The sequence below is a fragment of the Pongo abelii genome, chromosome 11 (assembly GCF_028885655.2).
Source record: "Pongo abelii isolate AG06213 chromosome 11, NHGRI_mPonAbe1-v2.0_pri, whole genome shotgun sequence".
Taxonomy (NCBI): Eukaryota; Metazoa; Chordata; class Mammalia; order Primates; family Hominidae; genus Pongo; species Pongo abelii.
This window is the reverse complement of record NC_071996.2, coordinates 19,695,903-19,840,081: the sequence shown is the minus strand read 5'-3', so window position 1 is coordinate 19,840,081 and position 144,179 is coordinate 19,695,903. Positions and strand designations below refer to the sequence as shown.

At 42.0% G+C, this 144,179-nt stretch overlaps 1 protein-coding gene and 1 pseudogene across 7 annotated transcripts; one reads left to right on the top strand and one right to left on the bottom strand.

The window, feature by feature from the left end:
• The first annotated feature begins 36,306 nt into the window (after window positions 1–36,306).
• UGGT1 (UDP-glucose glycoprotein glucosyltransferase 1) lies at window positions 36,307–143,389 on the top strand. Of its 7 annotated transcripts, XM_054549125.2 has the most exons (42): window positions 36,337–36,568; window positions 37,507–37,684; window positions 42,619–42,754; window positions 49,157–49,239; window positions 53,148–53,278; window positions 54,843–54,955; window positions 58,308–58,482; window positions 60,036–60,132; window positions 61,161–61,239; window positions 65,249–65,349; window positions 66,080–66,179; window positions 68,073–68,133; window positions 72,243–72,334; window positions 73,941–74,091; window positions 78,076–78,195; window positions 79,804–79,889; window positions 83,660–83,795; window positions 88,039–88,170; window positions 93,445–93,609; window positions 100,642–100,762; window positions 103,324–103,422; window positions 104,155–104,178; window positions 105,022–105,116; window positions 107,273–107,479; window positions 108,243–108,374; window positions 108,996–109,126; window positions 112,558–112,653; window positions 118,081–118,183; window positions 119,000–119,079; window positions 120,368–120,557; window positions 121,576–121,734; window positions 122,558–122,643; window positions 124,594–124,678; window positions 125,610–125,698; window positions 126,255–126,359; window positions 127,560–127,644; window positions 128,669–128,851; window positions 129,900–130,060; window positions 131,461–131,575; window positions 134,446–134,562; window positions 135,176–135,341; window positions 137,444–143,389. In XM_054549125.2, exons 3-42 carry the CDS (start codon window positions 42,633–42,635, stop codon window positions 137,467–137,469), a joined length of 4,599 nt encoding a protein of 1,532 aa, XP_054405100.2. In that variant the 5' UTR covers window positions 36,337–36,568; window positions 37,507–37,684; window positions 42,619–42,632; the 3' UTR covers window positions 137,470–143,389. The 7 variants fall into 7 exon arrangements, 6 of the variants coding, with proteins under 6 accessions (XP_024099177.3, XP_024099176.3, XP_024099178.3 ...); XM_024243409.3 differs by lacking the exon at window positions 37,507–37,684 and having other exon boundaries at window positions 36,307–36,550; XM_024243408.3 differs by lacking the exon at window positions 37,507–37,684 and having other exon boundaries at window positions 36,310–36,568.
• LOC103889927 (spermidine synthase-like) lies at window positions 84,662–85,526 on the bottom strand (annotated as a pseudogene).
• Window positions 143,390–144,179: the final 790 nt, after the last annotated feature.

The following is a 144,179-nucleotide window of genomic DNA, read 5'->3' as shown; positions in this document are numbered from 1 at the left end:
AATGTAACTATCAAGTAGAAAGATTGTAGTGTTATTATTATCACTGATTCCAGTGACCTTCCAATGTCAAATACAAAGGCAACCCTGACCTGATTAAAGTCAAAAGCGAGTCCTGGCTCTTGTGCGTGGTGTATTGTCCATGTGTTTCAGGCTGTACTGAATGTATCAAGAAGCAAGGACACTCATTAAAATATATATAGAAAATATGAAGTAATATATACATTAATATATAACTATAAAATATATGATATAAGAAACTGATATGGAAGACAGTGGATTTGTTTATTTGTTTGTTATGTACTGAATGGTTGTGTGTCTCCTCACATTCCTATGTCCCCATTGTGATGGGATTCAGAGGGGGGCCTTTGGGAGATAATGAGGTCATAAGTGCAGAGCCCTTATTATGGGATTAGTTCCCTTCTAAAAGAGTCATAAGACAGATGATCCATCTCTCTCTCTACCATTTGAGGATAAAAGGAGCAGATGGCATTTGCAAACTAGGAAGAGCACCCTTAGGAGACACTGCATTTGCTAACGCCTTGATCCTGGACTTCCAGCCTCCAGAACTGTGAGAAATAAATGTCTGTTGTTAGCCACGTGTGGTGGCGTGCCACTGTAGTCTCAAGCTACTACTGGGACAGGAGTCCAGGAGTTCCAGGCTGCAGTGTGTTATGGTCATGCCTGTGAATAGCCACTGTACTCCAGCCTAGGCAATGTAGAGAGAGCCTGTCTCTTTGTTTGTTTTTTTGAGACAGGGTCTCACAATATTGACCAGGCTGGAGTGCAGTGGCAGCATCACGGCTCACCGCAGCCTCAGCTTCCCGGGTTCGAGTGATCCTTCCAACTCAGCCTAATGAGTAGCTGGGACTACAGGCACATGCCATCAGCCTGGCTAATTTTTTTGTATTTTTTGTGGAGACGGGGTTTTGCCTTGTTGGCAAGGCTAGTCTCAAACTCCAAACTCCTGACCTCAAGCAATCCACTCACCTTGGCCTCCCAAAGTGCTGGGATTATAGGTGAGAGCCAATGGCCCAGCCAAGACCCTGTCTTTTTTTTTTTTTTTTTTAAGTCTGTTTTTTAAGCCACCCAGTCTATGGCATTCTGTTTTAGTGGCCCAAATGGACTAAGACACTGCTATATTTAAAGAATATTTTGGGCCGGGTGAGGTGGCTCATGCCTGTAATCCCAGCACTTTGGGAGGCCGAGGCAGGCAGATCACGAGGTCAAGAGATCAAGACTATCCTGGCTAACATGGTGAAACCCGGTTTCTACTAAAAATACAAAAAAAAATTAGCTGGGCGTGGTGGCAGGCGCCTGTAATCCCAGCCACTCGGGAGGCTGAGGCAGCAGAATGGCGTGAACCCAGGAGGCGGAGCTTGCAGTGAGCCGAGATAGTGTCACTGCACTCCAGCCTGGACGACGTCTGTAATCCTAGCAATTTGGGAGGCTGAGGTGGGCAGATTGCCTGAGCTCAAGAGTTCGAGACCAGCCTGGGCAACAAGGTGAAACTTCGTCTCTACTAAAATACAAAAAATTAGATGGATGTGGCAGCGTACGCCTGTAGTCCCAGCTACTTGGGAGGCTGAGGCAGGGGAATTGCTTAAACCCGGGAGGTGGAGGTTGCACGGAGCCAAGGTCATACCACTGCACTCCAGCCCGGGCAACAGAGTGAGACTCTGTCAAAAAAAAAAAAAAAAAAAAAGAAGAAGAAGAATGTGGCCAGGTATGGAGTCTCATGCCTGTAATCCTAGCACTTTGGGAGGCCGAGGCGGGCAGAGCACTTGAGGTCAGTAGTTCGAGACCAGCGTGGCCAACATGGTGAAACCCCATCTCTACTAAAAATACAAAAAAATTAGCCAGGTGTGGTGGTGGGTACCTTTAATCCCAGCTACTTGGGAGGCTGAGGCAGGAGAATTGCTTGAACACAGGAGGCGGAGGTTGTAGTGAGCCGAGATCATGCCACTGCATGGCAGCCTGGGCGACAGGGCGAGACTCGGTCTCAAAAAAAAAAAAAAAAAAAAAACAAAGAATATTTTTATGTAAATATAGTTGTTTTTCCTTACTATATATTATGGGTAGGATGATGTTCCCCCTAAATTCATATGTTGAAGTCCTAGCCCCAGGACATCAGAATATGACCATATTTGGAGGCAGAGCTTTTAGGTGATTAAGTTAAAATGAGGTCATTAGCGCAGGCCCTAATAGAATCTAACTGGTGTCTTTTTTTTTTTTTTTTTTTGAGACGGAGTTTTGCTCTTGTTGCCCAGGCTGGAGTGCAATGGTGCGATCTTGGCTCACCACAACCTCTGCCTCCCGGGTTTGACCGGTGTCTTTATAGGAAGAGGAAGTTTGGACACAGAGCAACTTCAGGAGCATCCAGCTACATGGAGGAAAGATCATGCGAGGAAGTGGCTACCACAAGGAGAGAGGCCGGAGAAGAAACCAACTCTGCTGAGACCTTGATCTAGAACTTCCGGTCTGCAGAACTATGAGAAAACAAATTTCTGTTGTTTAAGCCCCCTAGTCTGTGGCATTTTGTTATGACAACGCTAGCAAATTAATGTGCCGTATGGAGTAGAATATTCTTTTCTGAAATTGCAGTTTCAGTTGTGAGTATGTGTGCTGGGTGTCTATACAAGATGCATTTCTTTTTTTCTTTTTCTTTTTTTTTTTTGAGTTGGAGTCTCACTGCGTCGCCCAGGCTGGAGTGCAGTTTGGCTCACTGCAACTTCCGCCTCCGGGTTCAAGCCATTCTCCTGCCTCAGCCTCCCAAGTAGCTGGGACTACAGGCATGTGCCACCATGCCCGGCTAATTTTTGTACTTTTAGTAGAAACGGGGTTTCACTATGTTAGCCAGGCTGGTCTCAAACTCCTGACCCAAATAATCTGCCTGCCTCGGCCTCCCAAAATGCTGGGATTACAGACGTGAGCCATCATGCCCAGCCAAGATGCATTTCTTATTATGGGGTGTAGGTCAAAATGTTTGAAAAATACTGAGCTAGAAGAAAGGAAAGCTTCTGCCTGTCCCTCTGAGCAAGACAGTTGAAGTAGAACCTTCCACAAGGCAAACTTAGAGAAACCCTGGTCCTACATTTCCCAGGGAAGGACTAAGAAAAAGAAATGGCCTCTATGGCTTTGGGTTCTGTAGGTAAAAGACTCTAGAGCACTGTTCTAAAGTGGAGGAGTCAAGATAGGATCTACTGGGTCTGTGAACTTGAAGGGAAAAAAGTGCATATTAATTTTCATCAATGTCTCTAAAAATTGCCATTTCCTTCCATTATAAATACAAGAACAGATTTTGGTAATATTAGCAGTACCTGTAACTTTGTCACCAATAGAAATTACATGTATTTTCAAATCACATTGCACGAACTCTATGTCAAAATACAAATTGGAATCATCACCATATTGAAGGTATATTGGTTATTAGATTTACTGATAGAGTTTGTTGATAAAGAAGCATAGGTATTACTATGCACAGATTTGCCTTGCCTTGCCTTTCGTTTCCCTTCCTTTCCTTTCTTTTTTCTTCTGTTCTGTTCTGTTCTCTTCTCTTTCTTTGAGACAGGGGCTCCCTCTGCCACCCAGGCTGGAGTGCAATGAGGCGATATTGGCTCACTGCAACCTCCACCTCCTCGGCTCAAGCAATCCTCCTGCCTCAGCCTCCCAAGTAGCTGGGTCTACAGGTCTACAGGTGTGTGCCACCACATTCGGCTAATTTTTGTATTTTAGTATAGATGGGGTTTCACCATGTTGGCCAGGGTGGTCTCGAACTCCTGACCTCAGGTGATCTGCCCGCCTTGGCCTCTCAAATTGTTGGGATTACAGGCGTGAGCCACTGTGCCTAGCTAATTTTTAAATTTTTTTTGTAGAGATAGGGTCTCATCATGTTACCCAAACTGATCTTGGACTCCTGGGCTCAAGTGATCCACCTGCCTCAGCCTCCCAAAGTGCTGGGATTACAGGCATGAGCCACTGTGCCTGGCCCAGCTTTGTTTTTCATACATTTTGATAATAAACATGTGTGTATATAATTTGTTCCCTTTGGGGCCCTATGTATTTTATCTTACACACTTAATGACATTTTTCTTTCTTTCTTTCTTTCTTTTTTTTTCTTGAGACAGAGTCTCGCTGTGTCGCCCAGGCTGGAGTGCAGTGGCTCAATCTTGGCTCACTGCAATCTCTACCTCCAGGGTTCAAGCGATTCTCCTGCCTCAGCCTTGAGAGTAGCTGGGACTACAGGTGCCCGCTACCATGCCCAGCTAATTTGTATTTTTAGTAGAGACGGGGTTTCACCATGTTGGCCAGGCTGGTCTCAAACTCCTGACCTCGTGATCCACCCGCCTCGACCTCCCAAAGTGCTGAGATTATAGGCGTAAGCCACTGCACCGGGCCGAGGACATTTTTCTGAGAAGGATGACTGGGCTTCTTAAGACTGTCAAAAGTGGTCTGTGGCAAATAAAAGGTTAAGGACATCTCTACAGCTCTATTCTTAGAGACTCAGGCCCTGCCTCTTCTGTGCTTCACCTTGATTCTTGTCTTATCTGTTTCTTCCAGCTTCCATTCTTTTGGCAACTACCAAGACTCTCCTTCTGACCAGTCTCTTTTAACTGAGGACTTCCTTGGTCCTAACATTGACTTGACATCTTCCTGAGGCTGCCTCTTCATTTTCCATCTCTGCTCTGGCAGTGCAGCTCAAGGTAGTGGTCCTGCTCTGGCACCTGGCCCAGGCAATGACCCACAGTGCTGTGACTTCGGGACTGCCATGCACCAGCCAGAAGGTATGTTAGCCACCCAAGGCCACAAGGCCACACAAGAAGCCGATCGCCCTTAGAAAAACAGCTAATAGCATCAAGCCGGGAGCGGTGGCTCATGCCTGTAATCCTAGCAATTTGAGAGGCTGAGGCGGGTGGATCACTTGAGGTCAGGAGTTTGAAACTAGCCTGGCCAACATGGTGAAACCCTGTCTTTACTAAAAAAAATACAAAAAATAATTAGCCAGGTGTGGTGGCAAGAGGGAGGCTGAGGCAGGAGAATCGCTTGAACCCGGGAGGCAGAGGTTGCAGTGAGCCGAGATTGTGCCACTGTACTGCAGCTTGGGGGACACAGCGTGACTCTGTCTCAAAAAAAAAAAAAAAAAAAAGAAAAAGAAAAACAGCTAATAGCATCAGCAGTACAGAATGGGAATTCCTGCAGTCCCATGTCCTGTGGACCTGTTCCTGCCTCCTGAGGGTTTTGGTCCTACTTCTCTGGCTTCCCTGACCATATCATTTCATATTTTGACGCCTGGCTCATGACCTGCATTTGTAGTGCCACACATAGCCTTCTAGATTGAAGATGTCCGCATTACCATTGCTCACTTAACCCCGTCAGTGGCCATATGGAACATATCCACCTCCCGCAGTGCATCCTTGCAGAGCCCGTCTGCCAGTTCGCAGTAATTAGGTTTGCCACTCCCTTGGTTTTCCTTAGCATTCCCACTCTGGCACCTGCTCAACATTTGGAGGAATTCCATGCTCGCATAACACCAGATTGATACCTTCACGTGGCAGGAAAGAACCACTCCTAAATCTCCAACCAACCAACCCCATTTATAGGACAGGTCATCCCAGAGAGAACTCTGTGCAGCTCAGCTCCTGCACTCCCTGTGTGTCAGTGGCACACTCTGGCCTCTAGAGGGATCTCCAAGAACGAGGAAGAGAAGGAGGCTCCACACGGTCACAGAATGGGGGTCCAGGAGCTTAAATCATCAACTGTCCTGGAAAAGGGGGCTCATGTCTTGACCGTGTCTCTAAATGCACTGATGTCCTTTGGTATCCTTTGGGCAAGCACGTCCTACTTGATTTACCGTGCCTGGTCTGCTTTTTCTCTCTGGCCACTGGCAACATTCATCTGACTGCTTAGGCTGAGCCTGACCTCACCATCAGTACCCAAGCACTCCCTTAATGGAGACTCCAGAGTTTGGCCAGGCGCGGTGACTCACGCCTGTAATCCCAGCACTTTGGAAGGCTGACGCGGGTGGATCACCTGAGGTCAGGAGTTCAAGACCAGTCTGGCCAACATGGTGAAACCTTGTCTCTACTAAAAGTACAAAAATCAGCCAGGTATAGTGGCACATGCCTGTAATCCCAGCTACTCAGGAGGCTGAGGCAGGAGAATCACTTGAACCTGGGAGGTGGTTGCAGTGAGCTGAGATCATGCCACTGCACTCCAGTCTGGGTGACAGAGCAAGACTCCATCTCAAAAAAAAAAAAAAAAAAAAAAAAAAAAAAATTCCAGAGTTTGACAAACAGGTACAGTGGATATATCTAGAAAGCAACCAGTCTGGGCAAATGGGCAAATGTACATATCCAATCTCATCTAGGCTTTTTCCTAGGATGAAACAGCATTCTGCATTATGTTTAGTTTTGACTTTGTCCTTAAAGCTTACTGTCAGAAGTACTTAAAAATATTTTTCTTTTTCCATCTGATTTTGAAATTTTCAAACATCACAGAAGAGATGGAAAAAAAGTATAATGAGCAGCTATATTCCACCCACCTAGAGTCAACATTTTTTTTTTTTTTTTGAGACAGTTTCTGTTACCCAGGCTAGGCTGGAGTGCAGTGGTGCAATCATGGCTCATTGCAGCCTCAAACTCCTGGGCTCAAAAGATCCTCCTGTCTCAGCCTCCCAAGCAGCTGGGATTACAGGGTGCATGCCACCACACATGATTATTTGTTTGTTTGTTTGTTTTTTGTAGAGATGGGGGTCTCACTTTTTTTTTTTTTTTTTTTTTGCCCAGACTGGTCTCAAACTCCTGGCTTCAAGTGATCCTCCTGCCTTGGCCTCCCAGAGTACCGAGATTACAGGTGTGAGTCACCACGCCTGGCCGATTCAACCATTTTTAACATTTTGGACATCTGCGTTTCTTGTGCCCTCAGTCATCCCCCTATACATGTATATAATTGTGTACATTTGTATACACCCACTTTTTTCCCCTGAACTGAGTATACATTCAGGCATAGTTGCTTCACTATAAAATACTTCAGTAAGCATCCCCTAAGAAGGATAATTTTCTCCAACACTAACTTGCTACAATGAGCTCCAGCATCCCCAGAGAAGCTGGGTCCTTTATTATTCAGTTATTCCCCCAGGTGACTTCTCAGCAGGTGGATCAGTAGAGGCAGGCAGGCACCCAGTGCCAGGCTGTTGCCTCCAGCTATTCCCAAGGGCCAGCCATTGAGCCTCTCTTTTAATAGTTCGGTGGGGTCTAGTCCTGATTCTGATTAAGAGGCCAGTCAGAGTCCAGGCTTTCCAGGAACAAAAAACCCAGCAATCCCTTTATTTTATGTTTCACATTTTATTCTTTTTTCAACAGGCCTTACGGCTGGGCTCAGTGGCTCATGCCTGTAATTCCCGCACTTTGCGAGGCCGAGGTGGGTGGACCACTTGAGGTCAGGAATTCGAGACCAGCCTGGCCAACATGGTGAAAGCTCGCCTCTACTAAACATACAAAAATTAGTCGGGCATGGTGGCGCACGCCTGTAATCCCAGCTACTTCGGGAGGCTGAGGAAGGAGAATTGCTCGAACCCAGGAGGCAGAGGTTGCAGTGAGCCGAGATCCGAGATCGTGACACTGCACTTCCGCCTAGGTGACAGAGTGAGACTCCACCTCAAAAAGAAAAAAAAAAAAAGGCCAGGCATGATGGCTTACACCTGTAATCCCAGCACACTTTGGGAGGCCAAGGCAAGCAGATCACCTGAGGTAAGGAGTTCAAGACCAGCCTGGCCAACACGGTGAAACCTGATCTCTACTTAAAAAAATAAAAAAATAAAAAAAATCGAAAAATTAGCCAGACGCAGTGGCTTGTGCCTATAGTCCCAGCTACTCGGGGGGCTGAGGCTGGAGAGTCGCTTGAACCAGGGAGGCAGAGGTTGTGGTGAGCCGAGATTGCACCACTGCACTCCAGCCTGGGTGACAGAGTGAGACTCTGTCTCAAAACAAAACAAACAAACAAAAAATAGGCCTTGCATTCACACATTATAAATGTGTGTACATGGCAAAGTCCTCCCACTTCTGTCTCTTGCTTTCTTACTTCTCTCTGGAGGAAACCAACGTTACCAGCTCTAGTGTGTCATTCCCAAGGTTGCCTACATGCTTACAAGCAAATCTGTGTGTATATATGGTCCCCTTTTGTTACAGAAACAGTAGCACATTATATATGCTGTTCTGCACATGTTTCCAACAATACTTTAAAAGCATGTAAGTAGAATGAGGGTCTAAGTCCACGCAACCAAAGACCATGGTTAGCAAGATAAAGATGTGCAGATGAGCCGGGCGTGGTGGCTCACGTCTCTAATCCCAACACTTTGGGAGGCTGAGGCGGGCGGATTACCTGAGATCAAGAGTTCAAGACCAGCCTGGCCAACCAATAGGGTGAAACCGGCTACTAAAAATACAAAAATTAGCTGGGCATGGTGGCAGGCGCCTGTAATCCCAGCTACTCGGGAGGCTGAGGTGGGAAAATCGCTTGAAGCCGGGAGGTGGAAGTTGCAGTGAGTCAAGATCAAGCCACTGCACTCCAGCCTGGGAGACAGAGCGAGACTCCTTTTCAAAAACAAAAATAAAAATAAGGCTGGGCATGGTGGCTCACGCCTGTAATCCCAGCACTTTGGGAGGCTGAGGTGGGCAGATCACAAGGGCAGGAGATCGAGACCATCCTGGCTAACACGGTGAAATCCCATCTCTACTAAAAATATAAAAAATTAGCCGGGCATGGTGGCACACGTCTGTAGTCCTAGCTACTCTGGAGGCTGAGGCAGGAGAATCGCTTGAACCCAGGAGGTGGAGGTTGCAGTGAGCCAAGATCATGCCATTGCACTCCAGCCTGGGTGACAGAGTGAGGCTCCATCTGAAAATGAATAAATAAATAAATAAATAAATAAATAAAAATAAAAGCGTGTGACTAGAGTGAGGGTCTAAGTCCAGGCCGCCAAAGAGTATATGGTTAACAAGATAAAGATGTGCAGATGAGCCGGGGAAGTGGCTGATGCCTGTACTCCTAACACTTTGGGAGGACAAGGCGGGTGGTTCACTTGAGGTCAAGAGTTCAAAACCAGCCTGGCCAACATGGTGAACCCTCATCTCTACTAAAAATACAAAAAATTAGCCCGGCATGGTGGTGGACGCCCGTAATCCCAGGTACTTGGGGGCTGAGACAGGAGAATCGCTTGATCCTGGGAGGTGGAGGTTGCAGTGACCCGAGATTGTGCCATTGCACTCCAGTCCAGCCTGGGCAACAGAGCAAGCCTCCATCTAAAAAAAAAAAAAAAGAAAAGTGCAGATGAGAGCAGCCATTAACCAAAAGTCAATAGAAACTGCTGAAAGAAAACACCTCAAAGAGCTGCTGAGAGCTAAATTAGCTGAACGTGGCTGGAATTGTAAAAGTAATTAAAGAGAAAGGACTGGAGCACATTACTGTTGGTGACTTGGTGGTTGAAATCACTCCAAAAGGCAGAGCCCTGGTACCTGACAGTGTAAAGAAGGAGCTCCTGGCCAGGCGCAGTGGCTCGTGCCTGGAACGTCAGCACTTTGGGAGGCCGAGTTAGGTGGATGGCTTGAGCCCAGCAGATCAAGACCAGCCTGAGCAGCATGGCAAAACCTTGTCTCTACGAGAAAAAAAATAGCTTGACATGGTGGCACACGCCTATAGTCCCATCTACTTGGGAGGCTGAGATAGGAGGATCACTTGAGCCTAAGAGTTTGAGGCTGCAGTGAGCTATGATCACTGCACTCCAGCCTGGGTGACAGGGCAAGACCCTGTCTCAAAAAAACACACACATAAAACAGAAAAGGCAACTGTGGTTTTGACTGCTGCTAGTTAGTTTCCAGAGTGTCAGAGGCCAAGTACAGGCCAAGCATCATTAGAAACAGGGTCATCTTGCTGGTCCGAGTGCTGTAAGTGGTGTTTACAACCATTTACAGATTTATTTGTTCCTTCTCCACTCCCACTGCATCTCTTGACTAGCCAAAAAAAGAAAAAAAAAAAAAGAAATAGAGTCATCATTATCGTAGTGGACAGTAAGCATGGATGGACAATAATCAGAATGGCTTTACTCAAGATATTCTCCCTGATGTCTCACTGATTGTGATGTCCCTAGGCATAAAACATATGGGAACTGCACTAAAGTCTTACTTGAGTTTTGTTTTGTTTTGTTTTGTTTTGTTTTTTGAGACGGAGTCTCGCACTCTCTGGAGTGCAGTGGCGTGATCTCGGCTCACTGCAACCCTGCCTCCTGAGTTCAAGCAATTCTCCGGTCTCAGCCTCCCGAGTAGCTGGGATTACATGTGCGTGCCACCATGCCTAGCTAACTTTTATATTTTTAGTAGAGATGGGGTTTCACCGTATTGGCCAGGCTGATCTCGAACTCCTGACCCTGAGGTGACCCTACTGCCTCAGCCTCCCAAAGTGCTGGGATCACAGGTGTGAGCCACTGCACTTGGCCTTACTTGATATTAAGAAGTACAAATGTTCTTCCCCCCTCCGCCCCCGCCCAATACAGGGTCTCGCTCTGTCACCCAGGCTAGAGTGCAGTAGCATGATCTTGGAACCTCTGCCTCCCGGGCGTCAGGCCATCCTCCTGCCTCGGCCTCCAGAGCAGCTGGGACTACAGGCATATGTCACCACCCTCAGCTAATTTTTTTATTTTTTCAGTAGAGACAGGGTTTGGCCATGTTGCTCAGGCCTGGTCTCTAACTCTTGCGCTCAAGCGATTCACTCAACTTGACCTCCCAGAGGGCTTAAATTACAGGGATGAGCCACCGCACCTGGCTGAATATGTACAAATGTTATAATTATGGAGTCCCAGACCTGATTGTAGGGTCATTATCCCTCATCCAATTCTCACACTTGAGCCAGTTTATAGACTTAGCGCTGCTTGAATAAAGGAGAGGAAAAGCCCCGGGGAGAAGGACCCTGCAGTGTGGCCACACAGACAAATGGCCTCTTCTTCCTTGCCTTGCCACGGGAGATCTGTGGCTTTTTACCATAGTGATTGTGTATTGTAGAAAGGAAAATACCCAGAATTGTCAGGGATTGCTGGATGCTGTTTCTTAATTGATGCAATGTCCTGAGGAATCTTTGTGTGGTGGGCTGAATAATATCCCCCCAAAATGTAGTCCACTTCCTAATCCCTGGAGTAGAAACTGGGAACACGTGGCTTGGCAGATGTCATTAAGCTGAGGATCTTAGACGGGGGGATTATCCTGGATTATCCATGTGGAGCCAACATGATCGCAAAGGTCCTCATGAGAGGGAGTCGGGAGGGTCAGAGACACAGAAGAACATGTGACAACAAAGGAGAGATTGGAGCATGTGGGGCCACGATCCAAGCGATGCAGACAACCTCTAGAAGCTGGAAAAGGCAAGAAAACAGACTCTCCCCTAGAGCCTCCAAAAAGAATGCAGCTGATCAACCCATTTTAAACTCCTGACCTCCAAAACTGTAAGACTTCAGATTCTAATTGTTTCCTGAAAGGGCCGTAGGCACTGTGCATGTTGACTCACGCCGGTAATTCTAGTATTTTGAGAGGCCAAGGTGGGATGACTGCTTGAGCCCAGGAGTTCAAGACCAGCCTGGGCAACATAATGAGACCCCATCTCTTAAAAAAAATCAACTGGTTGGCTGGGCGCAGTGGCTCATGCCTGTAATCCCAGCACTTTGGGAGGCTGAGGCGGGCGGATCACCTGAGGTCGGGTGTTCCAGAGCAGCCTGACCAACATGGAGAAACCCTATCTCTACTAAAAATACAAAATTAGCCGGGCGTGGTGGCACATGCCTGTAATCCCAGCTACTCGGGAAGCTGAGGCAGGAGAATCACTTGAACCCGGGAGGCAGAGGTTGCAGTGAGCCGAGATTGTACCACTGCACTTCAGCCTGGGTGACAGGGCGAGACTCCATCTCAAAAAAAAAAAAAAAAAGTACAGGACAGTTGAAGGCAACCCTCCAAGGAGAGTATATGAGTCATAGCCTATAATTTGGTAACACCAAGGTTGACATGCTCTTACACTAAAGACAGTAAATAAAGTGGAAATCCTGGAGGCATTCCCAGGACGTGGGTTAATCAGAAGTCAACATGGAAGATTAGCATCCAAGATGGAGTCACTAGTGTCTCCACACTAGTCAAAGTGGCAACTTTTGGAGTCATGATAAATGGAGTTATCGTCTAAGTTCATCCCACAGTAAGTCTAGTGGTCTGTGAACCCACTCTGTATTTTTTTTTCTATACTCAATAACTGGTAAAATCCTCACATTGGCTTTCTAACCCATGGAAGGAAGGCTGCTGTTATGGTAGGAAGTGCCAAGTGGAAGCCCTGAAATTGCCCCCACATGCCTTCAAAAGCAATATAGCATTCCTTGGGAAATTTCAGAGATTCATATCACCATTAAAGAACACAAAGATGTGGAATTAGTGATTCCCCACTTAATTTACCTATTAGTTCTGTGCAAAAAAATGATTTGGAGGAGGATAATGGATTATTGTAAATTTAAATTCCAATTGCAGCCGGGCACAGTGGCTCACACCTGTAATCCCAGCACTTTGGGAGGCCGAGGCAGACACATCATGAGGTCAGGAGATCGAGACCATCCTGGCTAACATGGTGAAAGCCCGTCTCTACTAAAAATACAAAAAATTAGCCGGGCGTGGTGGTGGGTGCCTGTAGTCCCAGCTACTCGGGAGGCTGAGGCAGGAGAATGGCATGAACCCGGGAGGCGGAGCGTGCAGTGAGCTGAGATCGCACCACTGCACTCCAGCCTGGGTGACAGAGCGAGATTCCGTCTCCAAAAAAAAAAAATTCCAATTGCATCTTTTATTTATTTATTTATTTTGAGATGGAGTCTTGCTTGCTCTGTTACCCAGGCTGGAGTACATTGGTGTGATCTTGGCTCACGGCAACCTCTGCCTCCCAGGTTCAAGTGATTCTCCTGCCTCAGTCTCCCAAGTAGCTGGGATCACAGGTGCCCGCCACCAGGCCCGGCTCTTTTTTTTTTGTATTTTTAGTAGAGATGAGGTTTCACCATGTGGGCCAGGCTGGCCTCAAACTCCTGACCTCAGGTGATCCACCTGCCTTGGCCTCCCAAAGTGCTGGGATTGCAGGTGTGAGCCACCGTGCAAATGCTTTTTTCTAACAACCAATTAAGAAAAACCATAAGGTGTTGTTTTCACCTAGAAAGAATAGTGGTATATCTTCACTTTCTTAGGCCTATGTTAAATCTTTGGCTCTATGTTATAATCTAGTCTGAAAGAAACTTGATCTTTTTAAATCAAGTTATCATTCTGATCTGCCATTGAAAATAATGTCAAAAACTGCGATAACTTTTGCACCAATGTAATACTGAATTGAGCATACAGGCGGGGCGTGGTGGCTCATGCCTGTAATCCCAGTACTTTGAGAGATCGAGGCAGGATCGCTTGAGCCCAGAAGTTCAAGACCAGCCTGAGCAACATAGTGAGACCTCATCTCTATAAAAAAATAAAAACAAAATTAGTCAGATGTGGTGGCATGTGCCTGTAGTCTTAGCTACTTCGAAGGCTGAGGTGGGAAGATCACTGGAGCCCAGGAGGTCGAGGCTGCAGTGAACTATGACGGCACGACTCCACTCCAGCCTGGGTGACAGAGCAAGACTCTGTCTCAAAATAAATAAATAAATTAAAAATAAATAAATAAAAATAAATAAATTGAGCACATGATACTGTTGGACCTAATAATGAAAATACTTCAAATACCCTGGATGTCTTTCTAAGTAAGATACCTTCAAGACTGAGGATGGGCGATAAACCTCATAAAAATCCAAAAGTTTGCCACAGTGTTGAAGTTTCTAGAAACTCTGTGATGCGGAGTATGTTGAGATATCCCTTCTCAAATGAAAGGCGAGTTAGTGCATCTTCTACTCCTGCCACTAATAATGAAGCACAGCATTTGGTGGGCCAGTGTGGATTTTGGAGGCAATGTATTCAGTTGAGTGTGTTTTCTGACCCATTTACTGACTAACCCATAATGTTTCAGTTTTGAATAAAAACTAGAGCACGACAACGCACCACTGCAGCTGCCTCGAACTTTATCGCTAGCTGCTCTGCCGCTTGAGCATTGTGATCCAGCAGATTCAACAGTTACCATGGTATATCCAGCAGGTATGATGGAGCCTCTGAAAAAACCCAATCAAGAATGTTGGCTCAGACTTGTAGAATTTGGGAGCAAAATCATGCCGTCATGGGAAGGCAACTATTCTTTTTTTGAGAAACAGCTCTTGATTTATTCCTGAGCCCTGGTAGAGGTCAGAAAGAAACTTATCTGCTGACCTCAGTTGCTTATCATTGTGTGTTATTGAATCCATGAAGCCATAAGTTGATCACGCATACCAACAATTCAGCATCCAGTGGAAACTGTATATTTGAGGTTATGCCTGTACGTGCTCTAAAGGCACAAGGCAGTTGTATGAGCAATAGCTTAGATTTCCATGGTAGCTACTACTGCTTTACTGACACCTCCCTCTCCACCCACATTATGGGTTCATAGGAAATTCCCTATTACCAATTGGTGGAGAAAGATTGGTTTCTTTCTCAGGCCTGGCTTATAGATACTTCTTTTTATTCCCACCCATTCCAGATACTTCTGCATGCTATAGTAGTATGCTAGTACTGAATTTTTTTTTTTTTTTTTTTTTTTTTGAGATGGAGTCTCGCTCTGTCACCCACGCTGGAGTGCAGTGGCGCGATCTCTGCTCACTGCAAGCTCCGCCTCCTGGGTTCACGTCATTCTCCTGCCTCAGCCTCCTGAGTAGCTGGGACTACAGGCGCCCGCCACCATGCCCGACTAATTTTTTTTATTTTCAGTAGAGATGGGGTTTCACCATGTTAGCCAGGATGGTCTCCATCTCCTGACCTCATGATCCGCCCACCTCGGCCTCCCGAAGTGCTGGGATTACAGGCATGAGCCACCATGCCTGGCCACTAGTACTGATCTTAAGGCATATTTATTAATGCTAACATTATTGTTTGAACTTTTTTTTTGAGACAGTCTTACTGTGTAGCCCAGGCTGGAATGCAATGGTGTGATCTTGGCCCACTGCAACTTCCACCTCCTGGGCTCAAGCAATTCTTCTGCCTCAGCCTCCCAAGTAGCTGCAACTACAAGTGTGTGCCACCACATCTGGCTAACTTTTTGTATTTTTTCTTTTTCTTTTTTTTTTTTTTTTTTTCGGGGGTTGGTAGACAAAATCTCACTCTGTCACCCAGGTTGGAGTGCAGTGGCACGATCGCGGCTCACTGAAACCTCTGCCTCCCAGGTTCAAGCAATTCTCCTGCCTCAGCCTCCCAAGTAGCTGCAACTACAAGTGTGTGCCACCACATCTGGCTAATTTTTTGTATTTTTTCTTTTTCTTTTTTTTTTTTTTTGTGGGGGGGTGGTAGACAAAATCTCACTCTGTCACCCACATTGGAGTGCAGTGGCACGATCACGGCTCACTGAAACCTCTGCCTCCCAGGTTCAAACGATTCTCCTGCTTCAGCCTCCCAAGTAGCTGAGATTACAGGTATGCGCCACCACGCCCAGCTAATTTGGTTTTTTGTATTTTTAGTAGAGATGGGGTTTCATTATGTTGCCCAGGCTGGTCTCAAACTCCTGAGCTCAGGCAATCTGCCCACCTTGGCCTCCTAAAGTGCCAGGATTACAGGTGTGAGCCACCGTGGCTGGCCTCAAAAATTTTTTTTTAGAGATGGCGTCTTACTATGTTACCCAGGCTGGTCTTGAACTCCTGGCCTCAAGTGATCCTCCAGCCTCAGCCTCCCAAGTAAACTGGGATTACAGGTCCGAGCCACTGAGCCCAGCTTTGTATTTTTGGTAGAGATGGGGTTTCATCATGTTGCTCAGGCTGGCCTCAAACTCCTGGGCTCAAGCAATCCTCCCATTTCAGCCTCCCAAAGTGCTGGGATTACAGGCATGAGCCACCAAGCCCAGCCAGCTTTTTTTTTAAGCTCTATTGGACTTGATAATTTAGTTTTTAGATGACTGTATATCAGAAGTGGACTGTAATTGAGCTAGAAAAGTAAGGAACATCACCTAGAGAGAGATTAACAGTGATTGATAGGACTTAAGGTGTCTGCTTCTTAGGGAGAATATGGCAGCATCTTTAATGGCATGAGGTCTAGTAACAGGATGTTAGGCAGGACCTAGATGATGGGGTTACAGTTGTTTGTGGGCATATTAAATATGAGTAGATTAAAAATTATCTATTGAGGCCGGGCATGGTGGCTAAAACCTGGGTTCTCAGCACTTTGGGAGGTCAAGGTGGGAGGATCACTTGAGGCCAGGAGTTTCAACTGGGCCAACACAGTGAAACACCATCTCTGACTCAAGAGGCTAAGGCATGAGAATCCCTTGAGCCCAGGAGGCTGAGGTTGCAGTGAGCAGAGATTGCACCACTACACTCCAGCCTAGGTGACAGAGTGAGACCCTGTCTCAAAAAAAAAATTATTTATTGGGTAAAATGTTCACTATTTGGTAATGCGTGCACTAGAACCCAAATGTCACCATTACACAATATAGCCATGCAACAATCTTGCACATGTACTCCTGAATCTAAAAAAAAAAAGTTAATGAACACACCTCTTCCCCTAAAAAATGTGCATAGAGGGCCAGGTGCGGTGACTCACGCCTGTAATCCCAGCACTTTGGGAGGCCAAGTTGGGCGGATCACGAGGTCAGGAGATGGAGACCATCCTGGCTAACATGGTGAAACCCCAGCTCTACTAAAAATATAAAAAAATTAGCCGGGCATGGTGGTGGGCACCTATAGTCCCAGCTACTCGGGAGGCTGAGGCAGGAGAATGGCATGAACCTGGGAGGTGGAGGTTACAGTGAGCCGAGATCATGCCACTGCACTCCAGCCTGGGCAACAGAGTGAGACTCTGCCTCAAAAAAAAAAAAAAAATTGTGCATAGAGGGTGGGTGTGTATGCTGAGCTCCCAAAGGGGTGGAAGATGTCACATGGTCTGTTATGAAGTTCTCATCACTGCCAGGACCCTCTATATCACAGAGAGGGAGCCCGGAATTATAACACTCACAACCCCTTTCCCCATACTGTTCCAAGTTAGAGTCTGCCAATGTGAAGCACTTGCATAAATATTTTTAACAATTTTTATTTTGAAAAAGTTTGGACTTACAGGAATTTGTGGAAATAGTATACAGAGTTCACATATACTCTTCACCCAACTTCCCCTAATTTATTTTATTTATTTATTTATTTATTTTTTGAGACAGAGTCTCATTCTGTTGCCCAGGCTGGAGTGTAGTGGTGCAATCTCCACTCACTGCAACATCCACCTCCCAGGTTCAAGCACTTCTTCTGCCTCAGCCTCCCAAGTAGCTGGGATTACAGGTGCATGCCAGCATGCCCGGCTAATTTTTGTATTTTTAATAAAGATGGGGTTTCACCATGTTGGCCAGGCTGGTCTTGAACTCCTGGCCTCAAGTGATCTGTCCGCCTCAGCCTCCCAAAGTACTAGGATTACAGGCATGAGCCACTGCCCCAGGCCCCAACTTCCCCTAATATTAAGAACTTAATCACAGTAGAACAATATTAAAATCAGGAAACTAACAATGGTACAATACTATTCATTAACCGTAGGCCTTAACATTTCCCCAGCTTTCCCCTAATGTCCTTTTAATGTTTCAGGGTCTAATCTAGAATCCCACATTGCATTTAGTTTTTGTATATCACTAGTCTCCTCCAATTTGTGTATCCTTATTCTTGAATTTATTTCCTTGTCTTTCATGACTTTGACACTTTTGATGAGTATTGGTCAGACATTGTGTAGAGTGTTTCCCTGTGTGAGTCTGAAGTTTTCTCATGGCTATATTTAAGTTATGCTTATGATATTGTGCCCTTAGTGCATCCTATATGGAGATAAACCTTTGTTTTTTCTTTTTCTTCTCTTTTTTCTTTTTTTTTTTTTCAGACTGAGTTTCACTCTTGCTGCCCAGGCTGGAGTGCAATGGTGCGATCTTGGCTCACTGCAACCTCCGCCTCCCGGGTTCAAGCGATTCTCCTGCCTCGGTCTCCCGAGTACCTGGGATTACAGGCATGCGCCACCACACCCGGCTAATTTTGTATTTTTAGTAGAGACAGGGTTTCTCCATGTTGGTCAGGCTGGTCTCAAACTCCTGACCTCAGGTGATCCGCCCGCCTCGGCCTCCCAAAGTGTTGGGATTACAGGTGTCACTCTGTTGCACAGGCTGGAGTGCAGTGGAGTGATTTCGGCTCACTGCTATTTTCGCCTCCTGGGTTCAAGCGATTCTCCTGTCTCAGCCTTCCCAGTAGCTGGGATTACAGGTGCCTGCCACCATGCCAGGCTAATTTTTGTATTTTTAGTAGAGATGGGGTTTCACTATGTTGGCCAGGCTGATCTTGAACTCCTGACCTCAGGTGGTCCGCCTGCCTTGGCCTCCCAAAGTGCTGAAATCACAGGTGTGAGCCACTGCGCCTGGCCTAAAATTTACATTTTAAGCCTGGGCAATATGGCGAAACTTCAACTCTATAAAAAAAAAAATTAACCAGGCATGGTGGTGCACGCTGGTGATCTCAGCTACTCAGGAGGCTGAGGCAGGAGGATTGTTTGAGTTCAGGAGATTGAGGCTACAGTGAGCCATAACCATGCCACTGCACTGCAGCCTGGGTGGCACAGTTAGACCCTGTTTCGAAAAAAAAAACCAAAAAAAAAAACCAAAAAAAAATTTACCTTGTGCCTTAAATATTCCAAGACCCATCCATGTCAATTTTGGAATTTTAACCTTGCCTGATACTATGGTATTTCTCTGCAGGGTAAACTTTGATTAGTGGCATATTCCTAATTGTTGCTGTTCAACCATTTTTCTTGCTCTTACTCTCTGATCCTGTAACAACCCAGTGGGTCCTCCTTGCCTGCTGCCCAGATAAAGCTGATTTATCAAGACAGGCGAATTGTAGTAGAGAAAGAGTTTAATTCACACAAAGCTGGCTCCGCGGGAGACTGGAATTTTTTTATAGTTTGGGAGAGGAGAGGGTGACTAGGAAATAGGTACTGCTGATTGGCTGGGAGTGAAATCATAGGGGTGTGGAAAATGGGCCTCTTGCTCACTGAGTCTGCTTCTGGGTGTGGCCACAGGACAAGTAGTTGGTGGGTCTGGGTAGAGCCATTGGCCTTTAGAAATGAAAAAACCTGAAAAGACATCTCAAAAGGTTCTAAATAGTGATGTTTTCTGCAGGAGTAACTGAAAAAGTTGCAATTTTTTTTTTTTTTTTTGAGATAGGATCTCACTCTGTTGCCCAGGCTGGAGAGCAGTGGCCCAGTCACAGCTCACTGCAGCCTTGACCGCCTGGGCTCAAGTGATCCTCTCACCTCCGCCTCTGAGGAAGTTGCAAATTTTTTTTTTTTTTTTTAGACGGAGTCTCGCTCTGTTGCTCAGGCTGGAGTAGTTCAGTAGCGAGATCTTGGCTCACTGCAATCTCCGCCTCCCGTGTTCAAGCGATTCTCCTGCCTCAGCCTCCAGAGTAGCTGGGATTACAGGCACGCGCCACCACGCCCGGCTAATTTTTGTATTTTTTTTCTTTTAGTAGAGATGGGGTTTCACCATGTTGGTCAGGCTGGTCTTGAACTCCTGACCTTGTGATCCGCCCGCCTCGGCCTCCCAAAGTGCTGGGATTACAGGCGTGAGCCACCCCGCCCGGCAGGAAGTTGCAAATCTTGTGGCTAATTTGTTATTTCTGCGAAGGCCATCTGGTCCCCAGGCAAGAAGGAGGTTTGTTTGGGGAAAGGGCTGTTACCATCTTTGTTTGAAAGTTAATCGGCAAACTAAGTTCCTCCCAAAGTTAGTTTGTCCTACGCCCAGGAATGAACAAGGGCAGCTTGGAGGTTAGAAGCAAGATAGTGTTGGTTAGGTCAGGTCTCTGTCACTGTCACACTTTTCTCACTGTTATAATTTTTGCAAAGGCAGTTTCAATTCCACACATTTCAGACTGTTCAGTGGATTTGTAATAAACTTCCAAAATGATGGGAAATTTCTTGCTCATTATTTGCCTGAAATTGTGGCTTCTGTTCATCTAATTAAACAAAAAATATGCTCCCAAACTGCCCACAAGTTCAGCTTCTAAAAATCCTTTAAAGATCTTTTTTGCTCGTGGTTCTTTACTGTGAGTTATGCAGGAGCACGTGCAAGGGGAACTGTGGGAGGCCAATCTTCATCTCTTGTTTCAGGTGGTATCTGCTGGGTGTTTCCAATGTAAAATCACTATTTTTTGGCCAGTCACAGTGGCTCACATCTATAATCCCAACACTTTGGGAGGCTTGGGTGGGAGCCCGACAGTCAGAGACCAGCCTGTACAACATAGCAAGACCCCTGTCTCTAAAAGAAAACAAGTTGGGGATGGTGGTGCATACCTGTAATCCCAGCTACTCTGGAGGTGGAGGTGGGAGGATCTTTTGGACCCAGGAGTTCAAGGCACCACTGCACTTTAGCCTGGGTGACAGAGTGAGACCTTGTTTCAAAAAAAAAAAAGAAAATCACTATTTTTCTGCTTTATAATTGAGGAACTATCTTAGGGGAACTGTCTTGGGAGAGATACTTGGGATTATGTGAATATCCTGTTTGCCCACGGATTTTAGCATTCCATTGTGAATCTTGCCTGGAACGATTGTTACCCTACTGTTTGCCTGATGGTTATTTTACATTTCTCTTGTTACTTCTACATTTTTTTTTTGAGGTGGAGTCTTGCCCTGTCGCCCAGGATGGATGGAGTGCAGTGGTGTGATTTCAGCTCACTGCAACCTCCGCCTCCTGGGTTCAACCAATTCTCCTGTCTCAGCTTCCTGAGTAGCTGAGATTACAGACGTGTGCTACCACGCCTGGCTAATTTTTGTGTTTTTAGTAGAGACGGGGTTTCACCATGTTGGCCAGGCTGGCCTCAAACTACTGACCTCAGGTGATCCACCTACCTTGGCCTCCCAAAGAACACGGATTACAGGCGCGAGCCACTGCGCCCAGCCCCTTCTACATGTATAATTGGTATTCTTCCACAAGGCAGGGCTGTTTCTTCCCTCCTATCCCTCCTATTAATTTATTTATTCAATTATTTATTCATATCAGCATGTAATCATGGACTTTAAAAAAATTCTATGTGTTGTTATCCATTACTCTCATATTGTTTAGTTCATTTCTCAGATTGGTCTGGATTTGGGCATTGAGTACTACTTTGGTTGGCTCTGTGTCCTTTTGAGATTCCCCCATATTTATTCATGCACTACTTTATTTCATGGCATCACAAAACATTCATGACTCATCTTTTTTTATTTATTTATTTATTTTTTTGAGACAGTCTTGCTCTGTAGCCCAGACTGGAGTGCAGTGGCGCGATCTTGGCTCACTGCAACCTCCGCCTCCTGGGTCCTAGTTCAAGCAATTCTCCTGTCTCAGCCTCCAGAGTAGCTGGGATTACAGGCACGTGCCACCATGCCCAGCTAATTTTTGTATTTTTAGTAGAGACGAGGTTTCACCATGTTGGCCAGGCTGGTCTTGAACTCCTCACATCATGATCTGCCCGCCTTGGCCTCTCAAAGTGCTGGGATTACAGGAGCTACCGTGCCCGGCCGTGACTCATCTTTTATTTTCCCTTGTGTTAGGTGGTTTTATTGCTTTGCCACCTAGGCTGGAGTGCTGTGGTGGGATAATGGCTCACTGAGGCCTCAACCTCCCAGGCTGAAGTGATCATCCCAACTCAGCCTCCTGAGTAGCTGGGCCTGTAGGCACAAACCACCATGACTGGCTAATTTTTGTATTTTTAGTAGAGGCAGGGTTTTGCCATGTTGCCCAGGGTGGTCTCGAACTCCTGGGATCAAGTGATCTGCCCACCAAGGCCTCCCAAAGTGCTGGGATTACAGGTGTGAGCCACCTCACGTGGCCTGCATTGGGGTTTGAAGGCAGAAGAGACTCTATGGTGGCAATTTCAGGCAAATAGAGGGCAGGTGGTAAGTTTTTTTTTTTTTTTTTTTTTGAGTCTCACTCTGTTGCCTAGACTGGAGTGCAGTGGCGCGATCTTGGCTCACTGCAACCTCCACCTTCTGGGTTCAGGTGATTCTCCTGCCTCAGCCTCCCAAGTAGCTGAGATTACAGGCGCGTGCCACCACACCCGGCTAATTTTTGTATTTTTAGCAGAGACCGGGTTTTGCCATGTTGGCCAGGCTGGTTTCAAATACCCGGACCTCAGGTGATCCACCTACCTTGGCCTCCTAAAGTGCTAGGATTACAGGCATGAGCCACCATGCCCGGCCATAAAATAATTTTTAAAGCATTCATAGCAATAGCCTTCACAGAACAAATTAAAGGACTTGTGATCAAGTGTAGTGGATTCTGTGATGTGCCATTCAGATCACCCTTCAGAATGGAAGCACTGATTTTCTCACTGATGGGAGTGTCAGTGGTTAACAACTTTCACTGAGTCTCTCTCCATTAGTCGGCCTCATCCAATGAGAGGGTCTTCCTCAACGTCATATCCTCTCCCTTAGTGCAGCCTGCATCTAATGACTGATTTATGTTGACTGTAGCAGCCTTGCCCCTGTGCCCCAAGGTGCGATCATTCTGAAGGACATCCTAATTCCAGAATCTCTGTGAGATTAATATTTAAGCAGTGACTGCCACTCACTCACTTCAAGCCCTTCTTGTCAAGAGACCAGCAGGCTAGGATTGAAGTCACTGTCCTGGCAGAAGTGCTTGACTCTGATAATCAGAGGGCTGTTTATCAGGGCTTTTGTCACATCATGGGGCAGGGAAGACTATATTTGCAGTTAGGTCACCTACTGTGTTTCTTTTGTACGCTTTGCCCAATTTTGATGGTAAATGGACGAATCGAACAGCCATCTCTGAGAAGAGCATGATGATGATAAGGGTTCAGACCCCTTAGAGATGGGATTCTGGGTCACCCACAAAGTAAATCACTTAGACCAGCAGAGGTGCTAGCTCAGGTTGAGGAAATCCAGAAGGAAAGCAGGAAAACATAAGCGTCACTTGTGACCTTGAGACTAGTTACAATGGTAGGAGCTGTATCTTTTTCTACTAGTCTTCCTCTTGAAAATTTGTTCTAGAAGAGAGACCCATCAGAATCCTGGAAGAGCTGATTCCAAAACTTATTATGTGAAAAAGTGCATCTAAGGGGAAAAAGGGGTACATTGGAGGATGTTTTAGTATGCCAACCATAGCTCCCCTTTAGGGTGGAGGCACTCATTTCTCTAGTTTCTTGGGAATATTGGAGGCTGAAAGCTCTCTATTGAGTTGCTCTCTGAAAGTTGTCCTCAACTAGAGGGCAACACAACCATCTCATTCAATGTCATCCCTCCTCTTCAGAGACGGTCTGCATCCGTCTACTGTAGATGCAGCACTAGAAAAGCATGGAACCCTATCTCAAGGTGGCTGTTCCAGCTCCATAGCTCCATGTGAGATAACCTGTGAGATAACCTGAGCCCTCTGTTGCAACTGCACTGTAGTTCAGCTTTTCCCTCTTCCCAATTCCAGTTTCTACATTTCCCCAGGAGCTGATCCCAGGAGCACTTCTCCCAAACTTTTCATCTCCAGAGTCTTTTTTCCAGGGAATAGGATTAAATATACCAAGTCATAATACCATCCATTGAGGCAGACCTTTTACAGTAGTAAGAACCATCCATGACTGCATTTGAATCACAAGCTATAATAAGTATTTTATAGACATATAGTCTGTGTTGACATCCTAAGTGTTAATTAAGAAAGTACTCAGCCATTTTGTCTTTTTTTTTTTTTTGAGATGGAGTCTCACTGTGTCCCTCAGGCTGGAGTGTAGTTGTCCGATCTCAGCTCACTGCAACCTCTCCCCCCCGGGTTCAAGTGAGTCTCCTGCCTCAGCTTACCAAGTAGCTGGGATTACAGGTGCCTGCCACCGCACCCGGCTAATTTTTGTATTTTTAGTAGAGACAGGGTTTCACCATCTTGGCTAGGCTGGTCTTGAACTCCCGACCTCGTGATCCGTCTGCCTTGGCCTCCCAAAGTGCTGGGATTACAGGCGTGAGCCACTGTGCCTGGCTGCCATTTTTTCAAACTTTACAAAATTGCAAAACATTTAGCTGAGTAGATGGTTACTAATTACCTCCTAAGTGTATAAATAACCCTGTGGTAGTTGCTTCGGAGAATGAAAATAAATTCAGCATTATCCTTTCTTGTGTTGTCTGGCAGAAAAAACTAACTAAAACATGGGAAGGCTGAGGCAGGAGAATCGCTTGAACCTGGGAGGCAGAGATGGCAGTGAGCTGAGATCATGCCACTACACTCCAGCCTGGGCAATAGAGCGAGACTCTGTCTCAAACAAACAAACAAAAAACCCACCACCACCACCACCAAAAACCCAAACTTCTGGCTGCCTTGCACCTGTAATCCCAGCACTTTAAGAAGCTAAGGCAGGAGGACTGCTTGAGGCCAGGAGTTTGAGACCAGCCTGGGCAGAAAAGGGAGACTCTGTGTCTACAATAAATTACAAAAATTAGCCATACATGGCTGCTCATGTCTATAGTCTCAGCTACTCTGGAGGCTGAGGTGCAAGGATTCCTTGGGCCCAGGAGTTTGGGGCTCTGGTGAGCTATGATCACACCGCTGCATGCCAGCATGGGTGACAGAGCAAGACTCTGTCTCAAAAGACAAAAAAGGAAAAAAAAGATTCTTAGTGAAAGTGCCTTGGCAAAGATTCTGACAGAGAGAGAAGTCTAGCATGGCTGACTCCATCTTGCTTCCAGTCTCACAGGCTGGCTGTCCTTGCTCATTCCTGGCTGTAGGCCAAGCTAACCATGGGAGGAATTTAGTTGATAGTTTAACTCTGAAGCAAGGATGATAACAGCACCTCCCTAAAACTGACCCCCTCCTTATTTGGGGATTGAAATTGCTTTTGTGAAACTAACGAACAATGATTAGGAAGTAGCTTGAATTCTGCTAAAAGGTAGGTCTAGTTCCCTTCCTTTCTTCCTTCCTTCTCTCTTTTCTTTCTCTTTTCCTTCCTTCTCTTTTCTGTCTCTTTTCCTTCCTTCCTTCTCTCTTTTCTTTCTCTTTTCCTTCCTTCTTTCTTTTCTTTCTCTTTTTTCCTTCCTTCGTTCCTTCCTTCCTTCCTTCCTCCCTCCCTCCCTTCTTTCCTTCCTTCCTTTTTTTTCAAGGTCTGGCTCTGTCACCTAGGATAGAGTGCCATGGCATGATCTTGGCTCACTGCAACCTCTGCCTCCTGGGCTCAAGCCATCCTCCCACCTCAGCCTTCTAAGTAGCTGGAACTAAAGGCACACGCCACCACACCCAGATAATTTTTGTATTTTTTGTAGAGTCAGGGTTTCGCCATGTTTGCCCAGACTGGTCTCAAACTCCTGAGCTCAAGCGATCCACCAGCCTTGGCCTCCCAATGTGCTAGGATTACAGGTGAGACACCACACTGGGCCAGGTATAGTTTCTATAATCTCTTACTTCTCAGGAATCATGTGGCCAACGATCACAAAATTTGTGACCTCCCCAATTGCCATCTGCCTCCAGGTCTGCCTGGGCTGTGTGTCCAGGCCACACTGTGTGCACTAGCACAGGGCCACACTTCTTTGTGGCCTTGGGTTGTGAAACAAATTTTGCAAAAACATAGTGACATTAAACAAGAAACATGATCTCACATAGTTTCTGTAAGTTGGGAATCTATGAGTGGCTAAAACTGAGTGATTTTGCCTTGGGGTCTCTCATGAGGTTGTGAAACTGGCTCAGTTGTCCCATAGAACTAATGTTTACCATTTTTCTTTTAATAAATACAAAAATTGACTCTTCTTGGTCTTAAAACTTGATACTTACATTTGTCTTACCTGGGTTCCTTCCTCAGGAAACCAACTCTCACACAAGGGACTGGAACTCATCAAGTCACAGCATCCAGACAATGAGATGTAAGACCCCTCATGCATCATGGTCCTTCATGACTTCTCTCTTATTCCTTCCCACACATAGCTATATTCCTTCCCCTCTATATAAACCTCCAATTTCAGTCAGGAGAGACAGATTTGAGGTTTGTCTTCCATCTCTCTGGCTGACATTCCCAAATAAAAGGCCTTCTTTCCTGGCAATGATTGTTGTCTCAGTGATTGGCTTTCTTTTTTTTTTTTTTGAGATGAAGTCTCTCTCTGTTGCCCAGGCTGGAGAGGCTGGAGTGCAATGGCACAATCTCTGCTCACGGCAGCCTCCCCCTCCCGAATTCAAGCGATTCTCCTCTCTCAGCCTCCCAAGTAGCTAGGATTACAGGCACATGCCACCATGCCTGGCTAGTTTTTTGTTTTTAATAGAGACAGGGTTTCACTATGTTGGCCAAGCTGGTCTTGAACTCCTGACCTCAGATGACCCACCTGCCTCGGCCTTCCAAACTGCTGGGATTACAGGCATGAGCCACCATGCCTGGCTTGCTACTATAAGTCTTTTATGTACAGTTGAGATACAGGGCAGTTGTTTTATGCCCAATTTTCCATCTCCAAACCTCCCCATTACCTCCTGAAGCAATCTGGCATATAGGGTAGATCTAAACGATAGTTCAAGGTTCTGTAAAAATGTAACTGAAATCAGCCTAGGAATGAGAGGATGCCTAATTGCTGAACCCATATTGCAAGAACAGTAAGAAATTGTTATGACTTGGATGCCTTATTAAACAAAGAACTTAGGATATAGAAGTACTTAAAATTAAGACTTGGAAACCAATCTTCCCATTCCAAATTGATAAGTTTTGAGGGGGAGGGGTGATAGTTGGGAATTGTGTGTCTAGTTGCCATCTGAAAAAACATCATGTGATGGCATTACTTCCTGTGATCAATGACCTCTGAGTTTGACTGTTGTACATGTTAAAACTGCCCTTGCAAAATTATGACAGAGAAGTTTGACATAGTTGAGACCATCTTGCTTCTGACCTCCAAGTTGTCCTTGGTCATGTCCTTGGCTAAGCTAACTTTGGGAGGAATTTATAGTTTTACTTTGAAACAAGAATAAGAATTGTCCCTCCCTAAAACTAACCCCTTTCCTGTTCCAGGGCTGAAATTGCCTTTGTAAGACGAATGAGAGACCACAAGATGGGTGTAGTTTTTTTTTGTTTTTTTTTTTTTTTTTGAGATGGAGTCTTGCTCTGTTGCCCAGGCTGGAGTGCAGTGGCGCGATATTGGCTCACTGCAAGCTCCGCCTGCTGGGTTCATGCCATTCTCCTGCCTCAGCCTCCTGAGTAGCTGGGACTACAGGTGCCTACCACCATGCCTGGCTAATTTTTTTGTATTTCTAATAGAGGCAGGGTTTCACCGTGTTAGCCAGGATGGTCTCGATCTCCTGACCTCGTGATCTGCCTGCCTCGGCCTCCCAAAGTGCTGGGATTATGGGCATGAGCCACTGTGCCCAGCCAAGATAGGTGTAGTTTTTATAATCCCTCACTGCTCAGGAGTCATATGGCCAGAGCTCACAAGATCTGTGACGTTCCCAATTGGTCCTATAGATAACATCAGTATTGTAGAAACTAAGATTGGGTCTTTTTGAGATTTTTTCAGACTGATCCCACGAGGGGGGGTCTGACTCAGCTGATTCTGTGGCCCCCACCTGAAGGTGGACTCAGTGCACAAGGACAATTTCCATACTCCTATAATTTCATCCCCAACCAATCAGCAGCACCCATTCCATAGACCCCCTAGTCACCAAATTGTCCATAAAATTCCCCGGGTTTCTGAGCCTTTAGGGAGACTGATTTGAGTGAGAACTCCAGTTTCCCTGTGTGGGCTGGCCTTGAGTCAAACTCTTTCTCTACTGCAACACCCCAGTCTCAGTAAATTAATTTTGTCTGCACAGTAGGCAGGAAGAACCCTGTAGTCAGGAGATTACAATGTATGCAGATGATAGGGGTGATCTGACCAAGATGGACTGAAGGCAGGTGATGATTCCTGGGGAACTATGCATTAGTATCCCCTCAATTTGGGTAGGGCTCAACTGGGTATCCCCTAAGAGGGTTGGGAAAGGAATGGTAATGAGGAGAGTCAGAGCTGTGCCTGGAGAGCTTGCTCACTCAGGAACATACACATGAAATAAGCTGGGCCGATCCTGGAGTCCTGCCAGATGGTACATCCAGCCCACCCCAGCACCATCATTGCCCTAAAGGTCAGGCTTTGTCATAAGCTCTGAGGGGCCATGGCTAGTTAGACTATAGAATCAGGGCTTCTTGTGCAGGCGAGAAGGCAGGTACATGTGGAACTCCTTGCTCACGCAGACCAGTCAAGTCAGTGCTCAAGTCTCACTGGTGGGGTGGGTTGTAGGTGTTGTCTTCTCTTTCCCTTGCAGCCTCCATCTGCATATTCTTTCTGCCTCTTCTCCTTTCTACTTTATTGTTTGGACCATGTTTGTTTGAAATATATTTTAAAAATAAGTTCCATTTCTTTAAGGTAGAGACAGCGTCTCACTATGTTGCCCAGGCTGGTCTTGAACTTCTGACCTCAAGTGATCCTCCTGCCTTGGTCTTCCAAAGTGCTGGAATTACAGGCATGAGCCACTATGCCTGGCCAATTCCCCCCTCCCTTTTTTTTTTTTTTGAGGTGGAGTTTCGCTCTTCCTCAGGCTGGAGTGAGATGGCACTATCTCTGCTCACTGCAACATCTGCCTCCCAGGTTCAAGCCGTCCTCCTGCCTCAGCCTCCCCAGTAGCTGGGATTATAGGTGCCCGCCACCAGCTAATTTTTGTATTTTTAGTAGAGACAGGGTTTCACCATGTTGGCCAGGCTGGTCTTGAACCCCTGACCTCAGGTGATCCACGCCCCCCGTCGGCCTCCCAAAGTGCTGGGGATTACAGGAGTGACCCACCATGCCCTGCCCATTCCCATTTTTTATACAGGTGATATTTGCATGTTTTACAATGCAAAAGCTAGGAAAGATAGAGTGAAATATTTCATTCCCTTCCAAGATTGGTAAGTATTTAACAACTTTTTTTTTTTTTTTTTGAGACAGGGTCTCACTCTGTCACCCAGGCTAAAGTGCAGTGGCGCGATCTGGGCTCACTGCAGCCTCCACCTCCAGGGTTCAAACAATTCTCCCACCTCAGCCTCCCAAGTAGCTGGGATTACAGAGGTGCGCCACTATGCCTGGCTAATTTTTGCATTTTTCGTAGAGACGGGGTTTCACCACATTGGCCAGGCTGGTCTCAAATTCCTGACCTCAGGTGATCCACCTGCCTCAGCCTCCCGAAGTGCTGTGATTGCAGGTATGAGCCACTGTGCCCAGCCTAACAACTTGTTCTTAAGCAAAAAGTGACCTGTTTCTCCAGCAGGGTAGCCTTGGGCTTCTCTACCTGGAGGTTGAGCCCTGAGAGCAAAAGTGGAAGCTGCCAGATCTCCAAAGGCTTGAGCTTAGAAGTCCTAGAATGACACATCCACTGCGTTCTCTGGGTGAAAGCAAGTCACAAGGTTAGTCCAGATTCAAGGGGTGAGGAGACAGACTCCACTTCTGGATGGCAGGAATGTAACATTGCACAACAGAGAGACGTGATTCATGGAAACCACAACACACAAAATGGATGTTGCTAATCTCCAGTCCAAGACAAAACATACAGAGTACCTGACAATGGGAGTGAGAGGGCTTTGGGACAATAAGTGAGATTTTCTGGGAGGTTGTCCTATTTGCTAGAAAGCATTTAGCTCTTCTAAGGGACTCCACTTGAGTAAGACAGCCTGTTTGGCCATACTTTTCTCCCTCCTGCCCCAAAGTCTAGGAATTAGAAGGAAACAATCCCCGAATCTTTTTTCCTTTTTTTTTTTTTTTAAGATAGGGTCTTGCTCTGTTGTCCAGGCTGCAGGGCAGTGGTGCAATCATGGCTCACTGCAGCCTTGACCTCTTCAGGCTCAGGGGATCCTCCCATCTGAGCATCCCAAGTAGCTGGGACTACAGACACGAGCCACCATGCTTGGCTAATTTTTTTGTATTTTTTTGTGGCAGGGGGTGGTTCACCATGTTGCCCCAGCTGGCCATAAACTCCTGGGCTCAAGCGATCCTCCTGCCTCATCCTCCCAAAGTGCTGGGATTGCAGGTATGAGCCACCTTGCCCAGCCCCCAAATCTTGATCTCAGTGATTTCCCTCCTGTACCTCTGATGAACTTATCTTCCCCCTCTGGGTTACCCTCTGCTTTTCATGGCTGAACAAGTTTCCCCTGGAATGGGCAGTCTATGGACTGTAATATTTTAGTGACCATAACACTTTTTCTGTATTTGTCTCACCAACTTGGAGTGCAAGTGATGGCCTTCTCATGTGTCATCTTGTGCACATGTGCAATCCAGCACTATACATTTTTTTTTTTTTGAGACAGGAGTCTTGTTCTGTCACCCAGGCTGGAGTGCAGTGGTGTGATCTTGGCTCACCGCAACCTCCAACTCCCAGGTTCAAGCAATTCTCCTGCCTCAGCCTCTCAAGTAGCTGAGATTACAGGCATGCGCCACCACACCTGGATAATTTTTGTATTTTTGGTAGAGACAGGGTTTCACCATATTGGCCAGGCTGGTCTCAAACTCCTGACCTTGTGATCTGCCCACCTCTGCCTCCCAAAGTGCTAGGATTACAGGTGTGAGCCACTGCACCCAGCCTCATCACTATAAATCTCGTTGAGTTGCACTCATTCTCCACCTGGAAATCAAACATTAAATGCCAACTTTGCTTTCCACAGTCAATTTATTTGGCTAATGCATTAGGCTACTCTTGCATTGCTATAAAGAAGTAACTGGGACTGGGTAATTTAAAAAGAAGACAGGTTTAATTGGCTTACAGTTCAGTTGGCTTTACAGGGAACATGATGCAGGCATCTGCGTGGCTTCTAGGGAGGCCTCAGGAAGCTTACAATTATGACAGAAGGTGAAGGGGGAACAGGCACGTCACATGGTGAAAGCAGGAGCAAGTAAGAGAGAGCGTGAGGAGGGGTAAGGTGCCACACACTTTTAAATGACCAGATCTTGAGAGAACGCACTCAATATCATGAAGATAGCACCAAGCCTTGAAGGATCTGCCCCCACCCCAGACCCATACACCTCCCAAGGCCCCACCTCCAGTACTGGGGATTATAGTTCAACATGAGATTTGGGTGGGAGCTTAGAAACCTAGAGGATTCTATGCTGTGTCTCTAGCAGCTCAAGGGGCATTTACTGATTTCAAGGTATGTCCTTTGCCCATCAGCCACCTGGATGTGAACAGCAACAGCTGGCCATCTCAGCTGAGTGTACCTCATGGATAGAGGAGGGAGGTGCAGAGAGAACTGTTCATCCAATATTGGTTGAGCAATGTCCTAGGGGCTAAGGATCTAGCACTGAACTAAATGATGTCCCTGTCCTCATGGAGTGACACCTAGTGGGGGATGCAAACTATCAACATACATAAAACAGAAAAAAATAGAAAAGGTGGAGGAGCGATAGTAATAGTTTGAGGACTGAACTTCAAAAAGTCAGGAAAGCCCCTTTGTTTTTGTTTGTTTTTTTGAGACAGAGTCTCGCTCTGTCACCCAGGCTAGAGTACAGTGGCATGATCTCAGCTCACTGCAACCTCTGCCTCCTGGGTTCAAGTGATTCTCCTACCTTAGCCTCCTGAGTAGCTGGGATTACAGGCATGTGCCACCATGCTCAGCTCATTTTTGCATTTTCAGTAGAGATGGGGTTTCACTACATTGGCCAGACTGGTCTCGAACTCCTTTGAGCTCAGGCAATCCGCCTGCCTCGGCCTCCCAAAGTGTTGAGATTACAGGCGTAAGCCACCACGCCTGGCTCTGGTGAATAGTTCTTAGACATGTCACTAAAAGCAAGATCCATAAGAGAAAAATGGATAGACTGCACTTCACCAAAATTAAAAACTTTTGCTCTGAGAAAGATCCTGTTAAGGGCATGAGAATACAAGTTATACACAGGGAGAAAATGTTTCCAAATGACATATCTGACAAATAACTTGTATCTAAAATATATAAAGTACCCTCAAAACTCAATGGTGGAAAACCAAATAATTAGAGAATAAGCTAGGGCATGACGAGGCATTCCACAAAAGGATACACAGATTGCAAATGACCATGTGAAAATATGCTCATCATCACCAGCCACTAGGGAAATGCAAATTGAAACCATGATGAGGAATTACTATATGCCTATCAAAATAACAACAACAACAACAAAAAATGGCAGTACCAATTGTGGGGAAGAATGCAGAGAAAATGGATCTCTCATACACTGGTGGTGGGAATGTAAAATGGTACAGCCATTCTAGAAAATAGTTTGGCCGTTCCTTACAAGCAAAATGTACATTTACCATATGATCAAGTAATTGCACTCTTGGTCATTCATCCCAGATAAACAAAAATTTAGGTCTAGGCCAGGCATGGTGGCTCATGCCTGTAATCCCAACACTTTGGGGGGCTGAGGCAGGCGGATCACTTGAGGTCAGGAGTTCGAAAACAGCTTAGCCAACATGGCAAAACCCCCTCTCTACTAAAAATAAAAAAATTAGCCAGGTGTGGTGGCACACACTTGTAATCCCAGGTACTCAGGAGGCTGAGGCAGGAGAATTGCTTGAATCCAGAAGTGGAGGTTGCAGTGAGCCAGATCACGCCACTGCACTCCAGCCTGGGTGACAGAGTGACACTCCATCCCAACAAAAACAAAATCAAAAACAAACAAAAAACTTGTGTCTATGTAAAAAAACCTTTACACAGGGCTGGGCTGGGCATGGTGGCTCATGACTGTAATCCCAGCACTTTGGGAGACCAAGTGGGGAGGATTGCTTGAGCCCAAGAGTTTGAGACCAGCCTGGGTAACATGGTGAGACCTGACCTATTAAATAAATAAATAAATAAATTTTTTTATTTGAGACAGTCTTGCTCCTCACCCAGGCTGGAGTGGAGTGGTGCAATCTCTACTCACTGCAACCTCCGCTTCCTGGGTGCAAGCAATTCTCCTGCCTCAGCCTCCCAAGTAGCTGGGATTACAGGCGCCCACCACCATGCCTGGCTGATTTTTGTAATTTTAAATAAATAAATAAATAAATAAATATAAATACAAACCTGTACATGAATGTTAATAGGAGCTTTATTTGTAATAGTCCAGAACTGGAAAAAACCCAAATATCCTTCAATAGGTGATGCTAAAATGAATCTGTATGTTTGTACCATGGAATATTACTCAGTAATAAAAAGGAACAAACTATTGATATCTACGACTTGTATGGCTCCACAGGTGGTTATGCTAAGTAAATAAATAAATAAAAAAGCTACATACTATATGATTCTATTCATATAACATTCTAGAACGAAAAATTTTCTATTTAGTGATCAAAATGATGGTTGCCACAGGCTAGGGGCTTTGGGGGTAGGAAAGTAGTTCTGACTTCATAAAGGGGTAGCACAAGGGAGATCTTTGTGGTGCTGCAATAGTTGTGGGTCTTCATTTTGGCAGTGGTTATACAAATGTACTGACATATACAAAATGATGGAAATATACCTGTCTCCCCCACACAATGTACCAAGTCAATTTCTGGTTTCCATACTTTAATACAGATATTTGAAATGTAATCACTGGGGGAATGGGCTTAAGGGTACAAAGTACCCCTGTGTACTATCTTTGCAACTTCTTGTGAATTTATAATTATTTCTAAATAAAAAGTTTAAAAAAATTTTTTAAATCTGTTTTTGTTCAAATAAGGTAGCACTTTTCAGAGAAAGGTTTAGAAAAGGTGAAATCCAACTTTCTTGGAAGCTCTGCACTACCACTTAGTTGTATTTTAAAACTAAGCAAACTTTGGTTTTGTTCATGTATCACATAGCAGAAGATCAAGGCCAAGAAAAAGTACATAATCAACTTTGTAATGAGGTGAATTAACAATTTCCTTTTTATTGAAGCATTAGCTGATGTGATTTAAAGAGGGCTAGAAAATACACTATGGAAAGCTAACACAACAGCTCCCTTGTGAAATAAATTTTAAAATGCTCATGTTTTTTTCTTTTCGTAGGTGTGTGTCCACATTTAGTTTTATTGTAACAAAGCAACTTGTACACTTTTAACATTTAAAACTGAGCATGATCTTTCCTTTCCAGTGAAACAAAATTTAAAAATAAACAGGAACAAAAATTACAATAGAGAATGTCAATTCCAAATAAGATCCTAGAGGTTCTGCTGATTCTCCCATTGAGTGGTAGGGCTCAAGTCATCATTAGGAGATAATTTATTTTAAAAGTGTCATCTTAAACTGGAAGGATGTGTGTCAAACATCACAATTAAACAGGCCAAAGGAGAAGCCATGTTGTCAAAATGTCCACTTAACCCACCCAAACATCTCAGACCCACCCTTTGCTGACCTCTAGAATCCCATTTTTTAAAGTTTTTTTCTTTTTTTAAACAAAAGAAAGTAGACAGAAAGATGCTGATAAATGCTAACTGTCCATATTCACATAGAGACCCAGTGTACTCTCCCAGCCCAATATACAGAGAAAGCAGGAGGAAAGCTAGAATTGAATGCTCTGCTACATAGGGGCCTAGAGCCCTCCAGCTTCCAGCAGAGCGAATGAAGCAGGTTTTCCTTTTTTCCCACAGAGCTGGGTGATGTTGATTCTATACAGTTTTTGCTCAGACAGGAAGGGATAAAAATGAATTTCGAACAGAAAGGGGTAGAGCCTCTTTTCCCATTGTATTCTGCTGAAGGTATTTCCCTCAAAATAAGTTGAGAACCATAATGTAGAGAAAAGAAACCTCAAGAACAGGACGACTGAGCACAAGAGGGAAAAAACAAAAACAAAAACCAAAACCAAAAAAACTGCAACGTGCTCCCAGGGACTGGAGAGAATTAAAAAAAAGGAAGGTTGGAATTCATCAGTGTTTTTTTGTTGTTGTTGTTGCTTTTTTTTTTTTTTGAGACGGAGTCTCCCTCTCTCGCCCAGAGCTGGAGTGCAGTGGTGCGATCTCGACTCACTGCAACCAACCTCCGCCTCCCGGTTTCACGTCATTCTCCTGCCTCAGCCTCCCGAGTAGCTGGGACTACAGGCGCCCGCCACTACGCCCGGCTAATTTTCTGTATTTTTAGTAGAGATGGGGTTTCACTGTGTTAGCCAGGATGGTCTCGATCTCCTGACTTCATGATGTGCCCATCTCGGCCTCCCAAAGTGCTGGGATTACAGGCGTGAGCCACCGCGCCCGGCCTCCATCAGTGTTCCATTAGTCATCTCCTTCATCCTCCTCTCCTTCCTCCCCTTCATCATCACCTTGGCTCATGTTTACTTATTAAAATTATTTTGGGCCTGGCGCAGTGGGTCACGCCTGTAATCCCAGCACTTGGGAGGCCGAAGCGGGTGGATCATCTGAGATCAGGAGTTTGAGACCAGCCTGGCCAACGGGGTGAAACCCTGTCTCTACCAAAAATACAAAAATTAGCCGGCGCGGTGGCGCGCGCCTGTAATCCCAGCTCGTGAGGTGGGAGAATCGCTTGAATGCGGGGGGGGGGGGGGGGGCGAGGGGGGGCGGGGGGGGCGGGGGCGGGGCGGGGGGGCGCGGGGCCGGGGGGCGCGGGGCGGGGGCGGGGGCGCGGAGGTTGCAGTGAGCCGAGATCGCGCCACTGCATTACAGCCTGGGAAACAGAGCGAGACTCCAACTCCAAAAAAAATTTTGGTTTTCTTTCACTTCGACTTAATATAGTTAAAAATATACCCTCCAAAGAGGTATTCATTTCTGGGTGGGTTAAATGCTACCTATTCCAAAACAATTTTAAACTGGTTTATATTAGTTAAAATAATAAAAAGGACAAAGTAGTCCCTGTAGACTAAGCTGCCGCTGCCCGAATAAGAAAAGCTAAAGCAGCTCATAAAATTTAAAAAGTCTTCCTTTCATCATGCCTCCTGGAAGGTAGCTATCAAAATTTTAGGGTTTAGTATAAAGTCTAAGATGCTCAGAAACATTAAGACAATTGTCCTTACTGTGCCACCGAAAGGCTAAAGGGAGTAAGCTTTTAACAAAGGTTTAAGGGAGTAAGTCCCAGAGTACAAATTGGATTTCACCGACTGACTGTTAAAGCTTTCAGGTATCAGCTGTTGTCCCAACGAACTTTCCCAAGACCTTGAAGACCGGCAGCCTAACCGCCACTCTGAAGGGCAGAAGTGAGGAGAGAGGCAGAACTCCCCCCTCCCCAACCCTCTGAGATGAGAGGGCGACCGCGCGACGCTCTGGGCTGCTAGGTCTCGACTCGGTAGCCGGAAGTCCTCCAGCGTTCGCCTGTAGGAAGCGGAAGTAAAAGGGCGGCCGGCAGCTGGGCAATTGCTTTGCGAGGCTGGGTGTTGAGCCGAGCCGCGGGAAAGGCGCGTGTCGGCTTCTCACTGGCGCAGCCTGCACCGCCGCTGCCGCCTCGCCCCGCCCTGCCCTGCCGTTGTCTCTGGCACTGTGGCGGACTAACCACGGCCCAGGCATGGGCTGCAAGGGAGACGCGAGCGGTGCGTGTGCCGCGGGTGCGCTGCCGGTGACAGGTACCCAGGGGTGGCGTGAGGAGGCCTCGTGGACAAAGAGAGGGTTTGGGGCGCAAGGCGACCCTGTGCCCCCGTCACATTGAGCTTCCGTCTCTACCGTGACTCAGTTTCCCCTCCGGTGTCCTATCCCTTCCCCTATTCGCGAGCGCCCCGAGTTGCCCTCAGTGGTCTTCTTGGCAAGGTATCGCTTCCGCGGGGGTGGCGGCGGGCTCTGTTCAGCGGTCTTGAATCTTCTTTGAAGAGCTTTGGATCCTTGTGCCAAGTGCAGAAGGAAGTGGGGGAGGTATCCTACTATGGATTTAGACCAAGCTTGATCCTCAGTGAGTTGAGAAGAGCACTTTGCAGGACCCTGATTGCAGAACGACGTACTTTTTAAAATAGATTTCTATTTTCCTTAAAATGAATTCGGGTTGATGCGTATTGGTTACTGTTTTCTTTTAACACTGTGATCTGTTGGCTGGAAATTGGATGATCTGGTTTCAGTTTTAGTGTGGGACCTGCCAGAATGAGATCTGCGTCCGTCGCCAATAACTTATAGATGTGAACTGTTTTTGTTCCTTGGCCAGAATCTGCAGTTGTTTTGCATTTCTTGCCAGATTTGAGAAGGAGCTTATTTGTTCGTTTGAAGTCCTGGGGTCTTTTGCCTTATTGTGCTACACTAACTGTTTTGGAAACATTCATTGATGCACTTGCCAGCCAATTTTAGTGTAAAGTGCCCTCTTTCCTTCAAGAATCTTACACTTGCAAGCGTTTGAAGACATTTTAAATAGCTATTTAATAGCACCACAAAACTTGGAATAATTGTAGCCTGTTCACTTTGCTTTTTTTTTTTAAGCCAGTCGAATTTAGCAACACTTGACTTGCTTTTGATAAACTTAGCTGAAGCTTATTTTTTAAAAATTCTTATTTATTTATTTATTTATTTATTTATTTTGTAGAGATGAGGTCTTGTTACATACCAGTCTGATCTTGAACTCCTGGCCACATGAAACTTACTAAAGGAAGTGACCGTAATACTTTGTACAGTAGCATAACACATTTATAATGCGCATTGAACTTCAGGGGAGTATATTAAAGTAAGAAGAAAATTCGCTTAGAACTTTCCTGCAGCTGTCTGTGAGCATTTTCTTTTTTTATTTAAGTTTCCCTGTAACAATACAAGATGATGTGATAATTTTCTTTCTTTTTTTTTTTTTTTTTTTGGGGGGGGGGATGGAGTTTCACTCTTGTTACCCAGGCTGGAGTGCAATGGCGCAAGAGACAGTGTTTTAATTTATTTTTTTATTTTTTGTTTGTGAGACAGAGTCTCGCTCTGTTGCCCAGGTTGGAGTATAGTGACATGATCTTGCTAGCTGCAGCCTCCACCTCCTGGGCTCAGGCGGTCCTCCTACCTCAGCCTCCTACGTACAGATGGTTGTTGATAGTTGGGCCTAGAACTTGTTAAAGAGTGTTTTCTGTTTATTCATTATGCCGCAAGTATAATGCCTATGATCATGCCAAGCCACATGGCACATTCTGATGGCCATTGTCTCAGACTGTTTCTCTTTATAAGCAACATTTAAGAAACCCTAGGGTCAGAATGATAAAGGATCCTATAAAATGAAGACATACTCAAACCAGAGACCACGTCAGTGAGATTCTTACCTCTGCTTCTCTGGATAGTCTTTTCCTCTGGTTTTACCTGTAGAATTAAGAATGTGGGGTCAGGGTGGCAAAGCTCTTTTTTAACATATAGCTTTCCTCCTTTTTTCGTCTCGAGTGGTGCTGCACCTCTCCCCAAGAACACATACTCTCTCTCCTTTTTGAAAACAGTGTAGGGGGCGCTCGAGGCAGGCCACAGGTTCATAGGATTTTCATTTTACCTATCTTGCAGTCCTAGGCATTTTATAGCATCTTTGCTCTTGGTGCCACACTCCTTTCGTGTTGTTTCCATTCATGCCTTAATGAACGAGGCCTGTGTTTATTTCATTTTGAGAGCCTTCTATGTTTCAGGCATGATGCTAGGCGTGGAGACCATGATAGACAAAACCCCCTGCTCTTGAGGAGCTCCCATCAGTCCCCAAAGCCAACCTAAGTGTGGATCTGTCAGATTGGTTGGTTGGGTTGCTTCGGTTCCAGCTTCAGGCCTGCTCCTGTGGTTTCAGGTTAAAACTATTCCTTTCTCAGCCACCTGTCTCCCAAGAACTTTGGCCACAGAAAATCCTTGGACTTTCCTTGGTTCTCACAATAAAGCACTTTGCTCAGTCTGAGTCTGCACAGAGTATGGCTTTTTACCCTTTTGTAAAGCCAGAGAACCAGAGAAGAGAGCATGGTATTGTAGAAGCAGGAAGGTGTGGGTTCTAAGCACTGCTATTTATTAGTTAGGCAAGGTACTCAGCATCTTCGAGCTTTCACTTATTTTTAAAGTAGAGATGGTAATGTTTCATCCATGCATGCAGCATATTCATGGACTGTCTTCTGAGTGCCAGGCATCATGCTGTGCACTTCGGTGAACAAAGTAGACATGGTTGCTCCCCTCAGAGAACGTTAGTGCCCTGGGTTGTTGTATGTAAGGATTAGATAACACTGTGTATGTAAAGCACCTAATACAATGCTTAGCTCAGAGTCATTGCTTGTTAAATGCTGAGGTTTCCTCAGGGGACTTTGTCATACCCCCAGTTTCCTCCCCACTCTATATGCCATCCATCTGGGGTTACTGTGCAGTGGTGTTCAATTCGTCATCAGGAATCACCACTTTCTGGGGTGTACACATCTAGACCCCTTCAGGACAAATTGTAAACATAGCTAATAGCGTAATACTGCTAGACAGTTCATATGATGCTCTGTCTCCAGTTTATAAACTCATTGACTCAGTAACGCCAGATTAAAAAAAAAGAGAAAAACTCAGTAACTTTTGGGGAGAATTTTTTCTCTCAGCCACAGAGGATGTATTTCCAATGCGTATTTTTGAGGCTATTTGATAACGATGATGTACTACTCTGTAATTTAGAAGATAGTTTTTTCTTGTGATAAAATGTTTTACTACAACAATCAATTCTGGTATAGTACTTGGCATTTTACAAAGTGATTTTTTTATTGCCTCTTCATTTTCACATTGATCCTGTGAGGCAGATACTGTTATTCCTACTTTAATAGTCTTCGAGACTAAGGACCTGGGAAGTTAGGTAACATATATATTGTTAAACTGCTAGTACATAGCAAACTCAGGAATTGATCACAGCTGCCCTGATGCTAAAAGGTTCCCTTTTTTACAAACTGTGTCTATTGTGTCCTGTAGAGCAGGTTTCTGAGGCTGCAGTCTGTGGGCCTGTGGGAAAGGGTGTCTATGGTTAGTCCTAAGAGAATGCTTTTTTTTTTTTTTTTTTTTTGAGACAGAGTCTCTCTCTGTCGCCCGGGTTGGAGTGCAGTGGCGCGATCTCGACTCAGTGAAACCTTCACCTCCCGGGTTCAAGCGATTCTCTTGCCTCAGCCTCCTGAGTAGCTGGGATTACAGGCACCTGCCACCATGCCCGGCTAGTTTTTGTATTTTTAGTAGAGACGGGGTTTCACCACATTGGACAGACTGGTCTTGAACTCCTGACCTCAGGTGATCCACCCATCTCAGCCTCCCAAAGTGCTGGGATTACAGGTGTGAGCCACTGCGCTTGGCCAGTCCCAAGAGAATTCTTAAGTTGTACATGAAAGTTTGGGTCCTTGCTTGCTCCTCTGTGGGAAATGTCAGTAACTTTACTAGATTCCAGGAAAGGCCTACATCCTCTTCACTCACCCAGCCAGGAATCACTGCTACCAGGTTTCATTGTATAAAATCTAGTTTGGTTATCTCTAATTTCAGTAGGTTTCATTTTTGTGTGTGTATTCTTCCGTTTCTGCAGCCTCTATAGCAGTTTTTACAAATGTTGATTTTGAAAAACACTTCTGAGTGTTTTTATTTATAAGTGTGATGTTCTTCTCCTTCTTCTTTTTCTTCCTCTTCCCCTTCCCCTTCTTCCCCTTCCCCTTCTTCCCCTTCCCCTTCTTCCCCTTCCCCTTCTTCCCCTTCCTCTTCCCCTCCTCCTTCTTTCTTCTTTCTTCTTTCCTCTTCCTCCTCCTCTTCCTCTTCCTCCTCCTCCTCCCCCGCTCTCCTATCCTGCTCTCCTCCCGTCCCGCTCTCCTCCGTCCCGCTCTCCTCCCGTCCTGCTCTGTTGCCCAGATGCAGCATGGTCCTCCTAGGCCCAAGCTATCTTCCCACCTAAGCCTCCCAAGTAGCTAGGACCATAGGTGCATGCCACCATGCCTGGCTGATTTATTAATTTTTTTTTGGTTTCCAAAGAAGCTGGCAGTGCCTGAACTTAAAATGCCGCTGAAAGCCACTTTTCTATTTGTTATAATTTATTTTGCTTTTGACCATCATTCTTCAGAGATACTGTATGTTCGATGAAGCAGGATGTTAACACAAATGATGCTTTTTATAAAAAGCAGCTATTGACTGGTTCCCAATGTGGACAGCCTCCCTCAATGATAGATTTTGTAGCCAATATTAAGGAGCTGGGATGAGACCGAGGTGAGCCTTACCAGAGCTAACATTCTGAAGCCCAAGGATAGTTTAGTGCTTCCCACATAGTCACGCCCCCTTTTAGTTCTCATTCAAATAGGTAGAGCTCAGGGGAGGTCCGATTAGGGTTCTTTTAGGTGGACTTTGGGGATGAAAATCAGAGAAATCTGCAGCTGGAGACCTTTTTCTGAAACTGGCTGCTGTCTGTGAGGATCTTAACAGGCTTGGAGCGGCTGCGGAGGGTGTCAGGAGGCCTGCATTGTGTGACCATCCACTTTGCCAGCGACCCTAGAGCCCTCATTTTGTAGGTGGGACAGTTGGCTTGGGAAGCCACTAAAATTTTACATTTCTTTATTTCAGAACCTGTCTGAGTTTACATTTGAGACCCATTACGTTAGTTTCCTAGGGCTACCACAACAAAGTATCACAAACTGGATGGCTTAGAACAATAGACATTTACTGTCTCACGTGCTAGAAATCCTTACTCAAGGTTTCACAGGACCACGTTCCCGCTGAAATCTTCGGAGGAGAATCTTTCTTTGACTCTTCAGCTTCTGGTAGTTTCAGGCATTCCTTAGCTTACAGTATAGTTTTAGTGTGTGCCTCTGTCTTCACCTGGTGGTCTCCTGTGTCTCTACATAGTTTTCTGTCTGTGCTGTCTTTCTCTGTCCAGATTTCTCCTCTTTATAACATCAGTCATTGGGTTAGTGCCCACCTAATAACCTTGTTTTTAACTGATGACCTCTGTAAAGATTGTATTTACAAATAAGTTGACATTACGAGGTACTGGGGTATAGGATTTCCATATCTTTTTTGGGGGACACAGTTTAATCCTTAATACCCATCATTTATATTTTCATCTATCTCAGCTTTATTTGCTTTCATGCTTTATAAAATATGGTTGTGTGCAACCTGGTGTGCCACCAACTGATTTTTATACCCCTGTATAGTGTAGATTGCTTGAGAAATGAAGCAGAGTCTGTAGGAAAGAATGTAATAACCTAAATGCCTTCAGTTACATGTCAGTCACTCAGCAAATATCTGTTGGACTAGCTAGATATTAAGTGCTATTATATGTCAGAAGCATTTCTGTTTCGCTGACTTATGTTATTTTGTGTCTCCAAGTATTAGGATTGTTATGTTGTGTCTCCAAGTATGAGGTTAAAATTACCTTGTAGCAGGCCAGGCATGGTGGCTCACGCCTGTAATCCCAGCACTTTGGGAGGCTGAGGCAGGCAGATCACCAGGTCAGGAGTTTGAGACCAGCCTGGCCAACATCGTGAAGCCCTGTCTCTACTAAAGATACACAAAATTAGCAGGGTGTGGTGGTGCATGCCTGTAATCCCAGGTACTCGGGAGGCTGAGGCAGGAGAATTGCTTGAACCTGGAAGGCAGAGGTTGCATGAGCTGAGACCACATCACTGTACTCCAGCCTGGGCGACAGGGCGAGACTCCATCTCAAAAAAGAAAAAAAAATTTTCCTTGTAGCAAAACTTCTTTTCTTTTTTTTTCCTTTTAGGAGTTTGCTATAAAATGGGAGTTCTGGTTGTACTCACTGTTCTGTGGCTGTTCTCCTCAGTAAAGGCCGACTCAAAAGCCATTACAACCTCTCTTACAACAAAATGGTTTTCCACTCCATTGTTGTTAGAAGCCAGGTAAGAGAACATTTTTTTTCCCTTCATGTATTTGAGTATAAATATAGGCTCTGACAGTGAGCATTCAGGAGCTTTTTAAGGAGTGAGATTATCATCAAATGCATTTATCAAGAGCCTCCTTCAGTGTACACTGTGGGATGTATTGTACAAAGGCTGTTAGGACATAGCATCATTCAGTAGGACAAGGGCTATGTGGGTTTATAGAGATATGTAGGAACTTTAGACAAATAACTGTGTTGGATAAGTTAGTATGTTACTTTCCAAAAAGCATAACAAGGGAAGAGAGGGTTGTGTTTGTTTATTTATTTTTGGAGACAGGGTCTCGCTCTGTTGCCCAGGCTGGAGTGCAGTGGTGACATCTTGGCTCACTGCGACCTCCGCCTCCTGGGTTCAAGGGATTCTCATGCCTCTGCCTCCCTAGTAGCTGGAATTACAGAAGTGCCCCACCACACCCTGCTAATCTTTGTATTTTTAGTAGAGATGGGATTTTGCCCTGTTGGCCATGCTGGTCTCGAACTCCTTAGCCTCATGTGATCTGCCCACCTCGGCCTCCCAAAGTGCTGGGATTACAGATGTGAGCCACGGTGCCTGGCCAGTTGTATTCAAATTTTCTCCTTATTTGAAGGAAGTTTTAAGAGGTGATTGATAAAAGGAAGAGAAGAGGGCTTAGCAACATGGGGGAAAGAGGACATATTTCCCTTAAGAACCTGGAAGAAGGCTGGGCGCGGTGGCTCACGCCTATAATCCCAACACTTTGAGTGGACGAGGTGGGTGGGTCACCTGAGGTCAGGAGTTTGAGACCAGCCTGGCAACAATTAGCTGAGCGTGCTGGTGTGTGCCTGAGCATCAGATTAGGAGATTATGCCCGTGCAGCTCAATCTTTCTTTTTAAGTGATAAAACGTTGGCTAGGTGCGGTGGCTCATGCCTGTAAATCCCAGTTCTTTGGGAGGCTGAGGTGGGTGGATTGCTTGAGTCCAGGAATTTGAGACCAGCCTGGGCAACATGGGGAAACCCCATCTCTCAAAAAAAAAATAGCTGAGCGTGGTGGTTCATGCCTATAGTCCCAGCTACTTGGGAGGCTGAGTGGGAGGATTACTTGAGCCCAGGAGGTGGAGGTTGCAGTGAGCCGAGATCACGCCACTGCACTCCAGCCTGGGCAACAGAGCAAGACTCCGTCTCAAAAAAAAAAAAAAAAAAAAAAAAAAACAAGGGAAAGAAGTTATCTTACGATTAAAATGAGTAGAATTTTTCGTAAAACAATAGTTGTCTTAAAATTAGTGAAACACAATATAGTAAATAATTTCATGAGAAATTTTGTGTTCCAAGTGTGCTTTTTAGCTAGTGTTTGTAAATAAATATAATGAGATACCTGTCTGTATAGGTAGGGCTTAAATGCTTGTGGATGGAAAGTTATTTGATTGTATCTCAAGTGATGTAGAGGTGGAACTAGCAGAGACTTTCCAAAGGATAAGTGTGGGTAGATTGAGCAGCAAGCACTTGGTAAGTCTCAGTGTTTGAATGTGCTAGAAATTTGGACTGTCACATCACTCCGATCAGCTTTGTGGTCTGTCTTCTTCATCTTCAATTTAGAAATTTTTTTTTTTTTTTGAGAGTTTTTGAGACAAGGCCTGTCTCTGTTGTTCAGGCTAGAGTGTAGTGGTGTGATCTCAGCTCCCTGTAACCTCTACCTCCTGGGCTCAAGCCATCCTCCCACCTAGGCCTCCCTAGTAGCTGGGACTACAGGTGTGAGCCACTACCCCTGGCTTATTTTTGTATTTTTTATAGAGATGGGCTTTCACCGTGTTGGCCAGGCTGGTCTTGAACTCCTGAGCTCAAGTGATCTACCTGCCTTGGCCTCCCAAAGTGGTGGAATTACAGGTGTGAGCCACCATGCCTGGCCTCTAGAATTTTATATTCTAACATTTTCCCCTTAATTCCTAGAAAAATGTGGATGAGTAATTTTGTCATGTTGATTGTGTGAACGAATGGTTGCACCTCTTAAGGAAAAAGCCTTCTTTGATATTGCTAAAAGGACCAGGGGGAAGGGTCTTGACTAGCTCAGGAGCCTAGCAGACTTTCTGCTAAATAGACTTCCTTCCATCGCCTCTCTCTGCCTTTCTTTCTCAGCATAGAAGTGGCAAAACAAAGACAAAACCATTGTATATATTTTCATAGTGATAACTAACTTGATAAATGGGTCAAGCTTCTCAAATGTCAGAACTTTATTAGATACAGCATAGTTGTAAAAGTGAAGTGGCTCTTTTTCTAGAGTTCTTATTATGGGGAAAAAAAGCCCAACAAAGCAAATAACAAACAAACAAAAAAGCAGTGACTGAAGATATTTTGAGACTGCCTGAGCTGGACTGCCTGAGCTGGACTCTAAAAACTAAAGTTTTTCTTTTCCTTTTTGCTAATCTTATTTTGGATAATTTGTTTGGTATAAAATCTGTCATTGAGATTTACAACCCCCCCCCCCCCCACCCTACTTTTTTTTTTGAGACAGAATCTCATTTTGTCGCCCAGGCTGGAGTTCAGTGGCGCCATCTTGGCTCACTGCAACCTCTGCCTCCCAGGTTCAAGCCCATTCTCATTCTCCTGCCTTAGCCTCCCAAGTAGCTGAGATTACAGGTGTGTGCCAGCACGCCTGGCTAATTTTTATATTTTCAGTAGAGATGGGGTTTTACGATATTGGCTGCCAGGCTGGTCTGAACTCCTGACCTCAGGTGATCTGCCCTCCTTGGCCTCCTAAAGTGCTGGGATTACGGGCGTGAGCCACCGGGCCTGGCCAAGATTTACTATCACTTTCTGTATCATTTTGTACAATTAACTGTAACAGGTGTTTTTGTGATATTCTGTTTAACATTCTTTTTTTGAGATAGAGTTTCCCTCTTGTTGCCCAGGCTGGAGTGCAATAGCGTGATCTCGGCTCACCGCAACCTCCACCTCCCAGGTTCAAGCGATTCTCCTGCCTCAGCTTCCTGAGTAGCTGGGATTACAGGCATGCACCACCACACCCGGCTAATTTTGTATTTTTTTTTTTTTTTTTTTAGTAGAGATGGGGTTTCTCTCTGTTGGTCAGGCTGGTCTGGAACTCCCCGCCTCAGGTGATCCACCCGTCTCGGCCTCCCAAAGTGCTGGGATTACAGGTGTGAGCCACTGCGCCTGGCCTCTGTTTAACATTCTTACCCTGAATTACATTTCGTTACTTTCACTTTTATTTACACTAATTTCTTGATATTTGTATATTCTTGATCATTGTCCTAGAAGATTCTTACAGCATAAAACTATGGACTTTTGAGAAAGAATGCTAAAATTGCCAGCTCTAATTGCTCAATATTTTCAGTTTCTTTGATCACTGTGAAGTGGACAGGGTATACTGTTTTCTTCACCAACTTCCTTATCACAGACATCTCCCCCTTTCATGATATCCCTGGTCATTTGACATTTTGTTTTATTTTTATTAATTTTTTTCCTTGGCATGTGAAGTAAGAGCTACATTTGCCATTTTGGTTTACTATTTTTAGGCCCCTTCTCCTGTGGCTATTTGTATACAGTTTGCCAAGGTAATACGACATGTAGGCAACTCATAGAAATGAACTATGCTTATTTGAATCCACTTAGTATTCACCTCCGGAGCTAGCAGAGCCCACCATTCTTCCTTCTTATGTCTGTGGGAGACCCTGATGTTGGATCAAGGCACTATGTCCATCTGGTTAAGGATGAAGGGTCAAAATCTTTTACTACACTTTATGGCATGCTGCCACCACAGATCTTTTGCCTTCCTTGCATCTATCCCTTAGGGACTAAAAATATTCCTGTTGTGTATTTTTAGATTGGACCTGATGTTTGTGAAGGAGTTGTAGCTTTGTGGTTGTCTATGAAGTGATATTTATCTTTAATTGAAGTAAAACACTAAATATGTTTTCTGCAGCTGTAGCTACAGAAATATTATATAAGGAGGTATTATTAAAATCCAAACCAATAATCATTTACTGAGTGCTAAATTTTGTAATGACCCAAGAATGTAGCATGATAGAGGTATAAATTAAATAGACATGAATTTATATTCCAGCTTTTCCATTGACTAACTCTGTGTCCCTAAGAAAGTCAGTAGCTTCTCTGAATGGCAGCTTCTTTATTTGAAAAACGGTTATATCTGAGGGTGGCTGTGTGGATTTGAGGACACGAGTAAATATGCCAGGCTTAGTGACCGTCACATTGTAGACCCTCCTTAAATATTAGTTTCTTCCCTCCTAGTTCTACATGGAAGGAAGACCAATGCTGATCTCCCGCAATAGCTTTGGAAATCTAAGAAAACAAGTTGCCACCGATTTGTACTATCTTGTGGGCATTCATTCTGGTTGTTTGTAGTTTTTTTGTGTTGCAGATTAAAAACTTGTCCTAGATTATGGCATTTCAAAACATTTATATATGGAGAGAATGGTATAATGTACTCTCTCCATACCCATCATCCTGTTTTACAATTACCAATTTAAGTACAATAACCACCATCTCCTCCTGCACTAGAATATTTTAAAGCAAATCCCAGACATCATATAATTTGTAAAATCATAATTTTTTTTTTTTTTTTTTTTTGAGATGGAGTTTCACTATTGTTGCCCAGGCTGGGGTGCAATGGAGCGATCTTGGCTCATTGCAACCTCCACCTCCTGGGTTCAAGCGATTCTTCTGCCTCAGCCTCCTGAGTAGCTGAGACTACAGGCGCCCGCCACCACCCTTGACTAATTTTTTGTATTTTTAGTAGAGATGGGGTTTCACCATGTTGGCCAGGCTGGTCTCGAACTCCTGACCTCAGGTGGTCCACCCACCTCAGCCTCCCAAAGTGCTGGGATTATAGGCGTGAGCCACGGCGCCTGGCCTGTAAAATCATAATTTATACTCAGTGGAATAAGTATTATATAAGAAGCTAAAAAAACAAAAAGCAACAAAAATATGCTGTAAAAAAAGACAGCATTTCTTTAATAATATCTTGTATTGTTATTCTCTCCTCTGGGTTGTTTCAGTGGATCTAGTAAGTAATATTAGGACTGTTCCAAGTTGAGACCTTGTAAGACTTTATGTATGCAGTGGGGTGAAAAGAAGGTATGTTTCAAGAAGTTTCCCTGTAATTGTATGAAAAGCATGTATTTATTTGTGTGTGGCCTTTACTGGGAGAGTCTTAGCCTGATTGAATCTGTTCTCACCACACTGGTGAGTGTGTCACCTTGCCCCTCTCTGCTTATCTTGTGAATGTGCCTTTAATTAATTAATTTAGTGTTTATTTGCACATCCTGATGTATCTGTCTTAGTACTTGTTTTCTTAGACTATAAGCTATGCTAAGCTTGGCGTGGTGTCTATGTCAGTTACTAGAAAGCCTAGAAAAATACTACTTTCAAGGAGGCATTGAGAAATTTAATATATTATGATAATGGGTATTTTCAGAAACCTATTTTTAGAGAAGCTGTGCATTACCAGGAAATGTTTCTTATTTTTCCCATATTTCTGTGTCTAGCTGTGGAGTAGAGTGAGATTGTACACCCCAGTGTTGACAAGTAATGGGAAAGTCTTCCTTTGGCTAGGTAAGCTGAGATCCAGATCTGTAGTTTGCTTTAAGACAGTGAAAGATCACCACTGCGTTAGTATTATGGCTCAGAGGAGAAGATAAGCAATTGACATGAATCATTCAATTACTACATGCGTTTCCTTGTAGGGGTTTTAGACTCTTGAATGAAGGGAAATTTAGATTGGCCATTATTTTAGTAGAATAAGTCGAAAAAAATTAAGATGGCATTAAGTTCTTGGATGTGATTTTGTTAGATCAGTGCTAATTTTAAACTAAGTTTGGTGATCTTGAAAATTTGGATTTAGGAGTGTTAAAAGATTACAACATGCTGCCTTTATTCTCAGAAATTTTTCTACGGTTCATATTTTACTGTGGGAGAACTTCAGGCAAAACATATTTTTTGTTCTTTGTAAGGCCTTTCAGAAAATAAGTAAGCAGAACTAGTACTAGAATCATCAGTTCCTAATTCTGCTTCCACTACTCATAGTATTTTTGTCAGTGGGGTTTCATAAGCTTTCTTTATATTGAGACTTTCCTTTTATGTTTTTATTATTCCAGGTTTCTTAAGAAATAGCTATTAAGAAAAAGTTCTTAATAGCTATTAATAGCTATTAATGAAAAAGTTCATAAGCTAAGTTATTAATAATTAATAAGCTGATAGGACTTGATTATCATTAAAAAAATATATATTATACATAAAGGAGTATTATATATTATAGATTAAAAGTCAAACTATGGACATTTGGAAACTTCAAAACTTATTTTTACTCTCTTTAGTAATATAGTTTATATTAGAAAATTTTATTAAGTTGTTTTATTTCTCATCTTTTCTCCCAGTGAGTTTTTAGCAGAAGACAGTCAAGAGAAATTTTGGAATTTTGTAGAAGCCAGTCAAAATATTGGATCATCAGATCATGACGGTAAAATTGAAGCAAATGCTTCTTTGACTTTGGTGTCTGGGAAAATATTAGGAAAAAATTGTCTCTTTATAGTATGTGTGGCATGGCAGTTAATGGAAAACATTGTTGTCTTTAATGACTGGAGTTATGATGGTGGTCAGGAAGAGCCAACACAACACAAATTATTATTTTTGAAGCAATTTATACCTTTGGCTATAAGTGGTATCTTTGTTTTTTTCTCCTCTGGTTTTTGTTCTATCATGATCCTTTATTAAAGTGCTATGTGAATATTTTGTGGAAGTACATTTCATTTTAAATCATTCAGTGTTAATAACCATCTAATCTGATTCACTGTTTTTGTTACAAACTAATTACACAACTGAGCTATTATCTGTTAAGTTCATTATCATTAAGTTAGTATCATCCAGAGTGTTTTCCATTATGCCTGCCAGCCACCCACAACTTGAGTGTTAAGGTATCAAATGAATGATTATCCTGTAAAACCTCATTTGCAGTTTTTATGATGTGCTTTCACATTTTTTAAACTTTGTATAAGCTATATAGGGTGTAAACATTAATAGTTGGAGATGCTGATATGTGAGTAGTTAAAACCTTGAATATTAATTTACATTGACAGATATAGGTTATTATTATTATTTTTTTGATTTTTATTTTTTGAGACGAAGTCTTGCTTTGTTTCCAGGCTGGAGTGCAGTGGTACGATCTAGGCTCACTGCAACCTCCGTCTCCCAGGTTCAGTCATTTCTCCTGACTCAGCCTTGCAAGTAGCTGGGATTACAGGCATTCGCCACTACGCCTGGCTAATTTTTGTATTTTTAGTAGAGGTGGGGTTTCCCCATGTTGGCCAGGCTGGTCTCGAACTTTTGACCTCAAGTGATCCACCCGCGTCAGCCTCCCAAAGTGCTGGGATTACAGGCATGAGCCACTGTGCCTGGCCAGATATAGGTTCTTACAGAAGAGGAAATGTTTCAAAATTGTGTGACTGCTGTTGATGTTAATGGGTTGTTTTTTTTTTTCTTCTTTTAAAGTTATTTAATTATTATTATTTTTTAATACAACAGAGATGAGGTCTCACTGTGTTGCCCAGGCTGGTCTCAAACTTCTGGGCTCAAGTGATTCTCCCACCTCGGCCTCCTAAAGTTCTGGGATTACAGGCATGAACCACTGCACCTAGCCTGTATTGATTTTTTAACTTTTTAATTTTTATTAAAATAATTCATATTTTAAAAGTTGTCTGAATCTTTTTATTTTTATTTTATTTCACTTTTTTCACTCTGTGATCTAGCCAAAGATTTATTTTATTTATTATTATTTTTTATTTGGGCTAATTAAAACTTTTTTTTTTGTAGAGACAGGGTCTCGCTGTGTTGCCCAGGCTGATCTCAAACTCCTGGGGCTCAAGCAATCCTCCTGCCTTGGCATTCCAAAGTGCTGGGATTATAGGCGTGAGTGACTGCACCCAGCTAGATTTTATTTTATTTTATTTTATTTATTTTTTCGAGACAGAGTCTTACTCTGTTGCCCAGGCTGGAGTGCAGTGGCGCGATCTCGACTCACTGCAATCTCTGCCACTTGAGCTCAAGCTGTTCTCCTGCCTCAGCCTTCCGGGTAGCTGGGATTACAGGTGCCCACCATCGCGCCCAGCTAATTTTTGTAGTTTTAGCAGAGACGGGGTTTCGCCATGCTGGCTACGCTGGTCTCAAACTCCTGACCTCAGGCAATCCACCCACCTCAGCCTCCCAAAGTGCTAGGATTACAGGTGTGAGCCACCAAGCCCGGCCTAGTTTTGATTTTAGAGACAGAGTCTGGCTCTGGAGGCTGGAGTGCAGTGGTGTGATCATAGCTCACTATAATCTTGAACTCCTGAGCTCAAGCAGTGTTCCTGCTTCATCTTCCTCAGTAGGTGGTATTATAGGTGTGTGCAGCCAGGCCTGGCTAATTTTTAAAGTTTGTAAAGATGGGTCTAGCTGTGTTGCACATGCTGGTCTCAAACTCCTGGCCCCAAGACATCCCTGCCCCGCCTCCCGCCTTGGCCTCCTAAAGTGATGGGATTACAGGCGTGGGCCACCAAGCCCAGCCTGAATCTTTTTTTTGGCGATATAGATATGTAAAGATTTTAAACAAGCATCTGTAGGTTTTACTAATTTAAAGGCAACTAGAATTAAGTTATCAAAAAATACTTTATTTTTAAGATTTTATAGAACAAATTTATCAAAGTGGGTTTATAATCAAATTTGAACTTTGACATTTAAGACATTTTTTCAGTAAAAATGATAATACATATTCATTAAAGCTATAGGAGTATGAATTCTATGGCCAACATAAAAACATGTTAAACATTTTATTTGTTTGAAATATTATTTATATTTCTGCCACCCAAAGATTGACACCATTAACATTCTGGCATCATTTTGAGATATGTCTTATCTAGTTTTATGTAGAGGATGCTATTGCAGTATAAAACCTTTTATATTCTGCCTCATAAAATGTTAATATTTATATTTTCTTTTTTACATGGAACATTTTATTTTCATTATTTACTTATTTATTTATTTTTTGAGACAGAGTCTCCTCTTGCTCAGGCTGGAGTGCAGTGGCACGATCTCGGCTCACTGCAACCTCTGCCTCCCGGATTCAAGTGATTTTCCTGCCTGAGCTGGGATTACAGGTGCATGCCACCTCGTGTGGCTAGTTTTTGTATTTTTAGTAGAGATGGGGTTTCACGATGTTGGCCAGGCTGGTCTTGAACTCCTGACCTCAGGTGATCCACCCACCTCCCCCTTCCAAAGTGCTGGGATTACAGGCATGAACCCTGCCTATTTCTATTTTTTTTAAAAAGAGACGCGCTGTGTTACCAAGGCTGATCTCTTGAGCTCCTGGGCTCAAGCAGTCCTCCTGCCTCAGTCTCCTAAAGTTTTGGGATTGCAAGCAAGAGCCACTGTGCTTGTCTTTTAAAATGGAAAATTTGAGTTTTTTGCATGGATATATGTGATTCTGAAGTCAAAGCTATATAAAACATTATACACAGAGAAATCTTGTTTCTTCCTTGACCCTGTTCTTTCTGTTTCTTTCCTGCTTTTTATAACATTTTAAATTAATTTGTTTAGCCTTCAGTGTTTTTTATAGCAAGTATATACATATGTATTCTTATTTCTCATTCTTTCTCCCGGTTAAAAAAAAAAAGTTACTATGTACATTGTTTTGTGCCTTTGCTTTTCATTTATCCTGGGGATTTTTTCACATTCGTATTTGGATTTGTTTTTTTCTTTAAAATAATTTGGTCCAACTTTTTGTTTAAATGCTTCTTTTCAAACTTTACAATTTCATCAGTATTCTTTAATACTGTGTAACTTCCTCATGACACTGCTCAGTTTTGTTTAGTTTTTGGAGTAGTTAACATGTGCTAGGCATCATGGATATAAGGATAAATAGGTCATAGCCTCTTCCTCTGGGGACCAGAAGTCTAAGTGGGGTATAGATAGACAGTGAATAAATAATTTAGTAAATGATATGATAAGTGAAAGAGGTAAACAGAGAAGTGTTCTGGGATTGAGGAAGAGGTTTAACTGGTCCATTGAAGCATGGGGTAGGGATTGTGGAGACTTCCTGGAGTAGGTAATTTCACAGCTGAATTATTTCTGAGGAAGTATGTAGCTGTAAGTCATCCAGGTAAGTGGGAAAATAGTGGTCCAGGGGAGGGAATAGTTTGAAAGGGAAGAAGAGAGGAAGAGCCCAACTGCATTGTGTACTCCAGGGAATTTTAAGCATTTGATGAGAGTTCAAGACAATATACTGGTAAAACTTGCCATCACATACCTTTGTAAACACAGCTTTGTGCTTGATGAACTATCTTCTTTAGATATCTCTAGTCATATGCAATTACTTTGGTTAATGTTCTTCCTTGACAGGTGCTGATTATTTGTACTATCATGCAATATTGGAAGCTGCATTTCCGTTTCTGTCACCCCTCCAGCAGAATTTGTTGAAATTTTGTCTGTCTCTTCGTTCCTACTCAGCTACGATCCAAGCCTTCCAGCAGGTGGGTCCAGTGCTCTTAAAGAACAGCATTTTAGAGTGTATATCATGATGAATCGATAGACCGCAGTTGTCCTGGAATTGAATTACAGAGCTATCACTTTTTTGCCTGAAATTTTCTAGGATTTACGATTTTTAAAAAAAATAATAAGCAAAATTGATGTTGTCTTCAACCCACAGATTTAAAAAAATAAGAAAAAGAATATCTATATAGAAAAGAGACAGCAATATTTTATTTATGCATTGCAGCCTGGGAGATGTAATCTTGTTAAGCCAATGAGCCAGCATCTAATCACAGCCTGTAGTTCTAAAAGCAGTTCACAGGAAATACAGGAGGCAAGAAATGTTTAGCATCACCACAGGGATGCAGTCAGGAAAATCTAGAATTCAGGAATCGTTGTAGTAAAGTAATCTAGTTTCTTCAATAAATAAATTATGGAAATTTCTATTGTAATTGAAAAGAAAAAGAGGGACAGAGGAACCTCAAGTTAAGAGAGACTTAAGAAGAGGCAGTCAAAGATGTGTCCTCACCAACTAGATATTTGATATAAAAGCAATGCTAATTTTAAAATTATTTTTTATTATAAAACAAAACAGAAAAACCACTCACAAAAAATATATAGTAATGGACTATTATAATGTGAACATCCTTGTAATTTTCACCCAAGTCGAGAAGCAGGACTTGGTCTGGCACCATGGAGAGCCCTCCATGTACTGTGTCCGGATTGTGGCCACCTTTCGCCCTCTGAAACCAACCACCCTGTTAATTTCTGTTGGGATCACTTGCTTGTTACTGTATTGTTGTATTGCCCAAAGGTACATCTTCACACAATAAAGTGATTTTTTTTTCATTTTTCTTTATTTTGTGACAGTCTTGCCCTGTCGCCCAGGCTGGAGTGCAGTGGTGCAATCACAGCTCACTGCAACCTCCACCTCCTGGGTTTAAGTGATTCTCCTACCTAAGCTGGGGTAGCCTGCTACCACACCCAGCTAATTTTTGTATTTTTAGTAGAGACGGGGTTTCACCGTGTTGGCTAGGCTGGTCTGGAACTCCTGACCACAGGAGATCTGCCTGCCTCCGCTCCCCAAATTGCTGGGATTACAGGCATGAGCCACTGTGGCTGGCCTGTTTTTGCATTTATTGATTTTGTTTTTTTGAAACAGGGTCTTGTTCTGTTGCCCAGGCTGGAGTGTAGTTCTGTGATTATGGATTGCTGCAGCCTCAACTTTTCAGGCTCAAGCAGTCCTCCTACCTCAGCCTCCTTAGTAGCTGGGACTACAGGCATATGCCACTGTGCCTGATTTTTTATTTATTTTATTTTTTGTAGAGATGGGGTCTCACTATGCTGCCCAGGCTTAAGTGGCAGGCTTAACTGCCCAGGCTTGGGCTTAAATGATGCTCCCACTCCAGTCTCCCAAAGTGCTGGGATTACAGACACGAGCTACCACACTCAGCCACTTTACCGATGTTGTTTTGTCATAATTTAATCACCTATTTTGATTATACATGTCTTTATCTCATCTTTGGTTAGAAATTTAAAAAGTATGTATTGTGTCTTATGAGACAGATAGCAGCTGATGAACCTCCACCAGAAGGATGTAATTCGTTTTTTTCAGTGCATGGAAAGAAGACTTGTGAATCTGATACCCTGGAGACTCTTCTACTGACAGCTTCTGAAAGGTAGATTATGTGTTTGTTTATTTTCATATCAAGCATTTCCAGTGCTGCTTCTGTATTTAGTCTACCTTCTGATTTTCTCATCTGTTTTGTATCATTAGGTGTAATGGTTTAGAGTATGGCTTCTGGAGCCAGACTGACTAGATTTGAATCTCAGCTCCGTCACTTAAAATAGTTTTGTGAAATGTGGCAAATTACTTTCTTTCCTAATCTCATTTCAAAATGGAGATAATACAAGTATTTAGTATTAACTGTTATTGTTTCGTAATGACTGCATCTGAGCAATGACATAGGCTTTGTCATTAGCTTAGTAAGGAATACTGTGTGTATTAAAGCCAATGCCTGAAATAATGATATTAATTATAATATCTCTCAGGATATTATTAATTTCAGACAAAGGAGGATATTTGAAAGATAATTGCAGGCTTGATTTGAATATTAATTTGGTAACTAATGTACCAGCTTTTTGCCCAAAGGTAGGTTTCCTGTGGTAGACAACTCTACTGTGTATCATTTTGCTGACTGGCTAGGGCAGCAAGCCCTCTGTACCTCCTCTAATGCTGTTGTTAAACAAAACAGTGATCTCTACATGGGGTTGGCTGGCCCTCTCAGTACTGCTAATGGCAGTTAGGTGGTGTAGGTCTTCTTTAGTGAGATTGGCTGCCCAGCACCCATCCTCTGCCCACCAAATGGCATTAGTGCTTCTTACTCAGAGTGCCAACCAAAAAACATAGCGTGCATTCCAGCCATCTCCGGGTCAAGGCATGGACATTCAGAAATGGCTGCATGGTCATGCAGTAGTGCTCTCTCTTGGGGGAAACAAAATTGATGGCTTTGTAATTCCTTTAAAAAACTTTAATTTGCTACAACAATAATGCACACCTTTATGAAGAAAAGAACAACAGCGTCTCCTGTCTCTGAGAGGCGGTAACTACTTTTAATGGTTTGGCATATATACATACCTTCAGACTTTTTTCTATGGTTTTAAATTTATACATGTAGGTAGTTTTATTTTTATAAAAGGTATCTTTCAATTTAGTACAAGTGGGTTTACCTCATTATTTTTAACACATGCATAACCTATGTAAGACTGTCCCATAATCGGTAATTTACCTCTTACTGATGGATTTTTAAGTCATTTCGTCCTGTTACAATAAGGCTATGTGGAGCATCCGTATTCATGTCTTTACTTTCTGCTGAGTTATATAGTTTATTATAATAGAGACTGGTAGGTCATAAAGTCTGTGCATTAAGATCTGTTAATATCTTGATGCCATGCTTAGATAAGTTTTTTTGGGAAAAGTTTTAAAATTTATGAGGAAAACTGAAATGTTAAGTCCATTGGGGGCACAAGCCTGTAGTCCCAGCACTTTGGCAGGCTGAGGCAGGAGAATCACTTGATCCCAGGAATTCCAGACCAACCTGTGGAACAAAGTGAGACCCAGTTTCTCCAAAAAGTAGCTGGGTGTGGTGGCAGTAACCAGGCACACGCCTTTGGTCCCAGCTACTCGGGAGGCTGTGGTGGGAGGATCACTTTAGCCCAGGAGGTAGAGACTGCAGTGAGCCCTGTTCATGCCACTGCACTCTAGCCTGGGCAACAGAGTGAGACCCTGACTCCAAAACAAAAACAGAAACAAAAACGTCCATTAGGAAGATCATAGTAGTAAAAATAGTAGAGGAGATAGACTTAGTATAATTGGCAAGTAATATGCTTAATGTCATCCTCTGCTTTTTGCATTATTTATACTTATATTTTAATTAATTTATTTATTATTTATTTATTTTTGAGACGGAGTCTCGCTCTGTCGCCCAGGCTGGAGTGCAGTGATGCCATCTCAGCTCACTGCAAGCTCTGCCTCCCGGGTTCACACCATTCTCCTGCCTCAGCCTCCCAAGTAGCTAAGACTACAGGCACCCACCACCATGCCTGGCTAATTTTTTGTATTTTTAGTAGAGACGGGGTTTCACTGTGTTAGCCAGGATAGTCTTGATCTCCTGATCTCGTGATCCGCGTGCCTTGGCCTCCCAAAGTGCTGGGATTACAGGAATGAGCCACCAAGACCGGCCTATACTTATATTTTTAAGTAAAAAGCTAATCATATTCTATTTATATGGTAGAAAAATATACTTGGCCAGCCGTGGTGGCTCATGCCTATAATCCCAGAACTTTGGGAGGCTGAGGTGGGTGGATCGCTTGAGTCAGGAGTTTGAGACCAGCCTGGGCAACATGACAAAACCCATGTCTACAAAAGATACAAAATTTAGCTGGGCATAGTGTCGTGCACCTGTAGTCCCTCCTTGAGCCCTAGAGATCGAGGCTGCAGTGAGCTGAGCGATCATGCGACTGCGCTCCAGCCTAAGTGACAGACTGAGGACTTCTCAAAATATAACATAATATAACATATTATATTGGCCGGGCCTGGCGGCTTATGCCTGTAATGCCAGCACTTTGGGAAGCTGAGGTGGGTGGATCACCTGAGGTCAGGAGTTTGAGACCAGCCTGGCCAACATGACGAAACACTGTCTCTACTAAAAATACAAAAATTAGCCGGGTGTGGTGGTGGATGCCTGTAATCCCAGCTACTGAGGAGGCTGAGGCAGGAGAATCGCTTGAACCCAGGAGGCAGAGGTTGCAGTGAGCCGAGACCATGTCATTGCACTCCAGCCTGAGCAACAGGAATGAAACTCCATCTCCAAAAAAAAAAAAACCCCAAAAAACAAAAAAAAACACCAAAAAAAAATACTATCTTATATATATATTACATATATACATACTCAAGTTTTAGTAGTCATTTGAATATGTATCCTATTTTGGCCCTTTTCCTCCCCTTTTAGGAATTGGTAGCTGTTATTAATTGAGATTTATTTTATTCGGTTTTTTTTTTTTTGAGACAGGGTCCCATTCTGTCACCCAGGCTTGAGTCCAGTGGCATGATCATGGATCACTGCACCCTTGACCTCTGGGGCTCAGGTGATCCTCTCACCTTAGCCTCCCAGGTAGCTGGGACTACAGGTGCACGCCACCATACCCAGCTAATTTTCGTTATTTATTGTAGAGTTGAGGTTTTGCCATGTTGCCCAGGCTTCCTCTTAGTTATGATTACAGGCATCACGCACTGGACCTGCCAGTGTTTACATTTTATAGTTAGTATTTTTTATAATGTACTTTTGTTATTTTTAATCATGAATAAATAAGACTCATACCTGATAGTAATCTTAGTAAGTGAAAAATATTTAAGATCATATTAAGATGCTTATAATCTTTAAATTTTCATAACTGTACTTTATATTTTGTGACATTTTTAGTGTTTCACAATTATTTTTAAAGTTTTAAGCTTTTATTATTTATTTTCAGACCCAAACCTTTATTGTTCAAAGGAGATCACAGATATCCCTCATCTAATCCTGAAAGCCCTGTGGTGATTTTCTACTCTGAGATTGGCTCTGAGGAATTTTCCAATTTTCACCGTCAGCTTATATCAAAAAGCAATGCAGGCAAAATCAATTATGTGTTCAGACACTATGTATTTGTAAGTATTGACTTATTTTACACCTGTTTTGAATGTAATTTGCCTAGCATGACCTTAGAACATAAGCTAATAATCTCCCTCTTTATAAAATAATCTAGTTATTTGAATCCCTTTTTTGATAAATCCAGTAGTTTCATTGAGTCTATTATTTGCATATATGATCTGCTTTGCTTGGCTTTCTAAAGAAATATAAAACATGCTAAAAAAGTGGCTTGATAAAGTTTACATTTTATTTCAAAATGAACCACGTAAATAATCTTTTCCGGTTTTAATATATGGTCATCATACTATGGAACTGATTGTTGAATTCAGTTTCCTTTCCAACCTTTTTTCTTCCGTTTTCTCTTTGCCACTTTTTTCTTTGGTGGAAGGGGGAGGATTTTCTAAACAGGCAATTCATAGGTAGACTTGGTGTAATATTAAGCTTTTAAAGACTCTGTAATATTTAGTTATTTAAAATATTTATATGTAAAGGTTGTTAGCCCTTTAAAGTTTCTATGTCATAATAAGCTCAGTACTAAGTTCATGCAAAAAAAAAATAAAAATTTTATTTATTGATTTATTTATTTTTTAGACAGAGTCTCGCTCTGTTGCCCAGGCTGGAGTCCAGTGGCGCGATTTCAGCTCACTGCAACCTCCGCCTCCTGAGTTCAAGTGACTCCCTTGCCTCAGCCTCCCGAGTAGCTGGGATTACAGGCACTCGCCACCATGCTGGCTAATTTTTTGTATTTTTAGTAGAGACGGGGTTTCACCATGTTGGCCAGGCTGGTCTTGAATTCCTGACCTCAGGTGATCTGACTGCCTCAGCCTCCAAAAGTGCTGGGATTACAGGCATGAGTCACTGTGCCTGGCCATAAAATTTTAAATGAAAATTTGTACAAGCAGAAAGTTTTATCGAAGTCCAGTTTTTGACTCTCCCTCTGCCCGTTTCATAGCTGTTAGGATGGATGTTAACGTCTGAAGGGCCATCTTCAGTCAGGATGCTGGTGAGCCTGTGACATCTGGTCACTCCAAGCTCTGCTCGAAGGCATTTAAATTTAATAAAAAGCATACTCCCATGGGCCTCAAAAAACACCTCTGGGACTGAGACCTCACCAGCTTTCAACCCGGCTCTGTAGGTTCTGGAACTTCTTTTTCTCCATTTCTTATGGTTGGGACCATTGCACTTTCAGCTGTCCATTCATCTGGTTTTGCTTCTACCTTGGAATTCCATTCCCACAGCTGTGGCAGCCTACAACATGTAAAGAAGCCTAGGATTTTATAAGGAGAGAATATAGACTCTGAATTGATTTTTAAAACATATAATCAATATTTTAATGGTAGATAAGTGCTTTTATTACTCTTGAGTTTTTGGTAGGTTTTGGACTAAAAAAATTTGTTTAGTGAACTTTCTTAGCCATATAGTTAATATCCTTAACAAACAATTTAAAGATATTTTGAGGGCATAATCCTAGGTGATGGCTAGTAGATGCAACATTAACATGGTCATGCCGTGTGCACTGTGACATAGAAAGAGCTAGGTGGTAATGATGGAATTCTTGCTTTACTTGCAGAATCCCAGGAAGGAGCCTGTTTACCTCTCTGGCTATGGTGTGGAATTGGCCATTAAGAGCACTGAGTACAAGGCCAAGGATGATACTCAGGTGAAAGGTGAATTTGTAAAAATGGGACCAGTGTGCTTTCTTCAAATATGAGTTAAAGGGGAGTTTGTTTCCATATGAAAAATAATAGATTTAGGTGTATGCTGAACCTGTGTTTGCATCCTGGTTCTGTTACATCTGAGTGGGTGACCCTTAAGCAGATTCCCTAGGTCCCAGTTTTCTCTTGTGTAAAGTGCAGGTAATGATACATGTCTCTTCCAGTATGGGGGAGGAATAAATAAGATGTGTAAGGAAAGAATTTTTTCATGTACTAAAAAAAAAAACACACAAAAAAAGAACCTGGCACAGTGGTTTGCCCGAAAACGTTCAGCAAGTGGTAGCTATTGTTGATGTTATATGGGATTTACAAATAGCCATTTGTTTGTGACTCCAACGTGAAATCTTAAAGTATCCTGTATTTAACAAACAATTTTATGTTGTTTATTATTTCTGTACATGGAACAGTTTACTGTGGATACTTTCTGTTGTAATACTCTAGGGTTTTGAATTTGTTATTTTATCTACAAGTTTTAAATGCTATTTTTTCATTTCTTTTAAGCTCATTTTAAAGATAAAAAATCAATTTGAGTAGTAAAGCAGATGGAAAATAAACTACTACCTCATCATTCTGTTTTCTTCAATAGTTGTATTTAGGATTAAGTTGACTAATCATAAATTCTTCAGAATTTTAATATTGAAAAATTCTTTGTTCATAGTGTTTAAAACTATTAATTTCATAATTGTCCATAATGTTTAAATGTATTAATTTTGAAGTTTTTAGCATGTAAAATTTTCCAAAGTTTAAGGGAAAAATGCATTCTTTATCCAGGAACACAGGAGATATTAAAATGCATTTATTCTGTTTGTTTAAAGAACCATTGCCAAAGGGTAATTGTGATAGTCAACATTTTAAATGGTATAATTTCAGGGGTTTCTGATTTTTTTCACATTATTCAATTTTATGAAGTTTATGAGACTAGTAACATTTTTGTTTCAAATCTGAGCAGTTATTAATATGTATTTTCTATTCTTTCATAGGAACTGAGGTAAACACCACAGTGATTGGTGAAAATGATCCTATTGATGAGGTTCAGGGGTTCCTCTTTGGAAAATTGAGGTATGTGTGTTCTGTATATTTTGGGAAACGCCCTCATTTTCCTTAAGCCTCTAGGCTTTCTTGCATTTTAAGCATCATCTTACTCATTACTGTCTGAGTTACCCATCTCCTAATAGTACTTTATGTATGCAATCCTGTGTGGAGAGTCAACCACTTAGTTTATAGTACAGTTTATGATTTCACATTATTCTTTTATTCTTTTTTTTTTTTGGAGACAGTCTCTCTGTGTCGCCCAGGTTGGAGTGCAGTGGCATGATCTCGACTCACTGCAACCTCCGCTTTCCACGTTCAAGTGATTCTTCTGTCTCAGCCTCCTGAGTAGCTGGGATTACAGGCGTGCACCACTACACCCAGCTAATTTTTGTATTTTTAGCAGAGATGGGGTTTCGCCATGTTGGCTAGGCTGGTCTCAAACTCCTGGCCTCAAGTGATCCACACTCGCCTCAGCCTCCCAAAGTGCTGGGATTACAGGCGTGAGCCACTGCGCCCAGCCTGAAGCACATTATTCTTAATTGATACTATGGCTATCTGCCCACAGTTTAAGTGCATTTTTCTTGCCTCTCAGTTGATGGCATTAAGTTACATACCATTTTTTGATTGCCGTAAGAGGAGAAATTGAATTGTTTCACTTAATATTTTCCCAGGAAAAAAATGTATTTAAAAGTTTTTTTCAAACATAGTCTGAGCAAAAATGCAAAATAGGTATAGTAAATTTTATACATGCTCAATGGAAAAAACATTTTATTATTATTATTATTTTTATTTATTTATTTTTTTGAGATGGAGTCTTGCTCTGTTGCCCAGGCTGGAGTGCAGTGGCGCAATCTCAGTTCACTGCAACCTCCGTCTCCTGGGTTCAAGTGATTCTCCTGCCTCAGCCCCCTGAGTAGCTAGGATTACAGGCACCCACCACCATGCCCGGCTAACTTTTGTATTTTTAGTAGAGACGGGGTTTCGCCATGTTGGCCAGGCTGGTCTTGAACTCCTGGCCTCAAGTGGTCTGCCCGCCTCGCTCTCCCAGAGTGCTGGGATTACAGGCATGAGCCATGGCGCCCAGCTCAGAAAAAAACATTTTATTAGAATTTGCTTTATGTGAAAGGAAATGGTATTTAAAAAAATTCCATAATTATGTAATCATTTAATGAAAGCATCATCATAACCAATTAATGTAAGCATCATAGTATTTTATAGCTGGAAAGTCTTCTTAGCTGTTACTTAGTTTTTTTTTTTTTTGGGACGGAGTCTTGCTCTGTTGCCCAGGCTGGAGTGCAGTGGCACGATCTTGGCTCACTGCAAGCTCTGCCTCCCAGGTTCACGCCATTTTCCTGCCTTAGCCTCCCAAGTAGCTGGGACTACAGGCATCCGCCACCACGCCTGGCTAATTTTTTGTATTTTTTTTTTAGTAGAGGCGGGGTTTCACTGTGTTAGCCAGGATGATCTTGATCTCCTGACCTCGTGGTCTGCCCGCCTTGGCCTCCCAAAGTGCTGGGATTACAGGTGTGAGCCACCCTGCCTGGCCTGGAAAGTCTTCTAGCTGTTATTCTAAAAGTTGAAGTTATTTCCCTCATGGCTTGATAATTGTTTAGAGCCCTGAATTCTGCTTTACCTGGAAATTTTTATTAGGACATTGTGTGTGTGTGTGTGTGAGAGAGAGAGAGAGGGAAAGAGAGAGAAAGTGATCAAATAAAATAGTATATGCTAAACTCAGTTTTATGTACTTCAGCTTTGAGATTTGGCCAAGTGAAATAACCAGATTAACAATTTAGAAGAGATATCTTAGTTTACATTGAATTACATGTTGAGTTCATCCTACATATATATACATTTCTTCTTGTTTAATATCAGTTTTGGCCTCATTAGAATGTAATCATATTCTATTTTTATTTGACTCAGGCTTCCAGAATCCTTTTTTAAAAAAATGTTTTTGAGACAGGGCTTTGCTCTGTCACCCAGGCTGGAGAGCAGTGGCACAATCATGCCTCACTGCAGCCTGGACTTCCTGGGCTCAAGGGATCCTCCTACCTCACCCTCTCGAATAGCTGGGACTACAGTTGTGTGCCACCATGCCTGGCTAATTTTCAAATGTTTTGTAGAGATAAAGTCTTGCTATATTGCCTAGGCTGGTCTTGAACTTTGGGTTCAAGTGATTGTCCTGCCTTGGCTTCCCAAAGTGTTAGAATTACAGGTGTGAGCTACCACTCCCAGCTTCAGAATCTTTTTTCATATTTATGTTGTTTATGTTTATTTTTTGGGTAGCATTATGATTTTATGCATTCACAGCACAAAGGTATTATCAAGAATATTGAGGCTGTTTTACCTTTTGGACATTCAGAATAGTTATTTAGCTATCCAAAGTAATTAGACCTTTTTTTTTTTGTTTGAGACAGGCTCTCAGTCTGTCACCAAGGCTGGAGTGCAATGGCGCCATCATGGCCTGCTGCAGCCTCCACCTCCCCAGGCTCAGGTGATCCTCTCACTTCAGTTTTTGTATTTGTGGTAGAGATGGGGTTTTGCCATGTTGCCCAGGCTGGCCTTGAACTCCTGGGCTCAAGGGATCTGCCTACCTTGGCCTCCCAAAGTGCTAGGATTACAGGTGTGAGCCACCACGCCTGGCCTCATTTTTGGTATTTAAGAGTTTGTATAGGTTGAGTGTCTTTTTTCTGAAATGCTTAAACTAGAACTAGAGTTTCAGATTTTAATTTTGGAATATTTGCATGATACTTACCAGCTGGGCACCCCAAGTCTGAAAATCTGAAACCTGAAATGCTTCAGTGAACATTTCCTTTGATGTCATGTTGACATTTAATGAGTTTTGGATTTTGGAGCATTTTGGATTTCAGAATTTTGGATTTGAGATGCTCAGGCTGTAGTAACTGACAGGAAGTGGGTTGGTTGGACAGTGAACGGTCTGAGGGAATTTTAATTTCTGTATGTTGTATTAAGAAATTTTGAGTTAGCCGGGCATGGTGGCTCACGCCTGTAATCCCAGCACTTTGGGAGGCTGAGGCGGGCGGATCACGAGGTCAGGAGTTCACGCCATTGCACTCCAGCCTGGGCAACAAGAGTGAAACTCTGTCTCAAAGAAAAAAAAAAAAACAAAAACAAAATTTTGAGTTTATGGCATTTAAAAGAAAAAAGTAATGTACTAGCCATCTGTCTGTCTGATGTAAATGTTACATCTGCCCCAGATCACTTCTCCTTTACTATAGTGGAATATGCTATATTTAAAGATAAAACCCAGTAACTATGGTTAGCCTAAATTGTATTCATGTTACTAAGAGATGTATGAGCACGTAGGCTAAAGCAAACTCATTCTGGGGCTGGCAGCAGTTTTTTTCCCCTCAGTTTTACTTTGAGAAATTAAAATGATTCACAAAAGCATAGAGAAAAATTTACTCCCACATACTTACAACCCAGAATAGATTGCTGTTGTCATACTTGCTTTTCTCTTCTATAGAACTATTTATTAAGCTTTCTTTTTTTCCCAGTATAAGCCTTTTTTTACTTTAAGAACAAAGGAAAACAAACAAAAAATAAAACAGCTCAGTAAACACTGCAGGTATAGCTGAAGTCTCCTTTGTTCCTTTCTTTCTTTTTTTTTTTTTTTTTTTTAAGAGACAAGGTCTTGCTATGTTGCACAGGCTGACCTGGAACTCCTGGGCTCATGTGATCCTCCTGCCTTGGCCTTCTCAGTGGCTGGGATTACAGGCGTGAGCCACCACACCTGGCCTGAAAAGTCTCCTTTCTTAACCACTCTCAGTCTCCTTATCTACCTCATAGGGAATCACTATTCTAACCATTTTTCTATAAATTTTATGAGTTTTAAACTAGCTTCTAATTTTCTATTTTTTTTAAAGAGGAATAATTATACTTCATTTTTTCCCCCTATGTTGTAGAAAATTTCCTAGGGTTGGGAGAGGAAAACCATGAAGATAATGTTGATTTACTTCTTCTTATGCTCCAGGAAAGAAAAAATAATGAAAAGGACTGATTTTTATGTTTCTTTTAGAGATCTGCACCCCGACCTGGAGGGACAGTTGAAAGAACTCAGAAAGCATCTTGTAGAGAGCACCAATGAAATGGCACCTTTAAAAGTTTGGCAGTTGCAAGGTAATGAAAACAGGGAGAGGTCATTGGCCTACTTTTTGGCTAAGTTTTATGGCTTTAAAAAATGCAAAATTTGAATTTAATTGTATGTAGTACGTGATTCTGAGGGTGCCTCAGATTTTAAAGATAAGAGTGATTAATTACGATTAATCAGGGAAGAAAGGAAGTCCTTTTGTAAACAGATAACACTAGGTGAAAGTAATATATATAAACAAGTGGCAAGTCTTTCTGTGTGACCATACATAAACTTGTAATATGAGAAACAGGTCATAGTCCTAAGTTTCTATATATATACATTTCTTTAACTATTTATCTATAGAGTGTTAAAGACATGTCATTGTGGCAGGATGTGTGTGTTTTCTCTGTTCCAAAGAACTATTTTTCAAGTTTTTTTCCCCAACATCGTTTACTAAAAGTCTTCATGCTGTATTTTGTGATGTATTGTAAATTTAGAAAAGGGAAAAGGACTTGGGCCTGATTTAGCCTCTGCTATATGCGTTAGTTGTGTGCCCTAATGTTTTCACAGATATATCAGAAACGGCTCTACTGAATACTCCAGAGATCTTTGAAGTGAATAAAACCTGAAATTAAATCATGGGCACTCTCTGGAATGGTTGCCTTCTAAGACATTCTTAATTACCAAGAAAAGAGTGGGAAGTAAATGTGGATTTTGTTTTCTGCTTCTCATTGCATTAGATTAATCCACTTTTAATTATATTTGACATTGTTGCAGATCTCAGTTTCCAGACTGCTGCTCGAATCTTGGCTTCTCCTGTTGAGTTGGCTTTGGTTGTCATGAAGGATCTTAGTCAGAATTTTCCTACCAAAGCCAGGTAATGTAGAATAATGCTCTTCTCCTTAACATCATACCCAGTTATCGTCATGTTCACTTGCCAAATGAGGTAATAACAATATGAAAATTCCTAGAAAATTAAGATTCTTTTTTTTTTTTTTGAGATGGAGTCTCGCTCTTGTTGCCCAGGCTAGGGTGCAATGGTGCAATCTCGGCTTACTATAACCTCCGCCTCCCAGGTTCAAGCGATTCTCCTGCCTCAGCCTCCCAAGTAGCTGGTACTACAGATGTGCGTCACCATGCCCAGCTAAGTTTTTGTATTTTTAGTAGAGACAGGGTTTCACTGTGTTGGCCAGGCTAGTCTTGAACGCCTGACTTCAAGTGATCTGCCCGCCTTGGCCTCCCAAAGTGCTGGGATTACAGGCGTGGGCCACCACGCCTGGCGAAAATTAATATTCTTTATGACCACCACCACTACTGTTGCAGATGGTGCTCTGTGTCTTGAAGATGACAAGACCATGCATTGTGTGGTTGAAGTCACAGATTTAGGTTATGTTCTTAGCACTTCCACTTATTAGTTGTGTGACCTTTGCAAATAAACAACCTCTGTTTACCTCAGTTTCCTCAGCAGTGGAATGAGAATAAAAATACCTGCCTTTCAGGATTGGATGAGTCTTGCTCATATAACTAACTAATCTAGAGTCTGTCCCAGACCATAGTAGTTTTCTTCATGAAAGGTTTTACATATGTCATCTTATTGAATCTTGAAGAAACTGAATCATAGAGGCTAAGTGACTAGTTCACAGTGACAGAATAAGATTTTGTTTGGGCCGGGCTTGGTGGCTCACTCCTGTAATCCCAGCACTTTGGGAGGCCAAGGCCTGGCTAATTTTTGTATTTTTAGTAGAGACAGGGTTTTGCCATGTTGATCAGACTGGTCTGGAACTCCTGACCTCAGGTGATCCACCCGCCTTGTCTGGTGCCCAAAAAGGGGAAGTGGGCCAGGCATGGTGGCTCACACCTATAATACCAGCACTTTGGGAGGACGAGGTGGGTGGATCACTTGAGGTCAGGAGTTCCAGACCAGCCTGGCCAACATGGTGAAACCCCTTTTCTACTGAATATACAAAAAATTAGCTGGGCGTGGTGGCAGGGGTCTGTAATCCCAGTTACTCGGGAGGCTGATGCAGGAGAATCGCTTGCATCCGGGAGGCGAAGGTTGCAGTGAGCCAAGATCATGCCATTGCACTCCAACCTGAGCAACAAGAGCGAAACTCCGTCTAAAAAAAAAAAAAAAAGATTTTGTTTGTATGTTTTCTGACATTGCCTTCGATTCTGTAATGTTGCTGCACATCTCATAAATGCAAGGCAAAATTGTTTTAAAAGCCACATTTTTAGAAACTATTGACTTGAATGGTTCCCAGTCATTTTCTTGAGTCACTGAATAAAGTGTTTTGACTTCTGATGTGAGATATTTTATAACTAAGTTTGTTTATTTGGGACTTAGACATCATGTAGTGAATTCTCATTTAGTCCAGCTGCTACTTGAAGGTATACTTGAATGATTCCACCTCCACCGTAAGTGCTTAAGTGGGAAGAGCAATCTGCTGCCTTGGTGTATTCAACATTATCCTTTTAGCCTGAGAGCAGTAGGGATCATATATAGAAATGGGGTGCATATGTTTAAGAACTTGGAAACAACTGCACCTGTTTTATAATGCTATAGCTGCTACATTTCTTTGATTTTGTATCTTACAAAAAATATACACATCTGAGAAAGGAGAAATATATTTATCAATTATAAAGATTTAAGGTTTTTCCATTTAATTTTTTCTAACTTATTGAATAATGTGTTTCATATTTTAAAATATGGAAATTGAAGACTTTATATCAAATATTAAGCCAAGCACTCATAATGTTTTTATTTCCTTAGAGCAATAACAAAAACAGCTGTGAGCTCAGAACTTAGAACCGAAGTGGAAGAGAATCAGAAGGTATTCACCGATAGAAAATACTGGCCTGTTTTGTATTCTGTCTTTAAAGATAAGGAAATCTGAGTTTAATTAGCAGCATTTAACAGTGTCACTCTTCTTTTATCTAAGATCGTGATTTTTTCATTTCTGTGATCTTTGTATTTTTAGTTTTTAATGAAGGTTCAGTATGCATATAACTGAAAGCATGAAATGGTGCTACCGTGTTGTTTAGGAAAGCAGCACCCCTAACATGTCTCACCCCGTTCCTGAAGACATTCCGTTTCAACATTTAGCTAATTCTTCTGATATTTCTCTCCAGAATTCTAGCTTACATTGGTACTTTATTTTTCACGTTCAGACATTATGTATTGGCCTCCTATTTAAACAATGAAGTTTAACTTTCTTTCACTGCCTCCCCCTCAGTGTCCCACCACTATTCTATATTGGCACTGTTCCTGTCTATCCATCTTCTCAATACTGGATGTTGTGATTTTACCTGGTTTCGATGTGGTCTGAGATGGACTAGTTGCTCTTTATGCCCAGGGCATGCGGTCATCCTGAGACCTTCCTTTAACCTCCTTTGTTGGATCCTCTGTTGCTTGATTCCATGTCTTTTGTGTTTTTGGTTTATTTCCTTGTTTTGGTACAGCTCATCATTCTTTGTGAGAAAAGTTGCCTGGGAGGCAAATTTGAAATTCTGAGAAATCAACTTTCTACTTGTTTTTGTTTTTGTTTTGGAGACGGAGTTTTGCTCTGTTGCCCAGGCTGGAGTGCAGTGGCATGATCTCAGCTCACTGTAAGCTCCACCTTCCAGGTTCACGCCATTCTTCTGCCTCAGCCTCCCAAGTATCTGGGACCACAAGCGCCTGCCACCACTCCCGGCTAATTTTTTTGTATTTCTAGTAGAGACGGGGTTTCACCGTGTTAGCCAGGATGGTCTCGATCTCCTGACCTCATGATCCACTCGCCTCGGCCTCCCAAAGTGCTGGGATTACAGGCATGAGCCACTGCGCCCAGCCAACTTTCTACTTGTTTTTATTGATAGCTCGTTATCCAATATTGGCAGGTTATACAATTCTGGATTGGAAGTCATTTCAAAATTTGAAACAAGGCATTGCCTCTTGGAATTTTAGTTTCCATTGTGGCTGATGAGAAGTCTGAAGCCTTTGTATGAGATCTCTTAAGGATCTTTTCTTTGACTCTAGTTATCTGAAATTTCATTATATGTGTTTTTAAAAAAATCTCTGTACTGTTGGGTGGTTGGTGGGCCCTTAAAATCTTGAAAATCATTTCCTTTAGCTTTGGGAAATTTTCTTAAATTCTTTCTTTGTGTTTCTTCTCTCTGGTTTCTCTTCTTTTCCTAGAAATATGTGTTTATTTATTTTTTAAATGTTGCACCTCTTTGACTAGTTTGGCCTTTTAACTTTAAAAGTCTTTTCTTTCCTATTCTTTTCTCTTTTTTTAAAAAAAAAACTTTCTGGTAAGAGTTTTCAACCTGTGTGTATCTTTTTTCCTTTAGTTGTCAAATATTTAATTTTCAGGTTTTTTTTTTTTGTTCTTTTTATGGTGTTCCTGTGTATCTCTGAAGACAATGGTGCTTGTGTTTTCTGTCTGCAAAGTCTGTTTACTCTTAAGCTGCGTTTTTGGGTTTTGGTCTCTTTAGTGGTGGAGGCCTTCCATAGGTGTCTGGTGATCACACTCAGAGTGAGGCACTAAGGACCTGGTTGGAAGTCCTAATGATGTGGCTTTGTGACTGTAAGGTGTTCTGTTGTGACCATTTCCTAGGGAACCCCAATGACAGTATCTTTGTTTCTTTTCTTTTGGGTTGGTCAGTCCTTGTCAGTCTCCAGAAAAGGATCCGTCAGTCTTCTGGCTGGTGGGTGAAATCTGTTTGCTAGAGCTGTAGAAGCACAGTAGGGAAGAGCGTTTGGTGACTTGCCTTCGATTCCCCCTTATGTGTGTGGGGTCCCTGTCCTCCTTGTGCTCGATTTGCCATTGTCCACAGATGTTCTGTTTTGTTCTTTTCCAGGGAATGAGCCTTCATTTTCCTGGAGTAGGGGGTAGCACGACCGCAGTCACCTGGCTGTGGGAAATCAGTTGGGGGGCTGGGGGGTTTTGTCTTAAAGGGCTTTATATCAGAACTTAGCTAATGATCACCCCTTGTACATGTCCTGTGTGCTGCCAGTTCCTGAGCCTTTGGTGAGTTCCACAGGGTGACACAAGTTTCTTGTTGACCTTTCCTGTTGTTGGTCTAACATTCAGCTTTCTCAGGGCTGCTGGGACAGTGACTCCTCACCCACCTCTCTTCCAGCTTCCAAAATTTGGTGGCCTTTTTCTTTCCTGTTCTCTTTGTTTTTGTGGATTTATAACTGAAAAAGTCGCTCTAGTGACATTTCAGTAGAATTTCAGGAGGGAAAAAAGTTCTTATGTTCAATTCACTATCTTTACCCCAAATTTCCTTAATCTTTATATCTGAGATATTAGTGAATTAAGTACATCTGAGGGATAAATAAATGTTTCTCAAATGTTTTACTAAATTGAAAAACCTTACTGGGAGTTTTTATTTGCTTTTTAGTTTCCAAAGTAAAAACATCAAATTTTATCTTAAATTTGGGCCTTTGTCCCCCTAAGGAAGACAAAATTATACTATATTGCTGTTTCATGGAGTCTTAATTTTTTTTGAGTAAAACATTTTATTAAAGCATAAATATGTACTTTTTTTTTTTTTTTTTTTTTGAGATGGAGTCTTGCTCTGTCGCCCAGGCTGGAGTGCAGTGGCATGATCTCGGCTCACTGTAACCTCCACCTCCCAGTTCAAGTGATTCTCCTGCCTCAGCCTCCCAAGTAGCTGGGACTACAGGTGCGTGCCACCATGCCCAGCTAATTTTTTAATATTTTTAGTAGAGATGGGGTTTCACCATGTTGGCCAGGATGATCTCAATCTCCTGACCTCATGATCCTCCCACCTTGGCCTCCCAAAGTGGTGGGATTACAGGCATGAGCCATCATGCCTGACCAAAATGTATTTTTTTTTTTGAGACAGAGTCTTGCTCTGTCGCCCATGCTGAATGCAGTGGCATGATCTAGGCTCATGGCAACCTCTGCCTCCCAGGTACAAGCAGTTATCCTGCCTCAGCCTCCTAAATAGCTAGAATTACAGGTACTTGCCACCATGCCCAGCTACTTTTTGTAATTTTAGTAGAGATGGGGTTTCACCATGTTGGTCAGGCTGGTCTCAAACTCCTGACCTCAGGTAATCCACCCGCCTCGGCCTCTCAAAGTGCTGGGATTACAGGCATGAGCCACTGTGCCCAGCCCAAAATGTATATATGAAACACAAAGAGAGAAGCACACAAATTCTCAGTCATTCGTTTGATGAACTTTCCCAAAATGAACCCATTTATATTACCAGAGTCCAGTCCTAGAAATAGATATGACTCTATTCACCAGCTCAGGGTCAGTCTTTTTTTTTGAGACAGTCTTGCTCTATCGTTCAAGCTGGAGTGTAGTGGTGCTATCTCGGCTCACTGCAGCCTCTGCCTCCTGGGTTTGAGTGGTTCTTGTGCCTCAGCCTCCCAAGCAGCTGGGACTACAGGCGTACACCACCATAGCTGGTTAATTTTTGTATTTGTAATAGAGATGGGGTTTTGCCACATTGTCCAGGCTGGTCTCCAACTCCTGGCCTCAAGTGATCCACCTGCCTTGGCCTCCCCAAGTGCTGAGATTACAGGTGTGAGCCATTGTGCCTGGCCTGGGTCAGCCTTTTTTTAATCGTCTGAGGGTGCTGTGCACTCAGCCAGGGAGTGAGTAGATGTGAATTCTTCTCTCTTGGAAGAAATTCCAGTTCACAATTGATACACCTTTCCATGATCTCCTTATTTTTTTCTCTTCTTTTTAAAATCGAGAAGTAAAAATTGCATATTTTTGTGGTGTACAACATGTTTTGAAATGTGTATACACTGTGGTATTATCCCCTGTCTTACTTGCCATTGAATCCCAACAGCATCTTGAAGCAAATCTTAGCCCTGCCTTAGGATGCCAAGATTTGTACAGGTAGTGAAGCCCAGAAACAATAAAATTTTTTAAAAACATTCTCTCACAGCTCCCTAATAATTATTAAAATTTTTCAGTATTTCAAGGGAACGTTAGGATTACAACCTGGAGATTCAGCCCTCTTCATCAATGGACTTCACATTGATTTAGATACACAGGATATATTCAGGTATGGATAATAATTTTCATTCTCTGAAAGGTTTTTGTAATGCGTAGCACCTTGTAACATGTTCATATTGCCGTTCCTTCTTGATATGGCATGATGCAAAGTCTGATGGCTTACCAGGCCCCACTGGGTGGACGTAGGTAGTAGGCACATGCTGTGATGGGCGGGCAGGATGACATGTCTCCATCTTGTGTTGCAGTGTGTGTTCAAGGCCTGAGTGTTTTCTGAGGCTGTCCTTTTAGAAGCTATACTTTTCCACTTAACCATGGGAACATAGAAAAGAACAGGTTCTTTGGCTTTTGGAACAGTGTGAAGTACATTTATTAAAAATACTGCCTCTGGGCCTGGCACGGTGGCTCATGCCTGTAATCCCAGCACTTTGGGAGGCTGAGGCCGGTGGATCACTTGAGGTCAGGAGTTCAAGACCAGCCTGGCCAACATGGTGAAATCCCATCTCTGCTAAAAATACAAAAATGAGCCATGCCTAGTAGTGCGTACCTGTAGTACCAGTTACTTGGGAGGCTGAGGCAGGAGGATCACTTGAACCTGGGAGGCGGAGGTTGCAGTGAGCTGAGATTGCACCCATGCACTCCAGCCTGGGCAACAGAGTGAGAATCCGTCTCAAAAACCAAAAAAACAAAAAAAACCTGTCTCATGTGTCTCAGAAGGTGTTCTGTCTACATATATTATTTGAATATCCACTTTTTGGTAAAATGTTCAGTATTAAATTGCATTCGATTGTCTTCATGATTTTGGGGTGGATAGCAGACAGGTAGAATTCAGACTTTATTCATTTGTTTTTTTGAGATAGAGTCTCAAAAGAAATTTTTTTAATCACATCTTATTTCTCCTTCCTTTCTATCTTTTCTTTTTTTTTGGAGACGGAGTCTCACTCTTGCCCAGGCTGGAGTCCAGTGGCACGGTCTCGGCTCACTGCAACCTCTACCTCCCGGGTTCAAGCGATTCTCCTGCCTCACCCTCCTGAGTAGCTGGGATTACAGGCACCTGCCACCATGCCCGGCTATTTTTTTTTGTATTTTTAGTAGAGATGGGGTTTCACCATGTTGGCCAGGCTGGTCTCGAACTACTGACCTTGTGATCCGCCCGCCTTGGCCTCCCAAAGTGCAGGGATTACAGTCATGAGCCACCGCGCCCAGCCATTCATCTCTATCTTTTCTATCTCTCCCAGCAAACCTCTAAGTTGGGTGTGGATTCTTTCAGGCTTTTTTCTGTGGTCATATGTTTGCCTGTGTGAATTGGTACTGACATTGAAACATATATTAGGCATATATAATGTAGTATCTCTTTTTAATCTTTATTTTGAGATAATTGTAAATACACATGCAGTTATAAGAAAGAATACAGAGAGAGTAATGTACTGTTTTTAAAATCATGTGGTGTAAAAGTATAGATTTAGGGTTATTTTATCCTCAATTTGTGTGTTTATTCCCTTTTTTAATTTCTCAATTAATTTGGAGAAGAGTTCCCTTTTTTAATTTCTCAATTAATTTGATTTGGCATTGAGGTTGAACTGATACATTTTTTTCATGGTGAGAATATTTTTTAAAAGCTTTTTTTCCTAGTAAATACCTCTTTTTTCCCCCCCCAGTCTGTTTGATGTGTTGAGGAATGAAGCTCGGGTAATGGAGGGTCTGCATAGATTGGGAATAGAAGGCCTTTCTCTGCATAATGTTTTGAAGCTGAACATCCAGCCCTCTGAGGCAGACTATGCAGTAGACATCCGGAGTCCTGCTATTTCAGTGAGTATTTTGTTAGGGTGATCAAAGGACTTTCTGACCAGAAATCTTTTTTATGGTTTCTGATTTGTCTCTTATGAGGGTGAAGTTACTCCCACCATCTCTTTTGTTGGTGTGAAAAATTTATAATTGCTTATATGGGACTTTGTGTATGTAATAAAGTAGGCCCTTAAATGCTTCAAAAAGTTGAGTTATTGTTGCTAATGTGGTTAAGACATGATTTTTTTTTTTTTTTTTTCTCAAGACAGAGTCTCTCTCTGTTGTCCAGGCTGGAGTGCAGTGGCACGATCTTGGCTTACTGCAGCCTCCACCTCCCAGGTTCAAGCAATTCTTCTGCCTCAGCCTCCCAAGTAGCTGGGATTACAGGAGCCTGCCACCATGCCTGACTAATTTTTGTATTTTTAGTAGAGACGGGGTTTCACGATATTGGTCAGGCTGGTCTCAAACTCCTGACCTCAGGTGATACACCCACCTCTGCCTCCCAAAGTGCTGGGATTATAGGCGTGAACCAGCACGCCCGGCCAAGACAGTGATTTTTTTCACTTGAGCATGCCCCTGGGATTCAGCTGAACATCTCTTGGGAAAAAGTGTTTAGTTTGTATTTTCTCAATTGCATACAGATCTTGTGTGATGTGACATCTGTAAATTAAAACTACTATTGAAAATGTCACTTTTTAGCTAAGAACCTTCTTTAGTAGGATTTTGATATTTGAGATTTGAAGGATTTATATAGACTTTTGCCTGCCATATGATCTTTCTGAGCCTTTGTCTCGTCATTTGTCAGAGAATGTGGGGAATAGGGCTGGGCTTGGTGGCTCGTGCCTGTAATCCCAGCACTTTGGGAGGCTGGAGCGGGTGGATCACCTAAGGTCAGGAGTTCGAGACCAGCCTGGCCAACATGGTGAAACCCTGTCTCTACTCAAAATACAAAAATTAGCCGCGTGTGGCGGCGCACACCTTCTAATCTTAGCTGTTCGGAAGGCTGAGGCAGGAGAATCGCTTCAACCCGGAGGTGGAGATTACAGGTAGCTGAGATCATGCCACTGCACTCCAGTCTGGGTGACAGCAAGACTCCGTCACAAAAAAAAAAAAATAGAGAATATGGGGAATAGTGCCGTCTTGGGCAGTTGTGGTAAAAAATAAGATGAAGGGAGAGCTGATCTTATTTTTTCTTGGTTTCTGTACTGCATTCATTTTAGAAAAATTTTATTTAAGAGAAATAATGTAGAATGTAGATAATCATTACTTGAATTAATACTTGGTGATATAACTTATTTTGATGAAGACATTGTTAATGTCATTTGCTTTTCTGTTAAAAGTACTTATAAACAGTAAAAGATAATAACATCAACATGACATGTTTATGCAAACATAAAGGGACTAACAACCATAGGACCCATCATCATGCTTACTAAATGTTAACATTTAATCATTTTGTGTCAGATTTAATTGTTTTCTTGGAAAAAAAAAACAGTTTTAGTTGAAGCCCTTCTTTGTCCCTTACCAGCCACACCTCTCCTTCCTGAAGTTCATATCTTTTCTCAAGTTGGTGTGCATTCCCTTGTCCCTTATTTTATCCTTTTATTTTCTATCAAATATATTTTTCTTTCTTTCTTTTGTTTTTTTTAGAGATGAGTCTCACTATGTTGCCCAGGCTGGACTCAAATTCCTGGGGTCAAGCAATTCTCTTGCTTCAGCTTCCTGAGTAGCTGGAACCATAGGCGTGTGCCATCTTCCCTGACTCCTATTTAATATTCTAAAAATTTGAGACCAGGCACAGTGGCTCATGCCTGTAATGCCAGCACTTTGGGAGGCCGAGGTGGGTGGATCATTTGAGGTGAGGAGTTCAAGACCAGCCTCACCAACATGGTGAAACCCCATCTCTACTAAAAATACAAAAATTAGCTGGGCGTGGCGGTACACGCTTGTAATCCCAGCTACTCGGGAGGCTGAGGCAGGAGAATTGCTTGAATCCGGGAGGCGGAGGTTGCAGTGAGCCGAGATCACGCCACTGTACTTCAGCCTAGGTGACAGAGTGAGACTCTTGTCTCAAAAAAAAAAAAAAAATTTTTTTTTTGGATAATCCAGTCAGGCACAGTGGCTCACACCAGTAATCCCAGCACTTTGGGAGGCCATGGTGGGCGGATCACTTTAGCTCAGGAGTTGGAGACCTGCCTGGCCAACATGGCAAAACCCTGCTGGAGTGCAGGGATGCAATCATAGCTCACCACAGCCTTAAACTCCTGTGTTCGAGAGGTCCTCCTGCCTCAGCCTCCTGAACCATTGCTCTTTGCGGACATGAAGTTGTTTCTGATGTTTTGCTGTTGTAAACACTACTTTAATTAGGCTTTTTTTTCCTCTCTTTTTGTGTATACATGTGAATGTATTTGGGGTAGATACCTGGAACTAGAGTACTTAGTGGTACTGCATGTATTGTGTTGTGTTGTGTTGTGTGTTGTGTTGTATTATATTGTATTGTATTATTGTATTATTTTATTGTATTGTATTGTATTGTATTGTATCATAGTCTCGCTCTGTCGCCAGGCTGGAGTGCAGTGGTATGATCTCAGCTCACTGCAACTTCCGCCTCCCAGGTTCAAGCGATTCTCCTGCCTCAGCCTCCCGAGTAGCTGGGACTACAGGCGCATGCCACCATGCCCAGCTAATTTTTGTATTTTTAATAGAGACGGGGTTTCACCATGTTGGCCAGGATGGTCTCGATCTCTTGATCTCGTGATCTGCCCGCTTCGGCCTCCCAAAGTGCTGGGATTACAGGCGTGAGCCACCGCACCTGGCAGTACTGCATTTATTTTAGAAAAATTAGTACTAATATAGTCTTCAACTTTATTAGATCCAGTTCTCTAAAGTGTCCACATACCAGCATTGCATGAGAGTTCTCTTTGCTCTATATCTTTTTCTATTCTTGATCTTGACAAACTTTCACTTTTTCTGTCCAGCGAGTATGAAATTTCATTGAGGTCTTAGCTCATAGTTCCTAGATTACAATTGAGGGTGTACACATTTCTTATGTTTATTGCCCATTTGGGTTTCTGCTGTATATTTTTCATATTCTTTTCTTTTTTCCAATTTTTTTTTTACGTTTTATTTTTTCCTTTGTTCTTAAAAAGTTTAGGGCTGGGTGCTGTGGCTCACGCCTGTAATTCCAGCACTTTGGGAGGCTGAGGTGGGCGGATCACTTAAGGTCAGGAGTTCAAGACCAGCCTGGCCAACATGGCGAAACCCCACCTCTACTAAAAGTACAAAAATTCCCTGGGCGTGTTGGCGGGTGTCTGTAATTCCGGCTACTCGGGGGGCCGAGGCACGAGAATCGTTTGAACCCGGGAGGCAGAGGTTTCAGTGAGCCGAGATTGCTCTACTGCACTCCAGCTTGGTCAGTAGAGAGACTTCATCTCAAAAAAAAAAAGTATTTCGCTTCTTTTATTTTTATGTCTTTCTTCATTCTTGATGCTAGTCCTTTATTGGGTTTGTAGATTACAAATGTTTTCATCTGTTCTGTGGCTTATCTTTCAGTCACTCATTTTTCCACTCGATCTTTTTATCTTTTTTGTTTTTTTTTTTGAGATAGGGTCTTGCTCTGTTGTTCAGGCTGGAGTGCAGTGGCACGATCATGGCTCATTGCAGCCTCGAACCCCTTGGGCTCAGGTGATCGTCCCGCCTCAGCCTCCTGAGTGGCTGGGACAGCAGCCACCATGCCTGGCTAATTTTTATATTTTTTTGCAGAGATGGGGGTCTCTTATTATTGCCCAGGCTGGTCTCGAACTCCTGAGCGCAAGCGATCCTCCTGCCTTGTCCTTCCAAAGTGCTAGGATTACAGATGTGAGCCACTGTACCCAATCTTTTTATCTTTGAAAATGGTCTTGTCTCACGTGATTCTTCTTAAAATATTTTAAAGTCTTATTGATATTATTGCAGATTTTACTAACTGGTTCCTAATGTGCATGCATCCTGTTGTGTTATTTTTTGTAGTGGGTCAACAACCTGGAGGTTGATAGCAGATATAATTCGTGGCCTTCTAGTTTACAAGAGTTGCTTCGACCCACCTTTCCTGGTGTTATTCGGCAGATCAGGAAAAACTTACATAATATGGTAAGTAAAACTTATTGTCTGGCTGTGAACTCTGTTTCTCCCTTGGCCTAGTCCCTCTTTTTTTGTCATGTGGAATGGTCACTTCTCACCTTTACTAGCTGCTTCCTCCCCCACCCTCCACCAAATACTCTCCCTGTTCACAGGCTGAAAGGGCTTTGTCGTGTACTGACCACTTGTGGGGCTGTGGGATGTAACAGGAGCATTACAGCCGCCCTCAGAGTGTGGGGAAATGCTCATTTTTAACACGAAGGTTTAGACTATCGTTTTAATCTTTTAATTTGTTTTTAATTTTAAAACATTTTTAATTTTTTAATTTTTATTTTTTCTAATCAGCTTTTCCAGATTGAATAAGTTTTCTTTTCATACTCTTCACACCATTCAGTGATGTGTTTGTTTTTATTTTAAGACTTTATATTTTTTAGAGCAGTTTTAGGTTCATAGCAATATTGTTTTATTAGTTTTAAGATAGCTCTTTTTTTACAGTATATTACAGCATATTGCTACTGTTTTTCTTTAATATCTTTATCCCTAAAATTCAGCAGTTTAATTTATTCCCTTAAATAAGGTTGTTTGCCAACTCCTACTTGTTATTCCGTCTTGCACTGCTTTAGAGAGAGAGAAAGAGTGTTCTTAATTGGCCCACTTTTTCCCTCTTATTTCTTTCCCTTCCCTCACACAGCTGGGAAAGAGATAGTGGTAGGGTTAGTGCCAAGGTTGGCCTCCTCAGAACTTGCAAGGAAAATTACCCTCTCTACTTTTCTTCTTGTCTCTCTCTCTTTTTTTTTCCCCCAGAAGGAGTCTTGCTCTGTTGCCCAGGCTGGAGTGCAGTGGCAGAATCTCGGCTCACTGCAACCTCTGCCCCCTGGGGTTCAAACGATTCTCCTGCCTCACCTCCCAGTAGTGGGAATTACAGGCGCATGCCACCACACCTGGCTGATTTTTGTATTTTTAGTAGAGACAGGGTTTCACTACATTGGCTGGGCTGGTTTCAAACTCCTGAACTCAGGTGATCCACCTGCCTTGGCCTCCCAAAGTGCTGTGATTACAGGCGTGAGCCACCATGCCTGGCCACTTTTCTTTCTCTTGAAACCACTTCTTTCCTTTCTAGTCAGAATTTAAATCTCGTTCTGTTTTACCATGTCTGAACTTTATTAAGGGAGAGAATACGTCTAAGTTGCTTAACACATAATATGTGTTTATGTGCTTGCCTGACAGCTGTGACTGTGGTCTAAGAATTAGGTTCTAAGTGAATTCTTAATTCAGAGATCCTCAGAAATGAATATACAAAAAGGCAGGCTCCACTTTTTAAGGTGAGAGAGTTGCTGAACTTGGTTTTCGTTTGGTGTAGTAGAAAAAGCGGCGTCATCACTCTGGAGTACAGTTCCCTTGTTATCAGCGTAAGTCCATGAGAAAATCACCTAGCCCTTCAGTACCGCGTTTTTTGAACATAGAGGGAGGTAGCTTCTATGTATATAAGTCCTCTTTTATGTGGTTCAAGCGTAGCTCGAAAAAGGTTGGCTTCATGTACAGTGACTCATAACATTTTTCTCGGCCCACAGATACTTGAATAAATGTCATTTCATGTGTTCTTTTCCCTTTCTTCAACAGGTTTTCATAGTTGATCCAGCACATGAGACCACAGCAGAGTTGATTAACACAGCTGAGATGTTCCTTAGTAATCATATACCACTAAGGTAACACTGGTATTGATTTGATGATGTATCTAATTTAGCTGAGGTTTTATTTGTCATTTTTAAATGCAAGTCTGGTGCTACTGAGTTGTAGGATAATTAATAGTGCACATCACTAATGGCAGTTTTATCTTCTGGTCAGTATGAAGCCAGTGTCTTTTGGGACTGAGAATTTGCTTCTCAATGAATAGAAGCTTACCACCAATGAATTATCAGTAAATAGCCCATGTAAAAATAGTTTCTGGCTGCAGCTTGCTTCCCAATGGAAGGGAATTTTCCTAGGTGAGTGTCCACATCACAAAACCTATTTCCACTTTCAGCAGAGATATAGAGCATTGCCAATAACTTGTTAGCCTGTCAAGGACTAAACATATACACAGCCTTTTGTAGATGCAAACAGTAACAGTTACTTCACTTGTGTTGCAAAACCTGCCTACAGGGTACTGAGTGGCTGGATTTCCACTGTCCTTTTAAGAACAGTTTTTTTTAAAAATTTTTTAAAGGTTTTACATATAAATGCTAAGATATTTTCACCTACATTCTGAATAATTCTGGTAATTTTACATGTTGGTGAAATTTTAATTCTTAGAAAATGTGAAAATAAAGAAGAAAATAACTCTTCAATAAATATTACTGTGTGTTCCATGATTACTACTGGGCTAAATGCTGTGAATATATATGCCTTATTCTACCTTCTTGGAAAAGATCCTCTGTATACTTTCAAACCCTTTAGGGAGATATGTGATCAACTGCTAGGTTATGTCCTTCTGGTTAGTTATAAGTGCGTTAGGATTTCAGGGAAACAAAAAAAATCATTGAGATATTTGGGAAGCACAAAGGTTTATGGAGAAGTTGGATTTCAGATAGGCTTTGAGGAAAACAGAGGGTTCTGATAGTTGGAAATGCAGAGATTTTGAGTTTAATGACATTTTCATATAAAGCATGAATACATCTGGTTAGATGGAAGAACCTATTACTGGATCACAACCAGAGCTATGTTTTGATTAAAAGAGAAGAAGTTGGGTCGTGGTACACAGTTGGCACTAATACAATATTTCTTGAATTGAGGGACGAGAAGAGGGCATGTGGTCTTCCGATTGCAAAGGCAGGTGAGAAGAAGGCACTTGAACTCCTAGGCAACTGAGAGATTGTGAATAGTTGGAGAGAGCCAGGCATACAGGCTGCTCTTTCCTTCTTTGTAGGAGCTCATGTGGTCCTGCATGTTGGCTGCTAAATATTGATACATTATTATTAACTAAACTCCATAGTTTACATTAAGATTTGTTATTTGTGTTGATGACACAAATGTATGGTGTCAAGTATTCACATTACAATACAGTTTAATACAGATTAGTTTCACTGTCCTAAAAATCTCCTGTGCTTCACTTGTTTAGCTCTTCCTCCCTTCCCCTAAATCTTTGGCAACTATTGATCTTTTTACTGTCTTCATAGTTTTGCATTTTCCAGAACATTCTAGGTTGCAATCATATGGCATGTAGCCTATTCAGATTGGTGTCTTTCACTGAGCAATGTGCATTTAAGCTTCCTCTGTGTCTTCTAGTGGCTTGATAGCTCATTTCTTTTTATCCCTGGGTAATAGTCATTATATAGATATCCCCCCATTTATTTATCCATTCACTTAATTGAAAGATACCTTGGTTGCCTACAAGTTTTGGCAATTATGAATAAACCTGCTATAAACATCTGGGTGCACGTATTTGTGTGGACATGTCCACAGCTTCTTTGGGTAAATACCGAGGAGCATGATTGCTGCATCGTGTGTTAAGAGTATGCTTAGTTTTGTAAGAGTATGCTTAGTTTTGTTCTAAAGTAGCGGTACCATTTTGCATTTCCACTGGCAATGAATGAGAGATCCTGTTGCTCCACAGCCTTGCCAGCATTTGGTTTTACCAGTATTTAGGATTTTGGTCATACCAGTATTTAGGATTTTGGTCATTCTGATAGGTGGGTGGTATGTCATTGTTGTTTAATTTGCTGTTCCCTAGTGACATATGATGTTCAGGATCTACTTATATTTGTCATCTATCTGTATATCTTGTTTGGTGAAGTGTCTGTTCAGATTTTTTGTCCTTTTTTTTTTTCTTCTTTTTTCCCCCCTGCCCTTTTGTCTCCATTTTTAAAACTTTGGTTGTTTTCTTATTGTTGAGTTTTAAGAGTTCTTTGTAGGCCAGGTGCAATGGCTCACACCTATAATCCCAGGACTTTGGGAGGCCAAGGTGGGAGGATCGCTTGAGGCCAGGATTTGAGATCACCATGGGCAACATGAGAAGACCTCCATCTCTACAGAGAACTAAAAAAGAGTAGCCAGGCGTGGTGGCACACACCTGTAGTCCCAGCTACTTGGGAGGCTGAAGTGGAGGATTGTTTGAGCCCAGAGGTTTGAGGCTGCAATGAGCTGATCGTGCCACTGCACTCTGGCCTTGGCAACAGAGCAAGGCCCTGTTGAAAAATAAACAAGAAGAGTTGCATATTTGGTTTACCTGTCCTTTATCAGATGGTTGTTTTGCAAAGATTTTCTACCACTGTATGGCTTGTGCTTTCATTCTGTGAATAGTGTCTTTCACAGGGCAGACATTTTTAATTTTAGTGAAGTCCAAATTAACCAAGTGTTGTCTTTCATGGATTGTACTTTTGGATCTAACATCATTGCCAAGCTCGAGACCACCTAAATTTTATTCTCTGCTATCGTCTAGGAATTTTTGTTTTTGTGTTTTACATTTAGACCTGTGATCCACTTTGAATGAATTTTTGTGAAAGATATAAAGTCTGTGTCTAGACTGATTAATATGCATGTGCATGTCCAGTTGTTCAGCACCATTTATTGAAAAGATGATTCTTTGTCCATTGAACTGCCTTTGCCCTAGTATGTTCAGTGCAAAGTCTTTTTTGCCAGCCCATCTATAGATATATAATAGTATCTCTGTGGTTAATTCCTTTATTTTAAAATTTAAAATCTGATAAACTTTAACCTTGGTTATTGCTTTTTGTCGTGGGACAGTTGTAAACCTTTTTCGGCTTCTCTTTTACCAATAATTCTCGTACTGCATGTGCTAAATGTCATAATCCCCCCCTTTCTGTTTACTTTGAAAGTGTGATAATTTTTATTTCTTCTAGTTTTTGTTTAAAATCAGAAAAAAAAATCTCTTAAAACTATAGCAACACTCTTCATGTCAGTAAAGGAATCTTTTCATGACATGGAAATGGCTTGCTTTGACAGTAGAAAGGCCTAAGCCACATTTGAGAGCCTGCTTTTTTATTAATACTTTGTAAGTGGCCGGGCATGGTGGCTCATGCCTATAATCCCAGCACTTTGGGAGGCCGAGGCTGACGGATCACCCGAGGTCAGGAGTTCGACACCAGCCTGGCCAACATGGTGAAACCCCGTCTCTTCTAAAAATACAAAAAATTAGCCAGGGATAGTGGCCTATAATCCAAGCTACTTGGGAGGCTGAGGCAGGAGAATCGCTTGAACCTGGGAGACAGAGGTTGCAGTGAGCCAAGATTGCACCATTGCACTCCACCCTAGGCAACAAGAGTGAAACTCCATCTAAAAAAAAAAAAAACCCTTGTAAGTGGTGTATGTATACCTTTGCCAATCATGTTAGAGTAGAGTAGGCTGTGAACTGTGCTTTTCACTCAAAGAGTTTTCCTCTGTTAGCTATAATGTATGAGAAGGGTACAAGGATGTCATTCTTTTTAACCATTTGCATTCTTTGACATGTTTCTTTTTCTTCTTTTCCCTTTCCCTCCAGAATTGGTTTTATCTTTGTGGTTAATGACTCTGAAGATGTTGATGGGATGCAAGATGCTGGAGTGGCTGTTCTTAGAGCATATAATTATGTTGCCCAAGAAGTGGATGATTATCATGCCTTCCAGACTCTGACACATGTACGTTTTTGTTCAGAATGGCAAATAATTTTTTCAGATCTAACTTAATAACAATGTATGGCCATTGTACGCTAGGCAGCTGGGGTGTCTAGAGCTCAGGGGTGGATCCTGAATTTAAAAGTCATGTCTGCTGCAGTGTATAGAGATGGATCTGAGGAAGGGCAAAGCAAAGTGGCAGGGATGCCAGTTGATGAGCTGCTGCAGTGATCTCCATGAGAAGTAATGGGGAAGGTAGTTAGCAGGGCTGCGGAGAATGAAATAGGTTCAAAAGAAGTCACTCAGAATAGTAAGTATTTTATACTTTGTTATTTTATTCACTTTGTCTCTGCTTAAGGTTTGCTTTTGTTTGTTTGTTTGTTTGAATATATCTTCCACAACGGCTACCTTAAAATTTTATTTATTTATGTACTTTTTGAGACCGGGTCTTGTTGTGTTGCTCAGGCTGGTCTCAAACTCCTAGGCTTAAGGGATCCTCCCATGTCAGTCCCAAATAGCTGGGATTACGGCTGTGCACCACCATGCCCAGAGAATAAGTATTTTAACTCTGCTTTTTAAAGTTTTTATTTATTTATTCATTTATATTTTTTATTGTTATAAGTACACGTGTTTGATTGAGGGGGCCACAGAAGACAGAGAGATGGTACTGTACACAGCTAAAATGGGCTTGGAGGCCGAATGCCACACAGAGACAGACACAGAAACAGTCCAGCACTCAGCAGGGAAGGCTGGGCAGTATTCTGAGGCTTGTAACACTTGGTTGGCAGGTGACAGTCAGCAGGGGATTTGGCCTAGGGCTGAAGGGGCCCACGCATCCTGGAGGCCCCCAGATCTGAGATCCCGGGTGGCATCTGCTGTGGCGCCTGGGCTCAGCTCACATCATTCAGGGACTTGCAGGCAAACTGGGGCAGTATGAAGGCAGCACTGTACACGTCTGAGCAGCTGCACCTGCTCCACCTGCTGCCGTGTCACTTGTTGCATGGGCTTCTGGAAGTTGGTGCTCGGGTTTTTGCTGCAGAGCATGAAGCCAGTCTGGCCACTGGGATAGGTGGGGACAGTGCAGTAGGCGTGCACCACCATGGGGAAGAGTGACTGGCAGAACTACCATGTCTCCTTGATGAGGTCCAGGTGCAGCCACTGGTACTCACCCTGGCAGCAGAGAATGCTGTCCTTGTTGAGGGCCATCTTCATGAGTGGTAATAGGATTCCTTGAAGAGGCTTTCAGCGGATCCCAGGAGTCAGTGATCATAATATTGAAGGCATCCTGGTTCTGTTTCACGAAATCAAAATTGTCACTCATATGCAGGATCAGCTTTGAGCTAGAGTAGCCAATGGCCGTACCCGGCAGGAATTTCTTAAGAGACCTGAGTGCCATCCTTTTCAGTCTATCGTCGGACCACAGACTCCACAGAGGGGTGCTTCACTACCTTGTGCAGGATGCCATCTTTGTCCCCGATGGTCAGCACCTTTTGTGGGATGGGGTGGTTGCTGAGTGGCAGGTTGATTCTCATCTAGTAGGAGAACTTGTCCCTGTCCATGCAGGGGATGATGCCATCCAACACCAAACACTGCTGTAGGTCTTACTGTGGAAAACAAGGATATCCTGGGAGCGTGAGCGCTGGCAGTGGAGCAGCTGCTCCATCTGTAGCAACAAGGCTTCCCTGGGCTCAGGCTGCAGATCTCATGGAACCAGCCCTCCTAAATGGCAGCGTGACCATTGAAGCCAGGCTCCATGTCTCCTGGGCTCTGCGGCCTGAGACTGCAGGCTGTGCAGAGCCATATCACAACAGGACCAGCTTCACCCACCACCCACTGTTTATTTTATTTTATTAAAAATTTTTTTTTAGAGACAAGATCTCACTGTTGCCCAGGCTGGCGTGCAGCAGCGCAGTCAGGGTTTACTACAGCCTTGAACTCCTGGCCCTAAGTGATCCTCCCGCCTCAGCTTCCTGGAATAGCTGAGACTACAGGCATGCATCACCATGCCCAGCTAATTTTGTTGTTGTTTTTAGTTTTTGGTAGAGATGATGTCTCACTATGTTTCCCAGGCTGATCTCGAACTCCTGAGCTTAAGCAATCTTACTGCCTTGGCCTCCCAAAGTGCTGGGATTTTACATGTGAGCCACTGGGGCTTGGCTGCTGTTTTTTATTTCAGAAATGAAGTACTACTGCTCACTGTAAAAAGAATTCAGGCCGGGCGCAGTGGCTCACACCTGTAATTCCAGCACTTTGGGAGGCCGAGGGAGGCAGATCACCTGAGGTCAGGAGTTCGAGACCAGCCTGGCCAACATGGTGAAACCCCGTTTCTACTAAAAATACAAAAATTGGCCATGTGTGGTGGCTCACGCCTGTAATTCCAGCACTTTGGGAGGCTGAGGTGGGTTGATCATTTGAGGTCAGGAGTTTGAGACCAGCCTGGCCAATATGGAGAAACCTCATCTCTACTAAAAATACAAAAATTTAGCTGGGCACGGTGGCTCATGCCTGTAATCCTAGCACTTTGGGGAGGCCGAGGCAGGCGGATCACGAGATCAGGAGATCAAGAGGTCAAGACCATCCTGGCTTTAACACAGTGAAACCCCATCTCTACTAAAAATAAAAAAAATTAAATGGGCATATTGGCGGGTGCCTATAGTCCCAGCTACTCGGGAGGCTGAGGCAGGAGAATGGCATGAACCTGGGAGGCAGAGCTTGCAATGAGCTGAGATCGAGCCATTGCACTCCAGCTTGGGTGACGGAGTGAGACTCCATCTCAAAAAACAAAGCAAAAATTAACCAGACTTAGTGGCAGGCACCGTGTCTCAGCCGCCAGAATAGCTGGGATTAGACGCCTGCCACCACGCCCAGCTAATTGGGAGGCTGAGGCTGGAGAGTCTCTTGAACCCGGGAGGCGGAGGTTGCAGTGAGCCAAGATGGCGCCATTGCACTCCAGCCTGCGTGATGAGTGAAACTCCGTCTCAAAAAAAAAAAAAAAAAAAAAATCAAATAAATAATACTGGGGTCAATTTAGATTTCTGTGTCTCTCCCCTCTCCCTTTCCTATTCCCTCCTAAACATCGTGGATGTAGTTTTTATTTCAAGGACTACTTATAAGTGTTGAGATTTTTCTCTTTTTTTTTTGAGACAGTCTCACTCCATCATCCAAGCTAGAGTGCAGTTGTGTGATCTTGGCCCACAGCAACCTCTGCCTCCTGGGTTTAAGGGATTCGCCTGCTGCAGCCTCCTGAGTAGCTGGATTTACAGGTGGGCACTACCATGGCAGGCTAATTTTTGTATTTTTAGTAGGGTTTCAGCATGTTGGCCAGGCTGTTCTCGAACTCCTGACCTCAAGTGATCCACCCGCCTCACCCTCCCAAAGTGCTGGGATTACAGGTGTGAGCCACCATGTCTGCCTGGCCTATTCAGATTTTTCTTAACTAATGTATTTTTTCATTTGACACTTAACAAGACTGAGCTGATTCTGGCCAGGCGTGGTGGCTCACGCCTGTAATCCCAGCACTTTTGGGAGGCTGAGGCGGGCGAATCACAAGGTCGGAAGTTCAAGACCAGCCTGGCCAGTATGGTGAAACCCCGTCTCTACTAAAAAATACAAAAATTAGCCGGGTGTGGAGCGTGTGCTGTAGTCCCAGCTACTCAGGAGCCTAAGGCAGGAGAAGCGCTTGAACCTGGGAGGCGGAGGTTGTAGTGAGCCGAGATTGCGCCACTGCACTCCAACCTGGGTGACAGAGTGAGACTCCGTCTCAAAAATAAAAAAAAAGAATACTTAATTTCCAACCTAGGAAGCCATCTTAGTAAGGTATATGGAAAATGAAGAATTGCTAACATGTCCCAATTTGACCTTTCAAGAAAAATAATCTGCTAGGCGCAGTGGCTCATACCTGTAATCCCAGCACTTTGGGAGACTGAGGCGGGTGGATCACCTGAGGTCAGGGGTTCAAGACCAGCCTGGCCAACATGATGAAACCTGTCTCTACTAAAAATACAAAAAATTAGGTGGGCGTGGTGGCAGGTGTCTAATCCCAGCTGTTCTGGAGGCTGAGACAGGAGACTCACGCGAATCCGGAAGGCGGAGGTTCAGTGAGCCGAGATTGTGCCATTGCACTCCAACCTGGGTGACAGAGTGAAACTCCGTCTCAAAAAAAAAGAAAAATAAGTGTATTTTCCTCTAAATTCAGAAAAATGTGGAATAAACACTTTGAAATTTGAGCTTAAAAGTGTAGTTAACCAACTGTTTTTTCTTTCTTCAGATCTATAACAAGGTGAGGACTGGAGAAAAAGTGAAAGTTGAACATGTGGTCAGTGTCCTGGAGAAGAAATATCCGTATGTAGAAGTGAATAGCATTTTGGGGATTGATTCTGCTTATGATCGGAATCGGAAGGTAAAAAATTTCTTTGTGTTTCTTATTTGATTGCAACATTGTACTGTCCTTAACCCCGTTTGGGGGCTTTGGTTAATAATGGTGAATGGTGGTTAAAGTGTTTCAGTACTTAGCATTTAAAAGTTTAGAAACCAGATCACTTTTCAGTGTTTGAAAAAGTTTTTATTTCAGTCTTGTGAAGATATGACTGATTTTTAACTTGCTTATTAACTTTTAAATAGAAAAACAATTTTGTTTTCAGAATGCAATGGTAGTACTTCCATGAAGTTTGCTCTGGATAACATCTGCTGGATGTATAGAGCCAGGAAACAATGTACAGCTTAATATATATCATATTGGCTTTATTTAGTTATTTAGACTAAGGATGGAAATATATTAAGAAATGTAACAGAATGGCAAAGTATTGTAGTAATAAGGATATAATAAGAAAGTTTAACCTTTTTTTACTTAAAGGTAATCTTTTTTTCTTTTGAGACATTAAACACAGTAGAGGGTCTTTACCTATTGCAAGCACAAATTGTTGAAAATGTGTAATAAGGAAAGGAGTTAATATACATTTCTGAAACATTCTGATTTTAAACATATAAAAATACATTTATTTACCAGTGGTTCAATGTTTTTTCTCTTTTTTTAAGGAAGGATTTTTTTTTTTTTTTGTATAAACAGCCTTTGATTCCTGTTTTAAGGTCTGAGCTATCATCTGTTTATAAATGATATTCAGCATGAATTGTTTGTGAGTCCTGTTTCATCTGATACAGAATCCTTGTAGATTTTTATAATCTCCCTCCCAAGTCTTCTGTAGTTGTTTGACAGACACCCAGTTCAACATCATTTGGTTTTAGCCTCTCATCTTTGTGAGTTTTCTAGTCATTCAGTTTGTTTTAGTGGGAAGAGTAACCTTCTTTTTGTACTCATATTTTATTGGTTTACATACTATTAAATCATTTCACTAACAGGAATAGTTGGTTTGGGAACAGACACAGCTGATCCTTGGTAAGCAGATAGCTCAACTGGGGGGAGCAAAAGCATGTGGGCATCCTATTCCCTGTATCTAAAATGCTGCCTTTTACTTATTGAGAGGCATTTTAGTGTGGTTTATGTGTAATACCAAAGAAAGAATACTGGACACCTCTCACATTTTCTAGATATCTTTAAGGTCAGTTGTTTTTAAAGGTCAGTGTGACAAAAATAGTAGCAAGTTAAACTTTTGAGTTACTAAGTTAGACTAGTTTATACTTTAGGATTGTCTTCAAACAACTATTCAAAAATATGTAAAACCCTGCAACTACTGTGTATGTTTGCTTGTTAATGGTACTTTTGCCACCTCACTGGAAAGTTTTAAGTAGAGGAGATAAACAGTTAAAAATTATGTGTGATCATAAGGCTTAAGATAATTAAAAACAAAATCACAGGTCAAAAAAAACCAAAAAACAAAATAGAGGCCAGGTGTGGTGGCTCACGCTTGTGATCCCATCACTTTGAGAGGCTGAGGTGGGAGGATCACCTGAGGTCAGGAGTTTGAGACCAGCCTGGCCAACATGGCAAAACCCCATCTCTACTAAAAAATAAAAAATAAATAAAATAAAAATAAAAAAATATGTGGGCATTCTAGAGAATAGCTCACCAGTGTAAGTATTCAGCATACTTTAATAGCTGGTATTTGTTAATCAGATAAATTAGTTAATTGGGATTGGTTGAGAGATCTGCTCCTGTAAGTCGATTCAGGTTTTAGAGGGAGAGAACAAAATAATCTTTAGCAAGATCAAAACAAAAGAATTTAACAACTAGAGAAATTTCTGAATTACTTTAGAATAAGTAACAAAGTTTTAGTTTTTCAACAGTAGTGTTGAGTAATTGTGCCAGTCCTAATACTAGAAAGTTGAACAAGATGTGGTATGAACTTGGGCAGTTCACGCAGCCTCGTTGGGGGAGACAACAAATGAGAGCACTATGGTTTTGGTGATGGTGAGGTTCTGAGTGTTTGCACATTGTATGTGGAGGCTCAGTGGCAGCTGAGCTAGATGGCAGCTAAGCTGGATGGGCAGCTCTGCTAGTTTGGGACAAGCTGATTGTGGAAGGCTTCCTGGGTATAGTGACAGCTGCCTGCTCTGTGAATTCAAGTTCGTAGAGGGACACATATTTGTTATATGTGTAAGCTGTTGTTGAATACAAGACGAATTAAAATACTAGCTCTGTACCAGCTCTTTTAGAAAGGTGAATTCATACCAGGAGCTAGAAGGTCTTTGAGCAAGCCAGTCTGCCTGTTTTCTTTCTCTTTTCTGTTTTTGATTCTGTGCTTTAGTTCACTTTAAGATATATCCAGTCAAACTTGGAATTGAAGCTGGGAATGAGATCTACGCAGTGTAGCCTGAGAAGGGTTACCACTATTATTATTATTATTATTATTATTATTTTGAGACGGAGTCTTGCTTTTGTCTCCCAGGCTGGAGTGCTGTGGCGCCATTTTGGCTCACTGCAACCTCTGCCTCCTGGGTTCAAGCGATTCTCCTGCCTCAGCCTCCTGAGTAGCTGGGATTACAGGCACTCACCACCATACCTGGCTGATTTTTGTACTTTTAGTAGAGATGGGGTTTTACCATGTTGGGCAGGCTGGTCTCGAACTCCTGACCTCAGATGATCCGCCTGCTTTGGCCTCCCAAAGTGCTGGGATTACAGGCATGAGCCACCCTGCCCAGCTGGTTACCATTATTTTATTGCAGCCTTCTGTCCAGTCACTTATCTTTTCTGGGTTTTTAAATAAAATAATATTGCTATGGGTACCTAGTAACTACTTTTCTCCCAGATAGACACAAACAGCAATAATAGTACTCTGTAGAAAAAGAATTTAATTGAAATAAAAGAAAAAGAAGGCCACTTTGAGAATATGAAAGTTTTGAGGGACTTTGTGGAATTTTTTTTATATTTCATATTTGGAAACTATTTGTCTCATTTTCTCTTATCCTGTTGAAGAAAAAGTACCAGTAGCTTTTTATTGTGGATGATTACTATATCAAAAGTATTTACTTGAAAAATATTGAGTAGAGTGGACAAACTGGGGAAAGGGGTATTTTTATATCTTTACATGTGTCGAAATCTTGATTGTGCTGAAAAATTGAATGAGAGTATCACACACCATGCTCCTTAGTTTCCTAGACTTGGCTGTCTGTACTGATTAGAGGCTCTTCTGTATACAAACAGGTCATATTATTTATATTTCATCATTTAATTGTCCAGCTATTTGAATAGAAGTACTCTCAAGGCAGGGATGTGGAGAGTATCCCAGAAGTCCTAACAATCTAATGACTAATGAGATTTTTGTTTTTTTTTTAACTACAGGAGCTTTACCCCTATACAAAAAGTCCAGTGAAATGGAATCTTTTGAAATGGTTAATTTTAGGAAAAATGGCTGCTTCTAATAAATGTCATTGCACTTGTAAATCTGTTCCTTTTGTTACAGTGCAGCTATGATATCTTCTATGTCTGAAAGAAGTAATTATTTTAAAAAGTAGGCAATGCAATTAAAGTAGAAATTTTAAACTGACGAGAATATAGTCTGATAGGTATATATTTATATCTTTCAAAGCCAGTAAGATAATGACATTAGGAAAAGTTCTAACCTACACAGGCAAACACTTTACCTTTAGCATATTATCTTCGAGTCCTTACTAATCTCAGTTGTTTGTGAGTGGCTCAGTATAAAACTAACAAAAATTAATGTTTGTTAATTATTTATCATTATTTAATATTTTTAGTTAGCTGTTGATAGAAAATTTGTCCATATGAATTTTCAGTTTGGCTGTTTGATAATTGTGCTGCATTCTGTTATTTGGTCTTGTGAACTATTTCTGAGTGGTGAAAAAGGAAGCTACATAGTCCAAACACCTCCCTGTCACTCCTGACTTCCACTCAGTTACTGTTTGCAGAGAAAACCAATGTTATTTATCTTATTGTCACTTGGAATTATAATGTAAGTTTTCCAGTCTTGTTTTAATTGGTTGACGGGGATGATTTTCAAAACTAAAGTTAGATGAAAGTTGAGTTTTAATGGATATCTGTGAAATAGTTGAGATGCTAAAGAACAGAATTAACATGGTAAGAGTTTTAGGAGTGATATTTAAAACATTTAAACTGTGATGTAGAGAAATGGCTGAAACCAACCTAGAAGGCTTTTTAGGCTGTGCCATGTTTTAGGCCGTCAGTTTCTGTGCCATTACCTGTTATTGTGCTTGTCTGATTAGAAAGTAAGCAGTCTGTTACCGATGACTCGGATTAGTTACCCAATGGGAGTTCTTTTCTACTGGTGCTATCTAAAATGGTTATAAATAATTAAATTCTGCTATTTTCAGAAAATGGCAATTACAAGGTGTGCGATAGACATTTGTAAAGTTGCCCACTTTACATCTTGGGTGGTAATACAGTTTTTACTCTGAAAAGTTAATCTGAGGGATGAGTGCCTGTGTTGACAGGAAAAATGTCCGTCTTAGGTACATTTGCCGTTTTGTTGCTCCAGTATTTTCTGGCCAGTGAACCTCTTTTGTCCTGGAGAAGGGAAAAGATTAGGTGTATTGTGTCTTAGAGCAGTTGTTGAGCACTGTTTCCCCACAAACCTTGTTTTGTTTTCTGCAGGTGTAATTTCTTTGTTAGTGATATGGACCCTTACTTAGAATTGGGTGCAAATATTTACCTCAGGCTTTTTGCATAGAGCACTTATAATATATGGTAGCAAAACCTGTGCACCTCATTTTGGCAGCCCATGGTCACATGTAGATTTTAAAATGGAAATTAATTAAAGATTTAGTTACTTGGTCATAGTTGGCAGGTTTCAGGTGCTCAGTAGTTACATGAGGTTAGTGACTACTGCATTGGACAGCACAGACAAGCACAGATAGAATATTTCCATCATTGCAGAAAGTTCTGTTGTATAGTGCTGACCGTAGAATATGTAGTTCAGTTTTGACAGCCTGTGCTACACACACACACATACACACACACGTACATACACATACACACATACACACACATGCACTTCATAATTTGCAGCTTTTGTGGTTTTGTAAAAACTTGAACTCAGTAATTCAATCTCAGATTTACATAGTAGGATATTAACTTTGATGTCATTTTTCATTTTTTTAAAAAGAAATATCTTGAGTTATTTTTTCTTGACAATATTTCTATTGATTGTTGTTAGAACAGGCATGTAAGAAAAATATGCTCTGTTCCATTTGTCTCACAAAAGGCAAAAATATGCTGTTTTTGTGGTTCCTTGTGTTTCAGGAAGCAAGAGGCTACTATGAGCAGACTGGAGTTGGACCTCTGCCCGTTGTGCTGTTCAATGGAATGCCCTTTGAAAGGGAACAGCTAGACCCTGATGAGTTAGAAACCATCACAATGCATAAAATTCTGGAGACCACCACCTTTTTCCAAAGAGCGGTGTACTTGGTGAGTCACATTTCAAGGCTGATTTTTTAAAGAGAACAGTTGGCTTATATTTTTTGTTGCCTCTATAGTAGGCAGTAAAATTCTTAGTATCACTATTTGGGAGGCTGAGGCGAGAGGATGGTTTGAGGGTAGGAAGTCTGAGACCAACCTGGGCAATATGGCAAGACCCCATTTCTAAAAAATAAATAAAAAAATTAGCTGGGCTTGGTGGTGCGCGCCTGTAGTCCTAGCTACTCAGGAAGCTGAGGTGGAAGGATCGCTTGAGCCCAGGAGTTTGAGGTTGCAGTGAGCTGTGATTGCCCCACTGTACCCCAGCCTGGGTGATGGAGTGAGACCCTGTCCCATTAAAAAAAACAAAACAAAACAAAAAACTATATTCTATATGTCACTTGTAATTGGTTTGCAAACTTTTGGCAAGTCCTATGATGAAAATATTCATAAATCTTCTATATATGGTAATTTAAATAACTAGTATTATTGATTTCAGGATTAAATGTTTATTTTAAAAATTGCAGGCAGTTCTAAGAAACATTTATTCTATTTGTAGGGAATTTTGGCTTTGGAGAGACTCAATATTATTTTTCATTTACATATAAATATTAATATATATAGTTCTTGAGATATAATTCAGACAGCATAAAAGTCAGCCTTTTGAACGGTACAATTCAGTAGTTTTTATTCTCTACACACAGTTATGTAACTACCACCTCTAATTTTCAGAACATTATCACCCCCGAAAGAAACCCCATATCCAGTAGCAATTACTCCTCTCCATTTTGCCCATTTTGTCCTACTCCCTGCCACCCTGCCATTGGCAAACACAAACCTACTTTCTGCTTAATAGATTTGCTTGTTCTGGACATTGTATACAAATCAAATTTGCAGAGAACAGGATGATATTGGACAGATAGCTTGTTGCTCAAAACCCCAACTAATCATGTGGTTGGTCTTTCTAGTGTTACCAGCCCCCAACCTGAGTCATTGCATTAGCACAAACTCTTGGGCCCCACTGTGCATCACCCTGTAGTATAAACCATCATGTGTGTTCTAAGGGGCTCACCATGAATGACAAAGACACTCCTATCACTGGATTTAGAGTTTACATCCCAGAAACTAGGGTCAGCCAAATTATTTACCACACACTGCCTTTTCTCTTCCCTCCTCTCATTCTGGAAATATGCATATGTTGGTACTCTCTCATGTCCCACAGATCTCTTTCTTTATGTTCCTCAGACTGGATAATCTCAGTTTATCTATCTTCAAATTCACTTATTCTTTCTTTCGTCAACTAAAATCTGCTATTGAGCCTCTCTAGTGAATGCTTCATTTCAGTTATTATAAATCCAGATTTCTATTTGGTTCTTTTTGATAATTTCCTTTGGTTTATAGATATTATTTGGTGAGATGTTGGTCTTAAACTTTGCTTTGGTAGACATGGTTTCTTTTAGTTCTTGAATATATTTGAAATCATTTATTAAATTCTTTTTCTAATTAAGTCCAATGTTTGGACTTACTCAGAATAATATGAACATAATGTAAGAATATACATTACACATTTTACTTATATAATAGTAAGAATAGTATGTCTTGGCCTCTTCTTTTCCTGAGTGTACACCATACTTTTTTCTTTCTGCATGTCTTTTTTTTTTTTTTTTTTTTCTGATACAGGGTCTGATACAGAGCGAGAGCTCTGTCACCCGGGTTGGAGTACAGTGACATGATCTTAGCTCACTGTGGCCTCCAACTCCTGGACTTAAATGATCTTCCCAACTCAGCCTCTCGAGTAGCTGGGACTACAGGTGCATGCCACCATACATGGCTAATTTTTGTATCTTTTTGTGGAGGTGAGATCTTTCTGTGTTGCCCAGGCAGGCCTCAGGTCGCGAACTCCTGGGCCCAAGCGATCTTTCCGCCTTGGCCTCCCACAATGCTGGGATTACAGGCATGAGCCACCATTTCTGCATATTTAATAATTTTGTTTTTGGTAACTAGGAATTTGAAATAATATAATATGACACTTCTTCACCATACCAGGGTTTGTGTTGTTCTTTGTTGTTGTTGTAACTGTTATTTGTTTAGTGACTTTCCTGAACCAATTCTTTCTTTTATTTTCTTTCCTTTTTTTGAGACAGAGTTTCGCTCTGTTGCCCAGGCTGGAGTGCAGTGGTGCCATCTCAGCTCACTGCAACCTCCGCCCCCTGGGTTCAAGTGATTCTCGTGCCTCAGCCTCCCGAGTAGCTGGGATTACAGGAGCACACCACCACGCCCAACTAATTTTTGTATTTTTAGTAGAGATGGGGTTTCACCACATTGGCCAGGCTCTAATTTCAGAACATTGGTCTCGAACTCCTGGCCTCAAGTGATCCACTCACCTCGGCCTTCCAAAGCGCTGTGATTACAGGCATGTGCCACCATGCTCGGCCCTGAACCAATTCCTTAACATCTTTTTCATGTGTGGCTTCTGAAGTTTCAGCTTGTTTAACTTACTGGTCAGCTGATGAATGAACAGAGATTTCCTTCGATGCATGAATTCAAAAAGTCTCCCAGTTTTCCCCAAGGGTCTCTGTTGTGTTGGGGCACACTTTCCACACTCAACCAGGCAGTTGGCAACTCTGCCTTAGTCTTCCATTTTTGCTTGCACAGAGCCCCAAGGTTAGAGGCAAGGGTTTAAGGCCTTCTAAGATTTTCCCTGGGCATTCGCATACCCCTGGGCATGATGCTTATGGTCTTTCAAATTCCAAGAAGTTTGTCAGAGCTTTTCAAAGTCCGTTATGGACATCCCATTCCCCAGCCTTTTTTTTCTTTTGTTTTTTGACCAGCTTTGTGTTAGCCCATGTGTTATCTGCCACCTCAGGCAGCTAAGATGTTAAACAATTGCCCAGTTGTGTTTGACAGATACCCCCAGGGAAAAGGCTGTTGGCACTGAGTGAGGTCTGGTTCAGCCCAAATAAAGAGAACCCCTGAGAATTCTCTAGTGTCCTAGTTGTTTTATTTTGGGGCCATTGATTTTCAAGGCTTTGTGCAGCTGGGGAGATGTAAATAGTAGTGGGGCAAATTAATTGTTACAAAGGTCACTTTCCTTACCAAAACTTTTTTTGAGACAGGGTCTCTCTGTTACCCAGGCTGGAGTGTAGGGATTACGATCATAGCTCACTGCAGCCTTGAACTTCTGGGTTCAAGCAGTCCTCCTGCCACAGCCTCCCAAGTAGCTGGGACCATAGGTGTGTGCCACCACATGCAGCTAATTTTTATATGTTTTGGAGAGTTGGGATTTTGCCAGGTTGTCCACGCTGGTCTCCAACTCTTGGGCTGAAGCAATTTGTCTACCTCGGCCTCCCAAAGTGCTAGGATTATAGGCATGAGCCACCGTGCCTGGCCAGTATTCCATTATAAAAAATAGGCCGGGCGCGATGGTTCATGCCTGTAATCCCAGCACTTTGGGAGGCCGAGGTGGGCGGATCATGAGGTCAGGAGATTGAGACCATCCTGGCTAACATGGTGAAACCCTGTCTCTACTAAAAACACACACAAAAAATTAGGCCGGGTGCGGTGGCTCACTTGGGAAGCCGAGGTGGGCGGATCATGAGGTCAGGAGATCGAGATCATCCTGGCTAACATGGTGAAACCCCGTCTCTACTAAAAATCCAAAAAAAAAAAAAAAAAGAATTAGCCGGACATGGTGGCGGATGCCTGTAGTCCTAGCTACTCGGGAGGCCGAGGCAGGAGAATGGCGTGAAGCCAGGAGGCGGAGCTTGCAGTGAGCAGAGATGGCGCCACTGCACTCCAGCCTGGGTGACAGAGCGAGACTCAAAAAAAAAAAAATTAGCTGGGCGTGGTGGCACGTGCCTGGAGTCCCAGCTACTCAGGAGGCTGAGGCAGGAGAATCGCTTAAACCTGGGAGGCAGAGGTTCCCTCTGGGAACCGAGTGCAGTGAGCCGAGATTGTGCCACTGCACTCCAGCCAGGGTGACAGAGCGAGACTCCGTCTCAAGAAAAAAAAAAATAATAATAATAATAATTAGCTGGGCGTGGTGGCACATGCCCGTAATCCCAGCTACTCGGGAGGTTGAGGCAGGAGAATCGCTTGAACCCAGGAGGCCGAGGTTGCAGTGAGCCAAGATCGTGACATTGCACTCCAGCCTGGGCGACAAGAGTGAAACTCTGTCTCAAAAAATATACAAATAAAATAAAATAAACATTTACTTCATTCCCTAGTATTGGACATTACTTCTACATTTTCACTAGTTACAGACAGTGCTACAGTGAATATTCTAATATGTATATACCTTTGTTCATTGTCTTGAAAAATACCAAGTACTGGAAAATTCGAACTAAATGCACTACAAAAAGATGTGTTATCAGCCAGTTGTGGTGGCTGATGCCTGTAATACAACACTTTGAGAGGCTGAGGCTGGAGGATTAGTTGAGGCCAGGAGATTGAGACCAGCCTGGCTAACGTAACGAGACCCCATCTCTACAAAATAAAAAAAAATTAGGCAGGCATTGTGGCATGCACCTGTAGTCTGAGCTACTTCGGGAGACTAAGGCAGGAGGGTTGCTTGAGGATTGAGGCTGTAGTGGGCTATAATCATGCCACTGCGCTCTAGTCTGAGCAACAGGGCATGACCTTGTTTCTTTAAAAAGAATTAAGAGATATGCTATGCCAGTGGTATGAAATTCAAAACATAGAGATGTAAATGAAGAGAAACGTCTAGCCATACACTCCTGTCCTGTACTATTCATTTCTTCCTCAAGACAACTACCGTGTGTGTGTGTGTGTGCGTGTGTGTGTGTGTGTGTGCGTGTGTGTGTGTGTGTGCGTGTGTGTGTGTGTGTGTGCATGCATGTGTGCATGTGTGTGTATACAAGGGCTGGTCAGAAGGTGTTACAATTATTTTTTTAATTAATAACTTTTTTTTTTTTACAAATGTTTATTCTTATATGTACAACAGGCTTCAAGACAACACTTCATTCCAGCTACAGGTGGCAAAAGATGCTATGGCAGGGAATACAGATGTTTAAATATGAATGAAATCAAGGGTCACCATCTCCTCAGGCACAAGGCACAGCTTACTTGCTGCCAGATTTTTTTTTCTTTTCTGTTTTTGAGACGGAGCCTCGCTTTGTCACCCAGGCTAGAGTGCAGTGGTGTGATCTCGGTTTACTGCAACTTCTGCATCCCAGATTCAGGCGATTCACCTGCCTCAGCCTCCTGAGTAGCTGGGATTACAGGCGCCCGCCACCATGCCCGGCTAATTTTTGTATTTTTAGTAGAGACAGGGTTTTGCCATGTTGGCTAGGCTGGTCTTGAACTCCTGACTTCAGGTGATCCACCCACCTCAGCCTCCCAAAGTGCTGGGATTACAGGCATGAGCCACTGCACCCAGCCCAGATTTCTTAATTTCACCTGCGGCCAGGGGGCCCTTCCCCATAGCCTTCGATTTTAGCTCCTATTTTTGTTTCTTCTGCTCCTCTTTTTGTTTCTGCTTGAAAGTCTTACATTCCTCGTCCATCTCCTTGGCCTGCTTCTTGGGCTGTTTCAGCAGCACCTTCACAGCCAGACATGGCGCCTGCCACGCCTTCCCCAGGCCCTGCCACCCTACTTTTAAAATTTTTATAGACTTTGCCAAATTCCCCTCCTTGAACTAGATGGGCTTCTAATTGGAGTCAAGTAGATTTATAATACTGACCAAAGTTGTATACATGAGCCAACATGTACAGTGAGCCATCTAATATCTTTGTCTTTTGATTTGTATGGTTGGTTCATATGCTCCTTATTAAATAGCTACAAATAATGTCTAATTGGAATTATTTAGACTTGAATGTGTATATTTGATTCACATCTTTTATCTTGAAAATGACTTCAGGTCAGGCACAGTGAGAGAGGATCTCTTGAGCCCAGGAGTTTGAGACTAGCCTGGGCAACGTGGTGAAACCCCATCTCTACAAAAATACAAAAATTAGCTGGGTGTGGTGGCACATGCCTGTAGTCCCAGCTATTTGGGAGGTTAAGGTAGGAAGATCCCTTGAGCCCTGGAGGTCGAGGCTGCAGTGAGCTGTGGTTCTGATTATACTACTACACTCTAGCCTGGGTGAAAGAGCAAGACCTTGTCTCAAAGGAAAAAAAGAGAAAATGACTTTAAAGTATACTTGTGTGTTAAATATTTTAAATTTGATAAATCTGCACATTTGCACAGTTGTTGACACATGGCTCTGAGATCACCTTCAAGAAGTATAACTATTTCTGTAATATTAGCTGTGCAAAAGGGAAGAATAAACGACAAATGATTTCTTATCCTCTCATTGTAATTCTGACTCTGGAGATGTAAGGTTACTTAGATGGCTGAGATTGAACAAAGATGGGAGTGGTTTTTATTACAAAGTATATTAACTGCTTGAGAGAAGACCTTTGGCTTTCTCTTTTTCTTTTTTTTTTTTTTTCCTTGAGTCAGTCTCACTCTGTAGCCCAGTGCAGTGGCATGATCTTGGCTCACTGCAACCTCTGCCTCCCAGGTTCAAGTGATTCTCCTGCCTCAGCTTCCCGAGAAGCTGGGATTACAGGCATCTGCCACCATGCCCGGCTACTTTTGTATTTTTAGTAAAGATGGCATGTTGGCCAGGCTGGTCTTGAACTCATAACCTCAAGTGATCTGCCTGCCTCAGCCTCCCAAAGTGCTGGGATTACAGACGTGAGCCACCACTCCTGGCCTGGGTTTGCATTTCATAATCACTTTGCATTGGCTTTGTGAGTTTGAGTAAGTTATTTAACCTTTCTGTGCCTTAGCTTCCTCATCTTTACAATGAATGTCAACAATATCTGCCTCACATTGTTGATAGAGGTAGAGATGCTGTAGGTGATGTGCCCAGGTATACGTGGCAGTGACGGACCAATAACAGAGTAACTTCTGTCTTAACTATTATTAGCACAGAGGAAGCCATTTATAAAGTTAATAATTTTTTGGTTCCTAATGAATTATTATTGCTAAAATTTGCTTTACACTCCCCCCTCAACCTCCTTTTTTTTTTCTTGCAGGGTGAACTGCCCCATGATCGAGATGTGGTAGAGTATATCATGAATCAGCCAAATGTTGTTCCACGAATCAATTCTAGGATTTTGACAGCTGAACGAGACTACCTGGATTTAACAGCGAGTAGTAAGGAGCATTTCAGGAACAACCTTATGCTTTTTTTGACTTGTGCTTCAGAATCTTTACATTTTTCAGATTTTAATATTCTGATTATCTTCTGCAGTGTTCAGAAGATAGCCCAAGATTGTGACAAAATTTTATGTGTAAACTCTTTGCACCTTTAGTTCATAATATGAGATTCTAAATTCACAAGAGTTTCCTCCTAAAGAAGACAACATCTTCTGGGCAAAACCCTGTGAACTTTGAAAAATATTTAGTGCCATTTAAATGCCAACTAAACAGGCAGTAGATGATGAGAATGGACCTGGATTGTTTGCTCCCCTAGTCATAAAGCAGTTCTCTTTCTTCATCCTCATTCTAGAATCAGTCAGCCATAATGTCAACAAATATCTCACTGAATTTCACTCTGAGAACTTAGGAAGGCCTTTAGCAGCTTCATCAAGATATGATGTATATGCCATAAAACTCAACCTTTTAAAGTATACAATTCAATGGTTTTTTTAATGAAAAAACCCCACAAAGTTTGTGTAGTCATCACCACTGTCTAATGATACATCATTATCATCACCCCCCAAAAATTCCCCAAAATTCCCCAAAATTCCATGTACCTATTAGTAGACACTCTCTGTTCCTCCCTTCCCCTATCCCCTGGCAACAACTAATCTACTTTCTGTCTCTATGGATTTGCCTATTCTAGACATTTCATATAATTGGAAGCCCTTTGTGCCTGGCTTGTTTAATTTAACATGTTGTTAAGGCTTATGCATGTTGTTGTGTATGTCAGCATTTCATTCCTTTTTATAGTCCACTTTATGGATAGTCCACATGTATCTGTTCCTCAGTTGGTAGACAGTTGGCTGTTTTCTGCTAGAATACCTTATAAGAGCCAAATATGTTAAGCCCAGGTGCAATTTGTTCCTTGTGCCTTCCTTGAGATTCTGAGGCCTCTTCAGCAAACACCTGGAAATAAGATGGAACTGTCATCACTAGCCCATGAAATCTCACTGGGGAAGGAAAGATGTATGTAATGAAGTCATAACCAGCTATTTATTGTTATAGTTGAGTATAATGAACATATCAATCTATTTATGGTTGTTAATGCACTATCTCTAATAGACTTGAAACTGAAAGTTTGTTTTAGGTAGAGGAAAAATACATGTATATACACACACACACACACACCCCTATACATAAGCACACACACACTGAGGAAAAAGTATAAATATAGGCTTATATTTGAGAAAGAAACTACCTAGAAAGTGAGCTTTTTCTTCACAGCTGGGTTTTCCTTTCTTCCCTGAAGTTTCAGTAGAGCAAGGTGAGCGTGTTGTGGCTCTTCATCCTAAGTATTTGTTGTTTTCATCATTTTTATTTAAATTTGAAGGGTTGTCTCTGGAATACACATGAATAAGGAACATAATAGCGGTTTTGTTTTTGAATTTCCTTTTCCATTGAGTGTTGCAGCAATGAGCTATGAAACAGTGCTAGTCCACAGTGGCAAAGATGCCACCTGTCAGCTGAACATAGTGCAGACATCAATTAGGAGGCCCTGGCATCCTTTTGACCTGGTGGTGGCGGCACCGTCACCCAGGTTTCTTTGGCTTTGGCTGTCCTGGAACCTTTTTAGTAGGATAATAATTTTTACCGGCATGGTGTGCTCTCCCTTCCCCCACATGATATCATGGACCGTGTGTGACTTATTTTCTACTGTTCTCCTGGATAGTATTCTATGGATAGTAGGTGTTCAGTGTGCATTGTCGAGTGACAGTGTAGATGGATGAGCATGTGCACAGATGAATAGATGTGTGGGTAGGCAGGCAAGCTGTGTCTGACAGACTGTGATGAGAAGACTGACATTTGTATAGGGTGCAATAATGTTTAAGATTGGGGAGATTGTTAGAGACAGAGAGTTTACAGTACTAGGCTGGAGACCATTTTGTAGCCTGTAAGAAATTACTGGGTAGTTTAGAGCAAGAGAATGACGTGATGAAACTGGAATTCTAGGAATAATAATCTGAGGGAAAATGAATAATGAGGATTGCCCTTTGACACTAATTGGAGAAGGGATATACGCAAAAAGAGTGAAAATGACCTTTTATTTCTGTTAAGGTTTTAAGAGGTGATATTTTGTTAGACCTGAAAAATAAAAATTAGTTTTCTTATGTATTTTCTCTTTTACCCCTGCTTCCTCCGTAGGAAGGGGAAGAGCTTACTCCACTGGTTGGACTAGGGAAGGGAGAAATGAGTTAAGGGGATCTCTTTGAGATTGTTCTCCAGTTGACAAGTGACAGGAATGGGAATAGGATGAATTTCAGCCATTAAACTGACACATACTTGTATGATAGCTGTGTGAGATATGTATGTTTTCATCAGCCTTGTGTCTTTGATGTGTAACTTCAGTAGGGATAGGGGTCATGTTGTGAAGTTGTTCAGTAAACATGGAACTTAATATACTTCACTCACACATTTCTATAAATGTTATATTATGATCAAGTCAGGTCATCGGTTGAATATTAAGAATAGATTGAACTGGAACTAATATATACGTATTTCATTTTTTCTCCCAGATAACTTCTTTGTGGATGATTATGCTAGATTTACTATCTTGGATTCCCAAGGCAAGACTGCTGCTGTAGCCAATAGTATGAACTATTTGACAAAGAAAGGTAATCCATTTGAGGCTTGTTATCTTGCATTCAACATTTTTTTTGAAAGTATTTGTATATTCATCTTAATTTGCAAATCAAGAGAAAAAAGGGAAAGAGACTTCATAATTTTTCTTATTTCTTATAATGCTTTGAGTCTAGAACATATCTATTTAAAATTTAATTCTTTGTGTATTTGTTGAAAATAAACATTTGTTTAAAAATTCAAATGTCTTCGTAAATTTTGTATTACCTGTTTTACCTTTTGACTTTAGTCAAAAAGGGTTTTATTATTTTGGGGTTTATAAGATAAAGTTGATTTTAGAAAGCCTTGTATAATCTTTGAAGCTGATTTTATGTAGAGGTATTTATTTAGGCTAAGATTGTGTAAAATGACGCCCTGTAGTGGCGGACAGATTCTGTCCCCCTGGGGTCAGTGCTTCAAAAAAGCACTGGCTGTTATTTTAAGGCAGCTATTTTTACCGCCTTTTTTAATCCCCGGTGTGGTCTCTCCCTGAGAGAAGTTCTGGTTTCTCAGCTATATGTAAAGTACAAGCAATTACTCCATTTGGTTCTTTAAAGAAACTGTTTCTTAGGGTACTGGGACAGCACCATGACACCGACAGGACTAAGCAGCAGGAAGAACCATAGACTGTGTTAGCCGTTGTTTAGACTTTCGATTCTTACAGTAGGCATTCATTCCAGAAATGATACTTTGTTTTTTTCTACTCTTTTCTCTTTACCTTTGTCCAGGAATGTCCTCCAAGGAAATCTATGGTAACTTAAAACTTCAGAATGTTCTATTTCTTAATTTTCTTCTTTGGTTTTGGTGACCATTGTAATTTAGAATTTATCAACACTTAATTGTACTGTTTCTGGAATCTGTGGGTAACAGGAAGCTATATCAATGTAGATAATTTTTTTTTTTTTTTTTTTTTTTTTTGAGACGGAGTCTCATTCTGTCACCCAGGCTGGAGTGCAGTACCGTGATCTTGGCTCACTGCAAGCTCCACCTTCTGGGTTCAAGTGATTTCAAGTGATCCTCCTGCCTCAGCCTTCCAAGTAGCTGGGATTGCAGGCACCCGCCACCACGTCCAGCTAACTTTTTTGTATTTTTAGTAGGGATGAGGTTTCACCATTTTGGCCAGGCTGGTTTTGAACTCCTGACCTCAAGTGATCCACCCGCCTCGGCCTCCCAAAGTGCTAGGATTACAGGCGTGAGCCACTGCACCTGGCCAATGTAGATAAATTTTGTATAAACATTTGTAAAGAATTAGTTTCAAAAAATTACAAATTAGTATGATTAAAAATGACAATATGTTACCCACATGTTCAAAGGCTGTTTTTCATTTTACATGCTAACAGATGCCCAGACCAGTGCATTAATCAGTAGAATTAATCAGTGCATGTTCCTAGTCTGCAACTAAACTCTGTGGAAGATTCCCCTGCTTTCATTATAATAAAGGTTTACCACTTTTTCTTCTATCTTTATTAAGCTTGTCATTTTCTTCTTTTTGCATGGTTCTTACAAATTATTTGGTCAATTTCATTTTCAGAATGTTGAAACACAGAATGTGCTTTTCTCCTCCAACTCAGTTAGCTGTTTTTGTTTTTCTACAGATGATTCTTTTATTAGGCCAGTAACTTTTTGGATTGTTGGGGATTTTGATAGCCCTTCTGGACGGCAGTTACTGTATGATGCCATCAAACATCAGGCAAGTATCTATGACTTCATTTTATATTTTTGTTTGTGGCTGTAGTTGTCCTCATGGGCTTCGCTGTGCGGCTCGGATTGTTCAGTGGGAGTTGGGAGTCCTGCTTTCTTAATGCTCGAGGGAACAGAGTATTGTATCTCTAGAGATCTGCCAGCTCTCAAGAGAAGAGATTTAAGACTACAGTATCCAGGCTTTGTTGAACGGGATAGATTCTTATAGAGAAAAGAAATAAATAGTGAGATCATCATAGACAAGTTTTATTGCATACCTTTTCATGTTCTTGGAGCAGAGTTGCTCCAACAATTGTATTGTGTACTGTATCGGGGAGATGGGGTCCTTACCATGACAGAGGTCTGGACGTGGGGGCAGTAGCACACAGGAATGGTAGTGTGTGCGTTTAGTAGAAGTAGATCCAGATGCACTGAGGGATACACACATAGGTGTTCTGAAAAGATATGCTGCCATTAATAGTCGGGCTTGAGTGAGTGGCAATGGCAGGTGGTTGGGAAGCAGCTGATTCTTCTGGAGAGTGTCATCGTTAGAGGATGAGATGTCAAAATTCTTTTTCCTGGGCTGTTTCAGTTTGTGTCTTCATCCATACCTCACAACCCTCCTCATGATCCCCTTTCCGCTCTGTACCTGGGAAGGTTTACTGAAATAGGGAAATATCCAGGTGGTTTCAGTTTTACTCACATGCCGAGTGCCTTTATTGTTCAAGGAGTGGACCAAATGCTGTGGTCAATTTGAAGTTAGAACAGGGCAGTTCTAGCTAAGGGCGATAGTTATATGTGAAAGGCACTCCAACACAAATACGTAAATCTTCAAATGGTGGTAGGGTAGGAGAATGGGGAAGGAGAGTTGCATTTTTTAATAACTATTTTAATTGAAGTAAAGTGTAGGTTCACAAGAAGTGCTCAAATCATAGGACACACAGTGTCACAAAGAGAACACACTCTTGTGGCCACCACTCAGGTCAGAAAATAGAGAATTCTCAAATTCCTGAAAGCCCTCCCACTCTTGTGCCCATCCACATTTGTGCCCAGACACCACCCCTCTTCCCTCTTCTCATATTAGAGAATAGGTTTGCCTATCTTTAGGTTTATTAAAATGGAATCTTATGCCATTTCATTTGTGTTTGGTTTCTTTACCCAATCTTTTGTGAGATTTATTCATGATGTTATAAGTAGGGGTATATAGTCCTTTTTCATTCTGTAGTATTATATCATATGGCTGTACCACAAAGTTTTATTTGTTTAAGTTATGTGAAGGACAGTTGGGTTTTTAGCTTGGTGCTATTATAAGACTGCTGCGATGAATATTCTCTTATGTCTTTTGGTACACCCAAATATAAATGTCTATTGCTTATGTTATTGGTACAAGCCCTTTTTTGGCTTTGTGTGTCCTGGGTATATTCTTCCACTTGGATTCTTGTCTTTTCACCCAGGGAGAGATTGAATTGTACTAGGAATGTGGGAGGCCGTATGAATGAAGAAGGGTTTGAGCAGAGCACTGAAAACATTTCTAAAACAAGCGCGTTAGAAGAATACAAAATATGTTGTATAAGAATATAAACTGTGTTGGGTAAAGATAGAACTCTGAGGGTCTGTAATTTATGCTATATTTACCAGGATGGTAAGAAATGAAGTTGGAAAGGTGGGCTGGGGGCCACTTCATGTAAGGTTTTGAATGCTTGACGATGGCATTTTAATTTTATTCTGAATGCGGAGGAGAACTATCTGAGACTTTTTTTTTTTTTTTTTGAGACTGAGTCTTACTCTGTCATCCAGGCTGGAGTGCAATGGTGCGATCTTGGCTCAGTGCAACCTCCGCCTCCCGGGTTCAAGCGATTCTCCTGCCACAGCCTCGCGAGTAGCTGGAATTACAGGCGCCCGCCACCATGCCTGGCTAATTTTTTGTATTTTTAGTAGAGACAGAGTTTCACTCTGTTGGCCAGGCTGGTCTCGAACTCCTGATCTCGTGATCCGCCCGCTTTGGCTTCCCAAAGTGCTGGGATTACAGGCATGAGCCACTGCGCCCGGCCTGAGACTTTTAAGAGAGATATTATTTGCTACTTATTGAACATGACTGATGTTAATGCTGCTTTTCAAGTTCAAAAATATCTACAATATGACTCCCATTTCCCATTTTGTGAACAGAAATCCAGTAACAATGTTAGAATAAGCATGATCAATAATCCTGCCAAAGAGATAAGCTATGAGAACACTCAGATCTCCAGAGCAATCTGGGCAGCTCTCCAAACTCAGACTTCCAACGCTGCTAAGAACTTCATCACCAAAATGGCCAAGGAGGGGGCTGCAGAGGCCCTGGCTGCAGGAGCTGACATTGCGGAGTTCTCTGTTGGGGTAAGGCTCTGAGCCTCTCATGAGGCTGCCCCATTTTGTCTGCCACAGAAGCTCACCCACTGCAGCTTACGTGTCCGGTTCATGATCATGATTTGTCATTTTAGTCCTGAGTCTCAGGGAATTTTTTTTTAATTTGGAAGAATATTTCCAAGAAGTAATTCTGTCACATTCCCTTTATTACTTTTAACCTTGCCTATCTTTCGTGTGGTGCATGATTTGAGTTTTTGTGTGTTTTAAGTATGGGGCCATTTGTTATGCACAGTTTTTAAAAGAGACAATATGGCTTATTTATAGAGCAAAAAACGGAGATTTGAACCACTTACGGGTTCAAGGCTTATATGTTCTTGATGTGTTTCCAGAATAAGCCTGTGTTTATTCATTTGTATTTTATGTTACTTATTTTTTTGACACAGTTTTGTAGTTTTTAAATTTTTTACAGAATGATGAGTATACAGTATTTGACATTTCAATTAGGAAAAGAGGCTGTCACTGGAAATTAGCAGGATTTAAAAATGCAGAGTAAAGGAATGATGAATAGTCTGCTAGTCGAACAAATCACAGGAAAAGATAAGGAAATAGCAGTTACTCTAAGTAGTAGGGAGATGGCGGGGAGACTGGAGAATTGACACATCTTAATGTTAATTATGAAAATTAGTTATTACTTTCCAGGGAAAGAAATTTTATGGTTTATTCACTGTGTTTATTTGTTTATATGGTTTGCTTAATAACGACTGTTTTTCCTTAATAATGATTACTTTCCTAGGGAATGGATTTCAGTCTTTTTAAAGAGGTCTTTGAGTCTTCCAAAATGGATTTCATTTTGTCTCATGCCGTGTACTGCAGGGATGTTCTGAAGCTGAAGAAGGGACAGAGGGCAGTGATCAGCAATGGAAGGGTGAGGATTTGTCAAGCTTGACTTCACATTAGATCCGTGAACAGTCTTTGCAGCATTCTCCTCTGAAGCTAGTAAACTCTTCAAACAGTGCCACTCTTTTTTCAAAGGTGATTGGGGCTTATGAAGTGCCATTGATGTTTCTGCCTCCTATTTCCAAGGAGCTGTGCTTTTTGACATAGACAAATATCCCCATATGGAGCCTTCCTGCTGTCCATTTGTGTCCTGCCATTGTGCGAGGCGGTGAGAGTGTGGTGGCTCTCAGAAAATCAATCAGTATGGACTTTGACACATAAAGTAGCCTTTGTTGTTTTTATTCAGGGAGAATTAATGAAAACTACGTTACGATTTTATTTTACTTTGGAGTTTGCTTACTGTAACATACTGTGATGTACACAGGTTTACACTGTGTCCTTGAGGAACTGATAAGTAAATAACTACAAGTACTTGTTTTGGGCTTTACTTTGTATTATTTCACTGATGTTATCTAGACATGTACCTGTCTCAGGTCTTTAAGGTGATCTGGCGTATGAGGTAGCCTGAGGACGCCAGAGGGTTCCTTACCAGCTTGCTGAGTGCAGGCAGCCTTCCAGAGCTAAGCGCCTGCTCTTCTCTCCTTCACAGATCATTGGGCCACTGGAGGATAGGGAGCTCTTTAATCAAGACGATTTCCACCTCCTCGAAAACATCATCTTAAAAACCTCAGGACAGAAAATAAAATCTCATATTCAACAGCTTCGGGTAGAAGAAGATGTGTAAGTTTTGCCATAGGAGGAATTACAGGAGTTATATAATTGGACTTTCCTCATTGATCAGTTAGAATTGTATGTTGTTACTCATACTACATATCCCAAGGTGTTTTATTTCCAGTTTTAAAATCTAATAATACTCTTCAATGCCAGTTTTAATGTATGCTTCTGTTGAAACAAGATACTTTCTTTTGTAGGGTACTATTTAAAGAACTGAATTAGTTCTCTCTTTTTATTTTTATAATTTTTGGTTGTGGAAAATTTCAAATATATGCAGAAGTAAAGAGGCTAGTTTATTTATTACCTGGAATACTTATGTAAAGTGATACTTTTCATCATTATCTATTTGGTTACCCTTCAGTTTTATGTTGTTCAGGAAAGGAAAGGCAGTTTAATCTTTCTTTTATTTACCAGTGCAGAATACTGAGTTGTTTCCTTTGTATCTTCAAAGGTGATGATGAATTGGTTGTTGTTGGTTTTTTAATTTTAATTTTCAGTGTTATTATAAGCTGATATATTTGAGTGTGTTATTTTCTTAACGGAAGAAAATAAATTGTTTGGAGGGACCCTGGAGTCCATTGTTACATATATGTAGTTTCTGCATTAAATATCAAGTGACTATGTAGTTGGAGGATCTATTTCTATGTTTAATTGTTTGAGGAACCACAGTACCTTTCCCACAGTGGCTGTACCATTTTACGTTCCCATTGGCGATGCTCAAGGGTTCCGGTTTCTCCACATCCTCACAACACTTGTAATTTTCTGGGGGGTTTTTTGTTTGTTTGTTTGCTTTTTATAATAGCCATCCTTGTGGGTATGAAGTGCTATCTCCTTGTGGTTTGATTCACATTTCCCTAACGATTGGTGATGTTGAGCATCTTGTCATGTACAGATTGGCCATTTATATATCTTTGGGAAAATGTCTATTCAAGTCTTTTGCTCATTTTTAATTGCATTTTTTTTTGTCGTTGAGATGTAGCAGTTCTTTATACATTCTGGATGTCACTTTCTTACTAGATACATGATTTGTAAACATTTTCTCCCATTCTGTGGAGATGTGTTCTTTGATGCATAGTTGGAGGATATAAAATTTTAAAGTTCTGCTTGAGAGGTTGCAGTGAGCCAAGATTGTGCCACTGCACTCCAGCCTGGGTGACAGAGTGAGACTCTGTCTCAAAAAAAAAAAAAAAAAAAAAAAAAAAAAGTTCTGCTGGGTTTTTTTCTTATATCATCATGCTACAGAGTTCAAGAGCATGTTTTAGAGAAGTGTTGACTGGGATAGCTGTCAAAGTCAGCTGTTGCCATGTCTTGTATGACCTAGGAAGAAATCGTTTCTTCCTACAAAGAAGGAGAGGATCCCTCTTACCTCAGTGGCTCCTGAGTGATGCCCCTTGTCCCGACCTGTGAAACGCTTCCCTGATGTAGGCCAGGAGGTACTCGTGACTCGAAGCAGCCATGTCACAGGCATAGGCTTGGTGTGGCATGCTGTTGGACCACTGCAGGGAGCTCCTTGGGGTCTTCTTGGGCTATATAATTGCCAGACTGTGCCTATAGAAGACTTGCCTTTTGCCGATGAGAGATGGCTCTCGATCTTTCCTGAGTGAATTTAGGGAAATCAGGTAGTCATGGGGCCAAAAGACTAATGCTAAAACTCTTAGGCTTCCCAAAATTACCTTGTCTGCATTGGGTTTTCATTAGCGCCCGCTTCCCCGTGACAGCCACAGCTATCATTCATGACCCAATCTGCATCCCCAAGGCTGCCCTGAAGCTTGGCTCTGTACACTTTGATCATTGTACTTCATCAGCCTTCAGGGAGTTTCTTGTTGGCCTGCTCACTCCAGTCCACATAACCAAGTGCCCCTTGACATGTTTTGTAACCATGTTGACACATCACAGGAAGAGAATGGCCTGTATTGTATATATTGGGCATTTATATTGAGAAGTTGAACCGAAATAGTTAATTTGATATATTTGCTGGGTTCATAGAAAATGTATAGGCTTAATTACAGTTCAAATACATTCACAGTGCTCTTTTAAAATTCTTATTTAGGATTTAGTCTTTGATTCAGCAAATTGGAGTTTTTTTTTTTTTTTTTTTTTTTTTCTGGTTTAGTTCAAGATCTTTTTCAGTTAGAAATCAATTTTAGGCCAGGCGCGGTGGCTCACGCCTGTAATCCCAGGACTTTGGAAGGCCGAGGTGGGCGGATCATGAGGTCAGGAGATCGAGACCATCCTGGCTAACATGGTGAAACCCCGTCTCTACTAAAAATACAAAAAATTAGCCGGGCATGGTGGTGGGCGCCTGTGGTCCCAGCTACTCGGGAGGCTGAGGCAGGAGAATAGCGTGAACCCGGGAGGCAGAGCTTGCAGTGAGCTGAGATCGCGCCACTGCACTCCAGCCTGGGTGACAGAGTAAGACTCCGTCTCAAAAAAAAAAAAAAAAAAATCAGTTTTAGAAGAGACAGGGACAATAAAATTCTTTTTAAAGTGGTTTACTTCAGTGTTAATTGTAATAGTGAAATTAGAAACAACATAGATGTTCAATAGTTAGTTTAATATTTAGATTATTTTGTGTCTGTAAATATAACATTATGCAGTCATAAATATGGTGAAATAGGCTGGGCACAGTGGCTCACGCCTGTAATCCCAGCACTTTAGGAGGTGAGGCGGGCAGATTGCATGAGCCCGGGAGTTCAAGACCAGCCTGGTCTGTACTAAAACCCTATCTGTACTAAAAATACATAAAAAATTAGCTGGGCCTGGTGGTGCACGCCTGTAGTCTCAGCCACTCGGGAGGCTGAGGTGGGAGAATCACCTGAGCCTAGAAGGTCGAGGATGCTGAGATCGAGCCCTGGGCAACTAGTGTGAGACCCTGACTCAAACAAACAAACAAAAATATTGAAATATCACTGTATTTATTAACCAAGGAAAGGATTTTTATAATATGTTTTTAAGTGAAAAAACAGGCTGCCAGTATAATTTGATTATATGTATTTGAAAATAGAATTATAAGCCAAAATATCAGAGCTTATTACTTGATATTATGTGTAATTTCAATTTTCTGCTTATATTTATTTTCCAGTGAATTATTACTCTAATAGTCATAAAACATAATAGTTTTAAAAGGACAAGGGAGAATGTAAATAATACTGACAGCCTGTAATGGGCCAGGGCCTCAGCTAGGTGCATTGCAGAGTTGTGCAGTTTTACTAGAGTCATGCAGAGTGGGTGCTGTCTCCATTTCACATGTGGGAAAGTGAGTAACTTCTCCAAGGTTATACCACTAATCACTCTTTCTCATGCCTATCAGCACAGATTTTATACCATGTTCAAACCATCTTGTTAGAATTCAGTATTTGGGCTGATGATATGTTTGGCAATAATTGGAGAACTTTCAGTTAAAAAGATACTAAGATTTCTCTAACCCCTTCTTTCAGGGCAAGCGACTTGGTAATGAAGGTGGATGCTCTTCTGTCAGCGCAACCAAAAGGAGATGCAAGAATCGAGTACCAGTTTTTTGAAGACAGACACAGGTATAGAATTAATGTTGAATTTATGCATATTCTTGAATATTAAACTCTTACGTTTGCCTTTACCTCAGCTCTTTCATTTTTCCATATAAGATTTATATATAAGTTCTTATAGGAATTGAACGTTTGTTTGGTGTGCAGTTTTCACATGTATATATTTGTGTTCATATGTAAAATTCATATGCAAATCTCAGTTGTATGAAAACTGACATTTATTTCTAAATGAATCTGAAATAACTCTGAGTGTACCCTTGTAGTAGAAAATAGACTGCATTTAATTAAACAGAGAAGTTGTACTTTTCTTAAATTCGAGAGTAAACACAGGCAGGTCAAGGTAGCTCATGCTTGTAATTCCAGCACTTTGGGAGGCCAATGTGGGAAGATTGCTTGAGCCCAGAAGCTCGAGACCAGCAAACAAAGGGAGACCCTGTCTCTACAGAAAAGTTTTAAAACATTAGCTGGGTGTGGTGGCATGTGCATGTTGTCCCAGCTACTCTGGAGGTAGCGGCTGCAGTGAGCCATGATCGCATCACTGCACTTCCAGCCTGAGCAACAGACTGAGACCCTGTCTCACAAAAAAATAAAGATTGGCTGGATGTGGTGGCTCATGCCTGTAATCCCAGCACTTTGGGAGGCTGAGGCCGGCGGATCACCTGAGGTCAGGAGTTTGAGACCAGCCTGGCCAACGTGGTGAAACCCCATCTCTACAAAAATACAAAAATTAGCCAGTCATGGTGGCAGGTGCCTGTAATCCCAGCTACTCGGGAGCCTGAGACAGGAGAATCACTTGAACCCAGGAGGCGGAGGTTGCAGTGAGCAGAGATCATGCCATTGTACTCCAGCCTTGGAGACAGAGCAAGACTCCATCTCAAAATCATAATAGTAAGATAAACAGATTATTAAAGTACTTGCCTCATTCATCTTTTATTGAAAACTTTTTTTTAAAAAATAGAACAGGGTTTCATTCTGTCATCTGGGCTAGAATGCAGTAGCGTGATCTCAGCTCACTGCACCCTCCGCCTTCTGGGCTCAAGTGATCTTCCTACCTCAACCTCCTGTGTAGAAGGGACCACAGGCGCTTGCCACCATGCCTGGCTAGTTTTTGTATTTTTTATAGAGATGGGGTCTCATTGTGTTGCCCAGGCTGGTCTCAAACTCCTAGGCTCAAGTTATTCACCTGCCTCAGCCTCCCAAGGTGCTTGGCTGAAAACTTTTGTTTTAAATAAGCTTAGCATAATGAGGGAGTTTGCCTTTTTGTTCTTCACTTTTTTGTTTTGAAAAGTTTAAAGCCTAGAAATAGTTGAAAGACTAGTATAATGAGCACCCAAATATCCTTCACTTAGATTCACCAGTTGTTGGTGTGTCACATTTGCTTTATCTCTGTCATCTGCACATGTGCATGTTTGCATGTGTCTGCATGTGTGTGTTTGTGTACTACTTCTAGTAACTGCTTTAGTAGTTTATTTATATGTTTGCATACACACATGGTCATATTTTTTCCTGCACCATTTGGAAATACATTGCAGACATCCTGATGTAACATGTCTGTCGTTTTCCGCATGTGTATCCTGAGTGCTAGGACTTCTCCGCAGTACTGTTAACTGACCTCAGAAATGTAACCTTGATACAGTAATATTAAAACACAATTTCTATTCACATGTCTCCAGTATCTTTGTAATGACCTTCTACAACTGTTTTTTGTATTTGTTTTGATCCAGATTACATATTACAGAGTTGTGTCTCTTTGGTCTCCTTTAATCTGGAAGAGTTCTTTGCCATTTTTGTTTTCTAGTCTTTTGTCTTTTATGATGACATTTTTTAAGAGTCCAGAACAGTTGTCTTAGGGAATGTCTCACAGTCTGAGTTGTTTCCTCATTATTAGATTTAATTGTTTCTAGGAAAGAGCCCTGTGCAGTAATGTATATAGCCTTTGCTGTAGCTGGCAAGTATATACATATACACTGATTGTGCCTCGGAATCCCCAGGGAGGCTTTAAATATAGATGCCTATGTCCTACTCCTCTGTGATTCTGAGCTGATTAGTCTGGCATGGATTGGACTTTGGTTTAGTGGACCTGTGTTTTTTTATGACCAATCCTTGTGGGGATCAGGTGTGCATGGTCAGATTATTTGATGATTGTAGGCTGGAATGGAGGCCCTCTCTGTTTGCACTGGTTGTGTGTCCTAATTTTTTATGTCAGCAGTGGGTGAAGATTCTTATGGCTCCTGGATAATCCTTGTTGAATTTGGCCGTTAGCACCCAGATTGCACCCATTTTCGCAACATTTTTGTGAACTTTCAGGAAGTAACTCATTAGTCACCAGCAGGAGGAAACCTTTCCTAATCAACCTGCCATCTTATTTACCCTTCTTGCCCAAGGTAGCGAGTCTTGAGCAAAGACCTCTTCCCTTTTTAGAAATCTTCTTCTCCATGGATCTCCATGTTTTGTATAATTAAAATACCTTAATTATAAATTCTGTTATGAGACAAATTATAATTCCTATTAGAGAAGTTCCTCTTATTGGGAGTTGTGTCAGTTAAATGAATGTTTATTACACTTAACTCAGAAGTTTCTCATTTATGCTAGAAATAGGAAGATCTGAACCATCAGTTATGTATATTCTTGCCCTCAAAGTGTGGTCCATGGACCAGCAGCAAGACATTGTCTGGGAGCCTGTTGGAAATGCAGGCTTTGGACCCACACCAGTCCTGAGGAATCAGCATCTGCATTTTAACAAGTTGCTCCTGGGGGATTCCCATGTGCATTAATGCTACTAAGCACAGTATTCTTTGACATTTACTGTACGAACCATAGGCAAATGTGTATGATCTCCAAATCTTGTTCCTGTCTCTGTCACTTTTAGTTTTATTCTGGTCTTTTCTCTGACCAGTATAATGAATACATTTAAACATGATGTTGTTCATATTGTTTCCATTTCCACACAAATACTCCTCTTTCCTTGTTTTTTTTCGAGTCCCTTTTTCTTGTTCTAGAGATGTGGAGTAAGTAAAGGACCTCACAGGGTCAATTTCTGGTGTGCCTGTTGCTGATCACCTAGAACACTGCTGGCTCAGAATGTGAACATGTTGTGTGAATCTCTACCCCAAACCTGATGTGGGCAGGCATGACCAGATGTTACACTCTTGTGTAGAGTCCTTTTTGAGACTCTCTCTCTGGTTCCCTTGTGAGCCTTTGTATAATGCTATTTTCTAATGAGTTTTTCCTTCTAGAATTCTAGAATAGCAGAGAGGTGCAAATTATATTAGGGCAGTGGCTCTCAAAATTTGGCTTTTACTTAGAGAGCTTGTTAAAATGCAGATTGCTGGACCCGTCCCCAGAGTTTCTGATTCAGTAAGTCTGGGTTGGATCCTGACTTGCTTCTCACAAATGCCCAGGGGAAGCTGATGCCACTGCTCTGGAGCCACACTTTGAGAATAGTTGTATTAGAGTAACAGAAGTTTTGTTGTGTTAGAAGAATAATGATTGGCAGTGGACTTAATCTGAAATTGTTAATAATGCCAGAGATTGAAAGCACCTACCTCAAAACAGTTACAAAGCTATTCTGATGTTTATTTCCAAAGCAGTGAAGATGTGAAGTAACCTCCATGAGCATGTAAATTGTTTCCAGTTTTCTTGGTTATGCTGTTTTGTGGTATTCTTTTGTATTCATCCCACTTAGGTAAATGTTGTTTGGTAAAAAAAAGTAAAAGTAGTGGTTAGTATTGTAACCACATTATAGTATTGTTCAGAGCAAACAAAGTATAATGGTTTAAACAGTTAACGGTTTTCAAAAATTGGGTATAATTTTAAATCCTTTCAAGTTAAGTCCTTTTAAAAGTTCATTAGAGGTCCCTGCTCCTTTTAAGTCACCAAAGTCAGTGTGACTTCACAGGGAGTCCATGCAACAGGAAGTTACTATTCAGTTAAGAACAGACAAGGGGGCTGGGCATGATGGCTCATGCCTGTAATCCCAGTGCTTTGGGAGGCCAAGGCAGGCAGATCACTTGAGGCCAGGAGTTCAAGACCAGCCTGGCCAACATGGCAAAACACCGTCTCTGCTAACAATACACAAATTAGCTGGGCATGGTGGCATGCGCCTGTAATCCCAGCTACTTTGGTGGCTGGGGCACGAGGATTGCTTGAGCCCGGGAGGTGGAGGTTGCAGTGAACCGAGATCACGCCACTATACTCCCAGCCTGGGTGAATGAGCGAGACTCTGTCTTTTTTTTTTTTTTTTTTAAAAAAAGGACCAGGTGTGGTGGCTTATGCCATTGCTTTGAGAAGCCAAGGCAGGAGGATCACTTGAGGCCAGGAGTTTGAGACTAGTCTGGTCAGTATGGTGAGACCTGTATCTCTACAAAAAAATATAAATTAGCCCAGCATGGTGGCATGTGTCTGTAGTCCTAGCTACTTAGGAGGCTAAGTTGAGAGATCATTTCAACCCAGAAGTTAGAGGCTTCAGTGAATCATGATCACGCCACTGCACTCCAGCCTGGGCCACAGAGTGAGACCTTGTCTCTAAAAAAGTAAATAAGGAAAAGAACAGGCAAAATATCTATAACTTAATGCTGACGAAGGATGTGGTGAAATTTATTTTTTGGCCTTGTAAATTTGTTTAGTTCTTCAGGAAATGTGGTTGACAATACTTATTAGCTGCAAAGTATTTGTATCCTTTGTCTCCATAATCTCATGTCTAGCATTTCCTTGACTCTAAAGAAATTTCCAAATGTGGAGAAAGTTGGTTGTACAAATTGTTTACAGGTTGAAAGCCATCTCTATGTCCAGCAGTAAAGAAAAGCTGGAGTAAACTCTGACAGCCTCATTTGATAAATAGCATATTATTTCTTATAGAGGATGCTTGTTGTGTAACAGCATGTGGAAATCTATGCTACAGTAGTGAGAGATGGAAGGAAATTGTTTTGAAATTGCTAATCTGTATCTACAACTAATGTTTATACAGGCATCTATAAAGGATTACGTAGAGATGCAGCTAAGTGGGCTGGGATAGTGAATATTTTGTGATTATATTTTTCCTTTTTCTCTGTTTTGCAGGTTTTCTGGAATGTTCTTTCATTATTTTTTAAAAATTGATTTATTCTTTTTCTTTTTGTACTCTTCTTGCCAAGAAGTAAAAATTGGCATAATGTTATCAGAAGCTAACTTCAGTAGCTTTTCTCAGTTTTTGGTTAAATACAGTTGCAAGCTGTTTTTCCTCTCTTTACATGGACCTTTCAGTCCATTTCAGATCCATTATTAAGGCTTTGCAATCTTTGGGATAGACAGAATCATATAGTTGGCCACTGTCATAGTCTAGTCTTTCTAGATCTAAAGTTCTTTGAAATGCTAAGAAGGTTGAAGGTTATATTGTACAAAAAAAACTTGTGTTTCCTGTGTCCTCCAGGTTAATGTTTTATCCTTGTGATCTTTCAGTGCAATCAAACTGAGGCCGAAGGAAGGGGAGACATACTTTGATGTCGTGGCTGTCGTTGACCCTGTCACCAGAGAAGCACAGAGACTTGCTCCTTTGCTCTTGGTAGGAACGCTGTGCAGGAGGTGTACATCACCTTTGTTTGAAGTTGTCACATGCTCTGAAATTCACTGAGAGCTTTGTTTTCCTTAAGTTGTCTTCAACAGGCACTGGACAATGCTATGGGGTTCTAGGGCAGAGCAATCTTTACAAAGATTGACAGTGGCTGTGAAACAACCTCACAGCCCTAGAAAGTTGGTGCAAGTGTGGTTGGCTGCCTCATGTAATTTTAAAAAGTGATTAACATCCTCATTTAGAGTAAAACATCCTGGAATTAAGGTATGCTATATTTTAATTTATAATGGCAAAGAGATGAATATGTTTTTTCATTTTTCCTTTTTTATAACTACCATGGATTTTTTGTCTTGGCGTGTCTTTTAGACATGTACAGTGTGTTACAATTTTAGGACATTTAAAAGACCTTTGACAAAGACACAGTCACTCCAACATTCATTGCCAAATAAATCTCTAACCTTTTTTGTGAGTATTGGTATCTCTGTTTTTTCATCCTTTGGCATGTGAGCGGTGACTCTGAGGCCTGTAGTTTTTCCATGATCTGCCTGCTGCTTCCCCACGGGAACTGCCTTCGTGTGAGGAGCAGTGAGCTGCAGCAGCCTACTTCTCATTGTTTTTGGCCACGTCCTATGTATGTGTGATGTAGATTGTGCAGTAGAGTTGTGATTTCCAGAAGTTTCTCCGGTGCAGACTCTATGGCTGTTATTATTTTTATATCTTTTCTGGAGATATTAATAGCTCAGTGTCAAATAATAAATTTCTGAAGAAAAAAATCCTAAATATTTTGTCATCTGGTTTTCCTTCTAGGTTTTGGCTCAGCTGATAAACATGAATCTGAGAGTATTTATGAACTGCCAATCCAAACTTTCCGACATGCCTTTAAAAAGGTAAAACATGCTATGTAAGAAAACAGTTGAAGAAATGGTACTGAATCCAAGTTCTGATATTGCATGTTAGAGGATCAGATGGATTTATAGGTGGACATCATGTTTGAAATGGTCATTTACTAAATGTTCAGTTTTGCCAAATTTCACTCTAATCAGAAGTTCTAAGAACATAGTGTGTTTGTAGCATTTAGGTGGCATTAACCCAGGCTGCTTGCATTTGTGCCTTTTCTTTCTTTTTTTCGAGATGGAGTCTCGCTCTGTTGCCCAGATTGGAGTGCAGTGGCATGATCTTGGCTCACTGCAGCCTCTGCCTCCCGGGTTCAAGCGATTCTCCTGCTTCAGCCTCCTTAGTAGCTGGGATTACAGGCGCACACTACCACGCCCAGCTAATTTTTGTATTTTTAGTAGAGACGGGGTTTCACCATGTTGACCAGGCTGGTCTCGAACTCTTGACCTCAAGTGATCCTTCTGCCTCACTTCCCAAAGTGCTGGGTTTACAGGTGTGAGCCACCACGCCTGGACCCATTTGTGCTTTTCATCTTAAAAGAATAATATTCATTTCAAGTTGGAATATACATGTTAGAGGAAGCTTGCTTAGCTATATATTGTCATGAGCTTTGGAATGGTCATTTATGAAAAAAGTGATACAAAAAGCAGTTAGTGTTGTGGCTATGGGAAATTTCTAACTTGCCAGTGTGCTGTGTTTTATAGGTTAGCTTCTAAGTGGATTGAAACAGCATTTGCAAGTAACCAAAGGGTTCCCAGCTTCCACCATTATTCTCGTATAGGGGAAATGTTTACATTATTAGTGTTTTCAGGACTAGCCTGAGAGCCCAATCAGCATTTAGGAATTGGTTTTAAAGAGAAAAATGAATCCTCCCTGAAGGGAGGAAAATGCCCAGGACCTAATTGTGACCCTGACAGCCATCCATGTGAAGGAGTGGCCTCTGTTCAAGTGATTGGATTTTGGCTTGCAGATGGACAGTATAGTGGCTGCTGAGTATGAGCTGGAGTACCTGTTACTAGAAGGTCATTGCTACGACATCACCACAGGTCACCACTGAGCACTCCTCCTCAGTGCTGTCCTTGTTTGCCTTTTCTTGCATCTGCAGCAACCACAGGAGGCATCATAAGGTCAAAGGTGGTTTTGGAAACACTTTTCCCAATCTGGAAGGGTACTCCTCCAAATCTAATTTGTTTTAACCAGTTGTTTACCTGTGTAAGGGCTGTACACTCAAGTCCTGTTGTCACATAGAAAAATCTCTAACACTTTCCTTTTCAATTTCAGCTTTTACCGTTATGTCTTAGAACCAGAGATTTCTTTCACTTCAGACAATAGTTTTGCTAAGGGTCCAATCGCAAAATTTTTGGATATGCCTCAGTCTCCACTGTTCACTCTGAATTTGAACACACCTGAAAGCTGGATGATAGAATCTGTCAGAACACCGTATGATCTTGATAATATTTATTTAGAAGAGGTAAGACCATATCTATTGCTTCCAAATACCTAATCATGTATAATACAGCAGATTGAATCATAGTCTAGGTGGGCCTCTGAGACATCGGTGTTCAGGTATGGTATTTTTTTAAACAACAGCTTTATTCACATGGAACTCATATACCATAAAATTTTCCCCGTTAACGTGTACAGTTGAGAGGTTTTAGTACCTTCACAGAGTTGTGCAGCCATCACCAGTATATAATTTTAGAATGTTTTCAGCATCCCCAGCAAAAGCCCCATACTCATTAGCAGTCACTCTCCATTTCCCCAGCCCCTGGCAACTGCTAGTCTACTTTCTATCTCTATGGATTTGCCTATTCTGACATTTTGTCTAAATAGAATCAAATGTGGTCTTCTGTAACTGGCTTCTTTCACATAACAAATTGTTTTCAAGATCCATCCATGCTGTAGTATGTATTGATGCTTCATTCTTTTTAACTTGCCAGATAATATTTTATTTATGGACATATCACATTTTATTTATCCTTTCACGAATGGACATTTGGGTTGTTTTTACTTTTTGGTTGTTATGAAAAATGCTGCTATGAATGTTGTGTGCAAGTTTTTCTACTGATACGTGACTACAGGATGTCTTTGCATTTAGGTCTTTAATTTTTTTCAACATTTAGTATCTTATCCTCATTCATATTTTTAGAATAATGTCCTTATTGTTTTTTTCTCCTTTCTCTTTCCGACCCAGTTTTTATAATTGTATACAGTCATTAACCACCACCATAGCCAAGATGCAGAACATTTCCATTACCCCAAAAAGTTCTTTTATACCCCTTTGCAGACAGTAGCCTCCTCTCGCCTGGTTTCAGGCAACAACTGATCTGCTTTCTGTCATTATACTTTTGTCTTTTCTTGAATTTCTTAAAATATGATCATATATTATGTAAGTCCTTTTTGTCTGCTTCCTTTAGTTTGCATAATGCATTTCAGATTTATTCATGTTGTCTCTGAGTGCGCTCAAGTGATTGGATTTTGGCTTGCAGGTGGACAGTGTAGTGGCTGCTGAGTATGAGCTGGAGTACCTGTTACTGGAAGGTCATTGCTATGACATCACCACAGGCCAACCTCCACGGGGACTGCAGTTTACCTTAGGAACTTCAGCCAACCCGGTCATTGTGGACACCATTGTTATGGCCAATCTGGTAAATAATCTGTTCATCAGATAGTGATATTGTAGTTATGTTAATTTGGGCACTATAATTTATGATGGAGCAATTAGCATTCTTAACCATAGAGTGAGATTAAAATTCATTATAGGCTGAATTTGGTCAATATAGAAATCATTAGTTAGCTAAATTTGTAGGTTAGAATTACATGTCAAAAGAAAAAACATGCTGGAATACTCAGCTATAACTGAATTGGCCCCCTGAAAATAGATTGCTCATGAGCTGACAGCCTTTTTCTTTTCTTTGGAAGTGCGACACTTATTCATGCATCACACGTTGATTCTTCCCTGAAGCACAGCTAAAGAGCAGACGATTTATTGGTGTGACTGGCCTTTATTGTACTAGTTTTTTTTTTGAGACTCCTCCCCAGGCTGGAGTGCAGTAGTGTGATCTCAGCTCACTGCAACCTCCGCCTCCCAGGTTCAAGCAATTCTCCTGCCCCAGCCTCCTGAGCAGCTGGGATTACAGGCACCCACCACCATGCCCGGCTAATTTTTGTCCTTTTTTAGTAGAAATGGGGTTTCACCATGTTAGCCAGGCTGGTCTCAAACTCCTCACCTCAAGTGATCCACCCGCCATGGTCTCCCGAAGTGCTGGGATTACAGGCGTGAGCCACCGCACCTGGTCTGTGCTAGAGTTTTTAATGTGTAGTTTTGGTTTTTTAAGAGTTGCATTGATTTGTTTACTGTGTTATTAACGTTATAGTTGATTGATATTTCAGAAATAGAAGTAACTATTCCTCAGAAATAGCATTGTGGTGTTTTGAAGAGAGCTAACTGGACTTTTCTTCTTGTCCTAGGGCTACTTTCAGCTGAAAGCCAACCCAGGAGCTTGGATCCTCAGACTTAGGAAGGGACGCTCTGAAGATATTTATAGAATTTACAGGTAGGAGTAAGTGATGCAGATACATTTTCCCAGAACATTTAGAAATGAGCATTAGCTCTAATTGAATACTACCCTGGCAGTTAGCCAGGCAACATGAATTTAATTTGCAGTTGTATGTGATGAAACAATAGTTTTTCCAGGAAATTAAATATGGAAGAATTGTTAGAATAGAATTAGATAATAAGAGGTATAGATGCTAATGAGTATAGTCAGGCTTTATTTTTTAATTATTCCTTTGTGCTAACAATATCCCAGAATCAAATCATTCTATCACTGTGTTGCAGCTCGTAGATAGGCAGATGAGAAACTTGAAGAAAGGAGAAAAGAAAGAACGAACAGCCACACTTTTCTGCCCAGAGAGTGTATGTGTTGACCCTGAGTGATTTGCAAATGCGCAGTACATGGAAGCTTTGGTCTTAAAGCTGTGCTGTTAGTACTGGTATTCCTTGGTCTGTGGTGGCATAGTAAGAACATTCCCTCTATAGCCAGCTTTTACCTTAAGGTTTACTGCACATATTTATTAGTTTAAAAATAATTATGTTGCCTTTAGAAAAGTTTGATATAAATTCTGCTGAACACAATTTAAATTAGTTTTAAACTGTGTGAAGAGACTTCCTACCAGGTTGTGTAGGGGATGATTTCCCTTAGGGCACATTTGAAGCACCCTGTAGTATGTCGTTGCCTTAATTAGCTCCATAGTGACACACATGAAACAGTGGATTAGTGTCTGGTTCTTACCCAGGAAATAGAAGAATTCTGTATTATAATAACACCATTGTAAACAGTAGAAGGTTTTTTTCCACATAACATTTTCTTCAGATAAGGTTTTACAAAATTTTGGATGCACTTCCGAACTCCTTCCCTTTTGGATGCCCTGGCCCTTGCCAGCCCTCCCCTTCCCAAGAGCATGGTGCCCTCTCTTCCTAGCTGTTCAGGGCTCCCCCCAAGCAGGATCTTCCTTTGCCTGAGAACCCTACTCTCTGCTAGATGACAGCAAATGCAGTGAATTCATGTTGTAATTATGACTTTCTGCACCTTGAAATTTGGTGACTGGAAATTTTAGGCATTGCTGTTGATTAGTAGGGAAACATACATTTAATTTTTCTTCCTCTGCTCCTGTCTGCCTGCAAATAGAGTTTGTTATAGTTTTTCTGGTAGTGTATAGACACCAGGTTGAGTACAGGGCCTGTTGTTGACTGTTGCCTCCAGACAGAAAGAGCGAGCAGATTTCCTTTACAACACTATTCCAGTTAAAGAGTAGTGGCCGGGAGTGATGGGTGATGGCTCACGCCTGTAATCCCAACACTTTGGGAGGCCGAGGAGGGTGGATCACTTAAGGTCAGGAGTTTGAGACCAGCCTAGCCACTATGGTGAAACCCCGTCTCTACTAAAATACAAAAATTAGCCAGGCGTGGTGGTGGGTGCCTATAAACTCAGCTACCTGAAGGCTGAAGCAGGAGAATCTCTTGAACCCGGGAGGTGGAGGTTGCATTGAGCTGAGATTGCTCCACTGCACTCCAGAGCAACGGAGCAAAACTCTGTCTCAAAAAAAAAAAAAAAAAAAAAGAGCAGAGGCAGTGTGGTTCCAGTAATGGTTCGGGGGGCCTGTTCCCACTGTACTCCTTTATCGAAGACTCTGTGCTTGGCTCAGAGCTTGTGAACACAGGCGGTTGTTTAGTACTCACCATGTGGTTACCACACATGGGTGCCTCTCACTGCGTGATGGGTAATTTGCAAGAGGACTCACAAAGGAGGTTTGGACACGCACCTTACATAAAGAGAGATTTCAACATGTGCTTCTGTGCAGCTCGAAGGAGCTTAAGGAGCAAGAAGATAGCTGGATCTGGAAAACTCCCTTATGAGAAGGATGATGGACTCAGATGCTCTGAGAGCATTTGCTGCCTTTTGAGAATTGTGCCTTGTAATATTGATCTTTCTTTTCTCGCAAAGCCACGATGGCACCGATTCTCCCCCTGATGCTGATGAGGTGGTTATCGTCCTCAACAACTTCAAAAGCAAAATTATTAAAGTGAAGGTGAGTTTGGTAAAAGTAGTGGCATTCTGTTATTGGACAGCTGTCATTTAAAAATATGTATCTTGGAACCAGCCCAAGAGTCTCTTTGGAATTTGCTATGGCAATTATAGGGATACTGCTTTAAGGCAAAATGTCTTTGTAATTGTGAGTTTGTGGCTTCCCTCAACTGAAAGATTGTACCTTTTGGGTAATCTCGGTGTGCAGAACATGTCTCATCTTATATAAAATATTCTTATAGATGCTATGTTGTTTATATAGCCACAATTCATAGTGTTGTTGATGATTCTCTTCTCAATATTGGGGGAAATGGCAATGAAAATTTTCAACAATAATAAAATGATAGTCCTGTTTAATTTCTTTTGACTTGTACTTTCCGTTCTCTGAATGTTGAAGCTCTTAGTGCCTTAAATTCAAGTACAGTATATTCTGGAAGAAAGAATCATTACACAGTGAAACCTAAAATAGGCCATCCATTGTTGAGCAGAAAAATGGTCACTGTGCTACCAAGAAGCAACCCCTGTTTGTGCTAGTGAATCCTGAAAACTGGCCATAACATGAAATACCTCCCTCCCAACAGCTAGAGCCCCCAGCAGCCACACTCTTCCCTGGAACTAGCTGTTGACTCATTGAATCGTGCTTCTGGTTTCACTGCACAGTTGAGTTTGCGGCTCTTTGCCTGTGTTGCAAGCTGAAAATGGGGTTAATCTAATTAAAAGAGGTTGCTGTCTCCTCACATAAGGTTATGATGTGAATGTCCTGGTGAAGATACTTTTATTGAATCCTTCTAGACTCCGGGTGGGGTTGTGCCTGTTTGTGAGAGAATTGATTGATAATTCCCTATTGATGAAAGGCTCACAGTGTACATCCAGCGAGAGGCAGTTTTATGCCTATGAGACATACTGGGAGTAAGGGTTATCACATTCAATTGCAGGTTCAGAAGAAGGCAGATATGGTGAACGAAGACCTGCTGAGTGATGGAACGAGTGAGAATGAATCTGGATTTTGGGATTCCTTCAAATGGTAAGTTGACATTGTAAGAGTTATGTTTTTAAGGAAAAACTGAGATATAAGCACCATCTATCCCTCCTTTTTTGCATTTTGTGATTCTGTCTGGGCCTTTCACATTCTACTTTGTGCAGCTACATCTCACTCTTATATTTGGCATAGATGAGTGTTTTCCGCTCGATTAATCCAAAAGAGCTTCATGTCTCCTAGTGGGGAAGTTACTTCTGCTCCATACTTTGTGACTCTCATTGCCTGTACCTACTCTTTGGAAATTTCACTGCTCCCTGCTCAGTTTACTTCCCGTTGTGTAAGTTGCATTCTGGTGCAGCCTGTGTTCAGTCTCTTCCTAAAACAACACTGTCGGAGAGTGAACATTCTTTTTGTTTTCCCATAGGTTGGTTTTGTCAGTCTTGTGCTCTCTCCAGGGTGTGAGGGAAGCTTCATAACCACTCCTGCTGCAGCTCACCCGCTAGGGAAGGATGGGAAGCGCAGTCTCTTTCCTCTTACTTTCAAAGGCTGTGTGTCTGTACCAGTGTTTCAAGTGGTCTTTTTTTTACCCTTATTGTTATAGGGGCTTTACAGGAGGACAGAAGACTGAGGAAGTGAAGCATGATAAAGATGACATAATTAATATTTTCTCCGTTGCATCTGGTCATCTCTACGAAAGATTTCTTCGGTCAGTCTTGTTGATTATTTCATTATATATGAATGAATTGGTCAGTGTTCTTATTTAAAGAGGAAAGGTTTTGTGAGATTCTGCTCATTATACTCCTGTGTCTTTGAAGCACTCTGAGCATTGTGACTGGCTTGCCATTTATCATTGGATTTGTTTTGATCCCGCCATCTCTGTGAAGTTGAACTATGTAGTGAGTGCCTCTGTATATTACAAGGCTGTAGCCCTTTAACATCACTGTACACATTCATAGACTGTACTGTTTACTGCCTGCCAAACATTGCTTAACCCAGAGATTAGGAGGTTGACATAGAGAATAGAATGAGGACAGAACCATGGAATACTTCACTGCCGTCTAAAGATTCACAGGATTTTAGAGCCAGGAGAGACCTTAGTTCTTACATATGAACACTTCTATTTTATAAACAGGCTGAGGCCCCGAGTGTGAAGGGACTTGTCTAAGGTTACACAGCTAGAGCCAGAAGAGGCCACGGGCTAGGGCTGCCTGATGTAGTGGTCACCAGAGGCACTGTCAGGAAGGCCTGAGAGTCACTTTTCTCATTGCCAGGGCTCTGTTCACTCTTAATTTTTCACTACAGAAAATCAACATGTCATTTGTCTCATTTTTAGCCCTCTTATTTCCAAGAAATAATATCCTACCTAAAATAGTGATAATAATAACAACTGAATTTGGTTAAATTCCTCCATTCAAAAATGTGGTTTTGTTTTCTGAGTAAGGAGGCCGGAGCTGGTAGCCTTCCTCTCTGAAGCAGGGCCTCTGTGTAGGCTGCAGGAGGCGCTGTGGTTACACATTCTTGCCTTAGCACCAGATGCTGATGTCACGTGACGGGTTTTGGAGAGTGATGTCAGTTACCCCAATCTCCAGGGTTCATCTGGACCATAACTAATACATCAGTTCATGAAGCAGTTTATTTAGAGGTGTAACAGAATTAAAACATTTGCCTCTGTCAGTTAAGTGTAGTTTTATAGGTGAGGAATGCCCCTTCTCTTTAATGATAACTTCATAAGCTGGAGTAAGTACAATTTTTCATTTTCCATCACTGAGCATCTCCCTCGGCCTAATTGAGCCATTAGTTAGCTCTGCCATAAAGAGCATTTAGGTGTCTTGTGTTTGACTCTACGTAATGTTGAGGTTAAATAACATTGGAAAGCTATTATTAATTACCTGCTTTTGTTTGGCAGCATAATGATGCTATCCGTGCTGAAGAATACCAAGACTCCTGTGAAATTCTGGTTCTTGAAGAATTACTTGTCCCCCACATTTAAGGTTTGTTTCACAGAGAAAAGGAAAACATTCTTATTAAGGAGATATTTACTGTATAATATATTTTTCATGACTTTTGTTTTATCTGTATACTTTAGCAAATTTTCCATTTACTAAGATACCCTAATTTGGTTGCATATTTTTATTTTGATTATTCTTCCAGATTGGTCTTTTTGAGGGAAACAGTTAAATTGTGTTTAAAAACTTGGATAATATAGTAGGAGAGTCTTTTGTTGTTGTTATTAGGAGCAGTGTCTTACTGAGATAACATTTCCTTCCTCTGAAGCCTGCGTGCTTGCTTTAATTTAGAAAGCACAGCGATGGTTTACATTGAAGAGAATGATTGGTGTTAGCGTGAACCACTCCTAGATGATGTATGGAAGTAATGCTTCCTCTGTGCAAAACAAAACACGTACTTGGAATGTTTTCTGCATTACTTATATCAGTCAGTATTTGTCATCTAAGTTGATTTATTTGCATCCTTTTTTTTTCTTGTAGAATTTACTAAGTGACTTTTAATATATTCAATAACCATTCTCCTTGATAAGCACTTTACTGCTGGCCCCTAAAGGTGCTTGTACTTAGAATCTGAAAGACTTATTCAAAAAGGGCAACACATTTGTCCAGAGTTCTGGCTTTGCAGTGTTATTCCCTGGGTTAGATCTGGCCTTGAGGAAGGCTTGTCATCAAGCTCAGTAAATGCCTTACTGAAATCAAGTTTAGACAAATGGACTTAAAGTTCATGTGCTGTAAAAACACACACACAGGGATATACATCTAAAATCCTTCTCTTGAACATTCTGTCATTTCATGTGGTGACCAGAAGTCATAAAGAAATGGGGATTTGACAGAGGTTTATATCTATTCTTCTATGTAGTCATGAGTGGGTCAGGGCCAGTCTTTGTAAGACCACTGTTTTGGTAAATGTGTTTTATTTGTCCCGTATCATGGTGGTTGGCTTACATTATGAAAGCAGTTTTCTTAATCAGAAGAAATGCTTATTTGTTGTTCCCATGTCTGAAAATAGGAGTTTATACCTTACATGGCAAATGAATACAATTTCCAGTATGAGCTTGTTCAGTACAAATGGCCCCGGTGGCTTCATCAACAGACTGAAAAACAGCGTATCATCTGGGGTTACAAGATCCTCTTCCTGGATGTACTTTTCCCACTAGTTGTTGACAAGTTCCTGTTTGTGGACGCTGATCAGGTAGGCCCTTAAAGGCCAAGTTTTGACAGTTTGTATTAAAAGCAACAAATTGCTTCTTTTTAAATGTTATTTTTTCCACTTATGGAAAAGGAGATGCTTATTTTACATTTAGAAAATATGAAAATATGTATCACACAGTTGTGATCACTTCTTAAATTTGCATTTAGCTTATCTCCTTTACATCTTTTTCTCTGTCTTTTTAACATCATTGTGATAACATAACATGTGCAGTTTTGTATCTGACTTAATTCATTTAACATGAAAACTAAAAATTAGAAAATTAACATTTAGCAGTGCTTGCCATCATCTCTAATTATCTGCCCAAAAGATAAGAGTTATTGTCATGGGTAATAGACGAAGCTTAAGTGGATACATGGCTTTGGCAGTAGGGAACCTCCGGATATTCTTCCGGCCGTCAGGGTTTGACTTAATGAAAGGGAACATGTGATTTTAGAGCATACAAACTCAAACAGCATAAATGTACTTCTGCCCACAGCCTTCCACTTCAGCCCGAGCGGGCGGAAAACCAAGTCAGCCACCTGAGTGGAAGGATGTAATGTGTATGAAAGGCACTGGGACAGAGACTTCACTCACCTCTTTGGAATTCTCTTCCACTGGCCCAGCCTGAAGTGTGCCTTCCTGTTTGTAACATAGCCACATTTAATCCTTGTTGAGTACTTAAGATGGGCAAGGCATTGTTCTACACCTGTCCATCCATGTGTTAACTTACATCATCCTCCCAACAACCCTGTGGCATAGGTACTGTCATTATCTCCATTTTACAGATGAAGACACTGAGGCACAGAAGGGCTAAGCAATTGAAATTTGTTTTATTCCTACTCCCACACGCCTTGCTAAGTGTCTTACATGTTAGTGAGTCAACCAGGTAATAAGTGGAGGAATCAAAGTGCATCTGCCGCTAGTGCCTGTGCCACTAACCACGGAGCAGCCTTCCTTGCTGCCTTAAGCGAGCCACTCTGTATCTGAAGGAAACCGCATTAGAGCTGTCTGCATGGTTGCTTAACAAACGACTTTTGATATTCTCCAGATTGTACGAACAGATCTGAAAGAGTTAAGAGATTTCAATTTGGATGGTGCTCCTTATGGTTACACTCCTTTCTGTGACAGCCGAAGAGAAATGGACGGCTACAGGTTCTGGAAGTCAGGGTACTGGGCCAGTCATTTAGCTGGGCGAAAGTATCATATCAGGTACTGAAAAGAAGCACTCCTAACACTGTTATGGGGTTTTCCTTAAAATTGATTTTGTGTAGTTAAAATTGTGAATAGGTAATACATTGGTATGGTTGAAAAATAAAAATGATAAAAAATACACAGTGGCTGGGTGCAGCGGCTCACGCCTTAATCCCACCACTTTGGGATGCCAAGGCAGGCAGATCACCTGAGGTCAGGAGTTCAAGACCAGCCTGGCCAACATGGCGAAACCCCCTCTCTACTAAAAATACAAAAATTAGCTGGGCGTGTTAGTGGGTGCCTGTAATCCCAGCTACTTGGGAGGCTAAGGCAGGAGAATCGTTTGAACCCAGGAGGTGGAGGTTGCAGTGAGCTGAGATCACGCCACTGCACTCCAGCCTGGGTGACGGAGTGAGATTCCATCTCACAAAAAAAAAAAAAAAAAATACAGTGTAAAAAAAACTTCCTAATCCTGTCTCTCTCTTTCCTACTCAGTTCCTGTTCTCACAACAGATAACCTCCCAACTTATTGACTGTCTACCCTTCCAGATTTTCTTAATTCTTACAGAAACAGCTTTGTGAATGTGTATTTTTTTTTTTTTTTTACACAAAATATGCTACCTATTTATACATTTTGTAACTTGGCTTTTTTTTTTTTTTTTTTTTTTTTTACTTAATGTCATATACATCTTCTCAATGAATAGAGAGAGACCTGGTTCCTTTTCATAGCTGCATATTATTTCAGTGTGTGAGTGTTATTTATAGTTTTTCCTGTGACCTACAATGTTGCAACGAATAATCTACTAAATAATTTTTCATATCTCATATATTTGTGGGATAAATTCCTAGAAGTACACCTTTTAGGTCGAACGGTGTGTGCGTTGTTACATTTCTAATGAGCACTCCATTCTCTTCTCTGCAAGAAGTGTGATTTGAAGATGTGCAGGGAAGAGGACCGTGTAGGAAGCGGCACATGCAGAGATCACTGCTGGGGTGTAATGATGCTGGCTTCATTCTTTACATTCCTGGTCCAAAAGAACTGTAAGGACTGTAACACTCTGGGGTTTTTCCCCCCCTGTAACATGGAAGACATCATCAGGATATCATTGAATAATGGTTGTTTATCAGTTACTATGGCTTTTATTACTGCCGCATATGCTAGAAATCTTTTGTCTGAGATCATTTCTTTCGGATGGCAAATACAGAACAGTAACAAAAGCATAGCACAGTATAGATTTTGCAGTGGCTTTCTTAGAGATCTTTAAAGTAGCACACTTTAACTCCACTGCAGGGCTGCAGCATACGTTTTCAAAGAAAAGCCAGAATATTTGGCTAGTGGCCTGTTCCATTATTCATTGGGTTTAGTTTTCCTGTCGTAATCCGTGGTTGGTTGTAACAAGCGGGTCTTCTTTATTCAGTGCACTATATGTTGTGGATCTGAAGAAGTTTAGGAAAATAGCTGCTGGTGACAGACTCAGGGGACAGTACCAAGGTCTGAGTCAGGACCCTAACAGCCTTTCAAATCTTGATCAAGTAAGTGTCCATTTTTTATGGTTAACTGTGAGTGACGGGTATACAGTGTTGCATCAGAAAATGAAGTATTACTTGTGTCTTCAATGCTCTCCTCACAGGACGGCGTCTTGTTTCATGGTGTGCGTGTGTGTGTGTGTGTGAGAGAGAGAGAGAGAGATTTTTATCTGCCCTCAAGACATATCAGCATGAAAAATGTCATAGATTTGATGCTGGCTGGGGAGAGAGATGGAAGGAGAATGCTGCCTCTCTGAACCATTAGCATATCTTTGTATTTTGTACTCAAACTAATCTCATAGGTTTGTTTCTCTACCTACTAGGGTCAGTTTGTTTTTCTGCTATAGGAAGTAAATAGCTCAGGATTCATAGTATAGAATCACAGTATAGTATCACAGCTTCCCCTTTTTCTATGTCAGAAACCATGATGTGTTTCAAGGCTAGCTAAATTACTGTTTGTTAATGTTAAGCATTTTTCAGAGGTGAGATTGTAGTTTAAGGGTTTTGGATACGTATTTCACATATTTTAAGCATTTTGTTTTGCTTAAGTCTACTTAAATTTTTTTAAACCTTTATTGTGATATGTAGCATCCATAAAGAAAAGTATAAAAAAAATACATACATATTCACATACATCCAGGAATTATTATGAAGCAAATACCCAGATACCACAACCTAGTTCAAGAACTAGAACATTATCAGCATCCCAGAAGCCATCCTTCCTCCCTAACAGAAGTGTCTAGCATCACGACTTTTATGGTAATCATTTGCTTTTCTTTATAGATTTACTGTTTAAGCATGTATCCGTAAACACTAGTTTAATTTGCTCATTTTCTTCTCTATCTCAATGGAATAATAAAAGATAAACTTTTTTGTTTGTTTGTTTGTTTGTTTTGAGACAGAATCTCACTCTGTTTCCCAGGCTGGAGTGCAGTGGCATGCTCTGGGTTGCACTCACTGCAACCTCCACCTCCTGGGTTCAAGTGATTCTCCTGCCTCAGCCTCCTGAGTAACTAGGATTACAGGCATGCACCACCACTCCTGGCTAATTTTTGTATTTTTAGTAGAGACAGGGTTTCACCATGTTGGCCAGGCTGGTCTCGAACTCCTGACCTCAAATGATCCACCCGCCTTGGCCTCCCAAAGTGCCGGGATTACAATCATGAGCCACAGAGCCCAGTTCTACTTACTTTAAAATTTGTGTGATACCTGGTATCTTCTAATTTATGGAGCTACTATGGATCTGATTCTATTGTATTATTTCTGTTATTCTTTTGTTCATACTGTCTATCACATATTTGTTTATCTTCTGTAGTGTGTCAGGCGTTGTTTTTGCAGAATTATTTTGGGGAATAATTTGAGTTCAAAAATGGTATCACCCAACAGTATTTGTTTCTCTCTCTTTTTTTTTTTTTTTTTGAGATGGAGCTTTGTTCTTGCAGCCCAGGCTGGAGTGCAGTGGCATAATCTCAGCTCACTGCAACCTCAGCCTCCCGAGCAGCTGGGATTACAGGCGCGTGCCACCACACCCAGCTAATTTTTTTGTATTTTTAGTTGAGACAGGGTTTCACCATGTTGGCCAGGCTGGTCTTGAACTCCTGACCTCAGGCGATCCACCCACCTTGGCCTCCCAAAGTGCTGGGATTACAGGTGTGAGCCACCGCGCCCACCCTTTTTTTTTTTTTTAAACAAGGTCTCACTCTGTCACCCAGGCTGGAGTGCAGTGATGCGATCATGGCTCACTGCAGCCTTGAACTCCCAGGCTCAGGCGATCCTCCCACCTCAGCCTCCTGAGTAGCTGGGACGACAGGCTCACACCACCAGGCCCAGCTAATTTTTTGTATTTTTTATAGAGATGGGGTTTTGCCATGTTGCCCTGGCCAGTCTTGGAACTCCCGGGCTCAAGCGATCTACCCACTTCAGCAGCTATTTTTAAATTTTAGTTTGTTGGCAGGGTTTTGTAGAGAAGTATCATCTATTTATTTTTGTACCATCATGGAACATTCTTTACAAGTATCACAGTCAATCATTTCTGTACATTTCCTTGTTCCATGTAAGTCTTAGGACAATGGAACATTTTATTGTGGCAAAGTCAGAAGGACTCCACAGGAAAAAGGTTTAAAGCATAGAGTAGAATTGGCTAGAAAAAATGTCATCTATTTGGGAGCAAGTCTCAATAGACAAGGTAGATTCAGAACTTCCTTGACAGAAGCCTGCAAAATTTACGAACCACCACTCTATTTAGTTGACTTTCAGAAGTCAGTAGGAGTATTTTTCTTAGGATTGCCCTAATGAAGGGAAGGTTAGGTGCAGGCTGTTTGTAAATTTTAAGCCAAAGCTTTTCAGTTGCTTATTATGGACAGATGTTTAATGGATCCTCTAAAATTTGTAGTTTTGAATAACTTCTCTAAGGCATTGGTAAGGACCTTTTCCATTTTAAACATTTGTGATTGGCATGTGATCTGTAACGAGCAGCTGTACATCACTGATGTTCTATGCGTTTGTCGCCACACGAACTGGCTGGGTGCAGTGGCTCACGCCTATAATCTCAGCACTTTGTGAGGCTAAGGTGGGTGGATCGCCTGAGCTCAGCAGTTTGAGACAAACCTGGGCAACATGGCAAAACCTCATCTCTAGTAAAAATACAAAAATTGGCCAGGCGTGGTGGCGGGCCCCTGTAGTCCCAGCTACTCAAGAGGCTGAGGCAGGAGAATCTCTTGAACCTGGGAGGTGGAGGCTGCAGTGAGCCGAGATCGTACTACTGCACTCCAACCTGGGTGACAGAGTGGGACCCCATCTCTCAATAAATAAATAAATAAATACCACCAGAACTTTAGATACATGTGTTTTATTTTCATTTTTTTTTAACCAAATAGGATCTGCCCAATAACATGATTCATCAGGTGCCAATTAAATCCCTCCCTCAAGAATGGCTTTGGTGTGAAACGTGGTGTGATGACGCCTCTAAGAAAAGGGCAAAAACCATTGATTTGGTAAGCCGTATGTGGTGTGCTTCTGCATGTTCATCCAGTGGATGTATGAGCGAATCATGATTAATGATTCTTATTTAGACTTTCTCTGTAATTGTATAGTTTGTTGGGGCTATTCTTATCTTACAGAATATTCTTATAAATATTTTTATCTTATAGAATAAGTATAGTTTGTTGTATAGTAAGCATAAGTATATAGTTTGTTGGGGCTATTCTTATAGAATATTCTTATAAATATTCTTATCTTATAGAATATTTCACTGGTTTTATTTCCCTGCTTACATTAGGAAACCAAATCCCTTAGCACTTAATGGAACTGTTTTCACAACTTACAATCTGCTGAGTCACTCCTTGGCATCCAGTTTATCTCTGTGCCTTGTAATTTTTCCAAATGGACTTTCACTTTTCCTGCCTTCCAGTAGCCACTCACACATTCTTTGTAGATGTAAATACAGCTTTACATAGCCCACTACCATATTGCTTCTGGTGGTATATCATTTGGTTCCTTACTATTGTTTTTTTGTCCAGTTAGGACTTGTAACCCAAGAACCTTTGAATTCTCTATTATGTAGCCTTTCTTCAACTCAGCTGAAGTGTGCTCTTTTGGTTTTCACAGTGTAATAATCCGATGACCAAAGAGCCGAAACTGGAAGCAGCTGTGCGGATTGTCCCGGAGTGGCAGGACTACGACCAAGAGATCAAACAGCTACAGATCCGCTTTCAGAAGGAGAAAGAAACGGGAACACTGTACAAAGAGAAGACAAAAGAACCAAGCCGAGAAGGTAAGCACAAATCGTTGGCTTTAGGACAGTACTTCTTTCCATTTCTGATTTCTGCTTGTTGTAAAGACAATAGAATAATGGATAAAAGGAAGAGAAAAATCTCCCATTAATCCTTCCATTCTAACATCCACCAGTATATATTTTTCATTTTCCTCTTATGTTGGTCTTCTAAACAGTATTTATTAGTGCAACTGCTGTCTTTTTTTTTTTCCTGGTGAGGGGGAGAAAGGGTATTTTAATTGTGATTATAGTTATTTAGGTTCATGAGTTTTGTGATACATAAGCCAAACCGTTTGCAGAGTTCTTGTCGGATTCCTTGTTTTTTTTTTTTCATTAAATCTGTCAGTGTACTAGTGAATGAAAAAATTTAGATCAACACAAATATGTAGTTGAAGAAACTTTTTTTTTTTTTTTTTTTTTTGAGACAGAGTCTCACTCTGTTGCCCAGGCTGGAGTGCAGTGGCATAATCTTGGCTCACTGCAGCCTCCACCTCCCAGGTTCATGTGTTTCTCATGCCTCAGCCTCCCAAGTAGCTGGAATTATAGGCATGCACCACCACACCCAGCTATTTTTTTATTTTATTTATTTTTTATTTTTTGTATTTTTAGTAGAGACAGGGTTTCACCGTGTTTCCCAGGCTGGTCTCAAACTCCTGACCCAAGTGATCCGCCCGCCTGAGCCTCCCAAAGTGCTAGGATTACAGACGTGAGCCACTGTGCCTGGCCGAAAAAAGTATTCTTTAAAACAAGCATGTTGGGATGGAGATGGAATGCTTGTATTTAATTTAGTGTTAAGTCTTTAATGTCTTCCCTGTTCTGTGTGTCTTGAATGATAGCTACTTGAAAAAATCATTAGAATACGAAATTGACTTTTTAAAATATTAGTAAGTTGGGCTCTAGATTAAGAAAAATTTTAAATGTATTTATTTTTAAATTGTCACGTAATAATTGTACATATGAATGGAGTCCATAATGATGTTTTGGTATGTGCATGGGCTCTGGATTTTTAAGATTTATTCTGCTTTAGACTAATTGTAAAAAAGTGGCTGGGCGCAATGGCTCATGCCTATAATCCTAGCCTCTCAGGAGGCTGAGGTGGGAGGATTGCTTGAGCCTGGGAGGTCAAGGTTGCAGTGCGCGACTGCACTCCAGCCTAGGTAACAGAGAGAGAACCTGTGACCAAGCAAGACCCTGTCTCAAAATAAAAAAATCCAGAGCATGAATCTTGGGCGATTTGCCTATACATCCCTCAGACCGTACTATGATATTAAATATCACAGCTGGAAGGTTATATATATGTAACCATAAAAGTAGTTAATTCCGATTCATCAGTAAAACCCTGAGGATTTCCATAGATAAATAGGCAAAGAATGTGGACACACTGTTCAAGTAAGAGGAAACACAAATAATAAATTAATTTGAGGAAACAGTAATCAAATTAAAGCAGTCTATCACTAGTATCTGCTACATGGAAGAAAACGGACATAGTGATAATGCCATTTGTTTGGGAGACAGTGACGCAGCTGTTGTGGATGTACCTTGATGAAGCTTTGTGTATTAGAATAGCCCTTGTTAAAAAGCAGTACATCTGCCATTAGAAGCCTTTAAGGCGTTTATATACCCTCAATAATTACTCTCTTGAGAATGTATCTTAAAGAAATAATTCAACAGAAAAAACAAAGTTGTATACATGAAAAATTTTATTTTACTATTACTTATAAGCCAAAAGCATTAAAAGCAGTTTAAACATCCAAGAATGAGCTACACTGATACATAGAAAATGTTTAGATGCTATTAAATGATAAAAGAAAAATCCCGACTAACAAAATGCATGCAACATTTACTGAAAGTAAATATTGTATTTGTGAAAACAATTCAGTTGGAGTGGGGTTTACAGATAGTTTCCATCTTTTAAAAATCTTTAATTTAGTTTTTGCTTTCAAAATACAGTACAAAAACACAAATCCCAAAGATTTAGTAAGTGAGATAAGATGAAGGTGGAGGTACAAAGAATAGGTTCCAGTGATGAAAAATGCCCACTTGGTGGTGTTTGTAATTTGAAGATCATCTGTTTTCTTTTCTGTGGTTCTCGTTTTCCTTAGGTCCTCAGAAACGTGAAGAATTATGATCTCTGGAGAAGGACAGGAAATCACCCCATTTGTAAAACAGTTTTTATACTAAATGCTACTTTTTGCTGATCTGTCTATACAACTGCTGATAAACTGGCTGGGCAGGAGTGCCACACCTTTTGATTCTGAGCATTTGATTCTGACTTCTGCACTCTGGTGGCCGCTGGATCTTTGGGATTAAAGCTCTATTGGATTTGTACCTCAGAGGAAGACCAAGTGGCTGATCCTTTGGACTCTGTAAAGAGCATTCTTCTAGCCAGAGGGTGGAATGGCAGCAGTAACTGGAAGAAAATTAGTTTTTTGGTGCCCACACCCAAGAGCACACACATGCTGCACTGTCTCGGAAAGCAGGGCCAGCTAGAGCCACCGTGTTCTTCCTTACCTCAGTTTACCTGCAGCCTGCGCTGCACTGCAGATGCCCACCCTGCCCTGGGTCTGGCCGGCAGAAGCTCTGTCCAAGGTCCACACATCTCCAGGTTCACGCCAACATCCTTGTGCCCTCCCCACCTTCTCTTCCAACGCATTAGGTGCATTGTTTAATTGAAATCCAACCAACAATTGTGTGTCAAGGCTGGTTCGGTGCAGTGGCTGGGCAAATTAATTTTGGGCCAGGATGGGGGTGGGTTTTGCAGTGAGGGTAGGGAAAATGTCAGGAGTAGGAAGGTTCGGGGGCTATGGGAAGGGAAGGAAGACCAGAACTGGCCGTCTTCTTTTATAATCCATTAGTAGCACCATGGCTCATTTGAAATGAGAATATTACTCCCACCCAACCGCAGTGAACTTTCTAGGTAGTTGTTTTGAAAACAATTTTTGTATCTGTGAAAGTCTTTGCTTTTTGTTTCCACCTTCTAGAAAAGTCTGCTACCAGTTTCCTTACTGGATACAGCCATACTCAGCCCCTCTCGCATCCAGCCCGTCAGGGTCAGGGTCAGGGTCAGGATCGCTCAAGACGAGCACCGCATTGTCTGCTCTCTTTTGCGCAGGATTTTTCCCTCAGACCCAGGGGACATTGCCTTGGACTTTTCTCTACAAATGCCCTCAGATCTAAGATCAGAAATGATTCTGCTTGTGGAACTCGTGGCTTTCTGTCCTATTTTCCTTTTATCTGAGCCCTGCAGGTTGCCTTCGGTGCCCACACCAGTTCTGTCTTCATGTCGCTGCATCGTGAAGCCCCATTTGCCTTTAGTCCCTGCTTTGTGTGTCTTCACTTCCACAGTCAGTGTTGCCCCTCAGGGCATACTTTGCTGGTGAACGGGCTGTAGAGCCTTGAGTATGTTATTGGCCTAAGTGGGCATGAGGCCCCAGCATCCGACTCCATCTGCCAGGCTGCAGGGCACAGCAGCACTGGCATAGACAGGCACGCTCTGTCTTCCAACGTGCACCAGCCTTTTCTTACATATTTTGCCTATTTTTAAAAAATATGAGGAGAGGGTGCAGATGGATAGCTGTGCCCTCAGCCTCCTAAGCCAGGTAATATATTGATGTGCAGGCTTTTTAAGAAATCTTAGTCTTATCACAAATATCAAGTAATTTATTTTTTCCATTTTCAAATGCAAAAGTTAGCCTAGGAAGCCTCCCAGTCATCCCGAAGGACCTTTTGACTTTGCTTATATAATTCTGTTAAAAATTGAGGAGGGGATTAATGAGTACAATGAAAACAAAACAAAACAAAAAACTAAGGAGAGGAAAGCTCGAAAGAGGATAAGAGACTGAAAAGGCACCTCAGAATGGCTGTTGTGGGCAGAGTCTGTGGCATGACTTTCCCCACCCTGCCCCTCTGGTCAGAGCAGCTGGAGAGATGGGATCAGTAAGATTAAAAAACTTTTGTTCGGCCAGGCGCGGTGGCTCACACCTGTAATCCCAGCACTTTGGGAGGCTGAGGCGGACGGATCATGAGGTCAGGAGTTCAAGAACAGCCTGGCCAATATGGTGAAAACCCGTCTCTACTAAAAATACAAAAATTAGCCGGGTGTGGTGGCTCACGCCTCTATGCCCAGCTACTCGGGAGGCAGAGACAGGAGAATCGCCTGAACCCAGGAGGCAGAGGTTGCAGTGAGCTGAGATCGTGGCACTGCACTCCAGCCTGGGTGACAGAGCGAGACTCCATCTCAGAAAACAAACAAAAATCGTTTGTTCAAGCTGCATCTTCACATTGAATGAAGCATTCAGACAGGTGACTGCTGCTGTCCACAACTGTGGGCGGAAGTGTGCCTTTTCCCAGTTTCTCGTCCAGGAGGTTGAACAGGAAATATTCAAGTCACTGGGATATATGCTTTCCAAATGCTGGCCCCCATAGCACCTTTCCCCATGTCTTTCTACCAAGCCTCTTATGTTTATTCTGTGCAGGGAAGACGAAGAGTAGACCATGTTCTCTGTGTGCTGTGCATGTCCTGGTGTCACTCATTGCCTCTTATCTGTCACCATTCTAACATAAGTCAGCTTAATAGTTGACTCTGAATAATGCAAGACCCAGCTTGCTTCCAGAATGGCCTAGGACCCTCCTCCTCCTGCCAGTTTTTTTTTTTTTTTTTTGGTTCATGTGACATAATCATCTTTCAAAATTAACCAAATGCCCCAGAAAATGATGTTACCACTAAAATATTTTCTCCAAGAAGGCATACTGTAACGGAAAAGATAGGTAAGATATTTTTTTCCCAAGAAGTAAGAATTGATTGTGCTGAATGTTCAAACTCTGGAAACTGTTCACAGTATGTTGTTCTTAGCTATTATTTATATAAAATGAATTATTTTCTCTCTCAGTCATGCCATAGTGGAGACTTCTGTTTCTGAATAAGTGACAGAGTAATATGAAATAATGTGATATGTCAGAGTGACATGCAGCATCATGAGCCTGTTTTTATGTTCTGTGTACAGTGGCATTTGATTGAGATCAAAGCCTGTCACAGCCTGCTGCTGGGGGTGTGGGGATATGCCAGAGTCCTGTGTTTGGTTTTAGAAGTTTACTGAATGTTTCCCACATGAAGAATAATGGATGGCATGTTAGTTTCTATAGGTAAAGTTGTACATCTGTCATTGTTGCATTTCAAATTTAACACATAGATGCTTGCCTGTCTACTTGGGTGAATGCCTCTTGAGAGAGCAAAGATTACATGCATGATGTATGTTAAGAAACAGTTTCCGGCCAGGCACAGTGGCTCACACCTGTAATCCCAGCACTTTGGGAAGCCGAGGTGGGCGGATTACGAGGTCAAGAGATAGAGACCATCCTGGCCAACACGGTGAAACCCTGTCTCTACTAAAAATTAGCTGGGCATGGTGGCATGCGCCTGTAGTCCTAGCTACTCGGGAGGCTGAGGCAGGAGAATCACTTGAACCTGGGAGGTGGAGGTTGCAGTGAGCCGAGATCGCGCTACTGCAATCCAGCCTGGCAATAGAGCGAGACTCCGTCTCAAAAAAAAAAAAAAAAAAAAATTAAAACAGTTTCCATAAATGGAGCTTAATTTGCTCTGCTGTCCTTAAGCCCTCATGGGTTTTTTTTTTGTTTTGTTTTGTTTTGTTTTTTTTAAAGAGAGTCTCATTCTGTCACCCAGGCTGGAGTGCAGTGGTGCAATCTTGGCTCACTGCAACCTCTGCCTCCCAAGTTCAAACAATTCTCCTGCCTCAGCCTCCTGAGTAGCTGGGATTACAGGCGCCTGCCACCATGCCTGGTTAATTTTTGTATTTTTTGTAGAGACGGGGTTTTACCATGTTGGTTGGCCAGGCTGATCTCAAACCTCTGACCTCAGGTGATCTGCCCACCTCGGCCTCCCAAACTGCTGGGATTACAGGTGTGAGCCACTATGTCCGGTCAAGCCCTCTTGTTCCGAACCCTGTCAAGGCTCTGCCTGAATGAGTTTTCATCTGATTGTGGGGACCAAGTCCCTGAGTAGAGGGCCAAGAGCTAGGGAGGGGGAAGAGACTGGCCCAGGTGGTAGGGAGGAAAGAACTCCCAGAGTTTCCTTTAGCCAGGAAACCTACTCTACTGACCCTGTGACTTGGACAGTCAGACATCACCCTGAGAGTGACAAGTGTAAAATGACTCCCTTCCTCCCCCGCCCTCTGGAAGTATATTTAGATACTTGAAAGCAATCCTTTTCTAAAATTGCCTTACCTAATTTGGCCTGAATGATTAAAAGAAATAACTCAGGAGTTACAAAGGAAAAAGAAAAAGAGTTACAAGGGAATTGTAGTCTATTTTTCTGAATAGAATATTAGTACTGTGGTATTGCATTTCATGGGAATGGAAATGTATTGGTAAAGCTACCTGATGGAAGCTTTCTCTTGGTAACAAAAATGGAGGGTGTATTATGTGCAGTTATTTAAATATATGTATTCCATTGTTGCGTGTTTTTTTTTCCCCCCAAGACAGAGATTTGCTTTTGTTGCCCAGGCTGGAGTGCAATGGTGTGATCTTGGCTCACTGCAACCTCTGCCTCCTGGGTTCAGGTGATTCTCCTGCCTCAGCCTCCCGAGTAGCTGGGATTACAGGTGTGCGCCACCACACCCGGCTAATTGTTGCTTTTTTTTTTTTTTTTTTTTTTTGAAACGGAATCTCGCTCTGTTGCCCAGGCTGGAGTGGAGTGCAGTGGCACGATCTCAGCTCACTGCAGCCTCTGCCTTCTGGGTTCAAGAGATTCTCCTGACTCAGCCTCCTGAGTAGCTGGGATTACAGGTGCCTGCCACTATGCCTAGCTAATTTTTGTATTTTTAGTAGAGACGGGGTTTTGCCTTGTTGGCCAGTGTGGTCTCGAACTCCTGACCTCAAGTGATCCATCCGCATCGGCCTCCCAAAGTGCTGGGATTATAGGCGCGAACCACTGCGCCTGTCCCATTGTTGTGTAATTTTAATAATTAGTTTTTTAAGTACTTGATTTTTGTGGGGTGATTGGAGTTAATCAAATATAGCTTGTCATGTGTGTAGTTTGGTAAGATAACTTTTTTAAATTCATGTTTTCTCTGCCTTGAGGTAGTAAGGGAAAGATCTTAATCAGGATTTTGGTAATTACCTGATTGAATTCAAGCAAATGAGACATCACGAACTTCAGTGGTTATTGATATTTCAGGGTATATACCTGAAATGCCTAGAGGATACAGATTTCTCATTTCGTTCTTTGGTCTTTCATTTCTGTATATACAGAAATGACACTTCTTGGAGGCAGTAGTAGCAGGAAGTCAATGAATTGAGTAGAGGGTCCCATTCCCTCAGGCTATTATTGATCAGTGACAATTTATAAACAGAAACTGCAAAGTCTGCGGCAAGTGGCCGCCTGCTTCCTAGAAGGAGTCCATGAAGGTTAAACTCTGTGGTCAGTATTCGCAAGCGCCGGGCATGGTGGCTCATGCCTGTAATCCTAGCACCTTGGGAGGCCAAGGTGGGCAGATCACCCGAGGTCAGGAGTTCGAGGATTTGCAAGCAAAAGAGCCTCTCCTGAGTCTTTCCCAGATACCCAGCAGTGCAGAGGCTAGCTGTGGAAGGTTGCACTGGGACAGGAATGTACTATATGCCTTGCCTTACTTGTCACCATTGAGATTTCCAGAGAAATGGGCATAACGTCTCTTAACAACAGCAGAAAGCAAAATACATTAACTTAAGATTGACAACAAAAGATTATCAAGTACCATGTTTTCCAGCCAACCAGTTATTCGTGGTAATAACAAAATAAAGGTGGGAAAATGTTATAATTTTTAAGGAAACTGTGTACTTTAAAAATCTTCTTTATGAATATCCAATGTTACTGTAATCCTGCTCCATTAAATGCAGCATTGTTGTCAGGTGCTGCCCCTTGCTTGGGAACAGCATTGGGCTTTTAAATGTCTGCAGAATCTCTGCATTCGAAGGGAATTGAGAATGAACTTCCTGGTACTGTAATGAAAATAAGGTCTGCTCAACACAATAAACTTGTCCTCTCTTCTTTAAAACTGCGCAGTCATTTGGCTTTTGTGTTTAGGAAGGGCAGATTGATAGAGCGCAAAGTCCAACCCCTTCATCTAGCAGAAGCTGCAAACCCAGACAGAGGAATGAGGGCTTTACCTGAGTCTTGTCTGCTGCTGGGGCTGGCTTCGGTTGCATCCAGTTCTTTGGATTCTGAGGATAGCACCCAGGTCTCCTCCAGGTCCTCAACCTCTGGGAGCTGCCCCAGGCAGAACTCGGCAGGCAGGCATAACAGGTGGGGTGGGAGGGGGAACCTCAAGGCAAGAAGGTGTCATGAGACCCCTGGGCCAGCAGAGTTCCTTAGGAGGGTGGCATGGACTTTGCATTTTGCCAGTTCTCTGAGCTCCTACTCCGGGGTGGATATGCATTGAGGATGTAGTCTCTGTGTGATGATGGGGAGGGCGGGGAGGGGCACCTGGTGCCTGTGAAGGCACAAGAGAGGGCCCTAAGGTGCAGGACCAGGACTAAGCTGCTACAAGGAGGTGGTGCTTAGGTTGAAGCCTGAGGACTAAGTAGGGGCGAGGGGTGGGCAGAGGGGAGGAGCTTGAGCTAGTGTCGTTGAGGGAGCTGCATGGAAGCCTGCACGTGCCAGGAGAGGGGGAATGGGTTTGATCCTGGGGGCACAAGAAGGCCCCTCAGGTGTTTAAACTGGGTGCTGGCACTAAATGGGTTTTTTGTTGTAATAAACTTTGTGTTGAGGTCTGTAGCACATATTGAAAAGTACGTAAACACTCACCTTGATAGGTTTTCACAAAGTGAAAGCACTGGCATATCCAT

What these genes read in the sequence shown, in the direction of transcription:
- UGGT1 (XM_024243408.3), top strand. Translation starts at nt 36,511, where the DNA reads ATGGGCTGCAAGGGAGACGCGAGCGGTGCGTGTGCCGCGGGTGCGCTG. An exon ending in CGATCCAAGCCTTCCAGCAG is followed by an intron (nt 53,279 to 54,842) that starts GTGGGTCCAGTG and finishes CTTATGAGACAG; the next exon opens with ATAGCAGCTGATGAACCTCC. An exon ending in CCATTGTTATGGCCAATCTG is followed by an intron (nt 121,735 to 122,557) that starts GTAAATAATCTG and finishes TTCTTGTCCTAG; the next exon opens with GGCTACTTTCAGCTGAAAGC.